Source organism: Gorilla gorilla, chromosome 3 (genome assembly GCF_029281585.2).
Source record: "Gorilla gorilla gorilla isolate KB3781 chromosome 3, NHGRI_mGorGor1-v2.1_pri, whole genome shotgun sequence".
In the NCBI taxonomy this organism is placed as follows: Eukaryota; Metazoa; Chordata; class Mammalia; order Primates; family Hominidae; genus Gorilla; species Gorilla gorilla.
The window spans coordinates 211,510,662-211,648,980 of record NC_073227.2 but is presented as its reverse complement, the minus strand read 5'-3'; the positions used below and the strand labels follow the sequence as shown (position 1 = coordinate 211,648,980).

Here is a 138,319-nt window from a genome sequence, read left to right as displayed (position 1 = left end):
TCTCCACATCCTCTCCAGCACCTGTTGTTTCCTGACTTTTTAATGATTGCCATTCTAACTGGTGTGAGATGGTATCTCATTGTGGTTTTGATTTGCATTTCTCTGATGGCCAGTGATGGTGAGCATTTTTTCACGTGTTTTTTGGCTGCATAAATGTCTTCTTTTGAGAAGTGTCTGTTCATGTCCTTTGCCCACTTTTTGATGGGGTTGTTTTTTTCTTGTAAATTTGTTTGAATTCATTGTAGATTCTGGATATTAGCCCTTTGTTAGATGAGTAGGTTGTGAAAATTTTCTCCCATTTTGTAGGTTGCCTGTTCACTGTGATGGTAGTTTCTTTTGCTGTGCAGAAGCTCTTAGGTTAATTAGATCCCATTTGTCAATTTTGGCTTTTGTTGCCATTGCTTTTGGTGTTTTAGACATGAAGTCCTTGCCCATGCCTATGTCCTGAATGGTAATGCCTTGGTTTTCTTCTAGGGTTTTTATGCTTTTAGGTCTAATGTTTAAGTCTTTAATCCATCTTGAATTAATTTTTGTATAAGGTGTAAGGAAGGGATCCAGTTTCATCTTTCTACATATGGCTAGCCAGTTTTCCCAGCACCATTTATTAAATAGGGAATCCTTTCCCCATTGCTTGTTTTTCTCAGGTTTGTCAAAGATCAGATAGTTGTAGATATGTGGCATTATTTCTGAGGGCTGTGTTCTGTTCCATTGATCTATATCTCTGTTTTGGTACCAGTACCATGCTGTTTTGATCACTGTAGCCTTGTAGTATAGTTTGAAGTCAGGTAGCGTGATGCCTCCAGCTCTGTTCTTTTGGCTTAGGATTGACTTGGCAATGAGGGCTCTTTTTGGTTCCATATGAACTTTAAAGTAGTTTTTTCCAATTCTGTGAAGAAAGGCATTGGTAGCTTGATGGGGATGGCATTGAATCTATAAATTACCTTGGGCAGTATGGCCATTTTCACGATATTGATTCTTCCTACCCATGAGCATGGAATGTTCTTCCATTTCTTTGTATCCTCTTTTATTTCATTGAGCAGTGATTTGTAGTTCTCCTTGAAGAGGTCCTTCATGTCCCTTGTAAGTTGGATTCCTAGGTATTTGATTCTCTTTGAAGCAATTGTGAATGGGAGTTCACTCATGATTTGGCTCTCTGTTTGTCTGTTATTGGTGTATAAGAATGCTTGTGATTTTTGTACATTGATTTTGTATCCTGAGACTTTGCTGAAGTTGCTTATCAGCTTAAGGAGATTTTGGGCTGAGACAATGGGGTTTTCTAGATATACAATCATGTCATCTGCAAACATGAACAATTTGACTTCCTCTCTTCCTAATTGAATACCCTTTATTTCCTTCTCCTGCCTGATTGCCCTGGCCAGAACTTCCAACACTATGTTGAACAGGAGTGGTGAGAGAGGGCATCCCTGTCTTGTGCCAGTTTTCAAAAGGAATGCTTCCAGTTTTTGCCCATTCAGTATGATATTGGCTGTGGGTTTGTCATAGATAGCTCTTATTATTTTGAGATATGTCCCATCAATACCTAATTTATTGAGAGTTTTTAGCATGAAGGTTGTTGAATTTTGTCAAAGGCCTTTTCTGCATCTATTGAGATAATCATGTGGTTTTTGTCTTTGGTTCTGTTTAAATGCTGGATTACATTTATTGATTTGCGTATATTGAACCAGCCTTGCATCCCAGGGATGAAGCCCACTTGATCATGGTGGATAAGCTTTTTGATGTGCTGCTGGATTCAGTTTGCCAGTATTTTATTGAGGATTTTTGCATCAATGTTCATCAAGGATATTTGTCTAAAATTCTCTTTTTTGGTTGTGTCTCTGCCCGGCTTTGGTATCAGGATGATGCTGACCTCATAAAATGAGTTAGGGAGGATTCCCTCTTTTTCTATTGATTGGAATAGTTTCAGAAGGAATGGTACCAGTTCCTCCTTGTACCTCTGGTAGAATTCAGTTGTGAATCCATCTGGTCCTGGACTCTTTTTGGTTGGTAAGCTATTGATTATTGCCACAATTTCAGAGCCTGTTATTGGTCTATTCAGAGATTCAACTTCTTCCTGGTTTAGTCTTGGGAGGGTGTATGTGTCGAGGAATTTATCCATTTCTTCTAGATTTTCTAGTTTATTTGTGTAGAGGTGTTTGTAGTATTCTCTGATGGTAGTTTGTATTTCTGTGGGAACGGGGGTGATATCCCCTTTATCATTTTTTATTGCGTCTATTTGATTCTTCTCTCTTTTCTTCTTTGTTAGTCTTGCTAGCGGTCTATCAATTTTGTTGATCCTTTCAAAAAACCAGCTCCTGGATTCATTAATTTTTTGAAGGGATTTTTGTGTCTCTATTTCCTTCAGGTCTGCTCTGATGTTAGTTATTTCTTGCCTTCTGCTAGCTTTTGAATGTGTTTGCTCTTGCTTTTCTAGTTCTTTTAATTGTGATGTTAGGGTGTCCATTTTGGATCTTTCCTGCTGTCTCTTGTGGGCATTTAGTGCCATAAATTTCCCTCTACACACTGCTTTGAATGTGTCCCAGAGATTCTGGTATGTTGAAATTATATATGTTTTGAAATATATATTCATTGTAAATTAGCCATGTTAAGCTAACATATGCATTACCTTACATGCTTATCTTTTTTTATGAGAACACTTAAAAATCTACTCTTAGCAATTTTGAAGAATACAAGTACAACCCCTATGGAGAACAGTTTGAAGTCTCCTCAAAAAACTAAAAATAGAGCTACCATGTGGTCCAGCAATCCCATTGATGCATATATACCCTCCAAAAAAGAAATCAGTATATTGAAGAGATATATGCACTCCCATATTTGTTGCAGCACTGTTTACAATAGCGAAGTTATGGAGTCAACCTAAGTGTCCATCAACAGATGAATGAATAAAGAAAATGTGGTACTTATATACAATGGAGTACTATTCAGCCATAAAAAAGAATGAGACCCTGTCATTTGCAACAACATGGATGAAACTGGAGGTCCTTATGTTAAGTGAAATAAGCCAGGCACAAAAAGACAAATACTATGTGTTATCACTTATTTGTCGAATCTAAAAAGCAAACAATTGAACTCATGGAGATAGAGAGTAGAAGGAAGTATACCAGAGGCTGTGAAGGGTAGTGGGGGTTGGGAGAGGTGGGGGATGATTAATGGGTACAAAAAATAGAAAGATTTAATAAGACCTAGTATTTGATAGCACAACAGGGGGATTGCAGTCTAAAATTCAATTATACATTTAAAAATAACTGAAAGAGTATAATTGGATTGTTTATAACACAAGGAATAAATGCTTGAGGGGATGAATATCCAATTTTCCATTATGTACTTATTGTACATTGCATGCCTATACCAAAATATTTCATGTACCCCATAAATGTATATACCTGCTATGTACCCAAAAAAATTAAATTTAAAAACAATACATTGTTATCCACTGTAGTCACCATATTGCACACTAGATCTGTTGAATTCATTCCTCCTGTACAATGCAATTTTGTACCCTTTGACCAACATCTACCCAATCCTCCTGGTAACCCTCATTCTACTCTGTACTTGTATGTGTTCAGCCTTCTTAGACCTCCACATACAAGTGAGATTATGCAGTATTTGGCTTTCTGTGCCTGGATTATTTTACTCAGTATAATGTCCTCCCAGTTCATTCATGTTGTCAACAAATGATACTTTTTTATTTTTTAAGGTTGTATACTATTCTACTGTGTATGTGTACCACATTTTCTTCATCCACTCATGTGTCGATGGATACTTAAGTTAATTCCACATCTTGGCTGTTGTGAATAATGCTACAATAAATATGGGAGTACAGATAACTCATTGACACACTGATTTGATATCTTTTTAATATATGCCCAGAAATAGCCTTGCTGGATCATATGGTAGTTCTATTTTTAGAGAATCATTTATACTGTCTTTTACAATGGCCGAAATAATTTACATTCTCAACAATTACAAGGTTTTCCTTTTCTCCACATCCTCTCCAACACTTGGTATCTTCTGCCTTTTCTGTAACAGCCATTCTAACGGATGTGAAATAGCATTTTATTGTAGTTTTAATATGCATTTCTCTGATAATCAGTGATAATTAGCATTTTTATATATCTGTTGGCCATTTGTATGTCTTCTTTTGAGAAATGTCTATTTAGATCCTTTGTTAATTTTTCATTAGGGTTACTTGTTTTCTTATTATTGAATTGTTTGAGTTCCTAAGATATTTTGGACATTAGCCTCTTATCAAATGTATAGTTTGCAGATAATTTCTCCCATTTTGTAGGTTATCACTTCACTCTGTTGACTTTCTTTTGCTGTGCAGAAGCTTTTTAGGTTGATGCTATTCCATTTGTGTTTTGTTGCTTTTCTTGCCTGTGCTTTAGAGTCATATCATAAAATATTATTGCCCAGACCAATGTCTTGGAGTTATTCCCCTGTTTTCTTCTAGGAGTTCTATAGCGCTAGGTCTTACATTTAAGTCTAACTTATTTTGAGTTTATATTTTTATATGGTATGAAATAAGGGCCTAATGTCAATCTTGTGGACATTCAGTTTTCTCAACACCATTTTTTGAAGAGACTGTTCTTTCCCCATGTGTGTTCCTGGCACCTTTGTTGAAAGTCAATTGACTATAATATGTAGATTTATTTATGGGCTCTTTATTCTGTGTAATTGGTCTATGTGTCTGCGTTTTTGCCAGTACCATGGTGTTTCAATTGCTATAGCTATGTAGTATAATTTGAAGTCAGGTAATGTGATATCTCCTGCCTTGCTTTTTTTGATCAAGATTATTTTGGCTTTTCAGAGTTTTTTGTGGTTCCATACAGATTTGAGAGTTGTTTTTCTATTTCTGTGGGAAAATGTCACAGGAATTTTGATAGAGATTGCATTCAATATGTACATCACTTTGGATAGTATGGACATTTCAAATATATTACTTTTTCCAATCCATGAACATGAGATATCTTTCCATTTATTTGTGGCTTCTTCAATTGCTTTCATCAATATTTTGTAGTTTTCAGTGTAAAGATCATTCACCTCTCTGTTTAAATTTACATCTAAGTATTTTATTTTTTGTTGCTGTTATAAATAGGATTGTTTTCTTGATTTCTTTTTTTGTATAGTTTGTTGTTGATGTGTAGAAATGCTACTGAATTTTGTATGTTCACATTGTATCCTGCAACTTTACTAAATTCATTTATGAATTCTAAATTTTTTGGCAGAGTTATTGGTGTTTTCTATATATATAAGATCATGTCAACTGCAAACAGAAACAATTTAACTTCTTCCTTTCCAATTTTCATGCCTTTTATTTCTTTCTTTTGCCTAATTGCTCTGGCTAGGACATCCAGTACTATATTGAATAGAAGTTCTGAGAGTGGGCACCCTTGCATGAAGTTTTCCACAACATCTCTTATCTTTTTATTAGCTATATATTAATACGGATGTTTCTTTTTCATCAGGAGTTTGAAAAATATGTCTTTTCTCTATATTGTTCTTAATCAGTCTTCCTAGAAGTATTTCAATTTCAAAAAGTAGCAACAACTGTGGGAGTTCAGTCAGGCTGGTGGGAAAAATTTTAAAGATAGTTATAAGAAATCGACACAAACCTTCATGGAAGGCTGGGGGTGTTGCATAGCTTCAGTAATAGATCTGAATGAAGGCAGCCTAATCCTTCCTTGAGTAAATAGCTTAAAGTAGGTGCAAAGGAACGTAAGGGAGTTTATCTAAATAACTTGTTTACTCATGTGGTCCTGAAGCCAACCTTTGATCATTCACAGGCAGGATGGCTCTCTCTCGGGGGAGGGTGACCAGGTTAATTACCCTCTATTTGTGTTGACTAAAAGCCCCTGTCATTTAATGTTTTTTCAATAAATGCTGGCAGGGCTAGCTAGTCAGGGCTCGTGGCTGCCAGAACTCTTTCTGTGCACGGCCCAGCCCCCTAGCGGCTCTTTCACTGAATAATTGGTGTCTGAGCACATTATTCATCCCTCGTGCAGCTGGGGTCTGCAGGACAGACCCCCACAAACAACAATTTGCAAAAGCAAACTTCCCTGTTTTTTTTTTTCCCAAGATGATAAATTAGAGGCTTTTAGTGTGCCTCGGCCACTTCGAAATAGCAAGAGAGTGCACAAAGGTCAACTCTGTGAGCTCTAAGTCAAGAAGGAAAACGGGAATCCACCAGAATCATGAAGGACATCCTAGATCCCAAGAAGGAGAATGTGGGCAAACAGTCAACATGACAGCAACCAGCTTAAAAAAGTGAGTGAAGTCCTAGCATGTGAGAGAGGCAGAGAGCCTCCCTCTGTAACTGACATTTTCACTGTGAATCTGAGCAACCCCAGCCAAGTTGTTGCATTTTGTTTCTCCCAAGGCCTGGAGTCAACATGGGGAGAGGCTTGGAGATGCTGTGAAGCAAAGACACTGGGAACAGCTGCAGACATTTTCCCAGACCAGGAAGTAAGAGCAAGATGCCATTTTCAATCTGGATGCATGCAAAGTCAGCTTTTTTTTTTTCTTTTTGTGACCCAGCAGAATGCCTGCACAGGCATTTTAGTCTCAGGCCAAAGATTGGAACAACTGCTTTGGGGCTTGGTAGGGACCTTCACAGCCATATTGTGGAAAACACCTCAGCAGTATGTGCTGGAATTGTGCTTTCCCCCATCGCAGCCTCGGGGCAACAGAAAAGCTGCTACAGCTGTAATTTCTCCTGGGTGATGAAACTTGCAGCCAGGGCCAGCTTGGAGACCTACAACCAGTCTGCAGGTGTCATTGCTGGGTGCCCCAGCCTGTTCCCCTGAGAATGTGATACAGCAGGGCTTTCTCTGCTTCACCCCCAGGCAGAAATTCAGGCATTGGAGCACCTGTCTACCTGGACCAGCATACTGAGCTACCCCACCACTTATAAACATAGGTTGTGGTGCAGTGGGGCCCTCTCCAGTCTATGGCCAGGCAGATTTCCAGGTATGTGGAGTACCCACTTGACTGGATCAGCAGCCTGAGCTTCCCCAACCTTCCTGTGCTGAGATTATAGTGCAGTGGGGCCCTCTCATCTCCACACATAGGCAGACCTCCAAGCAATTAGAGCATCTGCTCCTATGGAGAACTTAAATTTACAAGAAAAAAAAACCCATCAAAAATCGGCCAAAGGACATGAACAGACACTTCTCAAAAGAAGACATGTATGTGGCCAACAAACATATGAAAAAAAGCTCAAATCACTGATCATTAGAGAAATGCAACTCAAAACCACAATGAGATACTATCTCACGCCAGTCTTAATGGTGATTATTAAAAACTCCAGAAACAACAGTTGCTGGTAAGGCTGTGGAGAAATAGGAATGCTTTTACACTGTTTGTGGGAATGTAAATTAGTTCATTCACTGTGGAAGACAGTGTGAAAATTCCTCAAAGATCTAGAACCAGAAATGCCATTTGACCCAGCAATCCCTTTACTGGGTATATGCCCAAAGGAATATAAATCATTCTATTATAAAGATACATGTACAGGGCTGGGTGCAGTGGCTCACACCTGTAATCCCAGCACTTTGGGAGGCCAAGGCGGGTGGATCACCTGAGGACAGGAGTTTGAGACCAGCCTAGCCAACATGGGGAAACTCCATCTCTACTAAAAATACAAAAACTAGCCAGGTATAGTGGTGCACACCTGTAATACCAGCTACTTTGGAGGCTGAGGCAGGAGAATCGCTGGAACCCAGGAGGCAGAGGTTAAAGTGAGCCAAGATCATACCATTGCACTCCATCCTGGGCAACAAGAGCAAAACTCCATCTCAAAAAATATATATACATACATATATATACACAGATATATACATATATACATATATTATATATGTAAATGTATATATATATGTGTATATATATACACAGATATATACACATATATATACATATATATAACTACATATATATACACACACACATACATATACATGCACACATGTTTATTGCAGCACTATTTACGATAGAAAATACATGGAATCAACTCAAATGCCCATCAATGATATATTGGATAAAGAAAATGTGATATATATTCACCATGGAATACTATGCAGCCGTTAAAATAAATGAGATCATGTTCTTTGCAGGGACATGGATGAAGCTGGAAGCCACCATCCTCAGCAAACTAACACAGGAACAGAAAACCAAACACCACATGTTCTCAGTCGTAAGAGGGAGTTGAACAATGAGAGCAAACACATGGATACATGGAGGGGAACAACACACACCAGGGCCTCTCAGGGGGACAGGGGGTAGGAGACCATCAGGACAAACACGTGGATACATGGAGGGGAACAACACACACCAGGGCCTCTCAGGGGGACAGGGGTAGGAGACCATCAGGACAAATAGCTAATGCATGCAGGGCCTCATACCTAGGTGATGGGTTGATGGGTGCAGCAAACCACCATGGCACACGTTTACCTAGTATCAAACCTACACTTTCTGCACGTGTATCCCAGAACATAAAATAAAATTTAAAAAATATATACACTGATTCATGATCTCCTTCCTCTCCTTCTGAAACACTCCTTGAAATTTTTTAGCGTTTCCCCCTCTGTCTTCCATGTCTCCTAACTACATGTTTCTTATTTTCCATGTCTTTATTCCTGTGTTCATTTTGGATAGCCCCTTCTGACCTATATTACAGTTTACTAGTTCACTCTTCAACTGCTTCTAACATACTAATATTCTGTTAAAACCACTCATTTGGGTTTAAATTTCAATTATGTTATTCTCTATGGACATTCTATTTGTTTTCTTGTAATCTTCTTGGCCATTCTCCAGAGTTTCCTGTTCCATGATGATATTTTTAATTTTTTGTTTTACTTTAAACATACTAAGTATAGTTATTTTATTTTCTGTATCTGATACTTTCAATAACTGCAGTCTTTGCTAGTCTTTTTTCTGTGCTCTTGCTCATAGTTTTTTTTGTTTGTTTTTCATGATTAGAAAAACAGAGAGAGAAGAAGGAGAGCAAAGGGAGGAGGAGGAGGAGAAAAGAAGAAAGCAGAGAAGAAGGGACAGAGAAAAAAAGGAAGTTGGTTCTAACGTTTCTCTAACAACTGGCTTCAGTGAAACACTCCCACCTTGTGGATTTTTAGGTTATTGAAATTAACCAGTCTTCTGGGTGCAGCACACCAACATGGCACATGTATACCTATGTAACAAACCTGCACTTTGTGCACATGTACCCTAAAACTTAAAGTATAATAAAAAAATAAAATAAAAAGCTACACAAATTTAAAAAAAAAGAAATCAACCTAATTCCTAGATTACCACCTCTTGATTCAAATGCTTTAAATCTAGGCTTTTCATCTGAGTCTTTCTTTTTAGTTATTCTGTTTATCTTCAAAACACTCCTGCTTTGAATTATTCAAAATCTACCTCCCTCCCTCTGTTTGACTACCATCAATTTTTTTGCTCATTCCTAATGCATTAATCTATTAGCTGTGAATATCCAAAAACCCTCATTTCACTGAATCTTTGACAGACCCCTTTGCATCCTCTTGTTCTTCTAATTATTTCCTCAGAAACTTTATGTTCTCTTTTCTTTACAAGCATGTCATAGTTTATATATAATGTGTGTATTGTTTTTATATATACCTATATATAGCCTCTTTTTAAAAGCACTGTACACCATGCTTTGAAATATATTCTAAAATCAGGTAGCATGAAAATGGAAACATAACATACTAAAACCTATGGGATGCAACAAAAGCAGTTATAAGAGGGACATTTATAGCCCTACATCAAATAAATAAATGCCTACATCAAAAAAGAAAAAAAAAGATCTCAAATAAGCAACCTAATATGCCTAAAGGAGCGAGAAAATTAGAGAACAATACAAGCCCAAAGACAGCAGAAGGGAACAAATAACAAAGATCAGAGCAGAAATAATATAATAGAAACTGAAAATTTCAATAAAAATAAGAATTGTTTTTTGAAAAGATAGACAAAATTAACAAATTCTTACATAGACTAAGAAAAAAGAAAACAAACTCAGAAGTGAAAGAAGAGACATTACAACTGATACCACAGAAGTTAAAAAATCATAACATACTACTATAAACAATTATTCACCAGCAAATTAGATAACCTAGAAGAAATTGATAAACTCGTGCCAAAACTGAATCATGAAGAATTCAAAATTTAGAACAAATCGTGAATAAGGAAATTAAATCACCAATGAAAGGTCTCTCATAAAAGAGAGACCCAGGGTTGAATGGCTTGCTGGCTGAATTCTCACAAACACTTAGATAAACTAACACCAAACTAACATCAATCCTTCTCAAACTCTTCGAAAAGAATGAAGAAGAGGAATACTTCCAAATCCATTTTTCAAAACCAGCATTACCCTGATACCAAACCCAGAGAAGGACACTATAATAAAAATAAATTTCAGACCAATACTCCTGATGAACTTAGATGGAAAAACCCTCAGCCAAATATTAGCAAATATTATTTTTAAAAAAACACAGCAAAAAAATTCACCATGCTTAAGTGGGATTCATCCCTGGGAAGCTTATTAGTCTTATTTGATTCGTGTAATCAGAAAATTTCTGTGTCTAGTGAAGAGAAATGAGAGCAATGGAGACTCATAGCACCTCAACAAATTTCCAGGCTTGAGCCAGTTAATAAATACGAGTCCTTCAAATACAAAAAAGACTGTGAAAGAAAATAGAACAGATCAATGAAACTAAGAATTCGTTCTTTGAAAAGATAAACAAAACTGACAAACCATTAGCTAGACTAGAAAAATGAGAGAATACTCAAAGCAATAAAATCAGAAATGAAGGAGGAAATATCGCAACTAATACCACAGAAATACAGAGGATCATGAGGCCACTATAAACAATTACAAGCCAACAAATTGGATAACCTAGAAAAAGCAGATAAATTTCTAGAAAAATGCAACTTACCTAGAGAAAGTCAAGAAGAAAGATAAAATCTGAACAGAACAATACTGAGTATGGAGAGTATATCAATAATAAAACATCTCCTATCAAAGAACATCCCAGGACCAGAAAACTTCATTGCTGAATTCTAACATTTTAAAAAATAATAATACAATCCTTCTGAAATTCTTCCAAAAACTTGAAGGAGAAAGAGTATTTCCAAACTCATTTTAAAAGATCGGCATTATTGTTTTTTTTTTAAAGTGATGTTCCCCTTCCTGTGTCCAAGTGTTCTCATTGTTCAATTCCCACCCATGAGTGAGAACATGCGGTGCTTGGTTTTTTGTCCTTGTGATAGTTTGCTGAGAATGATGGTTTCCAGCTTCATCCATGTCCCTACAAAGGACATGAACTCATCATTTTTATGGCTGCATAGTATTCCATGGTGTATATGTGCCACATTTTCTTAATCCAGTCTATCATTGTTGGACATTTGGGTTGGTTCCAAGTCTTTGCTATTGTGAGTAGTGCCACAGTAAACATACGTGTGCATGTGTCTTTATAGCAGCATGATTTATAGTCCTTTGGGTATATACCCAGTAATGGGATGGCTGGGTCAAATGGTATTTGTAGTTCTAGATCCCTGAGGAATCGCCACACTGTCTTCCACAATGGTTGAACTAGTTTACAGTCCCACCAACAGTGTAAAAGTGTTCCTATTTCTCCACATCCTCTCCAGCACCTGTTGTTTCCTGACTTTTTAATGATTGCCATTCTAACTGGTGTGAGATGGTATCTCATTGTGGTTTTGATTTGCATTTCTCTGATGGCCAGTGATGATGAGCATTTTTTCATGTGTCTGTTGGCTGCATAAATGTCTTCTTTTGAGAAGTGTCTGTTCATATCCTTTGGCCACTTTTTGATGGGGTTGTTTGTTTTTTTCTTGTAAACTTGTTTGGGTTCATTGTAGATTCCGGATATTAGCACTGGGGCCTGTTGTGGGGTGGGGGGAGGGGGGAGGGATAGCATTAGGAGATATACCTAATGTTAAATGATGAGTTAATGGGTGCAGCACACCAGCATGGCACATGTATACATATGTAACTAACCTGCACGTTGTGCACATGTACCCTAAAACTTAAAGTATAATTAAAAAAAACAAAAACAAAAAAATAAAAATAAAAATAAAAAGGCAAACAAGGACACTATAAGAAAAGTATGGGCCAACCAATATCCCTGATGAACACAGATACAAAAGTCCTCAAAAAAAAGTGCTAGCAAACAGAATTTAACCACACATTAGGAGAACATTTACCATGATAAAGTGGATTTATCCTCCAGATGGTTCAGCAAACACAAATCAACCACATTAACAGAATGAAGGATAAAAAAATAGCTATCTCTATATATGCAGAAAAAGCATTTGACTAAATTCAAAATCCTCTCATGACAAAACCTCTCAACAAATTCGGCGTAGAAGGCATGTACCTTAACACAAAACAGGACATATACAACAAGCTCACAGCTCACATCATACCCAACAACGAAAAAGTGAAATCTTTTCTGCTAAGATCAAGAATAAGACAAGGATATTTATTCTCACTACTTCTTTTCAACCTATTTCTGGAAGTCCTAGCCAGAGCAATTAAATCAAATAAAGAAATAAAAGATATTCAAATTGAAAAGGAAGAAGTAAAATTGTCTCTGTTTGATGACATATTATATATAGGAAACCCTAAAAACTCCACCAAAAAGCTATTAGACATGATCAATGAATTCAATAAAATTGCAGAATTCAAAATCAATGTACAAAACTCAGTAGTTTCTTTACACTGACAACAAACTATATGACAAAAAGAAAGAAATCAATCTCATTCATGGTAGCATCAAAAAAACCGTATTTTTTTGTTTAGGAGCACATTTATGATTGTACTTAGGAGTACATTTAACCAAGGAGGTGAAAGATCTGTATTCTGAACACTATAAAACATTGATGAAAAAATTGTAGATGACACAAACACATGGAAAGATATTTTATGTTCATGGGTAGGAAGAATTAATATTCTTAAAATGTCCTTACTGCCCAAAGTGATTTATAGGTTTAATGCAATATTTATCAAAATTTCAATGTCATTCTTCACAGAAATAGAAAAAACAATTTGAAAATGTACGTGGAACCACAAAGGACCCTGAATAACTAAAGGACTCTTGAGCAATAAGAACAAAGCTGAAGGCCTCACAATCTGACTTCAAAACGTATTATAGGAAAAGAACAAAAGAAGGAAGAAGAGGGTAGAGGAGAAGTGCAGCAAGGGTGGAGGGAGGTGCCCGCGCTGGATCGGAGGAGCAGGAGGAGTATGGAGGGAAGACTCCTGGGTGGCATGGAGCTCTTCCACCTCTAGGCACTGCCTAGCCGCGTGTCAGCCAGGGCTGAACCCCCACAGGATAAGGAAGCCTGTGTGTGTACCAACAATCAAAGCTGCATCTGTGACACAACAGGACACTGCTATGGGCAGTCTCAGTGTTGTAACTACTACTATGAACATTGGTGGTTCTGGCTGGCGTGGACCATCACCATCATCCTGAGCTGCTGCTGTGTCTGCCACCACAGCCCAGCCAGCCCTCAAGTCCAGCAGTAGCAACATGAAATCAACCTGACTGCCTATCCAGAAGCCCGCAATTACTCAGTGCTACCATTTTATTTCACCAAACTATTTATTACCTTCTTATGAGGAAGTGGTGAACTAACCTCCACCTGTTTCCCTCCCTGTCTGTCCATTGTGGATGAGCTCTGAGCCCTGTTTTCCTGTGAAGATTCTTTGAATTGTGGCCATTCTATTCACATGAACTCTCACATCTGGAGCACAGATGGCCCTCTCAAGGTAATTTATTGTATGCATTGACTGTTTACCAAACAAATGTCTCAATATGTACTCAGGTATATTCAGCAGCATTGTCGACTGCAGTCCCCTGTGCTTGCCAGAAGATACTGTATTCAAAGTAGAGGTTTCACAGTGATGAGTAATCACTGCAATTTTCCCATTGCTCCATGGACTCTCGGAGGCCGGTGTTCTGTTCCCTGTAAATAGAGATGTACTCTGAACCTTTCTGCTTCCCTCAGCTGTTCCTAGTCCTTGGTATCAGCCCCTGGAGATGTCCACAACCACTTAGGACAAAAGGCAAAAGTGGAATTTCAGACAAAACTTTGATAGGATCTTCAGTGATAAACTTGGACTAGCTGTGGCCCAGGTATCAGCACTCCCAAGAATTGCCAGGAGGAAGCTTTGGCAGACACCGCAGGTATGGCAAGGCCTATCTCCCTCTGCTGAATCCAACAGGGGCAAGCAAGCTGGCATGTGGCTTGAGGTGACCCGAATATGTCAGCACCCCTCAGATGTCTTTCTTTGCACTTTTTTAAAAAATCTCAGAATTTGCTGGCAACATGGCCAAATAGGAACAGCTCCAGTCTGCAGCTCCCAGTGAGATCAATGCAGAATGCAGGTGATTTCTGCATTTCCAACTGAGGTACCTGGTTCATCTCACTGGGACTGGTTGGAGAGTGGGTGCAGCCCACGGAGGGTGAGCCAAAGCAGAATGGGGCGTCGCCTCACCCGGGAAGTGCAAGGGGTTGGGGGAATTCCCTCCCCTAGCCAAGGGAAGCCCCGAGGGACTGTACCATGAGGAACCGTGCACTCAACCCAGAAACTATGCTTTTCTCACGGTCTTCACAATCCACAGACCAGGAGATTCCCTCCAGTGCCTCTGCCACCAAGGCCCTAGGTTTCAAGCACAAAACTAGGCAGTTGTTTGGGCAGACACCGAGCTAGCTGCAGGAGTTTTTTTTTTTTTCATGCCGCAGTGGCAACTGGAATGCCAACAAGACAGAACCATTCTCTCTCCTGGAAAGGGGGCTGAAGCCAGGGAGCCAAGTGGTCTGGCTTGGCGGGTCCCACCCCTACAGAGCCCAGAAGCTAAGATCCACTGGCTTGACATTCTTGCACAGCAGTCTAAGGTTGACCTAGGACACTCGAGCTTGGTGGGGGGAGGGGCTTCCACATTGCCAAGGCTTGAGTAGGCAGTTTTACCCCCACAGTGTAAACAAAGCCACCAGAAAGTTTGAACTGGGTGGAGCCCACCACAACTCAACAAGGCCACAGCAGCCAGACTGCCTCTCTAGATTTCTCCTCTCTGGGCAAGGCATCTCTGAAAAAAGGGCAGCAGCCCCAGTCAGAGACCTATAGATAAAACCCCCATCTCCCTGGAACAGAGCACCTAGGGGAAAGGGTGGCTGTGGGCACAGCTTCAGCAGACTTTGAGCATCCTTGAAAAGCCTGATGGCTCTGAAGAGAGCAGCATATCTCCCAGCACAGCATTCGAGCTCTGATAAGGGTCAGACTGCCTCCTCAAGTGGGTCCCTGACCCCCGTGTATCCTGACTGGGAGACACCTCCCAGTAGGTGCCAATGGGCACCTCATACAGGAGAGCTCTGGCTGGCATCTGGTGGGTGCTCCTCTGGAACAAAACTTCCAGAGGAAGAAACAGGCAGCAATCTTTGCTGTTCTCCAGCCTCCGCTGGTGATACCCAGGCAAACAGGGTCTAGAGTAGACCTAGGGCAAACCCCAACAGACCTGCAGCAGAGGGGCCTGACTGTTAGAAGGAAAACTAACAAACAAAAAGGAACAGCATCAACATCAACAAAAAGGACATCCACTCAGTGACCCCATCAGAAGGTCACCAACATCAGAAACCACAGGTAGATAAATCCACAAAGATGGAGAGAAACCAGAGCAAAAAGATTGAAAATTCCAAAAACCAGAATGCCTCTTCTTCTCCAAAGGATCACAACTCCTCACCAGCAAGGGAACAAAAGAAAACTGGATGGAGAATGAGTTTGACAAATTGAGAGAAGTAGGTTTCAGAAGGTAGGTAATAACAAACTCCTCCAAGCTAAAGGAGCATGTCCTAACCCAATGTAAGGAAGCTAAGGACCTGGAAAAAAGGCTAGACCAATTGCTAACTGGAATAACCAGTTTAGAGAAGAACATAAATGACCTGATGGAGCTGAAAAACACGCCATGAGAACTTCATGCAGCATGCACAAGGATCGAGCACTGATTCAATCAAGCAGAAGAAAAGATATCAGAGATTGAACATCAACTTAATGAAATAAATAAAGAAGACAAGATTAGAGAAAAAGGAATGAAAAGAAATGAACAAAGCCTCCAAGAAATATGGGACTATGTGAAACGACCAAATCTACGTTTGATTGCTGTACCTGAAAGTGATGGGGAGAATGGAACCAAGTTAGAAAACACTCTTCAGGATATTATCCAGGAGAACTTCCCTAACCTAGCAAGGCAGGCCAATATTCAAATTCGGAAATACGGAGAATATCACAAAGACACTCCTCAAGAAAAGCAACCCCAAGACACACAGTCGTCAGATTGAGCAAGGTTGAAATGAAGGAAAAAATCTTAAGGGCAGCCAGAGAGAAAGGTCAGGTTACCCACAAAGGGAAGCCCATCAGACTAACAGCAGATCTACCAGCAGAAACTCTACAAGGCAGAAGAGAATGGGGGCCAATATTCAACATTCTTAAAGAAAAGAATTTTCCACCCAGGATTTCATATCCAGCCAAACTAAGCTTCATAAGTAAAGGAGAAATAAAATCCTTTACAGAAAAGCAAATGCTGACAGATTTTGTCACCACCAGGCCTGCCTTAAAGGAGCTCCTGAAGGAAGCACTAAACATGGAAAGGAACAACTGGTATCAGCCACTGCAAAAACATACCAAATTGTAAAGACCATTGACACTATGAAGAAACTGCATTAATTAACAGCAAAATAACCAGCTAACATCGTAATGACAGGATCAAATTCACACATAACAATATCAGCCTTAAATGTAAATGGGCTAAAAGCTCCAATTAAAAAACACAGACTGGCAAATTGGCTAAAGAGTCAAGACCCATCAGTGTTCCGTATTCAGGAGACCCATCTCACGTGCAAAGACACAAATAGACTCAAAATAAAGGGATGGAGGAATACTTACCAAGCAAATGGAAGGCAAAAAAAAGCAGGGGTTGCAACCCCAGCTGACAGCTGGGAGGCTGCAGGGGCCCGGGCGGGCGGGCGACGGTGGCGCGGAGGCGCAGAGGAGGCGAGCCGCCGGAGCGGTGTCAGGCCTGGACGCTGCGCGGGCCCGGTGTTTCGCGGGACGGGGGTCTCCACCCAGCCCAGGGGACGACGCATTTTCCGGGGGTGGGGGGTGGGGGTGGGGAGGGGGCGGTCAGGCGGCGGGGTGGGGTGGTGGAAAGGCATGAGAGCTCTGCCCGGGCTGCCCGCTCCCACAGCCCAGGCGGCTGCCCGCAAACCCGCGCGTGCGCAGTAGGCGGCCCACCTGCTGGTACCTGGGCCGGCTCTGGGATCCCCGGGATGCTCAGGAAAGAATGGCAGTTCTCCGCTGTGTGGAGTCTCTCACCGGGCCTAGACCTAGAAGGCAGGAATCCCAGGCCGGTCAGCCCGGTGGAGGCGGCGGGGCGAAGACACGCCCCTCCGTAGCCAGCCAGGTGTTCCCCGCGAAAGAGAGAGAGGCCACCGCCCTCGCCCCGAACCACCCGACCCCGTCCCAACCCCGCGTCCTAAAGCTCCTCCAGCAGAAGCCGGTATTCTTCCTCGCTGAGGGGTGCTTCCAGCGAGGCGGCCTCTTCCGAGGCCTCCAGCTCCCCCGGGGCCTCCGTTTCTAGGAAAGGTTGCGCCTGCTGCAGAAACTCCGGGCTCGCCAGGAGCTCATCCAGCAGCAGGCCGCAGGGGAGTGCAGACGAGCGCCCCGGCTCCTGGAGCGCCTGGGAGGGCGCCGGGATGCCTTGCATCTGCCCCTGCCGCGCGGAGGCCTCCGGGGGCGCGGGCTGGGGAGGTGGAGCTGCCCCGGCTTGGGGTTCCCACGCCGCCCCGGCGACCTGGGGACCCCGGCCCCAGCCCCACCACGGGCTCCCCTGGGACGTGGGTGGCGCAAGCACACCTTGGCCCTGCGGCCCCGCTTGAGCGGGCCCAGGCTGTCCCACCGCGCAAGGGCCCGGCAGGCCGTCGCGCTGCGGGTCCCGGTCCTCCCGGCTTTTGCCCGGGTGCGGAGGCCACCGAGGAGCCTGAGGGTGGGAGAGCGCCCCTTCCGGAGGAGCCGGGGCGGCGTAGGCAAAATCCCCGCCCGCCGGGGCAGGTTGGGAGATCCCCTCCGCCGGCGCGGCCCGGCTGGGCTGCAGCACGGGGGCGGCCCTCGCCGCCTGGCTCACGGAAGCCCCCTGTGGGAGAGCCCCAGGCGCGCAGGGCACGTGGGGTGCGGGAAGCCCCGTTCCCCACGCGCCGGTGTGGGCGAAGGCGACCCACGAGGGAGCAGGGTGACACCCGCCGGGGGCCGCGTTGCACAGGCCGCCTGCCTGCGCGGGCGCCCTGCCACCCTGTCCCGGGTGCCTGGCCCTTCGATTCTGAAACCAGATCTGAATCCTGGACTCCGGGAGGCCCGTCTCTCTGGCCAGCTCTTCCCGGGCGGCGATGCCTGGAAAGCGATCCTTCTCAAAGGCTCGGAGGAGCAGGGCGGTCTGGGATCCGGTGACGGCGGTCCGCTTTCGCCGGCCTTCTGGCGGGCCGCGTCTCCCGGGCCAGGGCCGAGATTCCCGCCGGTGCTGCCTCAGCTGGCGCGACCTCTCATTCTGAAACCAAATCTGGACCCTGGGCTCCGGAATGCCGATGGCCTGGGCCAGCCGTTCTCTGGTGGCGATGCCCGGGTGTGGGTTCCGCTCAAAGCAGGCTCGCAGGGCCTCGCTTTGGCTCGGGGTCCAAACGAGTCTCCGTCGCCGTCCTCGTCCCCGGGCTTCCGCGGGGAGGGTGCTGTCCGAAGGTGTCGGGAGGGCCATCGCGGTGAGCCCCGGCCGGAATGTCACGGACGGACGCGGGCAGAGAGAGGCCGGCGGGCTCCCGTGCACCTCAGCCGGCCTGTGCACTGCGGCAGGTGCAGCCAGGAGGCCTGCCCGGACAGCCAGCCAGCCAGCCAGCCGGCCGGCCGGCCAGCGGCCCTTATAAAGGCCCACAGGCAGGCAGGCTCCACCCCTTCATGAATGGCGGTGAGCCCCCCTGGGACAGCCCGCCCCACCCCGGAAGGGACCCAGGGCAAGTCGAGGCCTGCGGCCGGCGGGGTGGTGGTGGGGGGGGTGTTGGGGGGTGGGGCAGGGCGTGGTGGTGGTGGTGGTGGTGGTGGTGGGGGTGGGGGTGGGGCCGGAGAGACGAAGAGGAAGGGGGAGAGGGGGAAGGGGAGAGGGGGAAGGGGTGAGGGGGGCGCGTTTCGGGGGCTGGCTCTCCGGACCTCTCCAGGGATCCCGCGGGAACGGGAAGCCGCTCTCTGGGCTCCCACGCGTCTGCAGCAGGGAGAAACCAGCCTGGGAGGGTGGAGGGGAGTGTGGAACTGAACCTCCGTGGGAGTCTTGAGTGTTCCAGGCCCTCTCTCCGTGAAGGAGGCAATGCCTGTGGGTGTCGCCGTTGCCGGGACAGTCTCACACACGCAGGCGTGTGGCTCTCGTTCATTTCCACGTAGAAGACCAGAGCGAGACCCCAGAGAGGAGATGCCTCCCCGGCGTGATGGCCTGACGATGGATTCCCGTGTGCGGCAACATGGGGAGTCTGCAGTGTGCCCGGTTTGGAAGCTGGCAAGGAGAGCGAAGGCACCATGCCGGGCTTCCACCCTTCCCTGCATGTTTCCGGGTGCCCGCAGAGCTCCGGGAGCAAACAGTCAGCATGGCCAGCCTTTCGGGGGCCGGAGAGACGTGGGCAACAGGCCGCCTTGCAGAGGGCAAAGCCACGCGGAAACCAAAATCACGCCTCCGTCGTCCTGCGTGTGGCTCCTCCGTGGTCGGGGCTGTCGGCCTCGCGCTGCGTTGCAGGGCTCAGCCTGGGGATGTGCGGTCTGTGAACCGCGCGGGTGAAAACCCGACGGCAACCCGAGTCCCGGTCTTTTGTCCCTGAGGAAACCGTCCACTCCCTGGGCCACGGAACCGGGGCGAATGAGTGCCGCGCCGGACGCTGACCGTTTTCCCGGAGGGCGGGGGTCCCGCTACTCCCGGAGGCCGAAGACCGCTTTTCCTCCCTGTCTTCCTCCCTCTGTCCCCGGCTCCCTCCGGCCCGCCCCCAGTCCCTGCGTCGCTCTGTCTTTCCCTCCGTTCCTCCCTGCCTCCCTGCCTCCCTGCCTCCCTGCCTCCCTCCCTCCCTCTCTCCCTGCCTCCCTCCCTCCCTGCCTCCCTCCTAACGTCCCTCCGCCCATCCTTCCGCCCTTCTAGTTCTCCCGTTCCTCTCTCCACCTCTGCCCGCCTTCCCTCCCGCCTGGAACGCTCAGCGTCCCCGGTGTGCGCCGGGCCTGGGGTCTGCGTTCCGCCGCCAGGCGCTCCGTGCTGGCAGCTGGGAGGCTGCAGGGGCCCGGGCGGGCGGGCGACGGTGGCGCGGAGGCGCAGAGGAAGCGAGCCGCCGGAGCGGTGTCAGGCCTGGACGCTGCGCGGGCCCGGTGTTTCGCGGGACGGGGGTCTCCACCCAGCCCAGGGGACGACGCATTTTCCGGGGGTGGGGGGTGGGGGTGGGGAGGGGGCGGTCAGGCGGCGGGGTGGGGTGGTGGAAAGGCATGAGAGCTCTGCCCGGGCTGCCCGCTCCCACAGCCCAGGCGGCTGCCCGCAAACCCGCGCGTGCGCAGTAGGCGGCCCACCTGCTGGTACCTGGGCCGGCTCTGGGATCCCCGGGATGCCCAGGAAAGAATGGCAGTTCTCCGCTGTGTGGAGCCTCTCACCGGGCCTAGACCTAGAAGGCAGGAATCCCAGGCCGGTCAGCCCGGTGGAGGCGGCGGGGCGAAGACACGCCCCTCCGTAGCCAGCCAGGTGTTCCCCGCGAAAGAGAGAGAGGCCACCGCCCTCGCCCCGAACCACCCGACCCCGTCCCAACCCCGCGTCCTAAAGCTCCTCCAGCAGAAGCCGGTATTCTTCCTCGCTGAGGGGTGCTTCCAGCGAGGCGGCCTCTTCCGAGGCCTCCAGCTCCCCCGGGGCCTCCGTTTCTAGGAAAGGTTGCGCCTGCTGCAGAAACTCCGGGCTCGCCAGGAGCTCATCCAGCAGCAGGCCGCAGGGGAGTGCAGACGAGCGCCCCGGCTCCTGGAGCGCCTGGGAGGGCGCCGGGATGCCTTGCATCTGCCCCTGCCGCGCGGAGGCCTCCGGGGGCGCGGGCTGGGGAGGTGGAGCTGCCCCGGCTTGGGGTTCCCACGCCGCCCCGGCGACCTGGGGACCCCGGCCCCAGCCCCACCACGGGCTCCCCTGGGACGTGGGTGGCGCAAGCACACCTTGGCCCTGCGGCCCCGCTTGAGCGGGCCCAGGCTGTCCCACCGCGCAAGGGCCCGGCAGGCCGTCGCGCTGCGGGTCCCGGTCCTCCCGGCTTTTGCCCGGGTGCGGAGGCCACCGAGGAGCCTGAGGGTGGGAGAGCGCCCCTTCCGGAGGAGCCGGGGCGGCGTAGGCAAAATCCCCGCGCGCCGGGGCAGGTTGGGAGATCCCCTCCGCCGGCGCGGCCCGGCTGGGCTGCAGCACGGGGGCGGCCCTCGCCGCCTGGCTCACGGAAGCCCCCTGTGGGAGAGCCGCAGCCGCGCAAATCCCAATGTCTCCCCATTTGCCCTCACACACTTCTGACTTTAGGCACAACAGATTTATAAAAAATTGCATGACAAGGGTCTCCAGAAGTGTGCACAGATTTTCCCAGATCCCCAAAAGCAATGCCAAACTAGTCAAATCATTTATGTTCTCACAAGATTCTGGGAGGATTTTGCCTGTCAGTTCGAATGCACTTTAAGATTCTGGGAGGGAGAGAAAAGGCCTTAGAGGATTGCAGAGTAGAATAAGCATAAGACAGGAAATGTTCCTCTGTTATAGCAAGGAAAATAAAAGTCGGCTTTTCGCAAACAATTTCCACTGGAGCAGAGATGACCGCAGTATATTCAAACTCTGGCCTTGTCCGTGACGTTTAATAGGGTTTTTTGTTTTTCTCTTGTAAATTTTTTTTTCATTGCTGCAGAAATTTGATGAAGTCTGGCTTACAGACTGTCCACTGCAGTTTCTTTTTTCACCCAGAACAGTAACTGGGCTAATCAGAAAATGCCCAACTCCCAGTATCTCCTTCAGGAGAGAATTAAAACGGTAGAATGTGTGTTGAAATATTTGGCTTTTTGATAAATTGTCTAATGACTAGATTCTGTCTCTCCTGATGTGGAGTGCTGAAGGACATGATGGAGTCATATAGATGACAGTTTGTGTCTGCTGAGAAGAAAGATGAGTGTTTGCTACAGCACTAGAGAAACTGCAATACCACAGACAGCCAACTGGGGAAGAAAATAGACAATAGAATCTAAAATACATTGAGAAAAAATTCTCTTTGACTTGGAAACACACCCAAGTCCAGAGAAAATATATTTGGGAATGTGTTTGTGAAGCACCTAGAATCTATAGCTTGGACTATTGCTGTCGGTATCCCCCTTTACTGAGCCAGTCTTTAAATGCTAGATTTGATGAGTGCTGTATAGATCCCTAGATCTCTTTAAAAAAAAAAAATCACAAGGCACACAGAGAAGGCAGAAAATATTCCCCATTGGAAGAAAAACATAAATATTCAGAAACTGAATTTTAACAAATAAAGATTTTTGCATATCTGATGGAGAACTTAAAATAATCATCTTATGCATTCTCAGTGAGCAAAACTATAACAGGAAGAGACAACTGAGTGAAATTTAAAAATAACGAATGAGCAAAATATCAACAAAGAGATAAAAACTATTTTTAAAAACCCAACAGAAATCATAGAGTTGAAGAATATAATAACTGAGTTTTATAAATTCACTACAGATACACAACAGCAAACAATGGAGCAGAAAAAAGAAAATTGAACATATATTATTCACAAATATTGAGTCCTGGAAACTAATATTTTAAAGAATGGGAAAAATACAGGTGAAATATAAGACTTACTGGACACCATCAAGTAGACCAATACATTCAGAGATAGAGTCTTTTAAAAAGAATAGAGGGAGAAAATGGCATAAACATTATTTCAGAGAAAAAGCGGGGATGCTAAGAACTTTCCAGATTTCAAAGCGATGAAAGAAAAAATACTAGCAACCAATAATAATTGATCTGGGAAATACTGTATTTCAAAAATTAGAACAAAATAAAGACTTTCAAAGATTAAAATAAAAAAGCTGACGTTGTTAACTACTAGAATAACCCTAGGAAAAAAAATGCTAAAGAGAGTTAATGATGTTGAAAAATTAAATGATGCTGGACAGCATCATAAAACCACATGAAAATATAAAGCTCTCTGTTCAATGTAAATATATACACAGATATACAATTTTCTACTGTAATGGTGCATTAAATTCTTAAATCTCTGTGAAAATACAAATCATATATAAAGATACAATTTGTAATGTTGAGAAAGTGACGGAAGTAAAAATGAATATATTTTGTATGTTGTTAAGGTGAAGTTGAAGGCAAAAGCCATTTGCCCTGGGGACCTTAGCACTGGGCAAGGGAGGAGGCAAGGCTGCCATTTTCTCTCCCTCGTTTCTTCCATCTCCCCTTACTCTGCATAGGGATTTTTCTTGGTCTACAGGAATAGTCAATGGGCCAGGCTCTGTCCTGCGTGCACAAACACACACACACACACACACACACACAGGTGCAGGTGGGCATGGCATGTATACGCGGAACCTGGGATTTTAATTTTAAAATTTTTAAAAAGTGGGAAACCAAGGATTTTTGGCATGATTCTCAGGACTTTCGGCTGGGGAAAGTGTAAGTCTTTGCTTTCTGCCATGTGGCATGCCATCAGTTGTTGGGGCTTTCTCCCTGAAGGTGTCCCCCAAGGAGATTGTGCAGGAGATTTACCCGGTGCTCATGGTCCGTGAAGACATGTGTCACCGCACCTGCTTCTCACTGCCCCTGGACAGCAACATGCTGGACCACTTCTCAGAGATGTGCAATATTGAGGGGCGGCAGGAGGGCTCAGGGCTGTGTGTGAGGGAAGGCTGTTTTGGAAGTTGGGTGGACTGCCTTGGGGACGGCCGCCAGAAGCAGGGCCAGGAAGCACTTCCCCACTTCTCTGAGGGCTCTGCGTCAGATGAGCGCATGAAGGTGGGATTGGAGCTGCGCTCTGCTTGTCAGGCTGTCACACCAGCACCTTCTAACTTCACAACCCGTGAGTTAAAGAACAGGGTTCTGATTCCAAAAAAAATGAGGCAGTACCAAGCCAGGCTTGATATCAGCCCAACAAAATTCTATAAAGAAAAATAATGTTTAAAAAAAAAGAAAGAAAAGCTTCACAGCCTTTGAGTAGGGAAGTCTGCCCAGTGCAGCACTGCCAACTGCTGAGGTGAGATTGGCATGGTTGTAAAGCAAAAGTTCTCATGCACTCAAGTTACCTGCGGGGAAGCTACTCATGTTCTCAGGGTCTACCTGCTTGTTAAGAGCAATTGTGAAAAAGATCTGTAGCTCAATGTGTTCCATAATTGATCACAGAACCTTTCCTTTTTCCCAAAAGAACCACCATTAAAATATCGTGAAACACACATTGGAAGACAGTGCTGAACTTGTGGGTCCTGAAAAGTTCTTAGGACACCCCTGCATGAGGGCTGCCCCTGGACAGCAGGGCAAGGTTGTGGAGGCCCCAAAGCTCTGAAGGCTATGCCTACCGAAGACACTAGTGCACAAAGAGGAAGTGGCCTTGTGGCTCCCCAAGACCTGCCTGTGCTTCAGAGGCATTTGGCAGAAGGTTTCTTGTTAACAAGGATCCTTGCCCACTAGCAGGAAGGAGAGAGAGAGAGAGACAGAAAGAGACATACAGAGAGAGAGAGAATGTGTGTGTGTATGTGTTTGTGTGTGTGTGTGTGTGTGCTGAAACCAGAACCCCACCTTAGGTGTTTATTGTGGAATTTGAAAATGAAAGCCTAAAGTTGAAAACTAAAATCACACATGACCGCACCCTGCCAACTATTTACTGTCTGAGAAGGGTCGTTCCAGGGTGTAGGACCCTGGTAACACCCTTTTCCCTTCCTTCCTGAAAGAGCTACACACACTGCTCAAAGCCTGTATCCACATGTTCCATGTCCAAGACGAGCTCAAGAGCCTGGACCCATCTGCCACTTTCAGCAGGGTTAACTGCAGCTGCTTGTTCTTCCTGAGCATCTTCTCCAGTGGTGACCTGAGAGTTGAGGGAGGCATTGGCGCCAGGATTGAACAGAGGAAAAGGGAGCACGGACGCCAGGTGGTGAGGACCAGGCCATCTCACCTGGAGGGTTCTGGCCCTGAGACATCCAGACAAGCATCACATTTAGGTGCAGACAGCTGGCCTTGGGTGGCTCTGTGCTTGTCACCGGCCTCGGGTCCCTCAAACAGTGGGAAATGGAAGAATGGCTTGGAAATGGGCCCCATCAACTGTGTGTCACCTGAGCACATTCTCCCAGGGGTCCAGGAGGGGCCATCGTGTCTCCAGAACCAGAACTGGAAGGTCCAGCTTCCAGGGGGAGCAAGGAAGAGGGTCCTTAGTGAACTGGAGGGCCTCACAGCAAGATGCCTGGCTTAATCAAGCTTGGACATGCCTGAAGCATGCTCAGTGACTAAAAGTGCCTACCACGAGCAGCTGGAACCCACTCCCTGAGAGCTTCAAGAAGCTTGGACATGCCTGAAGCACGTTCAGTGACTAAAAGTGCCTACCACGAGCAGCTGGAACCCACTCCCTGAGAACTTCAAGATGCATGGGGACCTCATGTACCTGTTTGTAATTACAGCCAAGGACCAGCAGGCAGCATTACTGCATCCACATGGGGCTTTTACTGGAACCAGTAAGTCTCTGCCAGCCCCTCACAGGCTCCTGGGATGCCACTCATTCTGCGTCTATGGACAGACAACCAGGACACTTGCTCAGTGCCCACCCACTCCTTGTGGCCCACAGCCCATCACTCAACCCCAGCCCCACCATCCCCTGCTTCCTAAGCCATTCCTCATGCCAGAAGAAAAGGCAATACCTTTGTCCCACAGCCTCTGCCTTGTGTCGTGTCATGTGGGCGTATGGAATGAACTGGCCAGCCTAAACTCCAGTGCTTCTGCCTGAGGAATCTGTCCCCGCTGTCTGAGTCCCCCTCTAGGGAGCTGTCAGTTGGGGAGAGAGCAGCCCTGGAAGAGAGGCCCACCTGCTTCTGTTTGACTTCAGGGCAGCCTCTCAGGGCAAGAACCCAGAGCAGATGGAGGCCTCACAGAAGCCTGTGGCAGGGCTCTGGGCTTGGTGGCTGAACATCTCCCTCTCTGCTGCCAGCCATGGGGCCCAGAACCACCCATTCATGAGGGTCACCACCACATTGCAGGTGTGCAGCTGGACGGCTCCCCAGGCAGAGCCTGCCATGGACTCCATGCACACAGAGGATGCACACCTTGAGGCTGGACTATGAGGAGAACATTCCTGAAGAGGTGCATGAAGCCTGCTCCTGCCCTCACTTGGAACCCCCTTCCCTCTGGGTACCAGACAGAATTCTATGCACTTTCCTGGAGGCTCCATGCTGGTCTGTTCATTTGGAAGTTTGAGGCTGTCCATGAGGAAGTAACAAAAGAGATATCTCAGAGCAGGTTGTGGGGCACAGGCTGAGCCCTTGCCTAGTCCCTCCCTAGTCCCTTTGCAGAGCCGGGGCTGGAACAAGGACCTGTGGATAATGAGGGAACTGCTCTGCAATAACCGGCCTGAGCAGCTGCTTCAAGAAACAGCCACAATCGAGGCACCTATAGCCTCTGGTGAGTGACTGGCAGCCTCAGGCCCACCTGCCATCTGTGAGCAGGTTTTCTTGCTAACAGAATGAAAGCAAAGAAAGCTGGAATAAGCCCAGCCCTCTCAGGCACCTTGAAGTCTGTCGGGGTTCCTTGCAAAGCCTTCTAGCCTTCTGCTTCTTGGAAGCCCACCCAAGCACCTTTTTCCAGCCTCTAAGACTTTGATGCTCTGGAAGGAGAGGGCCCTAGTTTTCACTAGGCTATGGGGCCAGGCCCATCCAGCTCCCTACTTCCACTAACAACCACAGGGCTCTCACCTGGGCACACACTGCCCAGCCATAGCCCTTCTAAGGCAGAAGATCATTTGTCTTGCAGTTTCAGCTTGCTAGGGCTTAAAAGTTATCAGTGCTGTTATTAAGATAGAGAAGTGAGATCATCAGCACAGGTGACAGCACAGGCCGGGCTGCTGGGGAGGCTGAGGGAGAGTGTCCAGCCTATTCTGCCAGCTGGGCCTTGCCAGGGGTGTCTCGTGACCCAGTCCCTTAGAGAAACATGCAGACATCTCAGCAAGGAGCTGGAAGGTGCAGATCAGGGCAGCCCAGCACCACTGATGGTGGAGTGGGGCTACCTCCCATCAAGCTGTGTCTCCACAGCTGACCCGTGGAGCCAGGAGGTGATTTACAACATCTGCAAGGCAGTCAGCCCCATCAGCTCTATGCCCTTCAACATTCACTTCAACTCAAACATCCCACCAGAAAGCAGTGGGGACTGGCCAATCCAGCAGCCCTGCAAAGTGGAACAGAGCATCCTGGGGTGGGGAATCTGGGGCCTGCCTGCTCATCTGAGCACTGCTCCCTGGGGGTGTGCTCTGCAGGATCCCTGAAGGAGGGCTGTGAGCTCATCAGGGAGACCCTGAGCCTGTGGAACATGCCTGAGGCCATGTCCATGGGGATTTGTGCCTACTTGCACCTCCTTGCTCATCTCACTACGCTATTGGTGACTGTGCTGAGGTGGGCCTCGAGCATCCCCTGGGCTGTGTCAGCACAGGGCTCTGGGCCTGGCCTGGCATTGAGGGATGGCAAATAAGGGGCCTGTGTTTACATTGTGGCCTCCTGTGGTTCCAGAAAATGAGGAAGTCCAGACCTGTAGTACTGGAACCCTATCAAAGGGGTTAGGAGGCCACTCACTTTCCCTCAGGGCCCCATGTGGAGGAGCTGAGGGAGGTTAAGGAGACCCTGGGGACTCACTTGTTCTGTCTGGGCTTCCCCCAGCTCCACCCTTTGATAACCGTTTTCTGGGAAGAGCTCAGGAACCTCTCGTGCTGTAGTGAGGTGGGGCCTTCCCTCACAGGGTATTGGTGAGGAGGCATTCTGAGACTCTGTGAGTGAGAAGCTAACACAGTGCCTGAGAATACTCATGGGAGCTGTCATCCTCTGTGACCATCACGTGACCTTGTAGTGTTCAGACTGCCTGGCCTGGCCTTGGGCTTGCTAAGGCTGTTTTGGGGTCAGCTGCTTTAGACTCCCACTTTCTCTGCATTCAAACAGTGACTGTTTTAGTGTTTGTTTATGGGTTTAAAAAATCCTAATATTTCATTTATAGTAGTTTCAGCTTGTATGTGTGTATTTGTATAAATTTTATTAGAAGAAAGAGGGCTTAAGGCAACAGCATTTTAAGAAGGTCTTAATGGGGCATAGACTTTTATGTCACAACAGCTAATACTGACCTCTTTTTCTACCTTTGCATAAAGTATACGTAGAAAGTGTAGCCAGAGGTGGTGAGGCTAAGTGTCTAGAGCTGAGCTGCTTGGGCTTGCTTGCTGGCCTGCAGTCAGATGGACTCTGGCTGTGAGGCAGTGCCCACCCTGGATCTACACCCCCCCACCCCCTCTCCTTAGTCCCTGAGTAACCAACACAAGGCAGTGCTAATAAGCAGGGGAGTGATGGGCATCGGGAACCCCAATACTATCCGGGAAGATCTGAATGCCATCTGGGCTGGGGCTGTTGGGGGTAGGGGCTGTGGCTGCCTTGGCTTGTCAGGGTGCCACCCACAGATGTGCCTGCCCTGTGCTGCTTCTCCAGCAGCCGGCTGCCTATGGCCCTGAGCCTGTCACACCATGCTTGCTACCTCATGCTACTTGTGTTTGAAAAACCATCCTAAGATGGTGCTGCTGGATGTGAGTGCTGAAAAGGGGGCAGCACCTTTGTCCTGGGGGATTAGGAGCTGACCAGATTCCTCCTGACTCCCTCCCAAAACAAGTGGGGCTGGTGCTGCAATCAATGATGCCCCCCAGAAGATGTGTTTGCACTGGCTGAACAAATACATGATGCAGAGGCCTAAATGAAGACACATGAATGGGGTGTGTGGACATCAGCTAGCAGCTGGGAAACAGGTGTCTCTCAGGCCTCTCATTCTTCAGCAAGTGTGGAATGTGCCCATGCCCTTGAGTGTATACATCTGCAGTGTATACATCTGGAGTGTATACATCTGGAGTGTATACATCTGGAGTGTATACATCTGGAGTGTATACATCTGCAGTGTATACATCTGGAGTGTATACATCTGGAGTGTATACATCTGGAGTGTATACATCTGCAGTGTATACATCTGGAGTGTATACATCTGGAGTGTATACATCTGGAGTGTATACATCTGCAGTGTATACATCTGGAGTGTATACATCTGGAGTGTATACATCTGGAGTGTATACATCTGGAGTGTATACATCTGGCTGTTGCTTTTGCTGCCACTATCCCCAGGCCCAATCTGGCTTAAAGTCCAGGTTTTAAGTAAAAAAGATAAGAGGATTTTCTGTGTTCTGGGATAGGAAGCCAGGGATCTGTGTAGGGCTGCGGTTGGGTGCACATTAGTTTTGTGACAGGATGAGAGCTGCAGTGGTTTTATTAATCGTGATAGCCTGGGCTGGTTGTAGCTTCAGGTGAGGGGGAGGGAGTCAGCAGTGGAGGTCCCGGAGACATCCATGTGCCCAGCCCTGGCCTTCCTGCCCTCAGGCACAGCAAAAGGCACCGCCACAGGCCCTGACTTCCTTCTCTACTCTCTGCAGCCCAGATGGGAAAACTTGGAGGCTACAATCTGAATATATTTTTCTCCCATTTTAACCCGAGCTGCCTAACACACAGTGGGGGCAGGGTGGGTGAAGGGCCTGGGGGAAAGCAGGGCTGGATCATGGATCCTGGGGGAAATTTAGAGATACAGAAGTGCTTGTCACCTCTCTGTGGAACCCAGCTCCATACCTGGTCCTTGCCACACAGCCCTTTCTACAGAGAATAGCTCTGGGGCGTTTGGGGATCCCTATGGCCCCGGGTGGCTTCCTGTCCCCCGCTGCCTGTGCTGCTTCCCTTGCCTGCTGTCAGAGCCCAACATGGAGGAGGAGGTTGCCGCCCTGAGAGCCTGAGGGAGCTGTGTCTGACGGGGGCTTCTGCCTGGGGGTTTGCAAAGAGCTACTTATGAATATAGTCTCTCCAGATTCCTTGTTTCAAAGGAAGTGAGCATGAGCTAGCAAGTGTAGCAACCCCACAGCTGATAAACAACTTTGTCTTGGTTTTAAACCATCACATCTTCATTTCACATTGGAATAAAGTGAAACCTGCTACCCCAGCCTTGCCCATGTGTTCTGTAACCCAGTCTCCTTTGGTTGTGAAGGCTGTTGTCAGAAATGTTATTAGAAAAGATTATGCATAAATTAAATCAAATGTAAAATTATGCTTATAATGTCACTTGAGTGAAAGGTAAGAGGGTAGAGTCACAGGCACTCAGCTGGGGTTTACCCACCCATCACTTACACTCATAAGAGTGTGGCACAGGTGAATGTCACTTGACATTGGTGACAGAAGAGAAAAGGCCGGCATGAAGGCCAGGTAGGGGAGAGGTGCCAGGCTGTGGGGCCAGGCCCTGGGCATGCTGGACCTGTGAGGTCCCTGAACATCTAACTGCCCAGGCACTGGCCCTTTTCACATCAGTTGAGGTAAGAGGATGGGGGAGCACTCTCTGGAAGTCACACTGCGCTGGGAGAATGGAGGAGAGTCTACAACTCACCATCCTAGTGTAGGTTTTAGAGTGAGATGGACTGTCTTGGAGAGCTAATGAGCTGGGAGGAAAGCAGTCCCCCAGGTGCATCTGAGGGCCACAGCCTATGAAGTAAGCAGTGTGTGTGGGAGTGGCCTGTCCCTGTGAGAGGAGAAGTTTAAAGCTATTACAGCTGGTGGCTGCTGCTCAGCCATCCCTCTGCAGAGCAGGCAGGTCCTCAGCTGCATGTATATCTGAATGTCTTTTGGAGTGTTTAGAGAGTCCTCTATGTCTTAGAAATTTTGAAAAGAAAAACAAATTTCAATTCTAATGTTTATTAGTTTCCCTGAGCCAATTGGAAAAAAAATGTCCTTCACCTTGAAGTTTTAAGTGACACCCAAGGGTAGCCACCAGTGTCTCAGCCACTGAAGCCTTGTGCATGCTCCCACTACCAGTTTGATTTGCAGCCTCATGGTTGTGTTGTACTAAATGTTCTTTCTTCTGGCCTTGTCCAGTGAAAACGGTTCACATGGCTAACACCACTTCTTGAGATACAGGCACCATGTAAAGCTGAGAATGGATTGGTTTAGTTACTATTGTGCCTCCTCCTGACCTGAGAGGCCCATTTCTCCTGGTTGATTCATTAAGTGTATTAGTGCTGTCAGTCGCCTTTGGACAACTCAAATGACAAGTGGCTGTTGTTTCATAAAGAAAATGAAGGCTTTAGATGTGAAACCCTCCTTTTCTCTTCTGCTTCTCTTAGGTGAAAGATTTTATTTTTTAAAAAAGGGTACATAGTCGTATCCCAGCAGGTGTAATGTGATAACTGGCATGTGCTAGGCTATGGTTTCAGTGTGTATGGGCAATTCTTCAAGACGGAAAACCAAGTTTCACTGAGTTGCTGGAGCCGCACTCACCTTTCTCCACATCCCCCACCATGGGCTTTCACTTTTCTCCCGGGCTTGAATTTTTTTCACATCCATATTGTTTATACACACACACACACACACACACACATCTGTCTGTCGGTGCAGTGGCTGAATCATGGGTCAGTGCAGCCTCAAACTCTTAGGCTCGAGTGATCCTTTCACATCAGCTTCTCAAATAGCGAGGACTACACTACAGGCATGCAATGCTACACCCAGCCAATTAAAAAATTTTTTTTGTAGAAACTGAGCCTACTTATGTTGCCCAAACTGGTCTTGAACTCATAGGAACCAGCGATCATCCCACCTTGGCCTCCCAAATTGTTTACATTACAGGTGTGAGCTACCAAACTCAGCCAAAAATATTTTTTAAAGAACAGTTACAACCAAATTATGAGTTATGATTGTGCCACTGCCCTCCAGCCTGGGCACCAGAGCAAGACCTTGTATCCAAAAAGAAAGCAAAACAAAACAAGAACAAAAAACCTTATAACCAAATTAAACTTCGAAGATTGTGTCATCTGTGTCCCTCTCTGCCCTCCAGTTATCACCGTTAAATATAGTGGTTATTGAGAAAACGGTTAGATATTATTAAGAAATTTCTATATCTACTCCAGCTGAGCATAGGTATTCTGATGTGGCCAAAACATTTTCTCACTGCTACCTTCAGGGTCTAAACTAGCAGACAAAATCAGGACACCTGCAGAGGACAGTTGGCCATTTTCAAATAGAAACAGAAATACCCCCATTAATGAGAGTAATCCAGTGATTTTCAGAAAGACAAGTCAGACTGACATGCAGCACAGTCAGGGCACAATTACCCTGGAATAATCACTTCACACAGAATGGTTGTGGAGCCTTTCTAAGATGAGCAAATATGGGCAACATCATTCTTGCTTATTTATTCCCAGCCCCCGCTGCCCGCCTTATTCTGGCCTGATTCTGGCCCGCCTGATAATGGCCACCCCACGATGTGGTCAGCAGTGAGGTGCAGCGTGGTGAGAGAGGGGCTCAGGGATGGGATGAGGGTCTTTCCTGCATTATGAAAATGCCTAATAAGTTGTTGAAAAGATGTCCAGATGTTCTACTTCCTACCCTTAAATAGCTGCTAAGATGCATGACTCAACAGATCCTGGTAAGGGAAAGAGCATGCACATTTCAAGTCTCAGCTCACTTCTTAATTAGCTGTGATACTCTGCGCATGTGACCCCAACTATTCGAGCCTGTTTGCCTGTCCACCCAAGACAATCCTAAGCAAAAACAACAAAGCTGGAGGCATCATGCTACCAGACTTCAAACTATACTTCAAGGCTACAGTAACCAAAACACCACGGTACTGGTACCAAAACAGATATATAGACCAATGGAACAGAACAAAGACCTCAGAAATAACACCACACATCTACAACCATCTGATCTTTGACAAACCTGACAAAAACAAGCAATGGGGAAAGATTTTCTATTTAACAAATGGTGCTGAAAAAACTGGCTAGCCATATGCAGAAAACAGAAACTGCACCCCTTCCTTACACCTTAAACATTATCTCAAGATGGATTAAAGTCTTAAATGTAAAACCCCAAACCATAAAAACCCTAGAAGAAAACCTAGGCAATACCATTCAGGACATAGGTATGAGCAAAGACTTCATGACTAAAATACCAAAAGCAATTGCAACAAAAGCCAAAATTGACAAATGAGATCTAATTAAAGAGCTTCTGCACAGCAAAAGAAGCTATCATCAGAGTGAAAGGCAACCTACAGAATGAGAAAATTTTTGCCATCTATCCATCTGACAAAGGTCTAACATCTGGAATCTACAAGGAACTCAAACGAATTCACAAGAAAAAAAAACCATCAAAAAGTGGGCAGAGGATATGAACAGACTCTTCTCAAAAGAAGATATTTGACTGAGTGTGGTGGCTCACACCTGTAATCCCAGCACTTTGGAACGTGGAGGCAGGTGGATCATGAGGTCAGGAGCTTGAGACCAGCCTGGCCAACATGCTGAAATCTCGTCTCTACTGGAAACACAAAAAATTAGCCAGGCATATTGTCAGGTGCCCGTAATCCCAGCTTCTCGGGAGGCTGAAGCAGGAGAATCACTTGAACCCGGGAAGCAGATGTTGCAGTGAGCCAAGATCCTGCCACTGCATTCCAGCCTGGGTGACAGAGCAAGACTTTGTCTCAAAGAAGAAGAAGAAGAAGGAGAAGAAGAAGGAGAAGAAGGAGAAGAAGAAGACATTTATGTGGCCAAAAAATATTTTTAAAAATCTCATCATCACTAGTTATTAGAGAAAGGCAAATCAAAACCACAATGAGATACCATCTCACGCCAGTTGGAATGGCAATTATTAAAAAGTCAGGAAACAACAGATGCTGGTGAGGCTGTGGAGAAATAGAAACGTTTTTACACTGCTGGAGGGAGTGTAAATTAGTTCAACCATTGTGGAAGACAGTGTGGTGATTCCTCAAGGATCTACAAGCAGAAATACCATTTGACCCAGCAATCTCATTACTGGGTATATATCCAAAGGAATATAAATCATTCTACTATAAAGACACATGCACATTTACGTTTATTGCAGCACTGTTTACAATAGCAAAGACTTGGAACCAACCCAAATGCCCATCAATGATAGACTGGAAAAAGAAAATGTGGCACATATACACCATGGAATACTATGCAGCCATAAAAAAGAATAAGTTCATGTCCTTTGCAGGGACGTGAGTGAAGCTGGAAACCATTATCCTCAGCAAACTAACACAGGGAACAGGAAACCAAACACCATATGTTCTCACTCATATGTGGGAGTTGAACAATGAGAACACATGTACACCGGAAGGGAACATCACACACTGGGGCCTGTTAGGGGGTTGGGGTCAAGGGGAGGGAGAGCATTAGGACAAATATCTAATGCATGCGGGGCTTAAAACCTAAATGGCAGGTTGATAGGTGCAGAAAACCACCATGGCACATGTAAACCTCTGTAGCAAACCTGCATGTTCTGCACATGTATCCCAAAACTTAAAGTAAAACAAAGAAACAAACAAAAATGCACTAACGCTCAGGGTGAGTGGGGTAGGGGCCGGGGTGGGGTGCGGGTGGGTGGGTCCTGGCCTTTTATTCAATCAGTGGTGCTGGTGTGGGAACCACCCAATCAGGCGCACAGTTTGAGAAGAGAGGAGGGTGTGGCTTCTGGCGTTTGGTGGGGCCTTTGTCTCTCGCTGGTGCTGGTGCAGGAGCTTGGGATCCATCTCCTCTTTCGCCTCCTCCACCTTGGGAAATCCAGACAACTCCCTCACAGCCCCTGTTGCCCGGTGATCTGTAGGTCCTTGGGGACACATAGTTAAGGTGCTGTTACCATGGGGCGGTCTTTGCTCCCAGAGCTCCCAAGATGGTGGCGGGCCACTTCCATAATTTTGGCAGACCACTTCCAAGATGGTGGCAAGCCTCCTGTTCTCTGACCTGGGGCTCTTGGCCTCACGGATTCCAAGGAATGGAATCTTGAGCCATGCGGTGAGTGTTATAGCTCTATTAGAAGCTGTGGGTCATGGAAGAGAACCGTGGAACCCAGTGACTAGTGTTCAGCTTGATTAGGATGAACCCAGGCGCTTAGCTGTGCAGGAACAATGGCAAGCCTTTAGCCCAATCGGGAGTGGCAATGGATGCCTCGCTGGATCAGGAGCACAGTGGACACCTTGCTAGCCAGGATGGTCTTGATCTCCTGACCTTGTGATCCGCCCGCCTCGGCCTCCCAAAGTGCTGGGATTACAGGTGTGAGCCATCGTGCCCAGCCAAGAACTGTCTTCACAACAATTGGTGCTGGGGAAATTAGGTACCCACATGTAAAAGAATGAACCTGGGCCCTTCACTTATACTGTAAGAAAAAATTAACTAACTGGATCAAATACCTAAATGTAAGAGCTAAAACTACAAAATTCTTAGAATAAAATATAGGGGAAACACGTCATAACACTGGATTTGGCAGTTTTTTTTTTTTTAAACAGGACACCCACAACACAAGAAACAAAAGAAAAATAGACGAATAGGAATCTATCCAGAATATGCAAAGAACAATTCAGCAACAATAAAACAAACTACTTGTTTAAAATATTGGCAAAAACTTAAGCAGACATTTCTCTAAAAAATATGTAAAGTAGCTAATAAGCACATGAAAAGACGCTCAACAAAACTCATCATTAGTGAAATGCAAATCTAACCCCAAATGACATATCACTTAATACCCATCAGCATAGCTACTACCAAAAGAAAAAAAAAAACAGAAAATCCGAAGTGTTGGTGAGGACGTGGAGCAATTAGAATCCTTGTACACTGTTGGTGGAAATGTAAAATGCTGCAGCTGCTATAAAATAACAACACAGTAACTAAAAAATTTACACATAAAATCACCATACGATCCAGCAATTTCACATCTGGGTATGCAGCAAAAGATATGAAAGCAAAGACACAAAATAATACACATACACCTAGGTTCATAGCAGCATTACTCACATCACCAAAAAGGTGTTTGAATTACTCAAGTGTTGTTTGAATTACCATCAATGATTAATAGATAAAATGTGATTTATACATAGAGTGGAATGTTATTCAGCTATGTAAAATAAGGAAATTCTGACACATGGTACATCACGCATGAACCTTAAGGACATTGTGCAAAGTGACATGAGCCAGTCATAAAAGGACAAATACTGAATCATTCCACTTATGAGATACTTAGAGTAGTTAAATTCTAGAAACCCAAATAGAAGAGTGGTTCTTAGACGCTAGAGGGGGAGTAACAAGGAGCTTATTTAATGGGTATAGAGTTTTGTTTCTGCAAGTTGAAAGAAGGTCCCTATGAGTGGTAATGACAGTTGCAAAACAATGTGAAAGTAGTTAATTTTTCTGAGCTGCACACTTAAAATAGCTAAAATGGTTAATTTTATGTATACTTTACCACAATGTAAAAAATAATTTTTAAATAAACTATAGCTATCTGCAATATCATGAATTAATATCATAAATATGATGTTGCATAGAAGAAAGTAGATGTAAAAGTATACATATTACACAATCTCACTGATATAAAATCCAAAAAGTGAACACAACTGAGCTTCTGGCTTCCAGTAATAATGAAGTAAAGTGGTTTGTTGAACACTTCACAGATAACTATAACAAAGCTCTTTGGTCACAGGGCTGCAGCACTGCAATCCCAGCATGCACCAGGCTCAGGGAGAGTGCGCTAATCACTGGAGGAAGGGACGAGGCTCCGCGCCTCTCGCTGGTCTTGCTGGGAGATGCAGTCTCATAAACACTCCCAGCCCTTTGGTCAAAGAGCTACAGGACTACAATCCCAGCATGCACCAGGCTCCAGGGCGAGGCGCAGCCCTGGAAGAAGGGGCAGAGTGGTACCCGCCCCACCTAATATGCTGGGAGCTGTAGTCCGTTAACTACTCTCAGCCTGTTTGTCGGTAAGCTTCAGAGCTATAATCCCAGCATGTACCGGGATCCGGGGTCCATAGCCCTGGAGGGAGGGGCAGAGCGGTGTGGACTTCCCGGTGTCCAAAGCACTGCTGAGTTCTGACGCTATGCCAACTCTTTGCAAGGAGAGTGAGTAAAGAGGTGCACCTGGAGGGCAGGTCTGGGCTGAGCATTGAGGAGGGTATTACCCTACAAAGATACCTTACCTTTTCCCAAATCGGGCGGGTTGTCCTCACCCGCTTGGCCCTATCCTTCTCAGGTTCCTCTTTCAGTTGCACCCAGGGTTCTTTCCAGAGGAGTAAGTCTTCTGCAGCCCAGGGTGCTGCCTTCTTTCCTAAACTGCGTGAGAACTCTCCTGATGTCCAAGACACTGTCCATTGTGCCGCAGCCCTCTTTTTTCTCTAGCCAGAGCACTCACTCAACCGTTTTTGAGAGAAATCTTCCACCTGGCCTGCTTGTGAGCAGCTTCAGAGCTCTGCAGGGGTGACAAGGGCTGTGGCTTCCTGGAAAGGTCACTTTCAATGGCGCCTTTTTCACAAATGTGAAAGTCTAGGCATCAGAAAGGTTAATTATTGGGTTGCATAAAATCTGCTAAGAGCAAAGGAAAAAACCCCATTTCTGAGGCGTGAGTCTTGTGAGCCATTTTCATCAACCCACTTAAGTGGACAAGCTCCAAAATGCAACCTGAAGCTACTGACTATTTAGGCATTTTACACTTGAAATCACTGGTCTCATCTCAAGTCAGGCCTGGCTTGCCAGTGGCTCAGAGCCACAAATGGGACCTGATACCTCAGGAACAGATAGTGTTCCAGCTTTACGGGAGGAACTTTTAAGACGTGGAGCACTTGGGGTCATTTGAAACCCGCTATCTTCAGTAGGGACTTTTAATTCTACAGAGCATGTGCATTTTGATTTTATCTGTCCTCAAGCTGACCCTTTGTTCATTTTAATAGTAAAAAACACATTCCTGGGTGGAGATTTAAGATGCTAGTGAGGCATGCAATGTATGCACAAATATGTACAGCTACTGCACATGTGTACCGAGAAGACCAGTCAGAACATGCTTACCGTAACACTTCTTTCCACCTTCTTATGAAATAATCATGCAAAACTCCCATAAAGAGGGTTTCTCCAGCAATAATTAATGCTGTCTCACTTTTATGAGCAGGCTGCCCTGGAATCTCTTTCTCAGACTGTACCGTCTATTCTGCACTTAATTTTCAAAATATTCTTTTTTTTTGCAATAAATTATGCTGTACTTCTTTTGCTGTGTGTCTCTTGTTTAAATTCTTTTAAACTAAGAAGATAAGAACCAAGGTATTACATCAGCCATCAACATTTCTGGTGCCATGACCTGCGGAGACGTTTGTCTGCTTCATTAATTTCAGTTTCCCTTTACTTGCAGTGAATACTATGGCAGTTTCAGACTACCTGGTTAACTATCGCTGCTTGTTCCAGCGCTGTTTCAGTAAAGTTCTGGGGGAAACGTTTTTAAGTCACCTGCATTCTTTAGAGAGAGAATATATGTCCGCTCTCCTTTTCTCTGCGGCTTCTGTAGTATCGATAAATACGCTAACCACATGGGTTGCCCTCAATATTTCATATTTGGGCTATTTGCCGCTTAGTTTCACACCTTTCTGGCCACAGTTTAGACTCGGCTTATCGTTTGCTGTCCGTTCAGCAATACTCGATCGCCACCTAGTGGCTATTGTAATTTATTTTCTGGTCAGGTTTTCTGTTTACAAAATTTTTGTTTTGTTTTGAGCAGCACATTAAGAGAACCCTGTCCCTTCAGGCTTTATGCATTTCCCAGCTCCTTGAAATTGTTCTTCAACCGGCTTTCTTTGCTGAACAAAAGATGCACAGTCAAGCAGATGCCCAGTCGTAGGGTTTGCATCTGAGCATTCCAGGTGTTGTAACTGGGCATCACAAATGGCAAACCAGTGAATTAGAGCAAGGCTTGTCAGCCAGACATCTGCCCCCGAGCCCGCAGTGGGGGTCATCTCCGTAGGGCTGGAGATGTCCACCGCTGGGGGAGCTAGGACGGTGTATGGCAAATGCCTATGACCTCCTAGAGCTTCAGTTAATGGGGTTTCGAGGGGATGCGCTGGACCCCTTGGTGTTTCACTTGGCTCATGAGGACGCCCACAGCCTCCTGGACTTCAGTAAATGTTCTGTCATTGCAGGATTCTCTCGGCACCATGGGAGCCGCTTCCTCTACTGTCACTGAAACACCCCTGGGATGTATATCTAAAAATTAGAACAGCTTTTGGCTAAATGAACTTAGAAAAAAGAAAACCTTATCTTCTTTTGTAATACTATTTAGCCTGCCTACAGATTAGCTGACAAAACATGGCTGGAGAATGAGACTGTGAACTTTAACTCCATCCTACAGCTAGATCTTTTCTGTAGCAATCAGGGAAAATGGTCTGAAGTACCCTATGTGCAAGCCGTTCTGGCCTGACAACAAAATCCAGCTCTATGCAGCACCTGTGGGCTAAAGCCTAGTAAGCCAGAAAGCCCCTCAGAACAATTGGAAGATCATCTCTTATTAAGGAGAAGGGACCCCAGACCCCACAGCCCAACACCAGCTCCAGACAGGGGCCCTCAGAGGCCCACACCTCCTTTAGAATCCCCAGCATCCCCACACTATCAGAGTCTTCTGTAGAATCTAAGCTTGTTTCACCTCCTCCTTATGCTCCTTTCTATCGGCCTTTGCCAGGTACAATAGAGACCAGCCCAGCTGCAGTTACAGTGGGACTTCACACCATCCAGGGCCAGAGAAATTGCTCCCCTTACAGAAAGTCCCAAATGGAGAGAGGACCATCAGAGTGCTTGTTCTACTCTCAATAAATGATCTAATCCAATATAAGCAACAACTCTGATGGCCCTCAGACAACTTCAGCGCATTTACTGAAGGCTTCCAGGCTCTAACTTTGACCACCATTCAACTGTACCGTTCATAAATGGACCGAATGACTGCTGCCAACTTAGCTGCACAAAATTTTGCTTATTAGCAAAAAATAGAAAATACTTAAAACGTTTGTTGCTTTCACCATTTTAATGCAAAATACTTTTGCAGCATAAATGTCACCATAAGGCGGAGCCTTGGGAATCCAGTATAAACTATCTCAGAAAACCTCAATGGGTCCGCAACAAGCAGCAGAGGGCCTCAGTAGACTTCAACAACGTCTGGACTCCATGGCCACTGTAGTCCGACAAAAGCAAAGAGCCTGGGATCTTCTCCCAGCCGGGCAAAGAGGAACATGTTTATATCTAAAAGAGGAATGCTGTTTTTGAGATCAATCAGCCCGGTTTAGTCCAAGAAAATATTAAAAATATCATCACCCAGGCAGACAAAATTGAATCTCTATGAACTTCCATGGGACCATGAAAGCAATGTCTATTACCTGCCTTACTCTCTTTAATAGTAACAGCCATTACTATACTTTCAGCTTTTACTTTTGTTCCAATTTTGTTTAAAATGTTAACTGATTTCTTGCTCTCTTGCTTACGGCAACTCCATGTTTGCATGATGGTTTTGCAAGGCTTTCAACATTTGGCTGCCAACATCTTGCCCACTGGTTCCACGAATTACATGGTTTACACCCAGTTAGATCACACAGGAAGAAACTTTAGGGCCCAGACTAGGCAGAAATAACACCCACTCAGCAGGAAACAGCTCCAGAAAAAGTGACCTAGCCCCTCAACCTCCAATATGATTATGACCCTAAGATCACTTAGGGGGAAACTGAGGCAGAATAGATCAGAATAGATAGTCAAGAAAATGACCATGATCTCGGGATACAGAAATGTGGGGAAATTATAAATAGAACCACCATATGATGCAGCAATCTCATTGCTGCGTTTATATCAAAAGGAAACAAAATAAGCATGTCAAAAAAGACAACTGCACTCTCATGTTTATTTAGCAGTATTCAAAATAACCCAAACCACTATTTCTTCTAAGTATTTCTTAATTTACCTTTTTTTCATATATTACACCCTAAACTTTTAAAGGTTTCATGTCTGGTTTCCAATTTCTGAAACTTACAAGTCACTGATTCTTTGTTGCCTTCCTATTTAGAGTCTGGTAAAACAATTAAATGCTTTTTATTTCTTCTCAATCTAATCTTCATATATAAATATATTTATATTTTCTATTAATTTGCCTTCTATAACATACATGACTACATTAATTGTGATCAGCATTTCACTTTACTAGCCCTCTTTTTGGCTCAGCCTATTTTAATATGTAATTTGTATGTTGTACATTAAATTGTTTTACAACACTTTCAATACTTTACTTTTCATTTGCCTCTTTTCCAAAGATAGCTTGACAAGCTCGTAGTTTCTTTCCACATTATTTTGGTTTCTTGTTTTTCCATTATATTGACTTAAACATTTAAATATAAATTCAATATCTGAGATTTATGTGCCATATAATTTCTTCTGATGCTTCACCCCAGTAGCTCATCTCCTTGTGTGCGACATAATTTATAATTTAATCCTCACATATGGGAGACACCGCATTCCAATGCCTGCAGGCAGTTTCTCTTTGTTTATTCCATTTGCCTTGTCAGAAGGGAACAACCCACACGGACCTGATGTTCTTGTAATCAGATGCATCTGAGTGGAGCCCTGGCCTCTTAGGTTGATTACTTCTCTGGATCATTACCTTTATTTACTTCCAGTGCTGGGAGTTTTTCTTAATTTCCTTTCAACTATATTAGGCATTCTGTGAATTCTTGTAACTTCTTGGTGATTTTAATTGTCTGCATTAAGTGTTTAAAGTATATTATTTTTCTGAAAAGCAGAAATATCAATAATTGCATATGACTGAAATATTTTACATAGGTTTTCTATGGCATCTATCACCATGAGAAATTCCAAGTTTTTTTCATTTGAAACACCCCTCTCATCAATAGACCATATTGTAATAATTTGTAGAGTGTGATTACTTTTATACCATTAGAAAATTAATTATATATTATGTACATATTTTTGAAATACTCCACTGCAATAAGTAGTATATGGTCAGAAGTATTGTTTTCTCTAACCTAAAACTAATATGAGTAAAATTATCTACCTGAATTCAGACCTTTTGGCTTCAATGGCCATTCTGTCTCATTAGCACTTCCCTGATCCATAAAAGACATCATTCGTATTTTTTGTTTAATTCACAATTTATTGAAATGAGTAATTTAATGTTATAATGTTTTATGGCAATTTAGGACATTTTCAATAAATATATTGAGCTTGAGGCCCTGGCTAAGTATTCCTTTTGTACTCAAAATCAGATTTTTCTGGCACAACTTCATTGCCTGCAATGGTATTTATAAAAAGTATGAATGCCAGCACATGGACTATTTCAATACTGTACTCATTTTTTCATGTATAAACATTTCATTAGCTATGAAACAAACCAAATACAAATGCTGAATGTACAGTATATATCAACAAATGCAGATTCTTCACCGAAGAAAACAATAAAAGACTAATTTTCTGTGACATGTCACCTGTTCATTAGTTCTTTAATATGATTTAGGCTATTCCAAATATAAGAAAATGTATGCATCACTATTCATGTCTCAACATTTTTTATCTAGGTCCTGAAGGACATAAAAAAGAATGTATATTGTCAGATTTATTTTTATAGATTTTAGATGTTTCTTTTGCTGTATTTTCTGTGCGTGCTACTATGAATATATGGAGACAAGGACAAATGAGCATTTAAGTGGTTATATGAATTTTGCTTATATGGCTAATTGCTTATATGGATGTTGTAAATGACAAGATAAAATAGTAAAGTTTGATAAACTTATCTGTGCCCTGTGAACTTTAGTTCACTTACTGTATAACTTAATTCAGTCACTAATAATTAATTTAAAAAGTGTTTTTTAAAAGCTGCAAACCACATTTTATTACACATTTCTGAATCAGGAAGGGGTAAACTGTGACACAGCTTTCTTATGCCACTGACTTTTTTGGGGAGAAACATTCTGCAATAAAATAAGGGTTTCCAAACTCTATTTATAAAAAAGCTTGAGTTTTCTTCTGTGATTAACCTTCACTCCTCAGTCCCTTTTACCCAAGGAATGGTTCCTAGGTCATCTTTTGGAAGTTTAGTTTCTGGAAAGTTTTTGGCAAACCTCTCCTGTGCTTTGTCCCAGTTGTTGTTGTTGTTCTTGTTTTGGAGAAGGTGAGTCTCTTTAATTGAGGATGGTTTGTCTGTCTCCAATCCTGCATGTGTTTGCCAAAGCTGAAGCTGTATTGGAGTTTTTATTCTCCCACCATCCTTCCCCGGGCCTTCTCCTGTTTTCAACACATCTTTTTCAACATCTTCTGACCTTTGTCGCCATCAGTAATTTCAGAATGAACAGATGCAGCAGCATCATCTCTTTGGAAATTTCCTTCACTTCCAATCTGCTCCCTATGTTTTCCAGCTCTATCTTTATATTTTTGATTCTCCAGTATCTTATCATCTTTGTAGTCTGTATTCTGTAAACCATATTTTACTCATGTATTTTTAAAATCCTTTTCTTCTTTCCAACTAGTTTCCTTCTTATTTAATGATGGACCAACAAATGATTCATCTTTTTTATCAAGGAAAAGGTGAGCTCTAACCTGCCCTGGTTCACATCCAACACAGCTATTACTGCCAGGGTGAATGTAATAGGATAACACAGTGTCTCCAACTTTCACTTTATCTCCATGCTCAGGTTCATAAGGGTCACATTTAGTTTTCAGCTGAACAATCCATTTTCCATTAACAATTGTTCCATTTTGACTTCCTGATCCAAAAGGACATAACTTTGTAAGTCATGATCAAAATAGATTTCTGCATGAAACTTACACCAACTTCAGGGATTCGAAGAGTATGCTCCATATCATTTTCTCTTCCAATTGTAGCAGGTTTTACAGCAGTAATGATGAAGAATGATCCTGTCTGTAGCACAGGTGATCTAATGACAATTACTCTCATATAGGAGGTCCACAATTTTTCCTCATCTTCCTCCTCAGAGGCATTGCGTTTACTGGTAATGCCTTCATCATAACTACCCTCGGTCTGAGAGTCTGTAATTTCACCTTCTTCTGGTTCACTATCAGTCTCTGTGATTTTCTCATCCTTAACGATGAATTGAGATGTTTTCATTAAAAGGAGATTCCATAGTATTTCCACTAACTGGAACAGTGAATTTTGGGGGATTATTTTTGTGATGAATGCCTATTTTGGCTTTTTTTTCACATTTGTGAAATTGTCTTTCTCATTGCAGCTTGAATGTTCAAAACTGAAGGATTCTTGATCCTCTGAATTCAAATCCTTTTCCTCATCGTTTTTTTGTAGAAGAATCCTTTCTTTTCTCAATTTTTCATTTTTGTTTTGTGCTATAAGTCTGATAAGGTTGCAAATCTACTCGAGAATGAAACCGATAGCGACCACTTTCCACATCACAGTAGTAATAAATTAAATCATAATATATTTGATTCTCAGAATCTTAATAGAAACCAGTGCTATGCTGAAAATACAGTCCAGTATTTTCATCATCACTAAATCCAGTCTGTGATAAAGCCGCTTCTGCTGCAGCTCTCAAACTTCCAGCTAATGACGAACCTTCTAAGCACGTATCTTGTGCTGCTAATGCAGAGGCTGGCTCCTGTGAATTGGAGGCAGATGACCCTCTTGTCTACACTTAACATTTGCTGTCCTATCAGTACCAGGGTGAGCGTCATTTTCTATTTATAACTTGTCGTTAGAATTCAAAGCAGGACTTTCAATATCCTGATCTGGCTGATCTGACAGTTCAGTCACTCACTTTATTTGGAAGACTAACATCATTACAGTAGATCTGATAATAATCTGAGATTGACCAAGGAGCATGGTTCTCTGCGAGTACTTGTACATCAGACTTTTATTATCTCCATTTCTCCCACAGCGGAGTACGTTACTGAGTTCTTCCAGCTGCGTGCGGAGCTCCTGGCGGTTGCTCGTGTCGCTCTGAGCAGCCGTCCTGTGCGAGGCCATAGCTTCTCCCGTTCCCGCACCTGCCGCCTGCAGCTCCGCGTTCGGGTTCCAGCTTCTCCGCCCTCCTTCCCCGCTGGGCCAGCTCGGGCTCGGGGAGGGGGAGGAGCGGCCACAGCGAAGGCGCTGGCGGCGGGTACGGGCAGAGGCCGCGAGTTCGGGCGCCAGACGGCTGCGGCCTCGGAGGGGCTGCGTGGGGCCGAAGCGGGGGCTGGTGGAGCCACAGCCCCGGGGGCGCGCGGGCAGCCACAGGCAGCCTCCCCGGCCAGGAGGCCCCAAAACGCGGAGCCTAACGGGGCTGCGGCAAGAGCAAGGGGACGGCGATGGCCCTGCCGGATCTGCGTGCCTGGAATCCTGGGAACGACTGCACCTTCCCCAGCCACGGGGGCGCGGGAGGAGCGTCGAAGTCCAGGGGCCAGAAGCGCTCCGGTCCGGCCGGCCGTTCCCGAGTTGAGCTGCAAACAGTGGCCAAGCGTGTTTTAAATCGAGTTTCCGTGTGGCTAGATATGACCTGCTGGTTACTCTTATTTTTTTCTCCATTCGTTGAGCTATGGTTGACAAATTGAAAAGTGTGTATTTTTAGGGTGTACAATAGAGTGTTTTGAGATGTCAGTGGTCTTTAAATTACCTCAGTTAAGCTAGTTAGCCTATCTATCCCCTCACACAGTGAATACGTTTCTGTGTGTGTGGTGAGAGCACCTGAGATCTACTCTTGCAGCAAATTTCAAGTACACAGTATTGTTAACTATAGTCACTATTCTGTACATTAGGTCCCCAGCAGTTACTCACCTTGTAACTGAAGGTGCGCCCCTTCCATGGAAATCTCCCCACTTTCCCCACTTCCTAGCCCATGGGAACCAGCGTTCTACTGTTTCCATGGCTTTTCTAAATTTTTATTTACTTTTTTAGATTTTACATACAAACGAGATCATGCAGTAGTTGTCTTTCTGTATTCAGCTTATTTCGCTTAGCATAATGTCTTCAAGATTTATCAATATTGTTGTGGATGAGTTTCATTTTTATTAAAGCTGAAATTATGTCTCTCAGTTTATCTGTATCAGAGGAGTGCAGATACCCTTGATGATCCTGATTTTATGTCCTTTGGCTATATACTCCTAATTGGGATTAATGGTAGTTCTAGTTTAAAAATTTTAAGGAACCTCCACACTGTTTTTCATAATAGCTGCACCAATTGACATCCTCAGCAACAGTGCACAAGTGTTCTCTTTTTCCACACCCTAACACTTTTTATCTTTTGACTTTTTGATAATAGGTATCCAAACACCACGATAAGGTGATACCTCATTGTGATTTTGATTTTAATTACTGTGATAATTAGTGATGTTGAGCATTTTTTATATACCTGCTTGCCATTTGTATATCTTTGGAAAAATTGCTATTTATATATTTTGCCCAATTATTAATCAAGAAATTGCTTTTAATTCTGCTGTGGGTTTTTTGTATTGATTAGTATGACATATATTTTGGATGGTAACATATTATCCTACATATGGTTTACAAATATTTTCTCCCATTCCATATAATGCCTTTATATTTTGCTGATTGTTTCCTTTATTGTGCAGAAAATTTTTACTTTGACATAGTTCCACTTGTTTATTTTTGCTTTTGTTGACTGTGTTCTTGGTGTCAAATCCAAAACATCATTGCCATGACCAGTGTCAAGGAGGTTTTTCCCCTTTTTTTTTTTTTAGAGGATTCATGATTTCAGTTCTTATGTTTAAGTCTTTATTTCATTTCAAATTCATTTTGTGATGACATGAGAGAAAGGTTTACTTTTTGTCTGTGCATATCTAGTTTTTCCTACACCACTCCTTGATGTGTTTATCCTTTCTCCATTCTGTGGGATTGGTTGACTGTATATCTGTGAGTTTATTTCTGGGTCCTCTATTCTGTTCTATTGGTTTTTATGTAGGTACTATACTATATTAATGACTACAGCTTTGTAATATAGTTTGAAATCAGGAAGTGTGAGGCTTTCAGCCTTTTTGTTCTTCTCAGTATTTGGCTATTTGAGGTCTTTTGTGGTTCCATACTAATTTTAAAATTGTTGTTCTACATTTTAATAAAATGGCATTAAAATTTTGATAGAAATTTAACTCTGTAGATCACTTTGTGTAGTATGGATATTTTAACAATATTAATTTTTAAAATCCATGAACACATATTTCCCATTTTGTATTCTTCATTTTCTTTCCTCAACATTTTATAGTTTTCAGCATGCAGATCTTTCATATTCTTTGTTAACTCATTCCTAAGTACTTCATTCTATTTGATAATATTGTAAATGGAACTATCTTTATTCCTGTTTCAGATATTTTGTTGTTACTGTAAAAAAATGCCACTGATGTTCATATGTTAATATTGTATCCTGAGAATTTACTGACTTAGTTGGTTAGTTATAACAGGTTTTTTTTTTTTCTGGTAAAATGGTGGGTATTCTGAATTCTGGTTAAACTTTAAATTGATAATTGCTATTATCATTTCAAAATTATTTAAAATATGACCAGATGGATTCCTGCTTTCATGAATTCAATGGAATTCAAATCTTCCCATTTAAAATAATTTTGTCGGTTGACCTAGACCCCGGGGATCGGGGGCACCCCGTGGGAGCCCGGAGATTCGCTTGGGGGTGGGAGGGAGAAGCCGTCAGAGAGGGGGCTGAGCTGGGGAAGCGGAGAGGGGCTCCGGGGACAGCCGGGAGGAGAGAGGGTCGTGTCGGAGACCCAGTGGGGAGAGACAATGGGCCAGAAAAGGAGGAAGGGTGAGAGTGGGCAACAGGACGGCTTCCCAGCGCAGCAGGGAACTTTGCTGAAACTGCGGGCCCCAGGGAACAGCGCGGGCAGGGTGGGAGGGAGTGGAGAGGACCCAGCAGACCCGAAGGTCAGTGTGGAGAAAGGGACATTTCCCGGTTCCTTCGCCTCTGCCCAGGGTTCTGCGGGCGTGGCCCCCCCCAGGGGCAGGGGAGGAGGTGGCTCCCGGCGGGCTCGGAGAACTAAGGGGCGCACACCCACTTCGCAGGGCCGGGGTGACAGGGGAAGCCTGAGACGGCTGCGGATCTCGCTGGCCCCGTGGGTGGGCGCGGGGGACGCGGGAGGGGCCGAGCTCACGGGGCCAGCGCCGGGGCCTGCAGGTGGCCCTGGAGGAATCTGCAAGCACACGCCCGTGCAGCGGGCCTTCCGGGAGACCAGTGTGGACAGCGCCCTGGACACGCCCTTCCCAGCTGGAACATCTGTGAGGCTGGAATTTAAGCTCCAGCAGACAGGGAATTGGCTGGAGGAAGGACTGGAAGAAACCCAAGTGCAAAGTCCAGCCCGAGAGGAGGAAGCAGAAATGGCTGACCTGCGTCAAACTGGAATGTCAGGATAAGGTTCTGGGCAGGATGGTTCGCTGCCCTCCAGAGACGCAGACTCGGCGGGAGCCTGAGGAGCACCAGGAGGCCGGGTGCAGCCCGGCGGAGCGGGCGGTGAGGCCCCACAGCCGCTGCTTCCCTGCACAGTTCGCCTTCTCCAAGGCCCGGCCCCCAGCGGAGCCCAGCGCTGAATCGCATGGCGCCCCCTGGAGCCCTGGCGGGGATAACCAGTGGAAGACCCCACCTCCCAGGGAGAGGACCCCACTGTATCCCCAGATAATAAAACTGTTCTCTCCCCCAAAAAATAAATAAATAATTTTGTCTGGTCTTTGAAAATGTGTATCCCCTGTGTACTGGTCAAAATGCTGCCCATTTATCTATATGCCTAATTAGCCAACTTTTTAATGAAGTTATTAAACATTCTTTTTTATTATGAAACAAAACAGTAAATTTGTTAATGGTTTTAATATCATCTAATATGATTGAAAATATGTCAATTTGTCATTGCCAATGAATCTTTGTGTTATTTATTTTACTCTGTTATGTATTCTGTCCATAAAGGTCTAAGTGGCTTAGAATCTTGCCTAACATATTGTATGTGCTAAGTACTAACTACTCTAATTCATCAAATTATCTTTCTATACCATTCTTAAAATACAATATTATTTTTATTTAGTTTTATTAAAATTTTTTGCCTAATCTAATTATTTATGAAAATTATGAGGTCTATTCAGTTTGTCCTCTTGATAAAAGCCAAAGTTTTTTTTTTTCTCTCTCTTTTTTTTTTTTTGAGACGGAGTCTCCCTCTGCTCCCCAGGCTGGAGTGCAGTGACACAATCTCGGCTCACCATAACCTCCGCTTCCCGGGTTCAAGTGATTCTCCTGCCTCAGCCTCCCAAGTAGCTAGGACTACAGGCATGTGCCACCACGCCTGGCTAATTTTTGTATTTTTAGTAGAGATGGGGTTTTACTATATTGGCCAGGCTGGTCTTGAACTCCTGACCACGTGATCCGCCCTCCTCAGCCTCCCAAAGTGCTGGGATTATGGCTTGAGCCACCGCACCAGGCCTTTTTTTTATCTCTTTATTAATACGTGAGAGAGTACAAATGCAGCTCCCTTACAGAAGCATGTTGCATAGTGATGAAGTATGGGCTTTTGGTGTGACAATCATCTGAATGTTGTTTATTGTCCCAATTAGTTATTTTCTCATTCCTAAACCCTCTCCAACCTCCCATCTTTCTGAGTCTCCAGTGTCTATTTTTCCAGTCTCTATATCCAAGTGTATGCTTAATTGAGTTCCCACTTACAAGTGAGAAAATACTGAATTTGATTTTCTGTTTCTGAGTTTTTTCACTTACAGTAATGGCCTCCGGTTTTATTCATGTTGTTGCAAAAGACATGATTTTATTCTTCTTCATGGCTGAGTAGCATTCCATGGTATACTTGTATAGCACATTTTCTTTATTCGATTATTGATTGATAAATTTAAATTGATTTCATATATCAGCTATTATGAATAGTGCTGTGATAAACATGTCAGCATGTGTATTTTCTTTATGTAACAAATTGTTTTCCTTTGGGTAGATACCAAGTAGTGGGAGTGCTGAATCAAATGGAAGTTCTATTTTTAGTCTATTTTGAAATCTCCATACTGTTTTCCAGAGGTTGTAGAAAGTTACTTTCCCACAAACAATGTATAAGTGTTCTCTTTTCTCTGTATCCTTGCCGATAGCGCATTTTTCTGCTTTTTAGTAATAGCCATTCTGCATGGTGTAAGTTGGTATCTCATTGTGGTTTTTAATTGGCATTTCTCTGATCATTGACAAGGCTGAGCATCTTTTACGTGCTTGTTGACCATTGACCATCAGTGTCTTTTTTTTTTAATGTTCATGTTCTTTGCTTGCTTTTTAATGAGGTTACTTGTTTTATTTTTGTTGAGCTGTTTGAGTTCCTTGCATATTCTGGATATTAGATCTTTGTCACATGCAAAACTCGTAAACATTTATCTCATTCCATAGGTTTTCTGTTCACTGTGTTAATTAGAAAGCTCATTTTCAGGAGCTTTTTAGTTTAATTGAGTTGCTGTTGTCTATTTTTGTTATTGTTACATCTGCTTTTGAGATCTTAGTCATAAATTCTTTGTCCAAGTCAATGTCTAGAAGAGTTTATCCTAGAGTTTCTTCTAGCATTTTTATAGTTTCAGGTCTTACATTTTAGTCTTTTAATCCATATTGAGTTGATTTTTGTATATGGTGGGACATAGGGGTCCCATTCCATTCTTCTGCATATGGAAATATAATTTTTCCAGCACAATTTGTTGAATAGGATGTCATTTCTCCAGTGTGTGTTTTTGTTGACTTTGTAAAAGATCAGTCATTTGTAGGTATGTGGCTTTATTTCTAGGTTCTCTATTCTGTACCATTGATCTATGTGTCGATTTATATCAGTACCATGCTGTTTTGGTTACTACAGCCTTCTAGCATAATTTTAAGTCAGATAATGTAATATCTCCAGCTTTATTCTCTTTGCTTAGATTTGCTTTGACTATTCAGGCTCTTTTTGTGGTTCCATAAGAATTTTAGTGGGGTTTTTTTTCTAATTTTATAAAAAATAACATTGGCATTTTGGTAGGAATTGCATTTAATATGTAGATTGTTTTGGGCAGTAGAGTCATTTTATTGATCATAATTCTTCCAGTCCATAAGCATGGGGATGTTTTTCTCATTTGTGTCATGTACAATTTCTTTCATCAGTGTTTTGTAGTTTTCCTTGAAGGGATCGTTCATCTCTTTGACCAACTGTATTTCTAAGCATTTTACCTTTTTTTTGTAGCTATTGTAAAAGGAAGTGACTTTTTAATTCAGTTCTCAGCTTGATCATCATTAATGTATAAAAATGCTATCAATTTTTGTACTTTGATTTTTGCATCCTGAAACATTATTAAATTTATCAAATCTGAGTTTTTTGGTGGTCTTTAGAATTTTTGTATATATGATATTATATTATCATCAAAGAGGGAAAATTTGACTTTCTAATTACAACCACATAGATGCTCCCACGAAGATCAATAGACAGAGTCTCTGGGGAGGGCACAAGTGATGGTATTTCTTTAAGCTGGCCATGTGATTATGGCTGGAAGCATGGGCCGAGAGCCACTTAGCTAAGCCTTGCCTCTCAAGTCTGTCTGTCTTTCTTTCTTTCCTTCTTTCTTTCTTTCTTTCTTTCTGTCTGTCTGTCTGTCTGTCTGTCTGTCTTTCTTTCTTTTCTTTCGACAGAGTTTTCACTCATTGTACAGGCAGGAGTGCAGTGGCACCATCTTGGCCCACTGCAACCTCCACCTCCCAGGTTCAAGGGATTCTGCAGTCTCAGCCACCCGAGTAGCTAGGATTACAGGCACCAGCCACCACACCTGGCTAATTTTTGTATGTTTTAGTAGAGACATGGTTTGGCCATGTTGCCCAGGCTGGTCTTGAACTCCTGACCTCAGGTTATCTGCCCACTTCCGCCTCCCATAGTGTTGGGATTACAGGCATAAGTCACCACACCCGGCTGCCTCTCAAGTTTCAATGTGCATATGAATTATTTCCGATTCCAGGCTCTCTCTTAGTAATGTGATTCTGCAGGTTTGGAAGGGGTCCATGAATTGGCTTCTTTAAAAAGTCTCCTCTTAATGCTGATGTTTCTTCCACTACATCCAATATAGTAGCACTCAGCTAGAGAAAGTAGGCACAGCACAGAGCTCCTGACACCCAACACTGTTACCACAACACAAATACTTTTGGCTCAAAGTGGAAGCCACCAATCGCCATTTTCAAACATGTCATTTTCTGCTGGCTCTTTGCAGTTTAGAAAGCCTAGAGAAGGCATCAATGTTTGGGTAAGTCTGCATTTGGAAAACATGTACACATGAGTTAATACAATGTTTACTGAGCACATACTATGTGTTCAGAAGTCTGTTACAGAGCACTGTTCAGGAAACATTACATGATGTGAGTTAATCCTCATAGCACCCTGGGGAGTTGGGTGCTAAGTTTTCTGTAATTTTCAGGACTTAAATGAAGGGCCTAGCATTTCTATTTTTTCTTCCATTTAAAACATTATTTACCTGGAAAATAAAATGTGCAGAATAAAAGCTATATCGACAGATGAAGGGATAGAGAAAAAAGGATGAACTATTCAGAGAGATGTTTTATATTTATATTTACCTTCTTGTGCCTTGTGGAGCAGCTACTGAATTTGCAGGAATGGAAAACAAGTTGCTAGGTGAGGTGTCTCTAGAAGCGCTGGCTTCAATGAAAAAGAAATTATAGCCCCCAAATATAGAATTATTTGCTTCCACTTATCTGCTTTTCCATTTTAGGAAATTGTGGGCACCAGCTCAGGAGAGGCAGCAGGAGCCCCCGCCCGAATCTCTGGTCTCCTTTAATGAGTTCTGTGAGAGAAGATTCTAGGGTGAGGCCAGACCTGGATGAGGCCTTAGAAGAGGGTGGATCTGGGCAGGGCTGGAACAGAAAGTGGACCCCATGTTTCTGATGTTCATGCTGGTGGAGTATTTCCAGTTCTGTCTTTCCTAAGCCTTCCCAACAGAGACTTGACTCTTAGAGCTTGTGTAATTTTAATCTGTTTTAGCCACTTCCCTGTCAATTTTTATAACACATGATAACAAGAAACTTAAGCAAAACTCGTAGGGTTTTTTAGGACAATTATATGAGAAGCTAAAAACTTATTTTTACCAAGATAAAAGAAATAGAAATAATCACAACAATAACAATAATTCTTCTGTCCATGAATAGCCCTTCAGGTGGTGACATCGGAACTCAAGGAACAGCATAAGGGAAATGGAGCAAACGCAGCCAAGGCCCCCTGTGCAGCTCCCTTCTCCCTTCCGACCACAGGATGCCGAATTCAGCCATTAATCCATTTCCCTTCCGACCACAGGATGCTGAATTCAGCTATTAATCCGTTTGCTCTAGATGAAAAGTTCCTGGACAATAGAAACCATGAATTCTTCATCTGTTTTTCTGATGGTCATGTGATATAGTTTAGATGTCCCCTCCAAATCTCATATTGAATTTTAATCCCCAATGTGGCAGGTGGGGCCTGGGGAGGAGATGGTTGAATCACCGGGTGAGTCCCTCATGGCTCTGTGCCGTCCTTGTGATAGTGAGTACTCGTGAGATCTGGTTGTTTAGAAGTGTGGCCCATCCCTCCCCCATCTTTCTTGTTTCTGCTTCTACCATGTGAGATGCCTGCTTCTCTTTCACCATGATTGTAGGCTTCCCCAGGCCTTCCCAGAAGCAGACGCTGGTGCTATGCTTCCTGTACAGCCTGCAGAACCATGAGCCAATCAAACTCTTTTCTTATAAATTACCCAGTCTCAGGCTTTTAAAATAGCAATGCAAGAATAGCTTAATACCTCATATGAAAAGAAAGCAATTGATATATTTACCAGTTTGAATACTTACCAGTTTGAGTCTCCAGACCTCTGCCTTGCTTCAACTCAAAAAACAGGAAGGGAGCAACCTCCATCTACTGCTCCTAATTATGGGAGAATCTTCAGTTCATCTTAAAACATTTCAGTCAAAAGCACCGTGTTTTATGTAGAAGAATGAGGGTGTCTGAAAGAATGGGTCTCTTTATTTATTTTTATTTCTGAGACAGGATCTCTTTCCCTGTCATTCTGGCTGGGGTGCAGTGGTTCACTGCAGCTTTGACATTCTGTGCTCCAGCGATTCTCCCACCTCAGCCTCCCAAGTAGCTGGGACCACACGTGCACACTACCACAACCAGATAATATTTGTATTTTTGGCAGAGATGAGGTTTTTCTATGTTGAGCATGCTGGTCTTGAACTCCTGAGCTCAAGTGATCCTCCAGCCTCTGCCTTTCAAAGTGCTGGAATTATAGGTGTGAGCCACCACACCAGGCAGATGGGTCTTAACTGATTTTAATCAGGATACCTGAGCATGGAAGACATGCCCTTAATTTTTTTCCTAATACAATATTTGACAGTTATATAACTATGATTTTTTTATTCCTGTGATTCATAAGGATATGATAGTAAAAGGCCTTGAAAGCCTGTAGGAAAAAAGTGCTACATTGTGCTTGAAACCACCTTTTACTCTGAAAGCAAGTGCCATCCAGACACATCTTTTTAGAAGGTATTTTCTCCTGCTGCATTTTAGTCAAACAGCTGAGTGTGTCTTGAAGTTGTTTTTTGATTTTTAACAGGACAAGTGTATTTTCTAAGACCCCAAACTCAGGAGTGGCCATGGGGCAAATCACCGCTGCACACATGGAATGCATGCACAGCACATGCATTTCTCATCCCGAACCAGGGGTTTTTCCCCCTGGGTGCACACGGGACTCACCAGGGAGGCTTTTAAAATTACCTAAACTCAAAAGGCAATAGATAAATGAACTCAGAATCCCTGCAGTGGGACCTGAGCCATAGTGCTGTTTAAATCTCTCTGGGTGACTGTGGGGTACAACCAAGCCCCCAAACTGCTGCTTTAAATCAGCTTCTTCAGATGAACTAGTGGCAAATGGTTTCCTGAAATGAATGGTTTAAATCAGCCTCTTCCGGTGAACTAGTGGCAAATGGGTTCCTGAAACAAATGGAAAGATTTGCTGCTGGGTTGTGCTCTTCTGATCTTACCTGCATTACCTACTTTTCCTTGCCGAACTGACCTCTGCTACGTATTTTATTCCTGATTCAATCCAGTTCTACTCATACCAAATGCATAGTATGCACTAGGTGCCCTTGCATTGCTGAACCTCACCGTGGGGAGAGGACTTTGCTGAATAATATTTGCATCCTAAAAAAAACTCAAAATACTGGACTCAAATGATCCTCCTGCCTTGGCCTCCCAAAGAGCTGAGACTGTAGGCATGAGCCACCGTGCTTGGCCTATACCCTAAAAAATTAAAACTATCTTACTTACTAAATTGATGTAAACATGGGAAGACCTAGAAGGTCACCGAAGTGTTACAACATAAGTAAATACTTTGGAATATTAATATCCATCTGATGATGCCCTGAGCAAACATGTCCCACTTTAAAACAGTACAAAACAGTGCTATTATTCTGAGATATGAAGTTAAAATTTTGTGCAAATAGGTAATATTTAAATTTTTATGTATGTATAACATTCATGCAGAAAGACGTATACAAAGAAATCATGTAAAGTTTAATGAATTATTACAAAGTGAACACACGTGTGTAACCTAGAAATAGAACCAGCTTCACTAATGTCCTGGCAACCACTTTCTCTCTTTTGCTCCCCCAAAGTCACTAAGATCTTAAGAGCTAACAATGTAGATCAACTTTGTATTATTATGCATGTTTTATTACAGAAAATTTAAAACATACACAAAATAAAAGAAACAGTACAATAGGCCTGTTACCCAGGCTCAACAGCAACTAATAACATGCCAATTTCATGTTATCTATACTTCAACTCATTTCTCACACAGACTTTGTTATTTATTATTATTTTTTGTGGCATAAAATGTGTGCCCATTGAAGGTAAAATCTTGGCTGAGCACAATGGCTTAAGCCTGTGTAATCCCATCACTTTGGAATGACAAGGCAGGAGGATCATTTGAGGTCAGGAGTTTGAGAGCAGCCTGGGCAGCATAGTGAGACCACATCTTTATTAATTTTTTTTTTAATTAATCAGGTGCGGTGGTGCACGCCTGTAGTTCCAGCTACTTGGGATGTTGACATAGCAGGATCCCTTGATTCTACGAGTTTGAGGCTACAGTGAGTTGTGATTGTGCCACTGCACATCAGCTTGGGTGACAGAGTGAGACTCTGTCTCAAAAAAAAAATAAAGGTTCGACCTTAACTAGCTTTTTACACATAAACACACCCATATAAGCAATCCCTCTTTTAACAATAGAATACCAAATTAAAAATCATTAATGTGAACCCATTTTTAACTCAGAATTTATCTTTTAATAAGTTTCTTTTCTTTTTTTTTTTTTGAGGTAAGATGTGCACTCATTGAAAGGTCTAATCTTGGCTGGGCATGGTGGCTCACATTCGTAACCTCATCACTTTGGAAGCCAGAGCTCAGGAGTTTGAGACCAGCCTAGGCAACGTAACAAGGCCTCACTGGGGCGAGAGAGTGAGACCTCATCTCTACAACAATTTTTTAAAAGTTAGTTGGGCATAGTGGTGCACACTTGTAGTCACAGCTATTTGGGAGGCTGACTTGGGAGGATCACTGGAGTCTGGGAGGTCAAGGCTGCAGTGAGCTGTGATTGCACCACTGCACTCCTTCCAGAGGGACAGAGTGAGGCTCTGTCAAAAAAAGGTTACAATTTTAACTGTACATGTTTGACACATCAAACATCCATATAAACAATCCCTCTCTTAAAAATAAAAGTACCCAATTTAACAGTTATTAATATTCATATGAATTACCTAGAAATTTTTTGTTTGTTTTGGTTTGGATTTTTATTGAAAGAGGACACCTAGAAATGTTATTTAAAATCTAGATTTTGATAAAAATAAGCCTGAGTTTTTTCTTTTTTTGAGACGGAGTTTTGCTCTGTCTCCCAGCTGGAGTGCAGTGGTGTGATCTCGGCTCACCAAAACTTCTGCCTCCCGGGTTCAAGCAATCCTTCTGCCTCCCAACTAGCTGGGATTACAGGCGTGAGCCACCACATTCAGCTAATTTTTTTTTTTGTATTTTTAGTGCATATGGGGTTTCCTTATGTTGGCTAGGCTAGCCTTGAACTCCTGACCTAAGGTGATCCACCCACCTTGGCCTCGTAAAGTGCTGGGATTACAGGCATAAGCCACCATGACCGGCCAGGCCTGAGTTTTGCCTGAGAATTTCTCTTTCTAAGAAAATACATCATATGGCAGTTACAAGGTCTCTTTTGTCTAAAATAAATAGAATTTAATAAATAAAAATTTAAAAAATTTACCTGAGATTAAAGGACAAATCAAAACACATGGGTAATATGTTGTCTGTAGGAATATATTTTAACAATGACATAAATTATTAATAATCACTAAATGTTATAATAATTTATTAACTAAAATTAACAAAATTCCTATTACGATATCTATGAAAACACTTTCTTAGAGTAAAATATTCTCATATCTTGAGAGGGCACTGGTTAAAAACAGCAAAGATGTGGAAGTCGATGTCTTATCAAGTACTTACTATCACGTAAGTAGCAGACCCCTCTTCACAGCTTTTACAGAGTTATCCAAAAAGCAGTCATTTACACAAGAGCAGACAATTTTCCTAGCTTTCTATTGAGTTTATATGTTAATGTTGTTACAAAATTTATAAAATTACCGGACCAAATTTTATATATTATTTCATAATATATCAAAATTTATTTAGATGTCAAATAAATTTTATATCATAATATATAATGTTATCATATTATGATAAGTTCCATTTACATTCAGACAATTTCACTAGGCAATGTCTGTCTACCACTAATTCTTTTTTCGTTCCACTATCTGCACAGGCAGCACAGCTGGGAAAACACAGACTCACCCAACACAGTCTCTTCCCTGTGTCTTTCTCCTCCTCAAGGAATCAGTTCATCAGTCAATCAAGTCATTTGGGACTGGAGGCTGAGTACTCCTTAACATAGAAGGTCTCATTCCTGCATGCTTTCCTCAGCAGAGGGGGAGACAAGAAGGTCCTTTTAGGGGACACTTGCTTGGACATAGACTAGGCTAGTTGGAGGGCTCTGACCAGCAGAGACAGACTCCGCCGCAGTAGGAAGGGATGAGGCAGCTATTCTGAACCTGGAGCTCCACCACACCTTGTCCCGTCTCACTGAGGCAGTTTTGAGAGGCTGCCCTGGAATACGTCTTGCTGGTGGATGTTGAGAAACAATCTGGGCTTTGACGGGATTCAGGTGGTGTCCACGGTGTGAAGACAGGAGCTGATGTTCAGAATCTAGGCTGTTTTTCTTGTGATCAGTTGGGTTACCTGTTTGAGGCCAAGTCCATTTTTACTAGGGAGGCTGAATAAAGTCCACAGAACACAATGGCGCTCCCAGGATGACTGAGGAAGGGTGAGAATGGGGGAAAGTTTTTCCACCGAGACTTTTTGCTACCTCAGGAATCGGGGGCTTAATTAGGTTAGCACTGGCTCAACCTAATCAATTCAATTTTATTGCATTTGATCTAATTATCTTCCCCATTTTTAAGGTAGGAAGGGCCATTTCATTTGGTATTTATTTTTTTCTCTGCATGTTTATTTCATCATATATGTGTGAATCTAATACAATCAACCATAATTTGACATGTGTTGTTTCCAAACATTTAAGAAATTATAATATCTATGCATACAATGTTAACACTATGTATAATAAATTCTCTTTCTGTGCAAAATATATAACATATGACAATATAGGCATGTTTAATTGTGCATCTTGAAAGGTGAACAGGATCATAAATCCTTCCAGGTAGGAACTGGGACAGAAATAGGAAGAAGTGGTTCCCCGATTTTCCGGTCCCTGTGCTCCCGATTCTTTGTTTTCTGGACACCATGACAGGATCCTGAAAATGTCTCCCTTTAACTGTGTCTAGGTCCCCAGTAGAACTACAGCAAGAAACTTCTGATTGAGGCTCTAAGAAGCAGCAGGAATGAGAAAACTCTTCAGCCAATAAGAGTAAGCCACGCCCAGCCGAGGGACGTATAAAAGGCAGGTCTCACAGACTAACCCACACTCTGCCTTTGGACGTGAGAGAGAGCGCACCTTTCACTTGAGCTTCAACATGGGAAAGGGAAATGAAGACCCCGATCTCCACTGCTCCTCCATCCAGTGCTCCACTGACCAGCCCCCTTTCCAACAGATCTCCTTTTCAGAAAAGGGCTCAGATGAGAAGAAACCATTCAAAGAAAAAGGCAAGACCGCCTTCTCCCATTCCAGTGAGAAGCACACACAAAGGCAAGGTAAGGCCTTGGGCTGCTCCTACGGAGGCTGGAAGGAGGGTTGGAATCAGGGATACTGAGCTATGTGTCTTTAGCAGGGTTTTATTTTGAGATTTGGGGATGGGAAATGGCTTAGTGCCCTCAGGGGACTTGAGAAACGTGTTCACTCGTGACACTGGCAGAAGAGCTTCACATGAAAGACTGATTCGCAAAAGTGCATCAGAGATAGACTATGGGACTCTGCCTAGGGAGAGGTGAGTCATCTATACTTTCTTTTGCAGCAGGATCGGAGCCCAATCCAAACAAGGAGAATTCTAAGGAAACCAAGCTCAAGGCCGGGAACAGCACTGCTGGATCAGGTAAGATTTGACTCTTTCAAGGTGAGAAGGGACAGGGAAGCAACACAGGCTCCCCTGGCAAGGAAACTGGGAGCTCCTTGGCAGCCAGGGCCGTACAGATCCTGGACACTGGAGAACAGAAGAGAGCTGGGGTTTGGTGGTAACCTCAGCTCCTGTGTGTCCAGGATGGACTAGGAATTTCAGGGTGTTCAGTTGGAGGCACTTTCTCAAACTCTCATTGTGTTCACAGAACCAGAGTCCAGCTCATATCGGGAAAACTGCAGGAAAAGAAAAATCAGTTCCAAGGACAGCTGCCAAGACACAGCAGGTAGAATCTTGGTGTTTGTTGTTGTTGGTGGTGGTTTTTTTGTTTTTGGTTTGCCCCAAAAGGCAAATAATCCGGAAACTTTTATACGAGGCTTGAGCGGAAAGGGAGTTACTTATTGACAAGTAAATTTTTGAGATCTTAGCACTCTGAGAATATTTGGGGACTCACAAGGGGTTCAGCCTCACTTCATTCCAGTGCTGAGATGGTCAGGAAGGAGTGGGAGAGACAAGTGGGGTTCACCTGGGTGTACAGGGGGTTCTGGAAATCAGGGTCTGTGGGGACTGCTCTGGTGAGTCTCTCACATGCTTTCTTTGCAGGGAACTGTCCAGAAAAGGAGTGCAGCTTGTCGTTGAATAAAAAATCAAGATCCTCCACTGCTGTGCACAACAGTGAAATCCAGGAGACCTGTGATGCCCACCATAGGGGACGTTCCAGAGCTTGCACTGGGCGCAGCAAGCAACATAGGTCTCGGGCCCTGGGAGTCCAAACACCGTCAATTCGAAAAAGCTTGGTGACCTCTGTGCGAGCTATGTCAGAGGCTGTTTATCAAGACCTAACCCAGGTGTGGGCACAGCAGATCCATTCTCCACTGACCTGTGAGCAGCTGACACTGCTCACTCGGCTCCGGGGGCCTCTGTGTGCCCAGGTGCAGACCTTGTATTCCATGGCCACCCAGGCAGCTTATGTCTTCCCTGCTGAGAGCTGGCTTGTCCCAGCCACATTGCCTGGTCCTAGGGATTCAGCCCTGGATAGAGAAGCCCATCCTTTCCCTGGGCAGGAGATAACTGAGACTGTCAGTGGATCAGATGAGGCTAAGCTGTGAGCACCCCGACCCTATTCAGCAGAGATGCAGCTCTGGGAATGAGAACAAGGATCTGCGTCTTCTCAGATTCTTCCAGATGACCAGCAGTGACAATTTTAGACACACTGTGTTAATAAATGACAGAACCTGAAGAAGTCATAGGAAAGAAACTTGAGTGGTATACTCAGAATGGCGAGCCCTGAATTTTGCAGACCACTAAGACTATAGTCAAATTTTATATTTCGTGTTAGACATTTGATGCCTTTTGGATGTCTGATGACAGTCGTGCGTTTCTATATAATCAGAAAAGCATTAGAATGTAATCGTGAATTTGCATATTTTAGATTGTAGAAAAGTAAATATAAAATTATGTGCTCCTTTTTTGTTTTTGTTTTTTGAGGTAGTCTTGCTATGTTACCCAGGCTGGAGTGCAGTGGCACAATCTTAGCTCACTGCAATCTCTGCTTCCTGGGTTCAAACAATTCTCATGCCTCAGCCTCCCAAGTAGCTGGGACTACAGGCATGTACTGCTATGCCTGGCTAATTTCTTTTTTCTTGTATTGTTAGTAGAGACAGAGTTTTGTCACTTTGGCCAGGTTGGCCTCAAACTCAGGTGATCCGCCAGCCTCGGCTTCCCAACGTGCTGGGATTACAGGCATGAACCGCCTTACCAAGAAATTGCTTCTCTTTTAATCCAGAAAAGGTTGTAGGTCTCACTCTTCCAGCCTGAACCCATGGAGTACTAATATCCACAAACCATTAATAGCACTCCCTGTGGGAAAATGTCTATATATTTTTAGTTTGATATAATTATAGTAAAATTACTATGCAAGCTGTTTACTTTTAATATTTCTACATAAAATTTAAGTCAAGATATATTAAATGGTAAATGATTGTACTTATTTATTGACCTGCCTCATGTTTCATTTCATTTTAAACATCCTAAATTTATATTTTATTATATTTCATACATTTCAATTGATTGTACTATATTGCAGGATATGGAGATTTCATCACGTACTACAATACAGTGTATTTTGTTATATTTGACATATATTCTACTTGTATTTTGTACTGAGATCATACACTATTTCATTATCTAAGTGTATTAATTACTTGTTTGGTTGCTTTATAATTTTCATTTTATGTAATGAAATAAACAATGTTGTTTGGAATTTTAAATTTCTTTCATATGGAATTTGAATTTAATAAAGATGTGAAAAAGAGAATGTCTTATTGTCACTTCCGTGTCATCCTATCCCTGACCTCCCCACAGCCCACAGCTCTTGTCATAGTCCGGGAATAGTGTTCTATCACTACAGGAAATGGGGCCAATTCAATGGTAATACACAGATATAAATTGGAGATACAGAGATTTTATTCTCGACCACTGCAGTATAAAAGAATCACAGTAACGCGAGTCACACAATTTTTGGGTTGACACTGCTTATGAGTTATGCTTACACTATGCTGTAGAATAACGCTGAAATAAATTATGTCTATTAAACAAATGCACATACATAAATAATGTGTCTAAGTAACAATGTACATATCTTAATGAAAATGAATTTTATTGCTAAAAAATGTTAACACACAGATACACACAATGGGATCATGTAATGTTGAAAAATAGAGATGGGGAGAGGAACAGAGAGAGAAAGGGAGGAATGGAGAGAGAAAAGGACAGATGGACAGAGGGACACTGGAAAGGAGAATGTGGGGAAGGGGAGGAAGGGAGGTAGGGAGGAAGGAGGGAGGAAGGGAAGGACAGAGGGAGAAAGGGAGCAAGAGACAGAGAGAGGAAAGCAGAGAGAAAAGCGGTCTTCTGTCTCCAGGACCAGCAGGACCTCGCACTCCGGGAAAATGTTGGGTGCCCAGTGCAGGCTGAGTGCTCGGCCGACAGCCACGTCGGCCGGAGGCGCGCTCACCAGCTCACCAGCCCTCCGGATCGCCAGCCCGGGTCACTTCATCCCGGAACAATTCAGACGAATTCCGCCTCCCAAGGAATGAGAGAATTGCCCAGAGAGCAATGAGCCGAGACTCGGGTGATTGTCCGTTTTTCATCCACATGGTTCACAGATGACATAGCCCCACGTTGAGCCTGCAACAGAGCGCGAGGCAGATACTCCCATTCACACGGGAGTCACACTCAGGCCGAGTGAACCATGATTCCGGGTCCCACGTTCCTTCGCCCTCTGCAAGGGGGCCTGTTGCTCACGTGTCTCCCGCCCCCGAAAGCGTGACCATGTTGACTGTTTCCCGAGCTCTGCAGGGACACAGAAACCTCCAGCGAAGCGTGGAAAAGCAGCATCGTAACTTCGCTCTCCTTTCCAGTTTCCAAACCGGCCACAGTGGAGAATCCCCTTGTTGCAGGAAACAGCAATCCGTCGTCAGGCCGTGATGCACCCGACGTTTCTTTTCTCTGTAGTTTCGCTCTCGTTTTCTACATGAAAATGAACGAGATCCACACAACTGCGTGCGTGAGACTATCACGGCAACGGCGACACCCACAGGCATTGCCGCCTTCCCGGAGAGGGCCTGGAAAACTCAAGACTCTCATGGAAGTTCAGTTCCACACTCCACGCTTCACGGTGGTTTCTGCCTGAAAACTGAGTCAAGACAGCGGCTTCCAGTTTCCATAGAATTACTGGAGAACCTCAGAGAGCCAGTCCCCGAAGGCCCTCTTTCCCCTCCAATCCGGTCCTAAACCCACCCACCCCACAAGGCCCTGGTCACTGTGGTTTTTGGCTTCGGAGGACGGGCTACCCTGGGACCTTCGGTCTCGAGCTCATGCATGTTCATAACGCGGTGGAGGTGGTAGGTCTTTCTAAGGGCCTCCTGGCTGCACCTGCCGCAGTGCACAGGCCGGCTGAGGTGCACGGGAGCCCGCCGGCCTCTCTCTGCCCGCGTCCGTCCGTGACATTCCGGCCGGGACTCACCGCGATGGCCCTCCCGACACCTTCGGACAGCACCCTCCCCGCGGAAGCCCGGGGACGAGGACGGCGACGGAGACTCGTTTGGACCCCGAGCCAAAGCGAGGCCCTGCGAGCCTGCTTTGAGCGGAACCCACACCCGGGCATCGCCACCAGAGAACGGCTGGCCCAGGCCATCGGCATTCCGGAGCCCAGGGTCCAGATTTGGTTTCAGAATGAGAGGTCGCGCCAGCTGAGGCAGCACCGGCGGGAATCTCGGCCCTGGCCCGGGAGACGCGGCCCGCCAGAAGGCCGGCGAAAGCGGACCGCCGTCACCGGATCCCAGACCGCCCTGCTCCTCCGAGCCTTTGAGAAGGATCGCTTTCCAGGCATCGCCGCCCGGGAAGAGCTGGCCAGAGAGACGGGCCTCCCGGAGTCCAGGATTCAGATCTGGTTTCAGAATCGAAGGGCCAGGCACCCGGGACAGGGTGGCAGGGCGCCCGCGCAGGCAGGCGGCCTGTGCAACGCGGCCCCCGGCGGGTGTCACCCTGCTCCCTCGTGGGTCGCCTTCGCCCACACCGGCGCGTGGGGAACGGGGCTTCCCGCACCCCACGTGCCCTGCGCGCCTGGGGCTCTCCCACAGGGGGCTTTCGTGAGCCAGGCGGCGAGGGCCGCCCCCGTGCTGCAGCCCAGCCGGGCCGCGCCGGCGGAGGGGATCTCCCAACCTGCCCCGGCGCGCGGGGATTTTGCCTACGCCGCCCCGGCTCCTCCGGAAGGGGCGCTCTCCCACCCTCAGGCTCCTCGGTGGCCTCCGCACCCGGGCAAAAGCCGGGAGGACCGGGACCCGCAGCGCGACGGCCTGCCGGGCCCTTGCGCGGTGGGACAGCCTGGGCCCGCTCAAGCGGGGCCGCAGGGCCAAGGTGTGCTTGCGCCACCCACGTCCCAGGGGAGCCCGTGGTGGGGCTGGGGCCGGGGTCCCCAGGTCGCCGGGGCGGCGTGGGAACCCCAAGCCGGGGCAGCTCCACCTCCCCAGCCCGCGCCCCCGGAGGCCTCCGCGCGGCAGGGGCAGATGCAAGGCATCCCGGCGCCCTCCCAGGCGCTCCAGGAGCCGGGGCGCTCGTCTGCACTCCCCTGCGGCCTGCTGCTGGATGAGCTCCTGGCGAGCCCGGAGTTTCTGCAGCAGGCGCAACCTTTCCTAGAAACGGAGGCCCCGGGGGAGCTGGAGGCCTCGGAAGAGGCCGCCTCGCTGGAAGCACCCCTCAGCGAGGAAGAATACCGGCTTCTGCTGGAGGAGCTTTAGGACGCGGGGTTGGGACGGGGTCGGGTGGTTCGGGGCGAGGGCGGTGGCCTCTCTCTCTTTCGCGGGGAACACCTGGCTGGCTACGGAGGGGCGTGTCTTCGCCCCGCCGCCTCCACCGGGCTGACCGGCCTGGGATTCCTGCCTTCTAGGTCTAGGCCCGGTGAGAGACTCCACACAGCGGAGAACTGCCATTCTTTCCTGGGCATCCCGGGGATCCCAGAGCCGGCCCAGGTACCAGCAGGTGGGCCGCCTACTGCGCACGCGCGGGTTTGCGGGCAGCCGCCTGGGCTGTGGGAGCGGGCAGCCCGGGCAGAGCTCTCATGCCTTTCCACCACCCCACCCCGCCGCCTGACCGCCCCCTCCCCACCCCCACCCCCCACCCCCGGAAAATGCGTCGTCCCCTGGGCTGGGTGGAGACCCCCGTCCCGCGAAACACCGGGCCCGCGCAGCGTCCAGGCCTGACACCGCTCCGGCGGCTCGCCTCCTCTGCGCCTCCGCGCCACCGTCGCCCGCCCGCCCGGGCCCCTGCAGCCTCCCAGCTGCCAGCACGGAGCGCCTGGCGGCGGAACGCAGACCCCAGGCCCGGCGCACACCGGGGACGCTGAGCGTTCCAGGCGGGAGGGAAGGCGGGCAGAGATGGAGAGAGGAACGGGAGACCTAGAGGGGCGGAAGGATGGGCGGAGGGACGTTAGGAGGGAGGGAGGGAGGGAGGGAGGCAGGGAGGCAGGGAGGCAGGGAGGAACGGAGGGAAAGACAGAGCGACGCAGGGACTGGGGGCGGGCGGGAGGGAGCCGGGGACAGAGGGAGGAAGGCAGGGAGGAAAAGCGGTCTTCGGCCTCCGGGAGTAGCGGGACCCCCGCCCTCCGGGAAAACGGTCAGCGTCCGGCGCGGCACTCATTCGCCCCGGTTCCGTGGCCCAGGGAGTGGGCGGTTTCCTCAGGGACAAAAGACCGGGACTCGGGTTGCCGTCGGGTTTTCACCCGCGCGGTTCACAGACCGCACATCCCCAGGCTGAGCCCTGCAACGCAGCGCGAGGCCGACAGCCCCGACCACGGAGGAGCCACACGCAGGACGACGGAGGCGTGATTTTGGTTTCCGCGTGGCTTTGCCCTCTGCAAGGCGGCCTGTTGCCCACGTCTCTCCGGCCCCCGAAAGGCTGGCCATGCTGACTGTTTGCTCCCGGAGCTCTGCGGGCACCCGGAAACATGCAGGGAAGGGTGGAAGCCCGGCATGGTGCCTTCGCTCTCCTTGCCAGCTTCCAAACCGACCACACTGCAGACTCCCCATGTTGCCGCACACGGGAATCCATCGTCAGGCCATCACGCCGGGGAGGCATCTCCTCTCTGGGGTCTCGCTCTGGTCTTCTACGTGGAAATGAACGAGAGCCACACGCCTGCGTGTGTGAGACTGTCCCGGCAACGGCGACACCCACAGGCATTGCCTCCTTCACGGAGAGAGGGCCTGGAACACTCAAGACTCCCACGGAGGTTCAGTTCCACACTCCCCTCCACCCTCCCAGGCTGGTTTCTCCCTGCTGCAGACGCGTGGGAGCCCAGAGAGCGGCTTCCCGTTCCCGCGGGATCCCTGGAGAGGTCCGGAGAGCCAGCCCCCGAAACGCGCCCCCCTCACCCCTTCCCCCTCTCCCCCTTCCTCTTCGTCTCTCCGGCCCCACCCCCACCACCACCACCACCACCACCACCACCACCACGCCCTGCCCCACCCCCCAACCCCCCCCCCCCACCACCACCCCGCCGGCCGCAGGCCTCGACTTGCCCTGGGTCCCTTCCGGGGTGGGGCGGGCTGTCCCAGGGGGGCTCACCGCCATTCATGAAGGGGTGGAGCCTGCCTGCCTGTGGGCCTTTATAAGGGCCGCTGGCTGGCCGGCTGGCTGGCTGGCTGGCTGGCTGTCCGGGCAGGCCTCCTGGCTGCACCTGCCGCAGTGCACAGGCCGGCTGAGGTGCACGGGAGCCCGCCGGCCTCTCTCTGCCCGCGTCCGTCCGTGACATTCCGGCCGGGGCTCACCGCGATGGCCCTCCCGACACCTTCGGACAGCACCCTCCCCGCGGAAGCCCGGGGACGAGGACGGCGACGGAGACTCGTTTGGACCCCGAGCCAAAGCGAGGCCCTGCGAGCCTGCTTTGAGCGGAACCCGTACCCGGGCATCGCCACCAGAGAACGGCTGGCCCAGGCCATCGGCATTCCGGAGCCCAGGGTCCAGATTTGGTTTCAGAATGAGAGGTCGCGCCAGCTGAGGCAGCACCGGCGGGAATCTCGGCCCTGGCCCGGGAGACGCGGCCCGCCAGAAGGCCGGCGAAAGCGGACCGCCGTCACCGGATCCCAGACCGCCCTGCTCCTCCGAGCCTTTGAGAAGGATCGCTTTCCAGGCATCGCCGCCCGGGAAGAGCTGGCCAGAGAGACGGGCCTCCCGGAGTCCAGGATTCAGATCTGGTTTCAGAATCGAAGGGCCAGGCACCCGGGACAGGGTGGCAGGGCGCCCGCGCAGGCAGGCGGCCTGTGCAACGCGGCCCCCGGCGGGTGTCACCCTGCTCCCTCGTGGGTCGCCTTCGCCCACACCGGCGCGTGGGGAACGGGGCTTCCCGCACCCCACGTGCCCTGCGCGCCTGGGGCTCTCCCACAGGGGGCTTTCGTGAGCCAGGCGGCGAGGGCCGCCCCCGTGCTGCAGCCCAGCCGGGCCGCGCCGGCGGAGGGGATCTCCCAACCTGCCCCGGCGCGCGGGGATTTTGCCTACGCCGCCCCGGCTCCTCCGGAAGGGGCGCTCTCCCACCCTCAGGCTCCTCGGTGGCCTCCGCACCCGGGCAAAAGCCGGGAGGACCGGGACCCGCAGCGCGACGGCCTGCCGGGCCCTTGCGCGGTGGGACAGCCTGGGCCCGCTCAAGCGGGGCCGCAGGGCCAAGGTGTGCTTGCGCCACCCACGTCCCAGGGGAGCCCGTGGTGGGGCTGGGGCCGGGGTCCCCAGGTCGCCGGGGCGGCGTGGGAACCCCAAGCCGGGGCAGCTCCACCTCCCCAGCCCGCGCCCCCGGAGGCCTCCGCGCGGCAGGGGCAGATGCAAGGCATCCCGGCGCCCTCCCAGGCGCTCCAGGAGCCGGGGCGCTCGTCTGCACTCCCCTGCGGCCTGCTGCTGGATGAGCTCCTGGCGAGCCCGGAGTTTCTGCAGCAGGCGCAACCTTTCCTAGAAACGGAGGCCCCGGGGGAGCTGGAGGCCTCGGAAGAGGCCGCCTCGCTGGAAGCACCCCTCAGCGAGGAAGAATACCGGCTTCTGCTGGAGGAGCTTTAGGACGCGGGGTTGGGACGGGGTCGGGTGGTTCGGGGCGAGGGCGGTGGCCTCTCTCTCTTTCGCGGGGAACACCTGGCTGGCTACGGAGGGGCGTGTCTTCGCCCCGCCGCCTCCACCGGGCTGACCGGCCTGGGATTCCTGCCTTCTAGGTCTAGGCCCGGTGAGAGACTCCACACAGCGGAGAACTGCCATTCTTTCCTGGGCATCCCGGGGATCCCAGAGCCGGCCCAGGTACCAGCAGGTGGGCCGCCTACTGCGCACGCGCGGGTTTGCGGGCAGCCGCCTGGGCTGTGGGAGCGGGCAGCCCGGGCAGAGCTCTCATGCCTTTCCACCACCCCACCCCGCCGCCTGACCGCCCCCTCCCCACCCCCACCCCCCACCCCCGGAAAATGCGTCGTCCCCTGGGCTGGGTGGAGACCCCCGTCCCGCGAAACACCGGGCCCGCGCAGCGTCCAGGCCTGACACCGCTCCGGCGGCTCGCCTCCTCTGCGCCTCCGCGCCACCGTCGCCCGCCCGCCCGGGCCCCTGCAGCCTCCCAGCTGCCAGCACGGAGCGCCTGGCGGCGGAACGCAGACCCCAGGCCCGGCGCACACCGGGGACGCTGAGCGTTCCAGGCGGGAGGGAAGGCGGGCAGAGATGGAGAGAGGAACGGGAGACCTAGAGGGGCGGAAGGATGGGCGGAGGGACGTTAGGAGGGAGGGAGGGAGGGAGGGAGGCAGGGAGGCAGGGAGGCAGGGAGGAACGGAGGGAAAGACAGAGCGACGCAGGGACTGGGGGCGGGCGGGAGGGAGCCGGGGACAGAGGGAGGAAGGCAGGGAGGAAAAGCGGTCTTCGGCCTCCGGGAGTAGCGGGACCCCCGCCCTCCGGGAAAACGGTCAGCGTCCGGCGCGGCACTCATTCGCCCCGGTTCCGTGGCCCAGGGAGTGGGCGGTTTCCTCAGGGACAAAAGACCGGGACTCGGGTTGCCGTCGGGTTTTCACCCGCGCGGTTCACAGACCGCACATCCCCAGGCTGAGCCCTGCAACGCAGCGCGAGGCCGACAGCCCCGACCACGGAGGAGCCACACGCAGGACGACGGAGGCGTGATTTTGGTTTCCGCGTGGCTTTGCCCTCTGCAAGGCGGCCTGTTGCCCACGTCTCTCCGGCCCCCGAAAGGCTGGCCATGCTGACTGTTTGCTCCCGGAGCTCTGCGGGCACCCGGAAACATGCAGGGAAGGGTGGAAGCCCGGCATGGTGCCTTCGCTCTCCTTGCCAGCTTCCAAACCGACCACACTGCAGACTCCCCATGTTGCCGCACACGGGAATCCATCGTCAGGCCATCACGCCGGGGAGGCATCTCCTCTCTGGGGTCTCGCTCTGGTCTTCTACGTGGAAATGAACGAGAGCCACACGCCTGCGTGTGTGAGACTGTCCCGGCAACGGCGACACCCACAGGCATTGCCTCCTTCACGGAGAGAGGGCCTGGAACACTCAAGACTCCCACGGAGGTTCAGTTCCACACTCCCCTCCACCCTCCCAGGCTGGTTTCTCCCTGCTGCAGACGCGTGGGAGCCCAGAGAGCGGCTTCCCGTTCCCGCGGGATCCCTGGAGAGGTCCGGAGAGCCAGCCCGCGAAACGCGCCCCCCTCACCCCTTCCCCCTCTCCCCCTTCCTCTTCGTCTCTCCGGCCCCACCCCCACCACCACCACCACCACCACCACCACCACCACGCCCTGCCCCACCCCCCAACCCCCCCCCCCCACCACCACCCCGCCGGCCGCAGGCCTCGACTTGCCCTGGGTCCCTTCCGGGGTGGGGCGGGCTGTCCCAGGGGGGCTCACCGCCATTCATGAAGGGGTGGAGCCTGCCTGCCTGTGGGCCTTTATAAGGGCCGCTGGCCGGCCGGCTGGCTGGCTGGCTGGCTGGCTGTCCGGGCAGGCCTCCTGGCTGCACCTGCCGCAGTGCACAGGCCGGCTGAGGTGCACGGGAGCCCGCCGGCCTCTCTCTGCCCGCGTCCGTCCGTGACATTCCGGCCGGGGCTCACCGCGATGGCCCTCCCGACACCTTCGGACAGCACCCTCCCCGCGGAAGCCCGGGGACGAGGACGGCGACGGAGACTCGTTTGGACCCCGAGCCAAAGCGAGGCCCTGCGAGCCTGCTTTGAGCGGAACCCGTACCCGGGCATCGCCACCAGAGAACGGCTGGCCCAGGCCATCGGCATTCCGGAGCCCAGGGTCCAGATTTGGTTTCAGAATGAGAGGTCGCGCCAGCTGAGGCAGCACCGGCGGGAATCTCGGCCCTGGCCCGGGAGACGCGGCCCGCCAGAAGGCCGGCGAAAGCGGACCGCCGTCACCGGATCCCAGACCGCCCTGCTCCTCCGAGCCTTTGAGAAGGATCGCTTTCCAGGCATCGCCGCCCGGGAAGAGCTGGCCAGAGAGACGGGCCTCCCGGAGTCCAGGATTCAGATCTGGTTTCAGAATCGAAGGGCCAGGCACCCGGGACAGGGTGGCAGGGCGCCCGCGCAGGCAGGCGGCCTGTGCAACGCGGCCCCCGGCGGGTGTCACCCTGCTCCCTCGTGGGTCGCCTTCGCCCACACCGGCGCGTGGGGAACGGGGCTTCCCGCACCCCACGTGCCCTGCGCGCCTGGGGCTCTCCCACAGGGGGCTTTCGTGAGCCAGGCGGCGAGGGCCGCCCCCGTGCTGCAGCCCAGCCGGGCCGCGCCGGCGGAGGGGATCTCCCAACCTGCCCCGGCGCGCGGGGATTTTGCCTACGCCGCCCCGGCTCCTCCGGAAGGGGCGCTCTCCCACCCTCAGGCTCCTCGGTGGCCTCCGCACCCGGGCAAAAGCCGGGAGGACCGGGACCCGCAGCGCGACGGCCTGCCGGGCCCTTGCGCGGTGGGACAGCCTGGGCCCGCTCAAGCGGGGCCGCAGGGCCAAGGTGTGCTTGCGCCACCCACGTCCCAGGGGAGCCCGTGGTGGGGCTGGGGCCGGGGTCCCCAGGTCGCCGGGGCGGCGTGGGAACCCCAAGCCGGGGCAGCTCCACCTCCCCAGCCCGCGCCCCCGGAGGCCTCCGCGCGGCAGGGGCAGATGCAAGGCATCCCGGCGCCCTCCCAGGCGCTCCAGGAGCCGGGGCGCTCGTCTGCACTCCCCTGCGGCCTGCTGCTGGATGAGCTCCTGGCGAGCCCGGAGTTTCTGCAGCAGGCGCAACCTTTCCTAGAAACGGAGGCCCCGGGGGAGCTGGAGGCCTCGGAAGAGGCCGCCTCGCTGGAAGCACCCCTCAGCGAGGAAGAATACCGGCTTCTGCTGGAGGAGCTTTAGGACGCGGGGTTGGGACGGGGTCGGGTGGTTCGGGGCGAGGGCGGTGGCCTCTCTCTCTTTCGCGGGGAACACCTGGCTGGCTACGGAGGGGCGTGTCTTCGCCCCGCCGCCTCCACCGGGCTGACCGGCCTGGGATTCCTGCCTTCTAGGTCTAGGCCCGGTGAGAGACTCCACACAGCGGAGAACTGCCATTCTTTCCTGGGCATCCCGGGGATCCCAGAGCCGGCCCAGGTACCAGCAGGTGGGCCGCCTACTGCGCACGCGCGGGTTTGCGGGCAGCCGCCTGGGCTGTGGGAGCGGGCAGCCCGGGCAGAGCTCTCATGCCTTTCCACCACCCCACCCCGCCGCCTGACCGCCCCCTCCCCACCCCCACCCCCCACCCCCGGAAAATGCGTCGTCCCCTGGGCTGGGTGGAGACCCCCGTCCCGCGAAACACCGGGCCCGCGCAGCGTCCAGGCCTGACACCGCTCCGGCGGCTCGCCTCCTCTGCGCCTCCGCGCCACCGTCGCCCGCCCGCCCGGGCCCCTGCAGCCTCCCAGCTGCCAGCACGGAGCGCCTGGCGGCGGAACGCAGACCCCAGGCCCGGCGCACACCGGGGACGCTGAGCGTTCCAGGCGGGAGGGAAGGCGGGCAGAGATGGAGAGAGGAACGGGAGACCTAGAGGGGCGGAAGGATGGGCGGAGGGACGTTAGGAGGGAGGGAGGGAGGGAGGGAGGCAGGGAGGCAGGGAGGCAGGGAGGAACGGAGGGAAAGACAGAGCGACGCAGGGACTGGGGGCGGGCGGGAGGGAGCCGGGGACAGAGGGAGGAAGGCAGGGAGGAAAAGCGGTCTTCGGCCTCCGGGAGTAGCGGGACCCCCGCCCTCCGGGAAAACGGTCAGCGTCCGGCGCGGCACTCATTCGCCCCGGTTCCGTGGCCCAGGGAGTGGGCGGTTTCCTCAGGGACAAAAGACCGGGACTCGGGTTGCCGTCGGGTTTTCACCCGCGCGGTTCACAGACCGCACATCCCCAGGCTGAGCCCTGCAACGCAGCGCGAGGCCGACAGCCCCGACCACGGAGGAGCCACACGCAGGACGACGGAGGCGTGATTTTGGTTTCCGCGTGGCTTTGCCCTCTGCAAGGCGGCCTGTTGCCCACGTCTCTCCGGCCCCCGAAAGGCTGGCCATGCTGACTGTTTGCTCCCGGAGCTCTGCGGGCACCCGGAAACATGCAGGGAAGGGTGGAAGCCCGGCATGGTGCCTTCGCTCTCCTTGCCAGCTTCCAAACCGACCACACTGCAGACTCCCCATGTTGCCGCACACGGGAATCCATCGTCAGGCCATCACGCCGGGGAGGCATCTCCTCTCTGGGGTCTCGCTCTGGTCTTCTACGTGGAAATGAACGAGAGCCACACGCCTGCGTGTGTGAGACTGTCCCGGCAACGGCGACACCCACAGGCATTGCCTCCTTCACGGAGAGAGGGCCTGGAACACTCAAGACTCCCACGGAGGTTCAGTTCCACACTCCCCTCCACCCTCCCAGGCTGGTTTCTCCCTGCTGCAGACGCGTGGGAGCCCAGAGAGCGGCTTCCCGTTCCCGCGGGATCCCTGGAGAGGTCCGGAGAGCCAGCCCGCGAAACGCGCCCCCCTCACCCCTTCCCCCTCTCCCCCTTCCTCTTCGTCTCTCCGGCCCCACCCCCACCACCACCACCACCACCACCACCACCACCACGCCCTGCCCCACCCCCCAACCCCCCCCCCCCCACCACCACCCCGCCGGCCGCAGGCCTCGACTTGCCCTGGGTCCCTTCCGGGGTGGGGCGGGCTGTCCCAGGGGGGCTCACCGCCATTCATGAAGGGGTGGAGCCTGCCTGCCTGTGGGCCTTTATAAGGGCCGCTGGCCGGCCGGCTGGCTGGCTGGCTGGCTGGCTGTCCGGGCAGGCCTCCTGGCTGCACCTGCCGCAGTGCACAGGCCGGCTGAGGTGCACGGGAGCCCGCCGGCCTCTCTCTGCCCGCGTCCGTCCGTGACATTCCGGCCGGGGCTCACCGCGATGGCCCTCCCGACACCTTCGGACAGCACCCTCCCCGCGGAAGCCCGGGGACGAGGACGGCGACGGAGACTCGTTTGGACCCCGAGCCAAAGCGAGGCCCTGCGAGCCTGCTTTGAGCGGAACCCGTACCCGGGCATCGCCACCAGAGAACGGCTGGCCCAGGCCATCGGCATTCCGGAGCCCAGGGTCCAGATTTGGTTTCAGAATGAGAGGTCGCGCCAGCTGAGGCAGCACCGGCGGGAATCTCGGCCCTGGCCCGGGAGACGCGGCCCGCCAGAAGGCCGGCGAAAGCGGACCGCCGTCACCGGATCCCAGACCGCCCTGCTCCTCCGAGCCTTTGAGAAGGATCGCTTTCCAGGCATCGCCGCCCGGGAAGAGCTGGCCAGAGAGACGGGCCTCCCGGAGTCCAGGATTCAGATCTGGTTTCAGAATCGAAGGGCCAGGCACCCGGGACAGGGTGGCAGGGCGCCCGCGCAGGCAGGCGGCCTGTGCAACGCGGCCCCCGGCGGGTGTCACCCTGCTCCCTCGTGGGTCGCCTTCGCCCACACCGGCGCGTGGGGAACGGGGCTTCCCGCACCCCACGTGCCCTGCGCGCCTGGGGCTCTCCCACAGGGGGCTTTCGTGAGCCAGGCGGCGAGGGCCGCCCCCGTGCTGCAGCCCAGCCGGGCCGCGCCGGCGGAGGGGATCTCCCAACCTGCCCCGGCGCGCGGGGATTTTGCCTACGCCGCCCCGGCTCCTCCGGAAGGGGCGCTCTCCCACCCTCAGGCTCCTCGGTGGCCTCCGCACCCGGGCAAAAGCCGGGAGGACCGGGACCCGCAGCGCGACGGCCTGCCGGGCCCTTGCGCGGTGGGACAGCCTGGGCCCGCTCAAGCGGGGCCGCAGGGCCAAGGTGTGCTTGCGCCACCCACGTCCCAGGGGAGCCCGTGGTGGGGCTGGGGCCGGGGTCCCCAGGTCGCCGGGGCGGCGTGGGAACCCCAAGCCGGGGCAGCTCCACCTCCCCAGCCCGCGCCCCCGGAGGCCTCCGCGCGGCAGGGGCAGATGCAAGGCATCCCGGCGCCCTCCCAGGCGCTCCAGGAGCCGGGGCGCTCGTCTGCACTCCCCTGCGGCCTGCTGCTGGATGAGCTCCTGGCGAGCCCGGAGTTTCTGCAGCAGGCGCAACCTTTCCTAGAAACGGAGGCCCCGGGGGAGCTGGAGGCCTCGGAAGAGGCCGCCTCGCTGGAAGCACCCCTCAGCGAGGAAGAATACCGGCTTCTGCTGGAGGAGCTTTAGGACGCGGGGTTGGGACGGGGTCGGGTGGTTCGGGGCGAGGGCGGTGGCCTCTCTCTCTTTCGCGGGGAACACCTGGCTGGCTACGGAGGGGCGTGTCTTCGCCCCGCCGCCTCCACCGGGCTGACCGGCCTGGGATTCCTGCCTTCTAGGTCTAGGCCCGGTGAGAGACTCCACACAGCGGAGAACTGCCATTCTTTCCTGGGCATCCCGGGGATCCCAGAGCCGGCCCAGGTACCAGCAGGTGGGCCGCCTACTGCGCACGCGCGGGTTTGCGGGCAGCCGCCTGGGCTGTGGGAGCGGGCAGCCCGGGCAGAGCTCTCATGCCTTTCCACCACCCCACCCCGCCGCCTGACCGCCCCCTCCCCACCCCCACCCCCCACCCCCGGAAAATGCGTCGTCCCCTGGGCTGGGTGGAGACCCCCGTCCCGCGAAACACCGGGCCCGCGCAGCGTCCAGGCCTGACACCGCTCCGGCGGCTCGCCTCCTCTGCGCCTCCGCGCCACCGTCGCCCGCCCGCCCGGGCCCCTGCAGCCTCCCAGCTGCCAGCACGGAGCGCCTGGCGGCGGAACGCAGACCCCAGGCCCGGCGCACACCGGGGACGCTGAGCGTTCCAGGCGGGAGGGAAGGCGGGCAGAGATGGAGAGAGGAACGGGAGACCTAGAGGGGCGGAAGGATGGGCGGAGGGACGTTAGGAGGGAGGGAGGGAGGGAGGGAGGCAGGGAGGCAGGGAGGCAGGGAGGAACGGAGGGAAAGACAGAGCGACGCAGGGACTGGGGGCGGGCGGGAGGGAGCCGGGGACAGAGGGAGGAAGGCAGGGAGGAAAAGCGGTCTTCGGCCTCCGGGAGTAGCGGGACCCCCGCCCTCCGGGAAAACGGTCAGCGTCCGGCGCGGCACTCATTCGCCCCGGTTCCGTGGCCCAGGGAGTGGGCGGTTTCCTCAGGGACAAAAGACCGGGACTCGGGTTGCCGTCGGGTTTTCACCCGCGCGGTTCACAGACCGCACATCCCCAGGCTGAGCCCTGCAACGCAGCGCGAGGCCGACAGCCCCGACCACGGAGGAGCCACACGCAGGACGACGGAGGCGTGATTTTGGTTTCCGCGTGGCTTTGCCCTCTGCAAGGCGGCCTGTTGCCCACGTCTCTCCGGCCCCCGAAAGGCTGGCCATGCTGACTGTTTGCTCCCGGAGCTCTGCGGGCACCCGGAAACATGCAGGGAAGGGTGGAAGCCCGGCATGGTGCCTTCGCTCTCCTTGCCAGCTTCCAAACCGACCACACTGCAGACTCCCCATGTTGCCGCACACGGGAATCCATCGTCAGGCCATCACGCCGGGGAGGCATCTCCTCTCTGGGGTCTCGCTCTGGTCTTCTACGTGGAAATGAACGAGAGCCACACGCCTGCGTGTGTGAGACTGTCCCGGCAACGGCGACACCCACAGGCATTGCCTCCTTCACGGAGAGAGGGCCTGGAACACTCAAGACTCCCACGGAGGTTCAGTTCCACACTCCCCTCCACCCTCCCAGGCTGGTTTCTCCCTGCTGCAGACGCGTGGGAGCCCAGAGAGCGGCTTCCCGTTCCCGCGGGATCCCTGGAGAGGTCCGGAGAGCCAGCCCCCGAAACGCGCCCCCCTCACCCCTTCCCCCTCTCCCCCTTCCTCTTCGTCTCTCCGGCCCCACCCCCACCACCACCACCACCACCACCACCACCACCACGCCCTGCCCCACCCCCCAACCCCCCCCCCCCCACCACCACCCCGCCGGCCGCAGGCCTCGACTTGCCCTGGGTCCCTTCCGGGGTGGGGCGGGCTGTCCCAGGGGGGCTCACCGCCATTCATGAAGGGGTGGAGCCTGCCTGCCTGTGGGCCTTTATAAGGGCCGCTGGCCGGCCGGCTGGCTGGCTGGCTGGCTGGCTGTCCGGGCAGGCCTCCTGGCTGCACCTGCCGCAGTGCACAGGCCGGCTGAGGTGCACGGGAGCCCGCCGGCCTCTCTCTGCCCGCGTCCGTCCGTGACATTCCGGCCGGGGCTCACCGCGATGGCCCTCCCGACACCTTCGGACAGCACCCTCCCCGCGGAAGCCCGGGGACGAGGACGGCGACGGAGACTCGTTTGGACCCCGAGCCAAAGCGAGGCCCTGCGAGCCTGCTTTGAGCGGAACCCGTACCCGGGCATCGCCACCAGAGAACGGCTGGCCCAGGCCATCGGCATTCCGGAGCCCAGGGTCCAGATTTGGTTTCAGAATGAGAGGTCGCGCCAGCTGAGGCAGCACCGGCGGGAATCTCGGCCCTGGCCCGGGAGACGCGGCCCGCCAGAAGGCCGGCGAAAGCGGACCGCCGTCACCGGATCCCAGACCGCCCTGCTCCTCCGAGCCTTTGAGAAGGATCGCTTTCCAGGCATCGCCGCCCGGGAAGAGCTGGCCAGAGAGACGGGCCTCCCGGAGTCCAGGATTCAGATCTGGTTTCAGAATCGAAGGGCCAGGCACCCGGGACAGGGTGGCAGGGCGCCCGCGCAGGCAGGCGGCCTGTGCAACGCGGCCCCCGGCGGGTGTCACCCTGCTCCCTCGTGGGTCGCCTTCGCCCACACCGGCGCGTGGGGAACGGGGCTTCCCGCACCCCACGTGCCCTGCGCGCCTGGGGCTCTCCCACAGGGGGCTTTCGTGAGCCAGGCGGCGAGGGCCGCCCCCGTGCTGCAGCCCAGCCGGGCCGCGCCGGCGGAGGGGATCTCCCAACCTGCCCCGGCGCGCGGGGATTTTGCCTACGCCGCCCCGGCTCCTCCGGAAGGGGCGCTCTCCCACCCTCAGGCTCCTCGGTGGCCTCCGCACCCGGGCAAAAGCCGGGAGGACCGGGACCCGCAGCGCGACGGCCTGCCGGGCCCTTGCGCGGTGGGACAGCCTGGGCCCGCTCAAGCGGGGCCGCAGGGCCAAGGTGTGCTTGCGCCACCCACGTCCCAGGGGAGCCCGTGGTGGGGCTGGGGCCGGGGTCCCCAGGTCGCCGGGGCGGCGTGGGAACCCCAAGCCGGGGCAGCTCCACCTCCCCAGCCCGCGCCCCCGGAGGCCTCCGCGCGGCAGGGGCAGATGCAAGGCATCCCGGCGCCCTCCCAGGCGCTCCAGGAGCCGGGGCGCTCGTCTGCACTCCCCTGCGGCCTGCTGCTGGATGAGCTCCTGGCGAGCCCGGAGTTTCTGCAGCAGGCGCAACCTTTCCTAGAAACGGAGGCCCCGGGGGAGCTGGAGGCCTCGGAAGAGGCCGCCTCGCTGGAAGCACCCCTCAGCGAGGAAGAATACCGGCTTCTGCTGGAGGAGCTTTAGGACGCGGGGTTGGGACGGGGTCGGGTGGTTCGGGGCGAGGGCGGTGGCCTCTCTCTCTTTCGCGGGGAACACCTGGCTGGCTACGGAGGGGCGTGTCTTCGCCCCGCCGCCTCCACCGGGCTGACCGGCCTGGGATTCCTGCCTTCTAGGTCTAGGCCCGGTGAGAGACTCCACACAGCGGAGAACTGCCATTCTTTCCTGGGCATCCCGGGGATCCCAGAGCCGGCCCAGGTACCAGCAGGTGGGCCGCCTACTGCGCACGCGCGGGTTTGCGGGCAGCCGCCTGGGCTGTGGGAGCGGGCAGCCCGGGCAGAGCTCTCATGCCTTTCCACCACCCCACCCCGCCGCCTGACCGCCCCCTCCCCACCCCCACCCCCCACCCCCGGAAAATGCGTCGTCCCCTGGGCTGGGTGGAGACCCCCGTCCCGCGAAACACCGGGCCCGCGCAGCGTCCAGGCCTGACACCGCTCCGGCGGCTCGCCTCCTCTGCGCCTCCGCGCCACCGTCGCCCGCCCGCCCGGGCCCCTGCAGCCTCCCAGCTGCCAGCACGGAGCGCCTGGCGGCGGAACGCAGACCCCAGGCCCGGCGCACACCGGGGACGCTGAGCGTTCCAGGCGGGAGGGAAGGCGGGCAGAGATGGAGAGAGGAACGGGAGACCTAGAGGGGCGGAAGGATGGGCGGAGGGACGTTAGGAGGGAGGGAGGGAGGGAGGGAGGCAGGGAGGCAGGGAGGCAGGGAGGAACGGAGGGAAAGACAGAGCGACGCAGGGACTGGGGGCGGGCGGGAGGGAGCCGGGGACAGAGGGAGGAAGGCAGGGAGGAAAAGCGGTCTTCGGCCTCCGGGAGTAGCGGGACCCCCGCCCTCCGGGAAAACGGTCAGCGTCCGGCGCGGCACTCATTCGCCCCGGTTCCGTGGCCCAGGGAGTGGGCGGTTTCCTCAGGGACAAAAGACCGGGACTCGGGTTGCCGTCGGGTTTTCACCCGCGCGGTTCACAGACCGCACATCCCCAGGCTGAGCCCTGCAACGCAGCGCGAGGCCGACAGCCCCGACCACGGAGGAGCCACACGCAGGACGACGGAGGCGTGATTTTGGTTTCCGCGTGGCTTTGCCCTCTGCAAGGCGGCCTGTTGCCCACGTCTCTCCGGCCCCCGAAAGGCTGGCCATGCTGACTGTTTGCTCCCGGAGCTCTGCGGGCACCCGGAAACATGCAGGGAAGGGTGGAAGCCCGGCATGGTGCCTTCGCTCTCCTTGCCAGCTTCCAAACCGACCACACTGCAGACTCCCCATGTTGCCGCACACGGGAATCCATCGTCAGGCCATCACGCCGGGGAGGCATCTCCTCTCTGGGGTCTCGCTCTGGTCTTCTACGTGGAAATGAACGAGAGCCACACGCCTGCGTGTGTGAGACTGTCCCGGCAACGGCGACACCCACAGGCATTGCCTCCTTCACGGAGAGAGGGCCTGGAACACTCAAGACTCCCACGGAGGTTCAGTTCCACACTCCCCTCCACCCTCCCAGGCTGGTTTCTCCCTGCTGCAGACGCGTGGGAGCCCAGAGAGCGGCTTCCCGTTCCCGCGGGATCCCTGGAGAGGTCCGGAGAGCCAGCCCGCGAAACGCGCCCCCCTCACCCCTTCCCCCTCTCCCCCTTCCTCTTCGTCTCTCCGGCCCCACCCCCACCACCACCACCACCACCACCACCACCACCACGCCCTGCCCCACCCCCCAACCCCCCCCCCCCCACCACCACCCCGCCGGCCGCAGGCCTCGACTTGCCCTGGGTCCCTTCCGGGGTGGGGCGGGCTGTCCCAGGGGGGCTCACCGCCATTCATGAAGGGGTGGAGCCTGCCTGCCTGTGGGCCTTTATAAGGGCCGCTGGCCGGCCGGCTGGCTGGCTGGCTGGCTGGCTGTCCGGGCAGGCCTCCTGGCTGCACCTGCCGCAGTGCACAGGCCGGCTGAGGTGCACGGGAGCCCGCCGGCCTCTCTCTGCCCGCGTCCGTCCGTGACATTCCGGCCGGGGCTCACCGCGATGGCCCTCCCGACACCTTCGGACAGCACCCTCCCCGCGGAAGCCCGGGGACGAGGACGGCGACGGAGACTCGTTTGGACCCCGAGCCAAAGCGAGGCCCTGCGAGCCTGCTTTGAGCGGAACCCGTACCCGGGCATCGCCACCAGAGAACGGCTGGCCCAGGCCATCGGCATTCCGGAGCCCAGGGTCCAGATTTGGTTTCAGAATGAGAGGTCGCGCCAGCTGAGGCAGCACCGGCGGGAATCTCGGCCCTGGCCCGGGAGACGCGGCCCGCCAGAAGGCCGGCGAAAGCGGACCGCCGTCACCGGATCCCAGACCGCCCTGCTCCTCCGAGCCTTTGAGAAGGATCGCTTTCCAGGCATCGCCGCCCGGGAAGAGCTGGCCAGAGAGACGGGCCTCCCGGAGTCCAGGATTCAGATCTGGTTTCAGAATCGAAGGGCCAGGCACCCGGGACAGGGTGGCAGGGCGCCCGCGCAGGCAGGCGGCCTGTGCAACGCGGCCCCCGGCGGGTGTCACCCTGCTCCCTCGTGGGTCGCCTTCGCCCACACCGGCGCGTGGGGAACGGGGCTTCCCGCACCCCACGTGCCCTGCGCGCCTGGGGCTCTCCCACAGGGGGCTTTCGTGAGCCAGGCGGCGAGGGCCGCCCCCGTGCTGCAGCCCAGCCGGGCCGCGCCGGCGGAGGGGATCTCCCAACCTGCCCCGGCGCGCGGGGATTTTGCCTACGCCGCCCCGGCTCCTCCGGAAGGGGCGCTCTCCCACCCTCAGGCTCCTCGGTGGCCTCCGCACCCGGGCAAAAGCCGGGAGGACCGGGACCCGCAGCGCGACGGCCTGCCGGGCCCTTGCGCGGTGGGACAGCCTGGGCCCGCTCAAGCGGGGCCGCAGGGCCAAGGTGTGCTTGCGCCACCCACGTCCCAGGGGAGCCCGTGGTGGGGCTGGGGCCGGGGTCCCCAGGTCGCCGGGGCGGCGTGGGAACCCCAAGCCGGGGCAGCTCCACCTCCCCAGCCCGCGCCCCCGGAGGCCTCCGCGCGGCAGGGGCAGATGCAAGGCATCCCGGCGCCCTCCCAGGCGCTCCAGGAGCCGGGGCGCTCGTCTGCACTCCCCTGCGGCCTGCTGCTGGATGAGCTCCTGGCGAGCCCGGAGTTTCTGCAGCAGGCGCAACCTTTCCTAGAAACGGAGGCCCCGGGGGAGCTGGAGGCCTCGGAAGAGGCCGCCTCGCTGGAAGCACCCCTCAGCGAGGAAGAATACCGGCTTCTGCTGGAGGAGCTTTAGGACGCGGGGTTGGGACGGGGTCGGGTGGTTCGGGGCGAGGGCGGTGGCCTCTCTCTCTTTCGCGGGGAACACCTGGCTGGCTACGGAGGGGCGTGTCTTCGCCCCGCCGCCTCCACCGGGCTGACCGGCCTGGGATTCCTGCCTTCTAGGTCTAGGCCCGGTGAGAGACTCCACACAGCGGAGAACTGCCATTCTTTCCTGGGCATCCCGGGGATCCCAGAGCCGGCCCAGGTACCAGCAGGTGGGCCGCCTACTGCGCACGCGCGGGTTTGCGGGCAGCCGCCTGGGCTGTGGGAGCGGGCAGCCCGGGCAGAGCTCTCATGCCTTTCCACCACCCCACCCCGCCGCCTGACCGCCCCCTCCCCACCCCCACCCCCCACCCCCGGAAAATGCGTCGTCCCCTGGGCTGGGTGGAGACCCCCGTCCCGCGAAACACCGGGCCCGCGCAGCGTCCAGGCCTGACACCGCTCCGGCGGCTCGCCTCCTCTGCGCCTCCGCGCCACCGTCGCCCGCCCGCCCGGGCCCCTGCAGCCTCCCAGCTGCCAGCACGGAGCGCCTGGCGGCGGAACGCAGACCCCAGGCCCGGCGCACACCGGGGACGCTGAGCGTTCCAGGCGGGAGGGAAGGCGGGCAGAGATGGAGAGAGGAACGGGAGACCTAGAGGGGCGGAAGGATGGGCGGAGGGACGTTAGGAGGGAGGGAGGGAGGGAGGGAGGCAGGGAGGCAGGGAGGCAGGGAGGAACGGAGGGAAAGACAGAGCGACGCAGGGACTGGGGGCGGGCGGGAGGGAGCCGGGGACAGAGGGAGGAAGGCAGGGAGGAAAAGCGGTCTTCGGCCTCCGGGAGTAGCGGGACCCCCGCCCTCCGGGAAAACGGTCAGCGTCCGGCGCGGCACTCATTCGCCCCGGTTCCGTGGCCCAGGGAGTGGGCGGTTTCCTCAGGGACAAAAGACCGGGACTCGGGTTGCCGTCGGGTTTTCACCCGCGCGGTTCACAGACCGCACATCCCCAGGCTGAGCCCTGCAACGCAGCGCGAGGCCGACAGCCCCGACCACGGAGGAGCCACACGCAGGACGACGGAGGCGTGATTTTGGTTTCCGCGTGGCTTTGCCCTCTGCAAGGCGGCCTGTTGCCCACGTCTCTCCGGCCCCCGAAAGGCTGGCCATGCTGACTGTTTGCTCCCGGAGCTCTGCGGGCACCCGGAAACATGCAGGGAAGGGTGGAAGCCCGGCATGGTGCCTTCGCTCTCCTTGCCAGCTTCCAAACCGACCACACTGCAGACTCCCCATGTTGCCGCACACGGGAATCCATCGTCAGGCCATCACGCCGGGGAGGCATCTCCTCTCTGGGGTCTCGCTCTGGTCTTCTACGTGGAAATGAACGAGAGCCACACGCCTGCGTGTGTGAGACTGTCCCGGCAACGGCGACACCCACAGGCATTGCCTCCTTCACGGAGAGAGGGCCTGGAACACTCAAGACTCCCACGGAGGTTCAGTTCCACACTCCCCTCCACCCTCCCAGGCTGGTTTCTCCCTGCTGCAGACGCGTGGGAGCCCAGAGAGCGGCTTCCCGTTCCCGCGGGATCCCTGGAGAGGTCCGGAGAGCCAGCCCGCGAAACGCGCCCCCCTCACCCCTTCCCCCTCTCCCCCTTCCTCTTCGTCTCTCCGGCCCCACCCCCACCACCACCACCACCACCACCACCACCACCACGCCCTGCCCCACCCCCCAACCCCCCCCCCCCCACCACCACCCCGCCGGCCGCAGGCCTCGACTTGCCCTGGGTCCCTTCCGGGGTGGGGCGGGCTGTCCCAGGGGGGCTCACCGCCATTCATGAAGGGGTGGAGCCTGCCTGCCTGTGGGCCTTTATAAGGGCCGCTGGCCGGCCGGCTGGCTGGCTGGCTGGCTGGCTGTCCGGGCAGGCCTCCTGGCTGCACCTGCCGCAGTGCACAGGCCGGCTGAGGTGCACGGGAGCCCGCCGGCCTCTCTCTGCCCGCGTCCGTCCGTGACATTCCGGCCGGGGCTCACCGCGATGGCCCTCCCGACACCTTCGGACAGCACCCTCCCCGCGGAAGCCCGGGGACGAGGACGGCGACGGAGACTCGTTTGGACCCCGAGCCAAAGCGAGGCCCTGCGAGCCTGCTTTGAGCGGAACCCGTACCCGGGCATCGCCACCAGAGAACGGCTGGCCCAGGCCATCGGCATTCCGGAGCCCAGGGTCCAGATTTGGTTTCAGAATGAGAGGTCGCGCCAGCTGAGGCAGCACCGGCGGGAATCTCGGCCCTGGCCCGGGAGACGCGGCCCGCCAGAAGGCCGGCGAAAGCGGACCGCCGTCACCGGATCCCAGACCGCCCTGCTCCTCCGAGCCTTTGAGAAGGATCGCTTTCCAGGCATCGCCGCCCGGGAAGAGCTGGCCAGAGAGACGGGCCTCCCGGAGTCCAGGATTCAGATCTGGTTTCAGAATCGAAGGGCCAGGCACCCGGGACAGGGTGGCAGGGCGCCCGCGCAGGCAGGCGGCCTGTGCAACGCGGCCCCCGGCGGGTGTCACCCTGCTCCCTCGTGGGTCGCCTTCGCCCACACCGGCGCGTGGGGAACGGGGCTTCCCGCACCCCACGTGCCCTGCGCGCCTGGGGCTCTCCCACAGGGGGCTTTCGTGAGCCAGGCGGCGAGGGCCGCCCCCGTGCTGCAGCCCAGCCGGGCCGCGCCGGCGGAGGGGATCTCCCAACCTGCCCCGGCGCGCGGGGATTTTGCCTACGCCGCCCCGGCTCCTCCGGAAGGGGCGCTCTCCCACCCTCAGGCTCCTCGGTGGCCTCCGCACCCGGGCAAAAGCCGGGAGGACCGGGACCCGCAGCGCGACGGCCTGCCGGGCCCTTGCGCGGTGGGACAGCCTGGGCCCGCTCAAGCGGGGCCGCAGGGCCAAGGTGTGCTTGCGCCACCCACGTCCCAGGGGAGCCCGTGGTGGGGCTGGGGCCGGGGTCCCCAGGTCGCCGGGGCGGCGTGGGAACCCCAAGCCGGGGCAGCTCCACCTCCCCAGCCCGCGCCCCCGGAGGCCTCCGCGCGGCAGGGGCAGATGCAAGGCATCCCGGCGCCCTCCCAGGCGCTCCAGGAGCCGGGGCGCTCGTCTGCACTCCCCTGCGGCCTGCTGCTGGATGAGCTCCTGGCGAGCCCGGAGTTTCTGCAGCAGGCGCAACCTTTCCTAGAAACGGAGGCCCCGGGGGAGCTGGAGGCCTCGGAAGAGGCCGCCTCGCTGGAAGCACCCCTCAGCGAGGAAGAATACCGGCTTCTGCTGGAGGAGCTTTAGGACGCGGGGTTGGGACGGGGTCGGGTGGTTCGGGGCGAGGGCGGTGGCCTCTCTCTCTTTCGCGGGGAACACCTGGCTGGCTACGGAGGGGCGTGTCTTCGCCCCGCCGCCTCCACCGGGCTGACCGGCCTGGGATTCCTGCCTTCTAGGTCTAGGCCCGGTGAGAGACTCCACACAGCGGAGAACTGCCATTCTTTCCTGGGCATCCCGGGGATCCCAGAGCCGGCCCAGGTACCAGCAGGTGGGCCGCCTACTGCGCACGCGCGGGTTTGCGGGCAGCCGCCTGGGCTGTGGGAGCGGGCAGCCCGGGCAGAGCTCTCATGCCTTTCCACCACCCCACCCCGCCGCCTGACCGCCCCCTCCCCACCCCCACCCCCCACCCCCGGAAAATGCGTCGTCCCCTGGGCTGGGTGGAGACCCCCGTCCCGCGAAACACCGGGCCCGCGCAGCGTCCAGGCCTGACACCGCTCCGGCGGCTCGCCTCCTCTGCGCCTCCGCGCCACCGTCGCCCGCCCGCCCGGGCCCCTGCAGCCTCCCAGCTGCCAGCACGGAGCGCCTGGCGGCGGAACGCAGACCCCAGGCCCGGCGCACACCGGGGACGCTGAGCGTTCCAGGCGGGAGGGAAGGCGGGCAGAGATGGAGAGAGGAACGGGAGACCTAGAGGGGCGGAAGGATGGGCGGAGGGACGTTAGGAGGGAGGGAGGGAGGGAGGGAGGCAGGGAGGCAGGGAGGCAGGGAGGAACGGAGGGAAAGACAGAGCGACGCAGGGACTGGGGGCGGGCGGGAGGGAGCCGGGGACAGAGGGAGGAAGGCAGGGAGGAAAAGCGGTCTTCGGCCTCCGGGAGTAGCGGGACCCCCGCCCTCCGGGAAAACGGTCAGCGTCCGGCGCGGCACTCATTCGCCCCGGTTCCGTGGCCCAGGGAGTGGGCGGTTTCCTCAGGGACAAAAGACCGGGACTCGGGTTGCCGTCGGGTTTTCACCCGCGCGGTTCACAGACCGCACATCCCCAGGCTGAGCCCTGCAACGCAGCGCGAGGCCGACAGCCCCGACCACGGAGGAGCCACACGCAGGACGACGGAGGCGTGATTTTGGTTTCCGCGTGGCTTTGCCCTCTGCAAGGCGGCCTGTTGCCCACGTCTCTCCGGCCCCCGAAAGGCTGGCCATGCTGACTGTTTGCTCCCGGAGCTCTGCGGGCACCCGGAAACATGCAGGGAAGGGTGGAAGCCCGGCATGGTGCCTTCGCTCTCCTTGCCAGCTTCCAAACCGACCACACTGCAGACTCCCCATGTTGCCGCACACGGGAATCCATCGTCAGGCCATCACGCCGGGGAGGCATCTCCTCTCTGGGGTCTCGCTCTGGTCTTCTACGTGGAAATGAACGAGAGCCACACGCCTGCGTGTGTGAGACTGTCCCGGCAACGGCGACACCCACAGGCATTGCCTCCTTCACGGAGAGAGGGCCTGGAACACTCAAGACTCCCACGGAGGTTCAGTTCCACACTCCCCTCCACCCTCCCAGGCTGGTTTCTCCCTGCTGCAGACGCGTGGGAGCCCAGAGAGCGGCTTCCCGTTCCCGCGGGATCCCTGGAGAGGTCCGGAGAGCCAGCCCGCGAAACGCGCCCCCCTCACCCCTTCCCCCTCTCCCCCTTCCTCTTCGTCTCTCCGGCCCCACCCCCACCACCACCACCACCACCACCACCACCACCACGCCCTGCCCCACCCCCCAACCCCCCCCCCCCACCACCACCCCGCCGGCCGCAGGCCTCGACTTGCCCTGGGTCCCTTCCGGGGTGGGGCGGGCTGTCCCAGGGGGGCTCACCGCCATTCATGAAGGGGTGGAGCCTGCCTGCCTGTGGGCCTTTATAAGGGCCGCTGGCCGGCCGGCTGGCTGGCTGGCTGGCTGGCTGTCCGGGCAGGCCTCCTGGCTGCACCTGCCGCAGTGCACAGGCCGGCTGAGGTGCACGGGAGCCCGCCGGCCTCTCTCTGCCCGCGTCCGTCCGTGACATTCCGGCCGGGGCTCACCGCGATGGCCCTCCCGACACCTTCGGACAGCACCCTCCCCGCGGAAGCCCGGGGACGAGGACGGCGACGGAGACTCGTTTGGACCCCGAGCCAAAGCGAGGCCCTGCGAGCCTGCTTTGAGCGGAACCCGTACCCGGGCATCGCCACCAGAGAACGGCTGGCCCAGGCCATCGGCATTCCGGAGCCCAGGGTCCAGATTTGGTTTCAGAATGAGAGGTCGCGCCAGCTGAGGCAGCACCGGCGGGAATCTCGGCCCTGGCCCGGGAGACGCGGCCCGCCAGAAGGCCGGCGAAAGCGGACCGCCGTCACCGGATCCCAGACCGCCCTGCTCCTCCGAGCCTTTGAGAAGGATCGCTTTCCAGGCATCGCCGCCCGGGAAGAGCTGGCCAGAGAGACGGGCCTCCCGGAGTCCAGGATTCAGATCTGGTTTCAGAATCGAAGGGCCAGGCACCCGGGACAGGGTGGCAGGGCGCCCGCGCAGGCAGGCGGCCTGTGCAACGCGGCCCCCGGCGGGTGTCACCCTGCTCCCTCGTGGGTCGCCTTCGCCCACACCGGCGCGTGGGGAACGGGGCTTCCCGCACCCCACGTGCCCTGCGCGCCTGGGGCTCTCCCACAGGGGGCTTTCGTGAGCCAGGCGGCGAGGGCCGCCCCCGTGCTGCAGCCCAGCCGGGCCGCGCCGGCGGAGGGGATCTCCCAACCTGCCCCGGCGCGCGGGGATTTTGCCTACGCCGCCCCGGCTCCTCCGGAAGGGGCGCTCTCCCACCCTCAGGCTCCTCGGTGGCCTCCGCACCCGGGCAAAAGCCGGGAGGACCGGGACCCGCAGCGCGACGGCCTGCCGGGCCCTTGCGCGGTGGGACAGCCTGGGCCCGCTCAAGCGGGGCCGCAGGGCCAAGGTGTGCTTGCGCCACCCACGTCCCAGGGGAGCCCGTGGTGGGGCTGGGGCCGGGGTCCCCAGGTCGCCGGGGCGGCGTGGGAACCCCAAGCCGGGGCAGCTCCACCTCCCCAGCCCGCGCCCCCGGAGGCCTCCGCGCGGCAGGGGCAGATGCAAGGCATCCCGGCGCCCTCCCAGGCGCTCCAGGAGCCGGGGCGCTCGTCTGCACTCCCCTGCGGCCTGCTGCTGGATGAGCTCCTGGCGAGCCCGGAGTTTCTGCAGCAGGCGCAACCTTTCCTAGAAACGGAGGCCCCGGGGGAGCTGGAGGCCTCGGAAGAGGCCGCCTCGCTGGAAGCACCCCTCAGCGAGGAAGAATACCGGCTTCTGCTGGAGGAGCTTTAGGACGCGGGGTTGGGACGGGGTCGGGTGGTTCGGGGCGAGGGCGGTGGCCTCTCTCTCTTTCGCGGGGAACACCTGGCTGGCTACGGAGGGGCGTGTCTTCGCCCCGCCGCCTCCACCGGGCTGACCGGCCTGGGATTCCTGCCTTCTAGGTCTAGGCCCGGTGAGAGACTCCACACAGCGGAGAACTGCCATTCTTTCCTGGGCATCCCGGGGATCCCAGAGCCGGCCCAGGTACCAGCAGGTGGGCCGCCTACTGCGCACGCGCGGGTTTGCGGGCAGCCGCCTGGGCTGTGGGAGCGGGCAGCCCGGGCAGAGCTCTCATGCCTTTCCACCACCCCACCCCGCCGCCTGACCGCCCCCTCCCCACCCCCACCCCCCACCCCCGGAAAATGCGTCGTCCCCTGGGCTGGGTGGAGACCCCCGTCCCGCGAAACACCGGGCCCGCGCAGCGTCCAGGCCTGACACCGCTCCGGCGGCTCGCCTCCTCTGCGCCTCCGCGCCACCGTCGCCCGCCCGCCCGGGCCCCTGCAGCCTCCCAGCTGCCAGCACGGAGCGCCTGGCGGCGGAACGCAGACCCCAGGCCCGGCGCACACCGGGGACGCTGAGCGTTCCAGGCGGGAGGGAAGGCGGGCAGAGATGGAGAGAGGAACGGGAGACCTAGAGGGGCGGAAGGATGGGCGGAGGGACGTTAGGAGGGAGGGAGGGAGGGAGGGAGGCAGGGAGGCAGGGAGGCAGGGAGGAACGGAGGGAAAGACAGAGCGACGCAGGGACTGGGGGCGGGCGGGAGGGAGCCGGGGACAGAGGGAGGAAGGCAGGGAGGAAAAGCGGTCTTCGGCCTCCGGGAGTAGCGGGACCCCCGCCCTCCGGGAAAACGGTCAGCGTCCGGCGCGGCACTCATTCGCCCCGGTTCCGTGGCCCAGGGAGTGGGCGGTTTCCTCAGGGACAAAAGACCGGGACTCGGGTTGCCGTCGGGTTTTCACCCGCGCGGTTCACAGACCGCACATCCCCAGGCTGAGCCCTGCAACGCAGCGCGAGGCCGACAGCCCCGACCACGGAGGAGCCACACGCAGGACGACGGAGGCGTGATTTTGGTTTCCGCGTGGCTTTGCCCTCTGCAAGGCGGCCTGTTGCCCACGTCTCTCCGGCCCCCGAAAGGCTGGCCATGCTGACTGTTTGCTCCCGGAGCTCTGCGGGCACCCGGAAACATGCAGGGAAGGGTGGAAGCCCGGCATGGTGCCTTCGCTCTCCTTGCCAGCTTCCAAACCGACCACACTGCAGACTCCCCATGTTGCCGCACACGGGAATCCATCGTCAGGCCATCACGCCGGGGAGGCATCTCCTCTCTGGGGTCTCGCTCTGGTCTTCTACGTGGAAATGAACGAGAGCCACACGCCTGCGTGTGTGAGACTGTCCCGGCAACGGCGACACCCACAGGCATTGCCTCCTTCACGGAGAGAGGGCCTGGAACACTCAAGACTCCCACGGAGGTTCAGTTCCACACTCCCCTCCACCCTCCCAGGCTGGTTTCTCCCTGCTGCAGACGCGTGGGAGCCCAGAGAGCGGCTTCCCGTTCCCGCGGGATCCCTGGAGAGGTCCGGAGAGCCAGCCCGCGAAACGCGCCCCCCTCACCCCTTCCCCCTCTCCCCCTTCCTCTTCGTCTCTCCGGCCCCACCCCCACCACCACCACCACCACCACCACCACCACCACGCCCTGCCCCACCCCCCAACCCCCCCCCCCCCACCACCACCCCGCCGGCCGCAGGCCTCGACTTGCCCTGGGTCCCTTCCGGGGTGGGGCGGGCTGTCCCAGGGGGGCTCACCGCCATTCATGAAGGGGTGGAGCCTGCCTGCCTGTGGGCCTTTATAAGGGCCGCTGGCCGGCCGGCTGGCTGGCTGGCTGGCTGGCTGTCCGGGCAGGCCTCCTGGCTGCACCTGCCGCAGTGCACAGGCCGGCTGAGGTGCACGGGAGCCCGCCGGCCTCTCTCTGCCCGCGTCCGTCCGTGACATTCCGGCCGGGGCTCACCGCGATGGCCCTCCCGACACCTTCGGACAGCACCCTCCCCGCGGAAGCCCGGGGACGAGGACGGCGACGGAGACTCGTTTGGACCCCGAGCCAAAGCGAGGCCCTGCGAGCCTGCTTTGAGCGGAACCCGTACCCGGGCATCGCCACCAGAGAACGGCTGGCCCAGGCCATCGGCATTCCGGAGCCCAGGGTCCAGATTTGGTTTCAGAATGAGAGGTCGCGCCAGCTGAGGCAGCACCGGCGGGAATCTCGGCCCTGGCCCGGGAGACGCGGCCCGCCAGAAGGCCGGCGAAAGCGGACCGCCGTCACCGGATCCCAGACCGCCCTGCTCCTCCGAGCCTTTGAGAAGGATCGCTTTCCAGGCATCGCCGCCCGGGAAGAGCTGGCCAGAGAGACGGGCCTCCCGGAGTCCAGGATTCAGATCTGGTTTCAGAATCGAAGGGCCAGGCACCCGGGACAGGGTGGCAGGGCGCCCGCGCAGGCAGGCGGCCTGTGCAACGCGGCCCCCGGCGGGTGTCACCCTGCTCCCTCGTGGGTCGCCTTCGCCCACACCGGCGCGTGGGGAACGGGGCTTCCCGCACCCCACGTGCCCTGCGCGCCTGGGGCTCTCCCACAGGGGGCTTTCGTGAGCCAGGCGGCGAGGGCCGCCCCCGTGCTGCAGCCCAGCCGGGCCGCGCCGGCGGAGGGGATCTCCCAACCTGCCCCGGCGCGCGGGGATTTTGCCTACGCCGCCCCGGCTCCTCCGGAAGGGGCGCTCTCCCACCCTCAGGCTCCTCGGTGGCCTCCGCACCCGGGCAAAAGCCGGGAGGACCGGGACCCGCAGCGCGACGGCCTGCCGGGCCCTTGCGCGGTGGGACAGCCTGGGCCCGCTCAAGCGGGGCCGCAGGGCCAAGGTGTGCTTGCGCCACCCACGTCCCAGGGGAGCCCGTGGTGGGGCTGGGGCCGGGGTCCCCAGGTCGCCGGGGCGGCGTGGGAACCCCAAGCCGGGGCAGCTCCACCTCCCCAGCCCGCGCCCCCGGAGGCCTCCGCGCGGCAGGGGCAGATGCAAGGCATCCCGGCGCCCTCCCAGGCGCTCCAGGAGCCGGGGCGCTCGTCTGCACTCCCCTGCGGCCTGCTGCTGGATGAGCTCCTGGCGAGCCCGGAGTTTCTGCAGCAGGCGCAACCTTTCCTAGAAACGGAGGCCCCGGGGGAGCTGGAGGCCTCGGAAGAGGCCGCCTCGCTGGAAGCACCCCTCAGCGAGGAAGAATACCGGCTTCTGCTGGAGGAGCTTTAGGACGCGGGGTTGGGACGGGGTCGGGTGGTTCGGGGCGAGGGCGGTGGCCTCTCTCTCTTTCGCGGGGAACACCTGGCTGGCTACGGAGGGGCGTGTCTTCGCCCCGCCGCCTCCACCGGGCTGACCGGCCTGGGATTCCTGCCTTCTAGGTCTAGGCCCGGTGAGAGACTCCACACAGCGGAGAACTGCCATTCTTTCCTGGGCATCCCGGGGATCCCAGAGCCGGCCCAGGTACCAGCAGGTGGGCCGCCTACTGCGCACGCGCGGGTTTGCGGGCAGCCGCCTGGGCTGTGGGAGCGGGCAGCCCGGGCAGAGCTCTCATGCCTTTCCACCACCCCACCCCGCCGCCTGACCGCCCCCTCCCCACCCCCACCCCCCACCCCCGGAAAATGCGTCGTCCCCTGGGCTGGGTGGAGACCCCCGTCCCGCGAAACACCGGGCCCGCGCAGCGTCCAGGCCTGACACCGCTCCGGCGGCTCGCCTCCTCTGCGCCTCCGCGCCACCGTCGCCCGCCCGCCCGGGCCCCTGCAGCCTCCCAGCTGCCAGCACGGAGCGCCTGGCGGCGGAACGCAGACCCCAGGCCCGGCGCACACCGGGGACGCTGAGCGTTCCAGGCGGGAGGGAAGGCGGGCAGAGATGGAGAGAGGAACGGGAGACCTAGAGGGGCGGAAGGATGGGCGGAGGGACGTTAGGAGGGAGGGAGGGAGGGAGGGAGGCAGGGAGGCAGGGAGGCAGGGAGGAACGGAGGGAAAGACAGAGCGACGCAGGGACTGGGGGCGGGCGGGAGGGAGCCGGGGACAGAGGGAGGAAGGCAGGGAGGAAAAGCGGTCTTCGGCCTCCGGGAGTAGCGGGACCCCCGCCCTCCGGGAAAACGGTCAGCGTCCGGCGCGGCACTCATTCGCCCCGGTTCCGTGGCCCAGGGAGTGGGCGGTTTCCTCAGGGACAAAAGACCGGGACTCGGGTTGCCGTCGGGTTTTCACCCGCGCGGTTCACAGACCGCACATCCCCAGGCTGAGCCCTGCAACGCAGCGCGAGGCCGACAGCCCCGACCACGGAGGAGCCACACGCAGGACGACGGAGGCGTGATTTTGGTTTCCGCGTGGCTTTGCCCTCTGCAAGGCGGCCTGTTGCCCACGTCTCTCCGGCCCCCGAAAGGCTGGCCATGCTGACTGTTTGCTCCCGGAGCTCTGCGGGCACCCGGAAACATGCAGGGAAGGGTGGAAGCCCGGCATGGTGCCTTCGCTCTCCTTGCCAGCTTCCAAACCGACCACACTGCAGACTCCCCATGTTGCCGCACACGGGAATCCATCGTCAGGCCATCACGCCGGGGAGGCATCTCCTCTCTGGGGTCTCGCTCTGGTCTTCTACGTGGAAATGAACGAGAGCCACACGCCTGCGTGTGTGAGACTGTCCCGGCAACGGCGACACCCACAGGCATTGCCTCCTTCACGGAGAGAGGGCCTGGAACACTCAAGACTCCCACGGAGGTTCAGTTCCACACTCCCCTCCACCCTCCCAGGCTGGTTTCTCCCTGCTGCAGACGCGTGGGAGCCCAGAGAGCGGCTTCCCGTTCCCGCGGGATCCCTGGAGAGGTCCGGAGAGCCAGCCCGCGAAACGCGCCCCCCTCACCCCTTCCCCCTCTCCCCCTTCCTCTTCGTCTCTCCGGCCCCACCCCCACCACCACCACCACCACCACCACCACCACCACGCCCTGCCCCACCCCCCAACCCCCCCCCCCCACCACCACCCCGCCGGCCGCAGGCCTCGACTTGCCCTGGGTCCCTTCCGGGGTGGGGCGGGCTGTCCCAGGGGTGCTCACCGCCATTCATGAAGGGGTGGAGCCTGCCTGCCTGTGGGCCTTTATAAGGGCCGCTGGCCGGCCGGCTGGCTGGCTGGCTGGCTGGCTGTCCGGGCAGGCCTCCTGGCTGCACCTGCCGCAGTGCACAGGCCGGCTGAGGTGCACGGGAGCCCGCCGGCCTCTCTCTGCCCGCGTCCGTCCGTGACATTCCGGCCGGGGCTCACCGCGATGGCCCTCCCGACACCTTCGGACAGCACCCTCCCCGCGGAAGCCCGGGGACGAGGACGGCGACGGAGACTCGTTTGGACCCCGAGCCAAAGCGAGGCCCTGCGAGCCTGCTTTGAGCGGAACCCGTACCCGGGCATCGCCACCAGAGAACGGCTGGCCCAGGCCATCGGCATTCCGGAGCCCAGGGTCCAGATTTGGTTTCAGAATGAGAGGTCGCGCCAGCTGAGGCAGCACCGGCGGGAATCTCGGCCCTGGCCCGGGAGACGCGGCCCGCCAGAAGGCCGGCGAAAGCGGACCGCCGTCACCGGATCCCAGACCGCCCTGCTCCTCCGAGCCTTTGAGAAGGATCGCTTTCCAGGCATCGCCGCCCGGGAAGAGCTGGCCAGAGAGACGGGCCTCCCGGAGTCCAGGATTCAGATCTGGTTTCAGAATCGAAGGGCCAGGCACCCGGGACAGGGTGGCAGGGCGCCCGCGCAGGCAGGCGGCCTGTGCAACGCGGCCCCCGGCGGGTGTCACCCTGCTCCCTCGTGGGTCGCCTTCGCCCACACCGGCGCGTGGGGAACGGGGCTTCCCGCACCCCACGTGCCCTGCGCGCCTGGGGCTCTCCCACAGGGGGCTTTCGTGAGCCAGGCGGCGAGGGCCGCCCCCGTGCTGCAGCCCAGCCGGGCCGCGCCGGCGGAGGGGATCTCCCAACCTGCCCCGGCGCGCGGGGATTTTGCCTACGCCGCCCCGGCTCCTCCGGAAGGGGCGCTCTCCCACCCTCAGGCTCCTCGGTGGCCTCCGCACCCGGGCAAAAGCCGGGAGGACCGGGACCCGCAGCGCGACGGCCTGCCGGGCCCTTGCGCGGTGGGACAGCCTGGGCCCGCTCAAGCGGGGCCGCAGGGCCAAGGTGTGCTTGCGCCACCCACGTCCCAGGGGAGCCCGTGGTGGGGCTGGGGCCGGGGTCCCCAGGTCGCCGGGGCGGCGTGGGAACCCCAAGCCGGGGCAGCTCCACCTCCCCAGCCCGCGCCCCCGGAGGCCTCCGCGCGGCAGGGGCAGATGCAAGGCATCCCGGCGCCCTCCCAGGCGCTCCAGGAGCCGGGGCGCTCGTCTGCACTCCCCTGCGGCCTGCTGCTGGATGAGCTCCTGGCGAGCCCGGAGTTTCTGCAGCAGGCGCAACCTTTCCTAGAAACGGAGGCCCCGGGGGAGCTGGAGGCCTCGGAAGAGGCCGCCTCGCTGGAAGCACCCCTCAGCGAGGAAGAATACCGGCTTCTGCTGGAGGAGCTTTAGGACGCGGGGTTGGGACGGGGTCGGGTGGTTCGGGGCGAGGGCGGTGGCCTCTCTCTCTTTCGCGGGGAACACCTGGCTGGCTACGGAGGGGCGTGTCTTCGCCCCGCCGCCTCCACCGGGCTGACCGGCCTGGGATTCCTGCCTTCTAGGTCTAGGCCCGGTGAGAGACTCCACACAGCGGAGAACTGCCATTCTTTCCTGGGCATCCCGGGGATCCCAGAGCCGGCCCAGGTACCAGCAGGTGGGCCGCCTACTGCGCACGCGCGGGTTTGCGGGCAGCCGCCTGGGCTGTGGGAGCGGGCAGCCCGGGCAGAGCTCTCATGCCTTTCCACCACCCCACCCCGCCGCCTGACCGCCCCCTCCCCACCCCCACCCCCCACCCCCGGAAAATGCGTCGTCCCCTGGGCTGGGTGGAGACCCCCGTCCCGCGAAACACCGGGCCCGCGCAGCGTCCAGGCCTGACACCGCTCCGGCGGCTCGCCTCCTCTGCGCCTCCGCGCCACCGTCGCCCGCCCGCCCGGGCCCCTGCAGCCTCCCAGCTGCCAGCACGGAGCGCCTGGCGGCGGAACGCAGACCCCAGGCCCGGCGCACACCGGGGACGCTGAGCGTTCCAGGCGGGAGGGAAGGCGGGCAGAGATGGAGAGAGGAACGGGAGACCTAGAGGGGCGGAAGGATGGGCGGAGGGACGTTAGGAGGGAGGGAGGGAGGGAGGGAGGCAGGGAGGCAGGGAGGCAGGGAGGAACGGAGGGAAAGACAGAGCGACGCAGGGACTGGGGGCGGGCGGGAGGGAGCCGGGGACAGAGGGAGGAAGGCAGGGAGGAAAAGCGGTCTTCGGCCTCCGGGAGTAGCGGGACCCCCGCCCTCCGGGAAAACGGTCAGCGTCCGGCGCGGCACTCATTCGCCCCGGTTCCGTGGCCCAGGGAGTGGGCGGTTTCCTCAGGGACAAAAGACCGGGACTCGGGTTGCCGTCGGGTTTTCACCCGCGCGGTTCACAGACCGCACATCCCCAGGCTGAGCCCTGCAACGCAGCGCGAGGCCGACAGCCCCGACCACGGAGGAGCCACACGCAGGACGACGGAGGCGTGATTTTGGTTTCCGCGTGGCTTTGCCCTCTGCAAGGCGGCCTGTTGCCCACGTCTCTCCGGCCCCCGAAAGGCTGGCCATGCTGACTGTTTGCTCCCGGAGCTCTGCGGGCACCCGGAAACATGCAGGGAAGGGTGGAAGCCCGGCATGGTGCCTTCGCTCTCCTTGCCAGCTTCCAAACCGACCACACTGCAGACTCCCCATGTTGCCGCACACGGGAATCCATCGTCAGGCCATCACGCCGGGGAGGCATCTCCTCTCTGGGGTCTCGCTCTGGTCTTCTACGTGGAAATGAACGAGAGCCACACGCCTGCGTGTGTGAGACTGTCCCGGCAACGGCGACACCCACAGGCATTGCCTCCTTCACGGAGAGAGGGCCTGGAACACTCAAGACTCCCACGGAGGTTCAGTTCCACACTCCCCTCCACCCTCCCAGGCTGGTTTCTCCCTGCTGCAGACGCGTGGGAGCCCAGAGAGCGGCTTCCCGTTCCCGCGGGATCCCTGGAGAGGTCCGGAGAGCCAGCCCGCGAAACGCGCCCCCCTCACCCCTTCCCCCTCTCCCCCTTCCTCTTCGTCTCTCCGGCCCCACCCCCACCACCACCACCACCACCACCACCACCACCACGCCCTGCCCCACCCCCCAACCCCCCCCCCCCACCACCACCCCGCCGGCCGCAGGCCTCGACTTGCCCTGGGTCCCTTCCGGGGTGGGGCGGGCTGTCCCAGGGGTGCTCACCGCCATTCATGAAGGGGTGGAGCCTGCCTGCCTGTGGGCCTTTATAAGGGCCGCTGGCCGGCCGGCTGGCTGGCTGGCTGGCTGGCTGTCCGGGCAGGCCTCCTGGCTGCACCTGCCGCAGTGCACAGGCCGGCTGAGGTGCACGGGAGCCCGCCGGCCTCTCTCTGCCCGCGTCCGTCCGTGACATTCCGGCCGGGGCTCACCGCGATGGCCCTCCCGACACCTTCGGACAGCACCCTCCCCGCGGAAGCCCGGGGACGAGGACGGCGACGGAGACTCGTTTGGACCCCGAGCCAAAGCGAGGCCCTGCGAGCCTGCTTTGAGCGGAACCCGTACCCGGGCATCGCCACCAGAGAACGGCTGGCCCAGGCCATCGGCATTCCGGAGCCCAGGGTCCAGATTTGGTTTCAGAATGAGAGGTCGCGCCAGCTGAGGCAGCACCGGCGGGAATCTCGGCCCTGGCCCGGGAGACGCGGCCCGCCAGAAGGCCGGCGAAAGCGGACCGCCGTCACCGGATCCCAGACCGCCCTGCTCCTCCGAGCCTTTGAGAAGGATCGCTTTCCAGGCATCGCCGCCCGGGAAGAGCTGGCCAGAGAGACGGGCCTCCCGGAGTCCAGGATTCAGATCTGGTTTCAGAATCGAAGGGCCAGGCACCCGGGACAGGGTGGCAGGGCGCCCGCGCAGGCAGGCGGCCTGTGCAACGCGGCCCCCGGCGGGTGTCACCCTGCTCCCTCGTGGGTCGCCTTCGCCCACACCGGCGCGTGGGGAACGGGGCTTCCCGCACCCCACGTGCCCTGCGCGCCTGGGGCTCTCCCACAGGGGGCTTTCGTGAGCCAGGCGGCGAGGGCCGCCCCCGTGCTGCAGCCCAGCCGGGCCGCGCCGGCGGAGGGGATCTCCCAACCTGCCCCGGCGCGCGGGGATTTTGCCTACGCCGCCCCGGCTCCTCCGGAAGGGGCGCTCTCCCACCCTCAGGCTCCTCGGTGGCCTCCGCACCCGGGCAAAAGCCGGGAGGACCGGGACCCGCAGCGCGACGGCCTGCCGGGCCCTTGCGCGGTGGGACAGCCTGGGCCCGCTCAAGCGGGGCCGCAGGGCCAAGGTGTGCTTGCGCCACCCACGTCCCAGGGGAGCCCGTGGTGGGGCTGGGGCCGGGGTCCCCAGGTCGCCGGGGCGGCGTGGGAACCCCAAGCCGGGGCAGCTCCACCTCCCCAGCCCGCGCCCCCGGAGGCCTCCGCGCGGCAGGGGCAGATGCAAGGCATCCCGGCGCCCTCCCAGGCGCTCCAGGAGCCGGGGCGCTCGTCTGCACTCCCCTGCGGCCTGCTGCTGGATGAGCTCCTGGCGAGCCCGGAGTTTCTGCAGCAGGCGCAACCTTTCCTAGAAACGGAGGCCCCGGGGGAGCTGGAGGCCTCGGAAGAGGCCGCCTCGCTGGAAGCACCCCTCAGCGAGGAAGAATACCGGCTTCTGCTGGAGGAGCTTTAGGACGCGGGGTTGGGACGGGGTCGGGTGGTTCGGGGCGAGGGCGGTGGCCTCTCTCTCTTTCGCGGGGAACACCTGGCTGGCTACGGAGGGGCGTGTCTTCGCCCCGCCGCCTCCACCGGGCTGACCGGCCTGGGATTCCTGCCTTCTAGGTCTAGGCCCGGTGAGAGACTCCACACAGCGGAGAACTGCCATTCTTTCCTGGGCATCCCGGGGATCCCAGAGCCGGCCCAGGTACCAGCAGGTGGGCCGCCTACTGCGCACGCGCGGGTTTGCGGGCAGCCGCCTGGGCTGTGGGAGCGGGCAGCCCGGGCAGAGCTCTCATGCCTTTCCACCACCCCACCCCGCCGCCTGACCGCCCCCTCCCCACCCCCACCCCCCACCCCCGGAAAATGCGTCGTCCCCTGGGCTGGGTGGAGACCCCCGTCCCGCGAAACACCGGGCCCGCGCAGCGTCCAGGCCTGACACCGCTCCGGCGGCTCGCCTCCTCTGCGCCTCCGCGCCACCGTCGCCCGCCCGCCCGGGCCCCTGCAGCCTCCCAGCTGCCAGCACGGAGCGCCTGGCGGCGGAACGCAGACCCCAGGCCCGGCGCACACCGGGGACGCTGAGCGTTCCAGGCGGGAGGGAAGGCGGGCAGAGATGGAGAGAGGAACGGGAGACCTAGAGGGGCGGAAGGATGGGCGGAGGGACGTTAGGAGGGAGGGAGGGAGGGAGGGAGGCAGGGAGGCAGGGAGGCAGGGAGGAACGGAGGGAAAGACAGAGCGACGCAGGGACTGGGGGCGGGCGGGAGGGAGCCGGGGACAGAGGGAGGAAGGCAGGGAGGAAAAGCGGTCTTCGGCCTCCGGGAGTAGCGGGACCCCCGCCCTCCGGGAAAACGGTCAGCGTCCGGCGCGGCACTCATTCGCCCCGGTTCCGTGGCCCAGGGAGTGGGCGGTTTCCTCAGGGACAAAAGACCGGGACTCGGGTTGCCGTCGGGTTTTCACCCGCGCGGTTCACAGACCGCACATCCCCAGGCTGAGCCCTGCAACGCAGCGCGAGGCCGACAGCCCCGACCACGGAGGAGCCACACGCAGGACGACGGAGGCGTGATTTTGGTTTCCGCGTGGCTTTGCCCTCTGCAAGGCGGCCTGTTGCCCACGTCTCTCCGGCCCCCGAAAGGCTGGCCATGCTGACTGTTTGCTCCCGGAGCTCTGCGGGCACCCGGAAACATGCAGGGAAGGGTGGAAGCCCGGCATGGTGCCTTCGCTCTCCTTGCCAGCTTCCAAACCGACCACACTGCAGACTCCCCATGTTGCCGCACACGGGAATCCATCGTCAGGCCATCACGCCGGGGAGGCATCTCCTCTCTGGGGTCTCGCTCTGGTCTTCTACGTGGAAATGAACGAGAGCCACACGCCTGCGTGTGTGAGACTGTCCCGGCAACGGCGACACCCACAGGCATTGCCTCCTTCACGGAGAGAGGGCCTGGAACACTCAAGACTCCCACGGAGGTTCAGTTCCACACTCCCCTCCACCCTCCCAGGCTGGTTTCTCCCTGCTGCAGACGCGTGGGAGCCCAGAGAGCGGCTTCCCGTTCCCGCGGGATCCCTGGAGAGGTCCGGAGAGCCAGCCCGCGAAACGCGCCCCCCTCACCCCTTCCCCCTCTCCCCCTTCCTCTTCGTCTCTCCGGCCCCACCCCCACCACCACCACCACCACCACCACCACCACCACGCCCTGCCCCACCCCCCAACCCCCCCCCCCCACCACCACCCCGCCGGCCGCAGGCCTCGACTTGCCCTGGGTCCCTTCCGGGGTGGGGCGGGCTGTCCCAGGGGGGCTCACCGCCATTCATGAAGGGGTGGAGCCTGCCTGCCTGTGGGCCTTTATAAGGGCCGCTGGCCGGCCGGCTGGCTGGCTGGTTGGCTGGCTGTCCGGGCAGGCCTCCTGGCTGCACCTGCCGCAGTGCACAGGCCGGCTGAGGTGCACGGGAGCCCGCCGGCCTCTCTCTGCCCGCGTCCGTCCGTGACATTCCGGCCGGGGCTCACCGCGATGGCCCTCCCGACACCTTCGGACAGCACCCTCCCCGCGGAAGCCCGGGGACGAGGACGGCGACGGAGACTCGTTTGGACCCCGAGCCAAAGCGAGGCCCTGCGAGCCTGCTTTGAGCGGAACCCGTACCCGGGCATCGCCACCAGAGAACGGCTGGCCCAGGCCATCGGCATTCCGGAGCCCAGGGTCCAGATTTGGTTTCAGAATGAGAGGTCGCGCCAGCTGAGGCAGCACCGGCGGGAATCTCGGCCCTGGCCCGGGAGACGCGGCCCGCCAGAAGGCCGGCGAAAGCGGACCGCCGTCACCGGATCCCAGACCGCCCTGCTCCTCCGAGCCTTTGAGAAGGATCGCTTTCCAGGCATCGCCGCCCGGGAAGAGCTGGCCAGAGAGACGGGCCTCCCGGAGTCCAGGATTCAGATCTGGTTTCAGAATCGAAGGGCCAGGCACCCGGGACAGGGTGGCAGGGCGCCCGCGCAGGCAGGCGGCCTGTGCAACGCGGCCCCCGGCGGGTGTCACCCTGCTCCCTCGTGGGTCGCCTTCGCCCACACCGGCGCGTGGGGAACGGGGCTTCCCGCACCCCACGTGCCCTGCGCGCCTGGGGCTCTCCCACAGGGGGCTTTCGTGAGCCAGGCGGCGAGGGCCGCCCCCGTGCTGCAGCCCAGCCGGGCCGCGCCGGCGGAGGGGATCTCCCAACCTGCCCCGGCGCGCGGGGATTTTGCCTACGCCGCCCCGGCTCCTCCGGAAGGGGCGCTCTCCCACCCTCAGGCTCCTCGGTGGCCTCCGCACCCGGGCAAAAGCCGGGAGGACCGGGACCCGCAGCGCGACGGCCTGCCGGGCCCTTGCGCGGTGGGACAGCCTGGGCCCGCTCAAGCGGGGCCGCAGGGCCAAGGTGTGCTTGCGCCACCCACGTCCCAGGGGAGCCCGTGGTGGGGCTGGGGCCGGGGTCCCCAGGTCGCCGGGGCGGCGTGGGAACCCCAAGCCGGGGCAGCTCCACCTCCCCAGCCCGCGCCCCCGGAGGCCTCCGCGCGGCAGGGGCAGATGCAAGGCATCCCGGCGCCCTCCCAGGCGCTCCAGGAGCCGGGGCGCTCGTCTGCACTCCCCTGCGGCCTGCTGCTGGATGAGCTCCTGGCGAGCCCGGAGTTTCTGCAGCAGGCGCAACCTTTCCTAGAAACGGAGGCCCCGGGGGAGCTGGAGGCCTCGGAAGAGGCCGCCTCGCTGGAAGCACCCCTCAGCGAGGAAGAATACCGGCTTCTGCTGGAGGAGCTTTAGGACGCGGGGTTGGGACGGGGTCGGGTGGTTCGGGGCGAGGGCGGTGGCCTCTCTCTCTTTCGCGGGGAACACCTGGCTGGCTACGGAGGGGCGTGTCTTCGCCCCGCCGCCTCCACCGGGCTGACCGGCCTGGGATTCCTGCCTTCTAGGTCTAGGCCCGGTGAGAGACTCCACACAGCGGAGAACTGCCATTCTTTCCTGGGCATCCCGGGGATCCCAGAGCCGGCCCAGGTACCAGCAGGTGGGCCGCCTACTGCGCACGCGCGGGTTTGCGGGCAGCCGCCTGGGCTGTGGGAGCGGGCAGCCCGGGCAGAGCTCTCATGCCTTTCCACCACCCCACCCCGCCGCCTGACCGCCCCCTCCCCACCCCCACCCCCCACCCCCGGAAAATGCGTCGTCCCCTGGGCTGGGTGGAGACCCCCGTCCCGCGAAACACCGGGCCCGCGCAGCGTCCAGGCCTGACACCGCTCCGGCGGCTCGCCTCCTCTGCGCCTCCGCGCCACCGTCGCCCGCCCGCCCGGGCCCCTGCAGCCTCCCAGCTGCCAGCACGGAGCGCCTGGCGGCGGAACGCAGACCCCAGGCCCGGCGCACACCGGGGACGCTGAGCGTTCCAGGCGGGAGGGAAGGCGGGCAGAGATGGAGAGAGGAACGGGAGACCTAGAGGGGCGGAAGGATGGGCGGAGGGACGTTAGGAGGGAGGGAGGGAGGGAGGGAGGCAGGGAGGCAGGGAGGCAGGGAGGAACGGAGGGAAAGACAGAGCGACGCAGGGACTGGGGGCGGGCGGGAGGGAGCCGGGGACAGAGGGAGGAAGGCAGGGAGGAAAAGCGGTCTTCGGCCTCCGGGAGTAGCGGGACCCCCGCCCTCCGGGAAAACGGTCAGCGTCCGGCGCGGCACTCATTCGCCCCGGTTCCGTGGCCCAGGGAGTGGGCGGTTTCCTCAGGGACAAAAGACCGGGACTCGGGTTGCCGTCGGGTTTTCACCCGCGCGGTTCACAGACCGCACATCCCCAGGCTGAGCCCTGCAACGCAGCGCGAGGCCGACAGCCCCGACCACGGAGGAGCCACACGCAGGACGACGGAGGCGTGATTTTGGTTTCCGCGTGGCTTTGCCCTCTGCAAGGCGGCCTGTTGCCCACGTCTCTCCGGCCCCCGAAAGGCTGGCCATGCTGACTGTTTGCTCCCGGAGCTCTGCGGGCACCCGGAAACATGCAGGGAAGGGTGGAAGCCCGGCATGGTGCCTTCGCTCTCCTTGCCAGCTTCCAAACCGACCACACTGCAGACTCCCCATGTTGCCGCACACGGGAATCCATCGTCAGGCCATCACGCCGGGGAGGCATCTCCTCTCTGGGGTTTCGCTCTGGTCTTCTACGTGGAAATGAACGAGAGCCACACGCCTGCGTGTGTGAGACTGTCCCGGCAACGGCGACACCCACAGGCATTGCCTCCTTCACGGAGAGAGGGCCTGGAACACTCAAGACTCCCACGGAGGTTCAGTTCCACACTCCCCTCCACCCTCCCAGGCTGGTTTCTCCCTGCTGCAGACGCGTGGGAGCCCAGAGAGCGGCTTCCCGTTCCCGCGGGATCCCTGGAGAGGTCCGGAGAGCCAGCCCGCGAAACGCGCCCCCCTCACCCCTTCCCCCTCTCCCCCTTCCTCTTCGTCTCTCCGGCCCCACCCCCACCACCACCACCACCACCACCACCACCACCACGCCCTGCCCCACCCCCCAACCCCCCCCCCACCACCACCCCGCCGGCCGCAGGCCTCGACTTGCCCTGGGTCCCTTCCGGGGTGGGGCGGGCTGTCCCAGGGGGGCTCACCGCCATTCATGAAGGGGTGGAGCCTGCCTGCCTGTGGGCCTTTATAAGGGCCGCTGGCCGGCCGGCTGGCTGGCTGGCTGGCTGGCTGTCCGGGCAGGCCTCCTGGCTGCACCTGCCGCAGTGCACAGGCCGGCTGAGGTGCACGGGAGCCCGCCGGCCTCTCTCTGCCCGCGTCCGTCCGTGACATTCCGGCCGGGGCTCACCGCGATGGCCCTCCCGACACCTTCGGACAGCACCCTCCCCGCGGAAGCCCGGGGACGAGGACGGCGACGGAGACTCGTTTGGACCCCGAGCCAAAGCGAGGCCCTGCGAGCCTGCTTTGAGCGGAACCCGTACCCGGGCATCGCCACCAGAGAACGGCTGGCCCAGGCCATCGGCATTCCGGAGCCCAGGGTCCAGATTTGGTTTCAGAATGAGAGGTCGCGCCAGCTGAGGCAGCACCGGCGGGAATCTCGGCCCTGGCCCGGGAGACGCGGCCCGCCAGAAGGCCGGCGAAAGCGGACCGCCGTCACCGGATCCCAGACCGCCCTGCTCCTCCGAGCCTTTGAGAAGGATCGCTTTCCAGGCATCGCCGCCCGGGAAGAGCTGGCCAGAGAGACGGGCCTCCCGGAGTCCAGGATTCAGATCTGGTTTCAGAATCGAAGGGCCAGGCACCCGGGACAGGGTGGCAGGGCGCCCGCGCAGGCAGGCGGCCTGTGCAACGCGGGTGGCAGGGCGCCCGCGCAGGCAGGCGGCCTGTGCAACGCGGCCCCCGGCGGGTGTCACCCTGCTCCCTCGTGGGTCGCCTTCGCCCACACCGGCGCGTGGGGAACGGGGCTTCCCGCACCCCACGTGCCCTGCGCGCCTGGGGCTCTCCCACAGGGGGCTTTCGTGAGCCAGGCGGCGAGGGCCGCCCCCGTGCTGCAGCCCAGCCGGGCCGCGCCGGCGGAGGGGATCTCCCAACCTGCCCCGGCGCGCGGGGATTTTGCCTACGCCGCCCCGGCTCCTCCGGAAGGGGCGCTCTCCCACCCTCAGGCTCCTCGGTGGCCTCCGCACCCGGGCAAAAGCCGGGAGGACCGGGACCCGCAGCGCGACGGCCTGCCGGGCCCTTGCGCGGTGGGACAGCCTGGGCCCGCTCAAGCGGGGCCGCAGGGCCAAGGTGTGCTTGCGCCACCCACGTCCCAGGGGAGCCCGTGGTGGGGCTGGGGCCGGGGTCCCCAGGTCGCCGGGGCGGCGTGGGAACCCCAAGCCGGGGCAGCTCCACCTCCCCAGCCCGCGCCCCCGGAGGCCTCCGCGCGGCAGGGGCAGATGCAAGGCATCCCGGCGCCCTCCCAGGCGCTCCAGGAGCCGGGGCGCTCGTCTGCACTCCCCTGCGGCCTGCTGCTGGATGAGCTCCTGGCGAGCCCGGAGTTTCTGCAGCAGGCGCAACCTTTCCTAGAAACGGAGGCCCCGGGGGAGCTGGAGGCCTCGGAAGAGGCCGCCTCGCTGGAAGCACCCCTCAGCGAGGAAGAATACCGGCTTCTGCTGGAGGAGCTTTAGGACGCGGGGTTGGGACGGGGTCGGGTGGTTCGGGGCGAGGGCGGTGGCCTCTCTCTCTTTCGCGGGGAACACCTGGCTGGCTACGGAGGGGCGTGTCTTCGCCCCGCCGCCTCCACCGGGCTGACCGGCCTGGGATTCCTGCCTTCTAGGTCTAGGCCCGGTGAGAGACTCCACACAGCGGAGAACTGCCATTCTTTCCTGGGCATCCCGGGGATCCCAGAGCCGGCCCAGGTACCAGCAGGTGGGCCGCCTACTGCGCACGCGCGGGTTTGCGGGCAGCCGCCTGGGCTGTGGGAGCGGGCAGCCCGGGCAGAGCTCTCATGCCTTTCCACCACCCCACCCCGCCGCCTGACCGCCCCCTCCCCACCCCCACCCCCCACCCCCGGAAAATGCGTCGTCCCCTGGGCTGGGTGGAGACCCCCGTCCCGCGAAACACCGGGCCCGCGCAGCGTCCAGGCCTGACACCGCTCCGGCGGCTCGCCTCCTCTGCGCCTCCGCGCCACCGTCGCCCGCCCGCCCGGGCCCCTGCAGCCTCCCAGCTGCCAGCACGGAGCGCCTGGCGGCGGAACGCAGACCCCAGGCCCGGCGCACACCGGGGACGCTGAGCGTTCCAGGCGGGAGGGAAGGCGGGCAGAGATGGAGAGAGGAACGGGAGACCTAGAGGGGCGGAAGGATGGGCGGAGGGACGTTAGGAGGGAGGGAGGGAGGGAGGGAGGCAGGGAGGCAGGGAGGCAGGGAGGAACGGAGGGAAAGACAGAGCGACGCAGGGACTGGGGGCGGGCGGGAGGGAGCCGGGGACAGAGGGAGGAAGGCAGGGAGGAAAAGCGGTCTTCGGCCTCCGGGAGTAGCGGGACCCCCGCCCTCCGGGAAAACGGTCAGCGTCCGGCGCGGCACTCATTCGCCCCGGTTCCGTGGCCCAGGGAGTGGGCGGTTTCCTCAGGGACAAAAGACCGGGACTCGGGTTGCCGTCGGGTTTTCACCCGCGCGGTTCACAGACCGCACATCCCCATGCTGAGCCCTGCAACGCAGCGCGAGGCCGACAGCCCCGACCACGGAGGAGCCACACGCAGGACGACGGAGGCGTGATTTTGGTTTCCGCGTGGCTTTGCCCTCTGCAAGGCGGCCTGTTGCCCACGTCTCTCCGGCCCCCGAAAGGCTGGCCATGCTGACTGTTTGCTCCCGGAGCTCTGCGGGCACCCGGAAACATGCAGGGAAGGGTGGAAGCCCGGCATGGTGCCTTCGCTCTCCTTGCCAGCTTCCAAACCGACCACACTGCAGACTCCCCATGTTGCCGCACACGGGAATCCATCGTCAGGCCATCACGCCGAGGAGGCATCTCCTCTCTGGGGTCTCGCTCTGGTCTTCTACGTGGAAATGAACGAGAGCCACACGCCTGCGTGTGTGAGACTGTCCCGGCAACGGCGACACCCACAGGCATTGCCTCCTTCACGGAGAGAGGGCCTGGAACACTCAAGACTCCCACGGAGGTTCAGTTCCACACTCCCCTCCACCCTCCCAGGCTGGTTTCTCCCTGCTGCAGACGCGTGGGAGCCCAGAGAGCGGCTTCCCGTTCCCGCGGGATCCCTGGAGAGGTCCGGAGAGCCAGCCCCCGAAACGCGCCCCCCTCACCCCTTCCCCCTCTCCCCCTTCCTCTTCGTCTCTCCGGCCCCACCCCCACCACCACCACCACCACCACCACCACCACGCCCTGCCCCCCCCCCCAACCCCCCCCCCCCACCACCACCCCGCCGGCCGCAGGCCTCGACTTGCCCTGGGTCCCTTCCGGGGTGGGGCGGGCTGTCCCAGGGGGGCTCACCGCCATTCATGAAGGGGTGGAGCCTGCCTGCCTGTGGGCCTTTATAAGGGCCGCTGGCCGGCCGGCTGGCTGGCTGGCTGGCTGGCTGTCCGGGCAGGCCTCCTGGCTGCACCTGCCGCAGTGCACAGGCCGGCTGAGGTGCACGGGAGCCCGCCGGCCTCTCTCTGCCCGCGTCCGTCCGTGACATTCCGGCCGGGGCTCACCGCGATGGCCCTCCCGACACCTTCGGACAGCACCCTCCCCGCGGAAGCCCGGGGACGAGGACGGCGACGGAGACTCGTTTGGACCCCGAGCCAAAGCGAGGCCCTGCGAGCCTGCTTTGAGCGGAACCCGTACCCGGGCATCGCCACCAGAGAACGGCTGGCCCAGGCCATCGGCATTCCGGAGCCCAGGGTCCAGATTTGGTTTCAGAATGAGAGGTCGCGCCAGCTGAGGCAGCACCGGCGGGAATCTCGGCCCTGGCCCGGGAGACGCGGCCCGCCAGAAGGCCGGCGAAAGCGGACCGCCGTCACCGGATCCCAGACCGCCCTGCTCCTCCGAGCCTTTGAGAAGGATCGCTTTCCAGGCATCGCCGCCCGGGAAGAGCTGGCCAGAGAGACGGGCCTCCCGGAGTCCAGGATTCAGATCTGGTTTCAGAATCGAAGGGCCAGGCACCCGGGACAGGGTGGCAGGGCGCCCGCGCAGGCAGGCGGCCTGTGCAACGCGGCCCCCGGCGGGTGTCACCCTGCTCCCTCGTGGGTCGCCTTCGCCCACACCGGCGCGTGGGGAACGGGGCTTCCCGCACCCCACGTGCCCTGCGCGCCTGGGGCTCTCCCACAGGGGGCTTTCGTGAGCCAGGCGGCGAGGGCCGCCCCCGTGCTGCAGCCCAGCCGGGCCGCGCCGGCGGAGGGGATCTCCCAACCTGCCCCGGCGCGCGGGGATTTTGCCTACGCCGCCCCGGCTCCTCCGGAAGGGGCGCTCTCCCACCCTCAGGCTCCTCGGTGGCCTCCGCACCCGGGCAAAAGCCGGGAGGACCGGGACCCGCAGCGCGACGGCCTGCCGGGCCCTTGCGCGGTGGGACAGCCTGGGCCCGCTCAAGCGGGGCCGCAGGGCCAAGGTGTGCTTGCGCCACCCACGTCCCAGGGGAGCCCGTGGTGGGGCTGGGGCCGGGGTCCCCAGGTCGCCGGGGCGGCGTGGGAACCCCAAGCCGGGGCAGCTCCACCTCCCCAGCCCGCGCCCCCGGAGGCCTCCGCGCGGCAGGGGCAGATGCAAGGCATCCCGGCGCCCTCCCAGGCGCTCCAGGAGCCGGGGCGCTCGTCTGCACTCCCCTGCGGCCTGCTGCTGGATGAGCTCCTGGCGAGCCCGGAGTTTCTGCAGCAGGCGCAACCTTTCCTAGAAACGGAGGCCCCGGGGGAGCTGGAGGCCTCGGAAGAGGCCGCCTCGCTGGAAGCACCCCTCAGCGAGGAAGAATACCGGCTTCTGCTGGAGGAGCTTTAGGACGCGGGGTTGGGACGGGGTCGGGTGGTTCGGGGCGAGGGCGGTGGCCTCTCTCTCTTTCGCGGGGAACACCTGGCTGGCTACGGAGGGGCGTGTCTTCGCCCCGCCGCCTCCACCGGGCTGACCGGCCTGGGATTCCTGCCTTCTAGGTCTAGGCCCGGTGAGAGACTCCACACAGCGGAGAACTGCCATTCTTTCCTGGGCATCCCGGGGATCCCAGAGCCGGCCCAGGTACCAGCAGGTGGGCCGCCTACTGCGCACGCGCGGGTTTGCGGGCAGCCGCCTGGGCTGTGGGAGCGGGCAGCCCGGGCAGAGCTCTCATGCCTTTCCACCACCCCACCCCGCCGCCTGACCGCCCCCTCCCCACCCCCACCCCCCACCCCCGGAAAATGCGTCGTCCCCTGGGCTGGGTGGAGACCCCCGTCCCGCGAAACACCGGGCCCGCGCAGCGTCCAGGCCTGACACCGCTCCGGCGGCTCGCCTCCTCTGCGCCTCCGCGCCACCGTCGCCCGCCCGCCCGGGCCCCTGCAGCCTCCCAGCTGTCAGCTGGGGTTGCAACCCCTGCTTTTTTTTGCCTTCCATTTGCTTGGTAAGTATTCCTCCATCCCTTTATTTTGAGTCTATTTGTGTCTTTGCACGTGAGATGGGTCTCCTGAATACGGAACACTGATGGGTCTTGACTCTTTAGCCAATTTGCCAGTCTGTGTTTTTTAATTGGAGCTTTTAGCCCATTTACATTTAAGGCTGATATTGTTATGTGTGAATTTGATCCTGTCATTACGATGTTAGCTGGTTATTTTGCTGTTACTTAATGCAGTTTCTTCATAGTGTCAATGGTCTTTACAATTTGGTATGTTTTTGCAGTGGCTGATACCAGTTGTTCCTTTCCATGTTTAGTGCTTCCTTCAGGAGCTCCTTTAAGGCAGGCCTGGTGGTGACAAAATCTGTCAGCATTTGCTTTTCTGTAAAGGATTTTATTTCTCCTTTACTTATGAAGCTTAGTTTGGCTGGATATGAAATCCTGGGTGGAAAATTCTTTTCTTTAAGAATGTTGAATATTGGCCCCCATTCTCTTCTGCCTTGTAGAGTTTCTGCTGGTAGATCTGCTGTTAGTCTGATGGGCTTCCCTTTGTGGGTAACCTGACCTTTCTCTCTGGCTGCCCTTAACATTTTTTCCTTCATTTCAACCTTGCTCAATCTGACGACTGTGTGTCTTGGGGTTGCTTTTCTTGAGGAGTGTCTTTGTGATATTCTCCGTATTTCCGAATTTGAATATTGGCCTGCCTTGCTAGGTTAGGGAAGTTCTCCTGGATAATATCCTGAAGAGTGTTTTCTAACTTGGTTCCATTCTCCCCATCACTTTCAGGTACAGCAATCAAACGTAGATTTGGTCGTTTCACATAGTCCCATATTTCTTGGAGGCTTTGTTCATTTCTTTTCATTCTTTTTTCTCTAATCTTGTCTTCTTTATTTATTTCATTAAGTTGATGTTCAATCTCTGATATCTTTTCTTCTGCTTGATTGAATCAGTGCTCGATCCTTGTGCATGCTGCATGAAGTTCTCATGGCGTGTTTTTCAGCTCCATCAGGTCATTTATGTTCTTCTCTAAACTGGTTATTCTAGTTAGCAATTGGTCTAGCCTTTTTTCCAGGTCCTTAGCTTCCTTACATTGGGTTAGGACATGCTCCTTTAGCTTGGAGGAGTTTGTTATTACCTACCTTCTGAAACCTACTTCTCTCAATTTGTCAAACTCATTCTCCATCCAGTTTTCTTTTGTTCCCTTGCTGGTGAGGAGTTGTGATCCTTTGGAGAAGAAGAGGCATTCTGGTTTTTGGAATTTTCAACCTTTTTGCTCTGGTTTCTCTCCATCTTTGTGGATTTATCTACCTGTGGTTTCTGATGTTGGTGACCTTCTGATGGGGTCACTGAGTGGATGTCCTTTTTGTTGATGTTGATGCTGTTCCTTTTTGTTTGTTAGTTTTCCTTCTAACAGTCAGGCCCCTCTGCTGCAGGTCTGTTGGGGTTTGCCCTAGGTCTACTCTAGACCCTGTTTGCCTGGGTATCACCAGCGGAGGCTGGAGAACAGCAAAGATTGCTGCCTGTTTCTTCCTCTGGAAGTTTTGTTCCAGAGGAGCACCCACCAGATGCCAGCCAGAGCTCTCCTGTATGAGGTGCCCATTGGCACCTACTGGGAGGTGTCTCCCAGTCAGGATACACGGGGGTCAGGGACCCACTTGAGGAGGCAGTCTGACCCTTATCAGAGCTCGAATGCTGTGCTGGGAGATATGCTGCTCTCTTCAGAGCCATCAGGCTTTTCAAGGATGCTCAAAGTCTGCTGAAGCTGTGCCCACAGCCGCCCTTTCCCCTAGGTGCTCTGTTCCAGGGAGATGGGGGTTTTATCTATAGGTCTCTGACTGGGGCTGCTGCCCTTTTTTCAGAGATGCCTTGCCCAGAGAGGAGAAATCTAGAGAGGCAGTCTGGCTGCTGTGGCCTTGTTGAGTTGTGGTGGGCTCCACCCAGTTCAGACTTTCTGGTGGCTTTGTTTACACTATGGGGGTAAAACTGCCTACTCAAGCCTTGGCAATGTGGAAGCCCCTCCCCCCACCAAGCTCGAGTGTCCTAGGTCAACCTTAGACTGCTGTGCAAGAATGTCAAGCCAGTGGATCTTAGCTTCTGGGCTCTGTAGGGGTGGGACCCGCCAAGCCAGACCACTTGGCTCCCTGGCTTCAGCCCCCTTTCCAGGAGAGAGAATGGTTCTGTCTTGTTGGCATTCCAGTTGCCACTGCGGCATGAAAAAAAAAAAAACTCCTGCAGCTAGCTCGGTGTCTGCCCAAACAACTGCCTAGTTTTGTGCTTGAAACCTAGGGCCTTGGTGGCAGAGGCACTGGAGGGAATCTCCTGGTCTGTGGATTGTGAAGACCGTGAGAAAAGCATAGTTTCTGGGTTGAGTGCACGGTTCCTCATGGTACAGTCCCTCGGGGCTTCCCTTGGCTAGGGGAGGGAATTCCCCCAACCCCTTGCACTTCCCGGGTGAGGCGACGCCCCATTCTGCTTTGGCTCACCCTCCGTGGGCTGCACCCACTCTCCAACCAGTCCCAGTGAGATGAACCAGGTACCTCAGTTGGAAATGCAGAAATCACCTGCATTCTGCATTGATCTCACTGGGAGCTGCAGACTGGAGCTGTTCCTATTTGGCCATGTTGCCAGCAAATTCTGAGATTTTTTAAAAAAGTGCAAAGAAAGACATCTGAGGGGTGCTGACATATTCGGGTCACCTCAAGCCACATGCCAGCTTGCTTGCCCCTGTTGGATTCAGCAGAGGGAGATAGGCCTTGCCATACCTGCGGTGTCTGCCAAAGCTTCCTCCTGGCAATTCTTGGGAGTGCTGATACCTGGGCCACAGCTAGTCCAAGTTTATCACTGAAGATCCTATCAAAGTTTTGTCTGAAATTCCACTTTTGCCTTTTGTCCTAAGTGGTTGTGGACATCTCCAGGGGCTGATACCAAGGACTAGGAACAGCTGAGGGAAGCAGAAAGGTTCAGAGTACATCTCTATTTACAGGGAACAGAACAACGGCCTCCGAGAGTCCATGGAGCAATGGGAAAATTGCAGTGATTACTCATCACTGTAAAACCTCTACTTTGAATACAGTATCTTCTGGCAAGCACAGGGGACTGCAGTCGACAATGCTGCTGAATATACCTGAGTACATATTGAGACATTTGTTTGGTAAACAGTCAATGCATACAATAAATTACCTTGAGAGGGCCATCTGTGCTCCAGATGTGAGAGTTCATGTGAATAGAATGGCCACAATTCAAAGAATCTTCACAGGAAAACAGGGCTCAGAGCTCATCCACAATGGACAGACAGGGAGGGAAACAGGTGGAGGTTAGTTCACCACTTCCTCATAAGAAGGTAATAAATAGTTTGGTGAAACAAAATGGTAGCACTGAGTAATTGCGGGCTTCTGGATAGGCAGTCAGGTTGATTTCATGTTGCTACTGCTGGACTTGAGGGCTGGCTGGGCTGTGGTGGCAGACACAGCAGCAGCTCAGGATGATGGTGATGGTCCACGCCAGCCAGAACCACCAATGTTCATAGTAGTAGTTACAACACTGAGACTGCCCATAGCAGTGTCCTGTTGTGTCACAGATGCAGCTTTGATTGTTGGTACACACACAGGCTTCCTTATCCTGTGGGGGTTCAGCCCTGGCTGACACGCGGCTAGGCAGTGCCTAGAGGTGCAAGAGCTCCATGCCACCCAGGAGTCTTCCCTCCATACTCCTCCTGCTCCTCCGATCCAGCGCGGGCACCTCCCTCCACCCTTGCTGCACTTCTCCTCTACCCTCTTCTTCCTTCTTTTGTTCTTTTCCTATAATACGTTTTGAAGTCAGATTGTGAGGCCTTCAGCTTTGTTCTTATTGCTCAAGAGTCCTTTAGTTATTCAGGGTCCTTTGTGGTTCCACGTACATTTTCAAATTGTTTTTTCTATTTCTGTGAAGAATGACATTGAAATTTTGATAAATATTGCATTAAACCTATAAATCACTTTGGGCAGTAAGGACATTTTAAGAATATTAATTCTTCCTACCCATGAACATAAAATATCTTTCCATGTGTTTGTGTCATCTACAATTTTTTCATCAATGTTTTATAGTGTTCAGAATACAGATCTTTCACCTCCTTGGTTAAATGTACTCCTAAGTACAATCATAAATGTGCTCCTAAACAAAAAAAATACGGTTTTTTTGATGCTACCATGAATGAGATTGATTTCTTTCTTTTTGTCATATAGTTTGTTGTCAGTGTAAAGAAACTACTGAGTTTTGTACATTGATTTTGAATTCTGCAATTTTATTGAATTCATTGATCATGTCTAATAGCTTTTTGGTGGAGTTTTTAGGGTTTCCTATATATAATATGTCATCAAACAGAGACAATTTTACTTCTTCCTTTTCAATTTGAATATCTTTTATTTCTTTATTTGATTTAATTGCTCTGGCTAGGACTTCCAGAAATAGGTTGAAAAGAAGTAGTGAGAATAAATATCCTTGTCTTATTCTTGATCTTAGCAGAAAAGATTTCACTTTTTCGTTGTTGGGTATGATGTGAGCTGTGAGCTTGTTGTATATGTCCTGTTTTGTGTTAAGGTACATGCCTTCTACGCCGAATTTGTTGAGAGGTTTTGTCATGAGAGGATTTTGAATTTAGTCAAATGCTTTTTCTGCATATATAGAGATAGCTATTTTTTTATCCTTCATTCTGTTAATGTGGTTGATTTGTGTTTGCTGAACCATCTGGAGGATAAATCCACTTTATCATGGTAAATGTTCTCCTAATGTGTGGTTAAATTCTGTTTGCTAGCACTTTTTTTTGAGGACTTTTGTATCTGTGTTCATCAGGGATATTGGTTGGCCCATACATTTCTTATAGTGTCCTTGTTTGCCTTTTTATTTTTATTTTTATTTTTTTGTTTTTGTTTTTTTTAATTAAACTTTAAGTTTTAGGGTACATGTGCACAACGTGCAGGTTAGTTACATGTGTATACATGTGCCATGCTGGTGTGCTGCACCCATTAACTCATCATTTAACATTAGGTATATCTCCTAATGCTATCCCTCCCCCCTCCCCCCACCCCACAACAGGCCCCAGTGCTAATATCCGGAATCTACAATAAACCCAAACAAGTTTACAAGAAAAAAACAAACAACCCCATCAAAAAGTGGCCAAAGGATATGAACAGACACTTCTCAAAAGAAGACATTTATGCAGCCAACAGACACATGAAAAAATGCTCATCATCACTGGCCATCAGAGAAATGCAAATCAAAACCACAATGAGATACCATCTCACACCAGTTAGAATGGCAATCATTAAAAAGTCAGGAAACAACAGGTGCTGGAGAGGATGTGGAGAAATAGGAACACTTTTACACTGTTGGTGGGACTGTAAACTAGTTCAACCATTGTGGAAGACAGTGTGGCGATTCCTCAGGGATCTAGAACTAGAAATACCATTTGACCCAGCCATCCCATTACTGGGTATATACCCAAAGGACTATAAATCATGCTGCTATAAAGACACATGCACACGTATGTTTACTGTGGCACTACTCACAATAGCAAAGACTTGGAACCAACCCAAATGTCCAACAATGATAGACTGCATTAAGAAAATGTGGCACATATACACCATGGAATACTATGCAGCCATAAAAATGATGAGTTCATGTCCTTTGTAGGGACATGGATGAAGCTGGAAACCATCATTCTCAGCAAACTATCACAAGGACAAAAAAACCAAACACCGCATGTTCTCACTCATAGGTGGGAATTGAACAATGAGAACACATGGACACAGGAAGGGGAACATCACTTTAAAAAAAAAAACAATAATGCTGATCTTTTAAAATGAGTTTGGAAATACCCTTTCTCCTTCAAGTTTTTGGAAGAATTTCAGAAGGATTGTATTATTATTTTTTAAAATGTTAGAATTCAGCAATGAAGTTTTCTGGTCCTGGGATGTTCTTTGATAGGAGATGTTTTATTATTGATATACTCTCCATACTCAGTATTGTTCTGTTCAGATTTTATCTTTCTTCTTGACTTTCTTTAGGTAAGTTGCATTTTTCTAGAAATTTATCTGCTTTTTCTAGGTTATCCAATTTGTTGGCTTGTGATTGTTTATAGTGGCCTCACGATCCTCTGTATTTCTGTGGTATTAGTTGCGATATTTCCTCCTTCATTTCTGATTTTATTGCTTTGAGTATTCTCTCATTTTTCTAGTCTAGCTAATGGTTTGTCAGTTTTGTTTATCTTTTCAAAGAACGAATTCTTAGTTTCATTGATCTGTTCTATTTTCTTTCACAGTCTTTTTTGTATTTGAAGGACTCGTATTTGTTAACTGGCTCAAGCCTGGAAATTTGTTGAGGTGCTATGAGTCTCTGTTGCTCTCATTTCTCTTCACTAGACACAGAAATTTTCTGATTACACGAATCAAATAAGACTAATAAGCTTCCCAGGGATGAATCCCACTTAAGCATGGTGAATTTTTTTGCTGTGTTTTTTTAAAAATAATATCTGCTAATATTTGGCTGAGGGTTTTTCCATCTAAGTTCATCAGGAGTATTGGTCTGAAATTTATTTTTATTATAGTGTCCTTCTCTGGGTTTGGTATCAGGGTAATGCTGGTTTTGAAAAATGGATTTGGAAGTATTCCTCTTCTTCGTTCTTTTGGAAGAGTTTGAGAAGGATTGGTGTTAGTTTGGTGTTAGTTTATCTAAGTGTTTGTGAGAATTCAGCCAGCAAGCCATTCAACCCTGGGTCTCTCTTTTATGAGAGACCTTTCATTGGTGATTTAATTTCCTTATTCACGATTTGTTCTAAATTTTGAATTCTTCATGATTCAGTTTTGGTACGAGTTTATCAATTTCTTCTAGGTTATCTAATTTGCTGGTGAATAATTGTTTATAGTAGTATGTTATGATTTTTTAACTTCTGTGGTATCAGTTGTAATGTCTCTTCTTTCACTTCTGAGTTTGTTTTCTTTTTTCTTAGTCTACGTAAGAATTTGTTAATTTTGTCTATCTTTTCAAAAAACAATTCTTATTTTTATTGAAATTTTCAGTTTCTATTATATTATTTCTGCTCTGATCTTTGTTATTTGTTTCCTTCTGCTGTCTTTGGGCTTGTATTGTTCTCTAATTTTCTCGCTCCTTTAGGCATATTAGGTTGCTTATTTGAGATCTTTTTTTTCTTTTTTGATGTAGGCATTTATTTATTTGATGTAGGGCTATAAATGTCCCTCTTATAACTGCTTTTGTTGCATCCCATAGGTTTTAGTATGTTATGTTTCCATTTTCATGCTACCTGATTTTAGAATATATTTCAAAGCATGGTGTACAGTGCTTTTAAAAAGAGGCTATATATAGGTATATATAAAAACAATACACACATTATATATAAACTATGACATGCTTGTAAAGAAAAGAGAACATAAAGTTTCTGAGGAAATAATTAGAAGAACAAGAGGATGCAAAGGGGTCTGTCAAAGATTCAGTGAAATGAGGGTTTTTGGATATTCACAGCTAATAGATTAATGCATTAGGAATGAGCAAAAAAATTGATGGTAGTCAAACAGAGGGAGGGAGGTAGATTTTGAATAATTCAAAGCAGGAGTGTTTTGAAGATAAACAGAATAACTAAAAAGAAAGACTCAGATGAAAAGCCTAGATTTAAAGCATTTGAATCAAGAGGTGGTAATCTAGGAATTAGGTTGATTTCTTTTTTTTTAAATTTGTGTAGCTTTTTATTTTATTTTTTATTATACTTTAAGTTTTAGGGTACATGTGCACAAAGTGCAGGTTTGTTACATAGGTATACATGTGCCATGTTGGTGTGCTGCACCCAGAAGACTGGTTAATTTCAATAACCTAAAAATCCACAAGGTGGGAGTGTTTCACTGAAGCCAGTTGTTAGAGAAACGTTAGAACCAACTTCCTTTTTTTCTCTGTCCCTTCTTCTCTGCTTTCTTCTTTTCTCCTCCTCCTCCTCCCTTTGCTCTCCTTCTTCTCTCTCTGTTTTTCTAATCATGAAAAACAAACAAAAAAAAACTATGAGCAAGAGCACAGAAAAAAGACTAGCAAAGACTGCAGTTATTGAAAGTATCAGATACAGAAAATAAAATAACTATACTTAGTATGTTTAAAGTAAAACAAAAAATTAAAAATATCATCATGGAACAGGAAACTCTGGAGAATGGCCAAGAAGATTACAAGAAAACAAATAGAATGTCCATAGAGAATAACATAATTGAAATTTAAACCCAAATGAGTGGTTTTAACAGAATATTAGTATGTTAGAAGCAGTTGAAGAGTGAACTAGTAAACTGTAATATAGGTCAGAAGGGGCTATCCAAAATGAACACAGGAATAAAGACATGGAAAATAAGAAACATGTAGTTAGGAGACATGGAAGACAGAGGGGGAAACGCTAAAAAATTTCAAGGAGTGTTTCAGAAGGAGAGGAAGGAGATCATGAATCAGTGTATATATTTTTTAAATTTTATTTTATGTTCTGGGATACACGTGCAGAAAGTGTAGGTTTGATACTAGGTAAACGTGTGCCATGGTGGTTTGCTGCACCCATCAACCCATCACCTAGGTATGAGGCCCTGCATGCATTAGCTATTTGTCCTGATGGTCTCCTACCCCTGTCCCCCTGAGAGGCCCTGGTGTGTGTTGTTCCCCTCCATGTATCCACGTGTTTGTCCTGATGGTCTCCTACCCCCTGTCCCCCTGAGAGGCCCTGGTGTGTGTTGTTCCCCTCCATGTATCCATGTGTTTGCTCTCATTGTTCAACTCCCTCTTACGACTGAGAACATGTGGTGTTTGGTTTTCTGTTCCTGTGTTAGTTTGCTGAGGATGGTGGCTTCCAGCTTCATCCATGTCCCTGCAAAGAACATGATCTCATTTATTTTAACGGCTGCATAGTATTCCATGGTGAATATATATCACATTTTCTTTATCCAATATATCATTGATGGGCATTTGAGTTGATTCCATGTATTTTCTATCGTAAATAGTGCTGCAATAAACATGTGTGCATGTATATGTATGTGTGTGTGTATATATATGTAGTTATATATATGTATATATATGTGTATATATCTGTGTATATATATACACATATATATACATTTACATATATAATATATGTATATATGTATATATCTGTGTATATATATGTATGTATATATATTTTTTGAGATGGAGTTTTGCTCTTGTTGCCCAGGATGGAGTGCAATGGTATGATCTTGGCTCACTTTAACCTCTGCCTCCTGGGTTCCAGCGATTCTCCTGCCTCAGCCTCCAAAGTAGCTGGTATTACAGGTGTGCACCACTATACCTGGCTAGTTTTTGTATTTTTAGTAGAGATGGAGTTTCCCCATGTTGGCTAGGCTGGTCTCAAACTCCTGTCCTCAGGTGATCCACCCGCCTTGGCCTCCCAAAGTGCTGGGATTACAGGTGTGAGCCACTGCACCCAGCCCTGTACATGTATCTTTATAATAGAATGATTTATATTCCTTTGGGCATATACCCAGTAAAGGGATTGCTGGGTCAAATGGCATTTCTGGTTCTAGATCTTTGAGGAATTTTCACACTGTCTTCCACAGTGAATGAACTAATTTACATTCCCACAAACAGTGTAAAAGCATTCCTATTTCTCCACAGCCTTACCAGCAACTGTTGTTTCTGGAGTTTTTAATAATCACCATTAAGACTGGCGTGAGATAGTATCTCATTGTGGTTTTGAGTTGCATTTCTCTAATGATCAGTGATTTGAGCTTTTTTTCATATGTTTGTTGGCCACATACATGTCTTCTTTTGAGAAGTGTCTGTTCATGTCCTTTGGCCGATTTTTGATGGGTTTTTTTTTCTTGTAAATTTAAGTTCTCCATAGGAGCAGATGCTCTAATTGCTTGGAGGTCTGCCTATGTGTGGAGATGAGAGGGCCCCACTGCACTATAATCTCAGCACAGGAAGGTTGGGGAAGCTCAGGCTGCTGGTCCAGTCAAGTGGGTACTCCACATACCTGGAAATCTGCCTGGCCATAGACTGGAGAGGGCCCCACTGCACCACAACCTATGTTTATAAGTGGTGGGGTAGCTCAGTATGCTGGTCCAGGTAGACAGGTGCTCCAATGCCTGAATTTCTGCCTGGGGGTGAAGGAGAGAAAGCCCTGCTGTATCACATTCTCAGGGGAACAGGCTGGGGCACCCAGCAATGACACCTGCAGACTGGTTGTAGGTCTCCAAGCTGGCCCTGGCTGCAAGTTTCATCACCCAGGAGAAATTACAGCTGTAGCAGCTTTTCTGTTGCCCCGAGGCTGCGATGGGGGAAAGCACAATTCCAGCACATACTGCTGAGGTGTTTTCCACAATATGGCTGTGAAGGTCCCTACCAAGCCCCAAAGCAGTTGTTCCAATCTTTGGCCTGAGACTAAAATGCCTGTGCAGGCATTCTGCTGGGTCACAAAAAGAAAAAAAAAAAAGCTGACTTTGCATGCATCCAGATTGAAAATGGCATCTTGCTCTTACTTCCTGGTCTGGGAAAATGTCTGCAGCTGTTCCCAGTGTCTTTGCTTCACAGCATCTCCAAGCCTCTCCCCATGTTGACTCCAGGCCTTGGGAGAAACAAAATGCAACAACTTGGCTGGGGTTGCTCAGATTCACAGTGAAAATGTCAGTTACAGAGGGAGGCTCTCTGCCTCTCTCACATGCTAGGACTTCACTCACTTTTTTAAGCTGGTTGCTGTCATGTTGACTGTTTGCCCACATTCTCCTTCTTGGGATCTAGGATGTCCTTCATGATTCTGGTGGATTCCCGTTTTCCTTCTTGACTTAGAGCTCACAGAGTTGACCTTTGTGCACTCTCTTGCTATTTCGAAGTGGCCGAGGCACACTAAAAGCCTCTAATTTATCATCTTGGGAAAAAAAAAAACAGGGAAGTTTGCTTTTGCAAATTGTTGTTTGTGGGGGTCTGTCCTGCAGACCCCAGCTGCACGAGGGATGAATAATGTGCTCAGACACCAATTATTCAGTGAAAGAGCCGCTAGGGGGCTGGGCCGTGCACAGAAAGAGTTCTGGCAGCCACGAGCCCTGACTAGCTAGCCCTGCCAGCATTTATTGAAAAAACATTAAATGACAGGGGCTTTTAGTCAACACAAATAGAGGGTAATTAACCTGGTCACCCTCCCCCGAGAGAGAGCCATCCTGCCTGTGAATGATCAAAGGTTGGCTTCAGGACCACATGAGTAAACAAGTTATTTAGATAAACTCCCTTACGTTCCTTTGCACCTACTTTAAGCTATTTACTCAAGGAAGGATTAGGCTGCCTTCATTCAGATCTATTACTGAAGCTATGCAACACCCCCAGCCTTCCATGAAGGTTTGTGTCGATTTCTTATAACTATCTTTAAAATTTTTCCCACCAGCCTGACTGAACTCCCACAGTTGTTGCTACTTTTTGAAATTGAAATACTTCTAGGAAGACTGATTAAGAACAATATAGAGAAAAGACATATTTTTCAAACTCCTGATGAAAAAGAAACATCCGTATTAATATATAGCTAATAAAAAGATAAGAGATGTTGTGGAAAACTTCATGCAAGGGTGCCCACTCTCAGAACTTCTATTCAATATAGTACTGGATGTCCTAGCCAGAGCAATTAGGCAAAAGAAAGAAATAAAAGGCATGAAAATTGGAAAGGAAGAAGTTAAATTGTTTCTGTTTGCAGTTGACATGATCTTATATATATAGAAAACACCAATAACTCTGCCAAAAAATTTAGAATTCATAAATGAATTTAGTAAAGTTGCAGGATACAATGTGAACATACAAAATTCAGTAGCATTTCTACACATCAACAACAAACTATACAAAAAAAGAAATCAAGAAAACAATCCTATTTATAACAGCAACAAAAAATAAAATACTTAGATGTAAATTTAAACAGAGAGGTGAATGATCTTTACACTGAAAACTACAAAATATTGATGAAAGCAATTGAAGAAGCCACAAATAAATGGAAAGATATCTCATGTTCATGGATTGGAAAAAGTAATATATTTGAAATGTCCATACTATCCAAAGTGATGTACATATTGAATGCAATCTCTATCAAAATTCCTGTGACATTTTCCCACAGAAATAGAAAAACAACTCTCAAATCTGTATGGAACCACAAAAAACTCTGAAAAGCCAAAATAATCTTGATCAAAAAAAGCAAGGCAGGAGATATCACATTACCTGACTTCAAATTATACTACATAGCTATAGCAATTGAAACACCATGGTACTGACAAAAACGCAGACACATAGACCAATTACACAGAATAAAGAGCCCATAAATAAATCTACATATTATAGTCAATTGACTTTCAACAAAGGTGCCAGGAACACACATGGGGAAAGAACAGTCTCTTCAAAAAATGGTGTTGAGAAAACTGAATGTCCACAAGATTGACATTAGGCCCTTATTTCATACCATATAAAAATATAAACTCAAAATAAGTTAGACTTAAATGTAAGACCTAGCGCTATAGAACTCCTAGAAGAAAACAGGGGAATAACTCCAAGACATTGGTCTGGGCAATAATATTTTATGATATGACTCTAAAGCACAGGCAAGAAAAGCAACAAAACACAAATGGAATAGCATCAACCTAAAAAGCTTCTGCACAGCAAAAGAAAGTCAACAGAGTGAAGTGATAACCTACAAAATGGGAGAAATTATCTGCAAACTATACATTTGATAAGAGGCTAATGTCCAAAATATCTTAGGAACTCAAACAATTCAATAATAAGAAAACAAGTAACCCTAATGAAAAATTAACAAAGGATCTAAATAGACATTTCTCAAAAGAAGACATACAAATGGCCAACAGATATATAAAAATGCTAATTATCACTGATTATCAGAGAAATGCATATTAAAACTACAATAAAATGCTATTTCACATCCGTTAGAATGGCTGTTACAGAAAAGGCAGAAGATACCAAGTGTTGGAGAGGATGTGGAGAAAAGGAAAACCTTGTAATTGTTGAGAATGTAAATTATTTCGGCCATTGTAAAAGACAGTATAAATGATTCTCTAAAAATAGAACTACCATATGATCCAGCAAGGCTATTTCTGGGCATATATTAAAAAGATATCAAATCAGTGTGTCAATGAGTTATCTGTACTCCCATATTTATTGTAGCATTATTCACAACAGCCAAGATGTGGAATTAACTTAAGTATCCATCGACACATGAGTGGATGAAGAAAATGTGGTACACATACACAGTAGAATAGTATACAACCTTAAAAAATAAAAAAAGTATCATTTGTTGACAACATGAATGAACTGGGAGGACATTATACTGAGTAAAATAATCCAGGCACAGAAAGCCAAATACTGCATAATCTCACTTGTATGTGGAGGTCTAAGAAGGCTGAACACATACAAGTACAGAGTAGAATGAGGGTTACCAGGAGGATTGGGTAGATGTTGGTCAAAGGGTACAAAATTGCATTGTACAGGAGGAATGAATTCAACAGATCTAGTGTGCAATATGGTGACTACAGTGGATAACAATGTATTGTTTTTAAATTTAATTTTTTTGGGTACATAGCAGGTATATACATTTATGGGGTACATGAAATATTTTGGTATAGGCATGCAATGTACAATAAGTACATAATGGAAAATTGGATATTCATCCCCTCAAGCATTTATTCCTTGTGTTATAAACAATCCAATTATACTCTTTCAGTTATTTTTAAATGTATAATTGAATTTTAGACTGCAATCCCCCTGTTGTGCTATCAAATACTAGGTCTTATTAAATCTTTCTATTTTTTGTACCCATTAATCATCCCCCACCTCTCCCAACCCCCACTACCCTTCACAGCCTCTGGTATACTTCCTTCTACTCTCTATCTCCATGAGTTCAATTGTTTGCTTTTTAGATTCGACAAATAAGTGATAACACATAGTATTTGTCTTTTTGTGCCTGGCTTATTTCACTTAACATAAGGACCTCCAGTTTCATCCATGTTGTTGCAAATGACAGGGTCTCATTCTTTTTTATGGCTGAATAGTACTCCATTGTATATAAGTACCACATTTTCTTTATTCATTCATCTGTTGATGGACACTTAGGTTGACTCCATAACTTCGCTATTGTAAACAGTGCTGCAACAAATATGGGAGTGCATATATCTCTTCAATATACTGATTTCTTTTTTGGAGGGTATATATGCATCAATGGGATTGCTGGACCACATGGTAGCTCTATTTTTAGTTTTTTGAGGAGACTTCAAACTGTTCTCCATAGGGGTTGTACTTGTATTCTTCAAAATTGCTAAGAGTAGATTTTTAAGTGTTCTCATAAAAAAAGATAAGCATGTAAGGTAATGCATATGTTAGCTTAACATGGCTAATTTACAATGAATATATATTTCAAAACATATATAATTTCAACATACCAGAATCTCTGGGACACATTCAAAGCAGTGTGTAGAGGGAAATTTATGGCACTAAATGCCCACAAGAGACAGCAGGAAAGATCCAAAATGGACACCCTAACATCACAATTAAAAGAACTAGAAAAGCAAGAGCAAACACATTCAAAAGCTAGCAGAAGGCAAGAAATAACTAACATCAGAGCAGACCTGAAGGAAATAGAGACACAAAAATCCCTTCAAAAAATTAATGAATCCAGGAGCTGGTTTTTTGAAAGGATCAACAAAATTGATAGACCGCTAGCAAGACTAATAAAGAAGAAAAGAGAGAAGAATCAAATAGACGCAATAAAAAATGATAAAGGGGATATCACCCCCGTTCCCACAGAAATACAAACTACCATCAGAGAATACTACAAACACCTCTACACAAATAAACTAGAAAATCTAGAAGAAATGGATAAATTCCTCGACACATACACCCTCCCAAGACTAAACCAGGAAGAAGTTGAATCTCTGAATAGACCAATAACAGGCTCTGAAATTGTGGCAATAATCAATAGCTTACCAACCAAAAAGAGTCCAGCACCAGATGGATTCACAACTGAATTCTACCAGAGGTACAAGGAGGAACTGGTACCATTCCTTCTGAAACTATTCCAATCAATAGAAAAAGAGGGAATCCTCCCTAACTCATTTTATGAGGTCAGCATCATCCTGATACCAAAGCCGGGCAGAGACACAACCAAAAAAGAGAATTTTAGACAAATATCCTTGATGAACATTGATGCAAAAATCCTCAATAAAATACTGGCAAACTGAATCCAGCAGCACATCAAAAAGCTTATCCACCATGATCAAGTGGGCTTCATCCCTGGGATGCAAGGCTGGTTCAATATACGCAAATCAATAAATGTAATCCAGCATATAAACAGAACCAAAGACAAAAACCACATGATTATCTCAATAGATGCAGAAAAGGCCTTTGACAAAATTCAACAACCTTCATGCTAAAAACTCTCAATAAATTAGGTATTGATGGGACATATCTCAAAATAATAAGAGCTATCTATGACAAACCCACAGCCAATATCATACTGAATGGGCAAAAACTGGAAGCATTCCTTTTGAAAACTGGCACAAGACAGGGATGCCCTCTCTCACCACTCCTGTTCAACATAGTGTTGGAAGTTCTGGCCAGGGCAATCAGGCAGGAGAAGGAAATAAAGGGTATTCAATTAGGAAGAGAGGAAGTCAAATTGTTCCTGTTTGCAGATGACATGATTGTATATCTAGAAAACCCCATTGTCTCAGCCCAAAATCTCCTTAAGCTGATAAGCAACTTCAGCAAAGTCTCAGGATACAAAATCAATGTACAAAAATCACAAGCATTCTTATACACCAATAACAGACAAACAGAGAGCCAAATCATGAGTGAACTCCCATTCACAATTGCTTCAAAGAGAATCAAATACCTAGGAATCCAACTTACAAGGGACATGAAGGACCTCTTCAAGGAGAACTACAAACCACTGCTCAATGAAATAAAAGAGGATACAAAGAAATGGAAGAACATTCCATGCTCATGGGTAGGAAGAATCAATATCGTGAAAATGGCCATACTGCCCAAGGTAATTTATAGATTCAATGCCATCCCCATCAAGCTACCAATGCCTTTCTTCACAGAATTGGAAAAAACTACTTTAAAGTTCATATGGAACCAAAAAGAGCCCTCATTGCCAAGTCAATCCTAAGCCAAAAGAACAGAGCTGGAGGCATCACGCTACCTGACTTCAAACTATACTACAAGGCTACAGTGATCAAAACAGCATGGTACTGGTACCAAAACAGAGATATAGATCAATGGAACAGAACACAGCCCTCAGAAATAATGCCACATATCTACAACTATCTGATCTTTGACAAACCTGAGAAAAACAAGCAATGGGGAAAGGATTCCCTATTTAATAAATGGTGCTGGGAAAACTGGCTAGCCATATGTAGAAAGATGAAACTGGATCCCTTCCTTACACCTTATACAAAAATTAATTCAAGATGGATTAAAGACTTAAACATTAGACCTAAAAGCATAAAAACCCTAGAAGAAAACCAAGGCATTACCATTCAGGACATAGGCATGGGCAAGGACTTCATGTCTAAAACACCAAAAGCAATGGCAACAAAAGCCAAAATTGACAAATGGGATCTAATTAACCTAAGAGCTTCTGCACAGCAAAAGAAACTACCATCACAGTGAACAGGCAACCTACAAAATGGGAGAAAATTTTCACAACCTACTCATCTAACAAAGGGCTAATATCCAGAATCTACAATGAATTCAAACAAATTTACAAGAAAAAAACAACCCCATCAAAAAGTGGGCAAAGGACATGAACAGACACTTCTCAAAAGAAGACATTTATGCAGCCAAAAAACACGTGAAAAAATGCTCACCATCACTGGCCATCAGAGAAATGCAAATCAAAACCACAATGAGATACCATCTCACACCAGTTAGAATGGCAATCATTAAAAAGTCAGGAAACAACAGGTGCTGGAGAGGATGTGGAGAAATAGGAACACTTTTACACTGTTGGTGGGATTGTAAACTAGTTCAACCATTGTGGAGGTCAGTGTGGCGATTCCTCAGTGATCTAGAACTAGAAATACCATTTGACCCAGCCATCCCATTACTGGGTATATACCCAAAGGACTATAAATCATGCTGCTATAAAGACACATGCACATGTATGTTTATTGCGGCACTATTCACAATAGCAAAGACTTGGAACCAAGCCAAATGTCCAACAATGCTAGACTGGATTAAGAAAATGTGGCACATATACAGCATGGAATACTATGCAGCCATAAAAAAGGATGAGTTCATGTCCTTTGTAGGGACATGAATGAAATTGGAAATCATCATTCTCAGTAAACTATCGCAAGGACAAAAATCCAAACACCGCATGTTCTCACTCATAGGTGGGAATTGAACAATGAGAACACATGGACACAGGAAGGGGAACGTCACACTCTGGGGACTGTTGTGGGGTGGGGGGAGGGGGGAGGGTTAGCATTGGGAGATATACCTAATGCTAAATGACAAGTTAATGGGTGCAGCACACCAGCATGGCACATGTACACATATGTAACTAACCTGCACATTGTGCATATGTACCCTAAAACTTAAAATATTATAATAATAAAATAAAAACATATATAATTTTATTTATCTGATAAAATAAATATAAAATATGAAACTATATTAATAAATTTGACAGTCATAAGAAATGGTCAAGTTCCTATGAAAAACACCTATTTTTATGAAATGATCAGAAAAAAACTAGAAAAACTGAGTAGTTTTTTTTCATTGTAGAAATTTTATTTATACAATTTTTTTTCACTGTAGAAAGAACTCCAGGGCCAGGTGGGTGCAATAATGATTTCTACCAAATATTTAATAAAGAAATAATGCCAATGTTACATGAATATTTTTAGAGAATTGGGAAGACATAACACTTTCCAACTTGTTTATGTGGTGGTACATCCTTGATAATAAAACCATACAAGGATATTAAAATAAATGAAATTATAGACTAATATACTACATAATAATTCTAAACAAAAATGTTTGCAAATATAATCCAAGAATATACTCCAAAGAAAAATACATCGTGACTAAGTGCAGTAATTTCAAGGACATATGGTTTAAAATTAGAAAACCAAAAAATGAAATTAACCACATTAACTGAATAAAAGAAAAAAATATGGTTATTTCAATAGCTGCGGGAAGAGCACTTGTTCACATTTGAAACTGTTTGTAATAATAACTCAACAAACTAGGATTAGAAGAGAACTGATGTAAATATCTTAATATATACACAAAAACTACTCTCAACATTATAAATAATCATGACATATTAAACAGTTTCATTCTAACATGAGGAACAAGGTACACATGTCCAGCTCAACACTTTATTCATCATTAAAATAATACTGTGCAGTAAAATTAACAAGGAAAAATTTTAAAAGATCACAAAAGAAAACTACAAATCCTTATCCCTGATCAACACAGATGTAAAAATACTCTACAAAATTTTAGCAAACTGAAGCCAACAGTGCATCAAAAAGATAATTCATCATGATCAAGTGGGCTTTATTCCAGGGGTGCTTGAATGGTTCAAAATAGACAAATCAATAGACATGATTCACCACATAAACGGAACTGAGAACAAAAACCCTATGATCATCTCATTAGATGCAGAATAAGCATTTGATAAAATCCAACATCTGTTTATGATAAAAACCCTCAACAATATAGGTATAGATGGAGTATACCTCAAAAAATGAGTCATCTATGACAAAGCCACAGCCAACGTCATCCTGGATGGGCAAAAGTTGGAAGTGTTGCTTCTAGAAACTGGGGAAAAGCAAGGATGTTCACTTTCATCATCCTTATTCAACACAGTCCTGGAAGTGCTAGCCAGAGCTATCAGAAAGGAGAAAGAAATAAAAGGTATACAAATTAGAAAAGAAGTCAAATGATCTCTGCTCACTGATGACATGACTGTAGGCCTAGAAAACCCTAAAGTCTTCAGAAGACTCCTAGACTTGATAAGCGACTTCGGTAAAGTCTTGGGATAAACAAGCCACAAAAATCAGTTGTATTTCTATACACCAAAAACATTCAAGCTGTTTGAATGTTTGTTGAGATTAATTTGTTGAGAACCAAATTAAGAACTCAACTGAATTTACAATAGCCATGAAAAATACCTAGGAATGCATAAGTATATAAATGAAAGATCTCTACAAGGAGAACTACAAAATACTAATGAAAGAAATTATAGATGACATAAACAAATGGAAAAACATCCCATGCTCATGGATTAGAAAAATCAATAGCTAAAATGACCATATCACCCATACAATCTATAGAGTTAATGCAATTCCCATCAAATTACCAACGTTATTTTTCACAAAATTAAAAAAATCCTAAAGTTCGTATGGAGCCAAAAAAAGATCCCAAATAGCCAAAGCACTTCTAAGCAAAAAACAAAGCAAAACAAAACAAAGCCCCCAGAACAAAAGACAAATATCGTTCCTACAAATGAAGACCAATGGTAATGCTTATCTGTTCATGGTAGAAGTGTAAATTGGTAGGACTGTTAAAAAAATAGTGTAGCATTTCATGGTAATGTTGAATAACTCAATAATTTTACTTTTAAGTATATACCCCAGAGGATATCTTGCACATATGAACCAGGAGATTTACAAAAGAATGTTCATAGCAGCATTGTTTGTAATGGTTAAAAACTGGAAAAATTTCAAGTGTTCATCAACAATAGATCTGAGGAATGAAGTCCGACATATTCATGTAGCAGAATATCATATAGCAATACGAATGGATAAATTACAGCAACATTCAACAAGGCTGTATTATGCAAACTTATTATTGAATCAAGGTGAAAGTACCTTCTGATAAAGGTGAAAGAACTTCTACAAAATAATTTCATTTGTATAAGTTTCAAAGAACCAAACTAAATAATGCATCATTTGAGAACCATTAAAGTCTATTAAAAAACACATACAATGCAATGGAAGGATAGTGGTCATATCCAGCAGGAAATAAAGGAGAACACAATTGGCAAGGAGCACCCAATGGGCGTCTAAGGCACTAGGAAAGTTCTATTCTGTTCCCAATCCTCCAAGACATCTAGTTTTTTTATTTTCTATTTTTCTGAGACATGGTGGCCCAGGCTGGAGTACAATGGTGTGATCTTGGCTCACTGCAAGCTGTGTCCTGGGCTTAAGTGATCCTCCCACCTCGGCCTCCCAAAGTACTGGGATTACAGGTGTGAGCCACCATGGCCGGCAAATGTTCTATTTCATATCCTGTATGGTGGACACATAGATGTTCACTTTTTTATTATTCCTTGAACACTAAGTATATGTTTTGTTATATTCTCTGTGGAATACCTCCTTATTTCTCAGTCAATTCAGGATACCTCCTTACCCCCATCCCCTTTTTACTTTTCGTCATGTCATATAGTTTCTGAGATACAGAAAAGCTTACATATTATCCTGTCATCAGAGCGGCATGGAGGCATTTGGTAGAATAAATATTATTTGTTGATTATTCATCCTTTCCTTTCACTTTACAGAGTCAATCAAACACCAGGTCATGTTAATTTTACTGTAACACACATTTCTTGAATTTGCCTCCTTATCTCTATTTCCACTATTCAGTTCAGACCTTGATCATCACTCATCTGCATTGTAGTTGCATTTTTCTAATTATTCTGTTTCTAGTCTTGTTCTAAAATCTTTTTTCCTCCCGCAATGCAGCTAGAGTGGTCAATTTAAAGCATCATCTATCTCAAAAACAAAAAACCAAACACCGCATGTTTTCACTCATAGGTGGGACTTGAACAAGGAGAACACGGACACAGGAAGGGGAATATCACACACCGGGGACTGTTGTGGGGTGGGGGGAGGGGGGAGGGATAGCGTTAGGAGATATACCTAATGTAAATGACGAGTTAATGGGTGCAGCACACCAACATGGCACATGTATACATATGTAACAAACCTGCACGTTGTGCACATGTACCCTAGAACTTAAAGTATAATAAAAATAAATATTAAAAAAATGAAGCATCACCTTTATTAAAACATTTAATGGTCCTACTATTCCTTATGCTATAAATTTCTTATAATGTAATAAATATTTTTCCGTAATTGTGACTCTCTTCTATAGCTCTTGTTACTCCCGATATTCTTCTAATTATCAGGCAGTAGCACAAAGCTGCTCACACCTCTTTACACATCTCTTTATTTTAGGCCTTCTTGTATTTGCTCATGCTGTTCCTTTTTGTTTGAAAAACTTACACATTTCTTCATTTGGTTAATCCTTGCACACTTTCAAGACTCATTTGAGGCCTCATTGACTTTGGAAACCTTCCCTGTAATCTTGTATTATTAATTTATCTTCGTTTTCACTTATTAGCTCTTATTAGATTACTGTCCTTACATGTATAACTCTCCCACTAGATAGTAAGCTTTTGGACGGCAGAGATGATGTCTCATTCATCTTTGCATCTTTAGCACCCAGCCTGGTTTCTGGTTTCCTATAGTCACTCAGTGTTGAGCTAAACCATATTTTTGGGGCAATGACTTGACAATGCAGTATCATGATGGAACTATCACAGATGGACAGAATGAGTCTCTTGATTCCTACATTTATTTTTCTATTGATATAGCTGATTTAAAAAGAAACCTCTGTTAATTATATAATCATGTAATTACCCTGACATAACATCAAACTCCATAAATTACTTTCCATCTCTGCCTCTCTCTCTTTCTATATATATATAACATATACATGTTACAAAAATGCACAGGGAATAAATATGAGCAAAATGGTAAGAAGTGCAGGTTCTAGGTCAGATTTCCTGCATTTACTTGCAGGCTACACCAACTTTAGAGAAAAGATTTAGTGAAAAATAAAAATGAATCATTAATACACCACTTGGCACCGATAAATTATTCGGTAAACATTAACATATTTGCATTTATGTTTAACCATGGGTTTAAGTGATTATCCAGAAATCTCCCTCTCTTTGACTATGTTTGAATATTAGATACTTCTTAATTTATGTTTGCTCTGAATTTTTTTTTCACTCGTTGTATACTCATGGACCATTTTATGTGTTTCAGGAATTGATATTTTATTTAAAAACTGTTACTATAGAAAATTAACTTTTGGATAGTCCTGTTGAGACTAAAACTATCATTTGTAAGATCTGTATTACTCCAATCATTGGTGTTAACACTTTGCATTAATTAAAATTTTTTATGGACATATAATAAGTATTTCTCCCACCTAGATTTTTGTGGCTATCGTTTTATTCATTCCATTGCTTTTTTCTTCCAGTTTGCTATGAGGAAGTTGATAAGTAGGTAGGCAAAACGGTAGATCGTTTTGGCAGCTTCAGTGTATTTAAGTGCCTGTGATGAGGCTGTGGTTTATTTTTCTAATGTAGAATTCATAATGTAGAATAAATTTTAAAAACATAAATTTTTTTTCCTGCACATTGTGCACATGTACCCTAGAACTTAAAGTATGATAAAAATATACATATATAAAAAATTAAAAACATAAATTTATTTGCACAGCTTTTTTTTTCTGCTATTTTTATTCAATGATTATTTGCTTCCCTTGTTATTTAAGAGCTGACTTTTGGCTTCATGGCCAAAAATAAAATTCTTAGTAGGAGAAAGTAAATGTGATTTACTGATGAAGATGCCACCCCCAAGTGACCCATTAACCACTTTCCCTACGTTACCCTGGGACAACCAAAGTGATTCCAGGAGACAATTCCCGTGACAAGTGATTTCTGGCTGGCAGTGCCAGGTCTCTGAAGTTCCACTTGGCCACTGCCCAAGAACAATTAGTGCCGTTAGTTAACTACCTTTACTATGACAGCATTTTGTGTAACTCTTTGCACAGGGGAGTTTTATGCAACAGACAGAAACTTTCTGAGTTGTTCTGATTGCCTTGAAGATGCCCTGTTTTAGAGGAGAAAAATTTTCCCTGTTTACTGTGTTTCAGTGTTAAAAATATGAATGCATTGTCAGGATTAGCTCTGGCAATGGTAGTTAAATGCAGATATCCAGACAAAGGAGGTTATAGATTGGAGACTTTGTGCTACTTGATAATGAAGCCTTGGTTTTGCTTTTATTTATTTTTAAGTTGAAAAACAACACACACACACACACACACACACACAATACAAAACATGGCACAAAACAAACTTATAGTTTGATTTTTGTAAACATCCCTGTAATCATCACATAAGTCAAGATATAGGACTTTGCCAGCCCTGAAGTCCTGCATGTGACTCTCCTCAATTGCAGCCACCTTTCTCCTGAAAAGTAACGATAAACATGACTGTTACAATAGAGACGTCCTTGCATTCTCACGGCTGTATCCTTCGTGTATGCATTCCAAGACACTATGATTTAGTCTTGCCCATTTTTTTTCATTTGTCATATTTTTAAAATCTCTTCTAACATACAGGTTTCTTTTCAAAGTTTTCTTTCCCATACAATATATTTGTTGAAAAATTTGGGATTTTTGTCACTTGATGTCCACACTGTGAATTTTGCTGGTTAGACTCTCAGTGAAGATCGACATTTTCACTATCCTTTGCGTTTTATCCAAATGACAGTTGAATCCAGAGGTTTGAGTAGGACACGTGCTTGATTCTATTTTTGGTAAGATTGTAGGTGATGCTGTGTTCATTCACCAGGAGGTTTAATTATGACTTTTATCTTAGCACCTACTACTACTTTCTACTAACACCTGTTAATACAAAGAAAGTTAACATTTTCTACTAGCACCTGTTAATCCTCAATATGTATAGATAGGATATGTATAGACACACGTGTGTCTATGCATATAGTATATGCACATATTATATATTTTTTTAAGAGAAGGAAAGAGCATATGAAAGAGCACATTGCATATTTATGTTGATAATATTGATTCTAATGTAACTCAGTGGGCTGCTTCTTTCCTTGTCTTATTCCATGTCTGTATCTCTGTCCTTTCACAGTGAGAATCTGGGGTTCTAGCAATACAAATATATTAATATTTACTCATTGGCTTAATCTTACAATGCATATACATTTGTTTCAGAATTGTTATATTTATACTAATATAAAAAGAAAAAAGCCTATCATGAAGATTTAATAATTTTTTGCAGATATTTTATTTTTTCAAGCAATGGTATGTAGTCAAAGTACGTTCAAAAGTCAATTTGAAATAAGAGAACAGTCAAAAATTCATCAGATTAATTATTATTTTCCTCTTAAGTTTGATTATGTCATTCATTCGTTTGAAATATATTTGGATTCACTTGTTTCTCATTGCATTCGGTTTTAGAGTCTTGTAATAACTTATCTTTGCTTGCTTAATATCACACTTTGAGAGTGTAAAAGATTAACTTAATTAAAAATGTACAATTATGCACAAAAGCATTCACAGAGCAATGTCCCATTCTCCCATATTTCTTTCACCAAATTCCCCTCTAATTCTTCATAGATAATACATGTTTTCAGATTCTGGTACATTTTGGCTACATTTGTTTGTTTCATGCTTGTATTTTTGGTGTATTATCTAAGAACGCATTGCCAATCCACAGCAATGTTTTATTTCCATGTTTTCTTCTAAGCATGTATGGTTTTCACTCTTATATTTACATTATTGATCCAATCTAGATTTTGTATATAATGTGAGGTAGGGGTCCAGCTTCATTTTTTTTGCATATGAATATTCAGTATTCCCAGCACTTTTTGTTGAAAAAGCTATTATTCCCCACTGAATAATGTTGGCTCCCTTGTAAAAAAAGTCAGCTGAATAGAGATGTTTTGCTTAGTCTATGTAAAAGTATATTAATTTTATTGATATTTTAAAAGAACCAACTTTTAGTTTTGTTGATCTCTGTATAATTTTTTAATTCTCAATTTCATTTATCTCTGCTCTAATCTTTATTTCCTTCCTTCTGCTAGCTCTGGATTTTGTTTGCTCTTCCTTTTATGGTTTATTGAGTAAAGTTTGGTTATTGATTTGACATGTTTCTTTTTTAAAATGTAGGTGTTACAACTCTGAGCACTGCTTTTGATATATCACACCCATCTTGTTGTATCTTTGTTTTCAATCATCTCTAAACATTTTCTAATTTCCCTCATGATTTGTTCTTTGATTCATTGGTTGGTGAATACTGTGTTGTTTAATTTCCAAATATTTGTAAATTTTCTAGTTTTTCTTTTGTTATTGATATCTTATTTCATTCCATTGTGGTCAGTGAAGATACTTTGCATGATTTCAATCTTTTTAAGTTTATTGAGCTTATCTTATGGCCTAACATATCATCTATGCTGGGGAATGTTCCATGTTTACTTGAGAAGAATGTGTATTCTGCAGTTTTTGAGAGAAGTGTTACCTATAGTTATTGCTTATAGTTTTATTCAAATCCTCTAATTCCTCCCTTGATATTTGCTCTAGATGCTTTATCCTTTATTTAAAGTTGGATTTTAAAATGCCCAACAATTTTCGTGGAATTGTCTGTCCCTTTAATTCTCTCAATGGTTACATTATATATTTTGGAGCCGTGTTAGTTGGTGTACATATATTTATAATTGTTATATCTTCTTGTTTAATTTTGAAATCAATATATACTGTTCTTTGTACTTTGTAACAGTTTTTGACTTAAAGTCTATTTTGTCTGATATAAGTATATTTGCCTCAGATCTCCTTTGGTTATTACTTACATGGAATATTTTCTCCCATCCTTTCATTTCAACTCGTTGTGTATTTTGATCTAAAGTGAGTATCTTGTGGACAATACAGTTGGATCATTTTTAAAAAATCCATTCTGTCAATCTCTTTCTTTGGATTGGAGAGTTTAATTCATTTGTATTTAATGTCATTACTGATAAAGAGGGGCTTACTCCTACCATTTTGCTTTTGTTTTCTGTATGTCTTATACCTCCTTTGTTCCTAATTTCCTCAATTATCACCTTCTTTTGTGTTAAGTTGCTATTTTGTAGCATATCACTGTGTTTACCCTCTGCGTTCCTTTTCTGTATTTTCAAAAGATATTAACTTAGTGGTTACCATGGGGATTTACAATTAACATTCTTAATTTGGAACAATTTAGCATAAATTGAAACAACTTCAATAGTATACAAAATCTGTATTATTATTTAGTTTCCTATGAATTTCTTTATGTTGTTAATTTCACAAACCACATCTTTATACATCATGCTCCATTAACATAGATTTATAGTCATTATTTTACGCATTTGTTTTAAAACTTATATAGAATATTAAAAAAGACTTACAAAAAATGTGATAATTGCTTTTATATTTACCTATGTAGTTACCTTTACTGGAGTTATTTCTTTATGTGGTTTTGAGTTACTTTCTAGTGTTTTTTAGTTTGTATCTGAAGGAGTCTTTTTTTTTAAAGTGTATCTTGAAGTACAGCCTACCAAACACGAACTTTTAAAGCTTGCTTGCTTGCTTGCTTTTCTTTTTCTTCCTTTCCTTTCCTTTTCTTTTCTTTCTTTTCTTTTCTTTTTTTCTTTCTTTCTTTCTTTTTCTCTCTCTCTCCCTCTCTTCTTTTTTTTTTTTTAATCTGGGAATGTGTAATTTATCCTTAATACTTGAAGGGGCATATTCCAGGTTATAGAATTTTTGGTTGACAGTGTTTTTTTCTTTCAGAACTTTAAAATGTCATCCTAAGCTCTTCTGGCATCCATGGTTTATAATGAGCTCTCTGCTGTCAAACTTACTGAGGATCCTTTGTAAATGATGTGTTGCCTTTCTCCTAAGCTCTTCTGGCATCCATGGCTTATAATGTGCTATCTGCTGTCAGATTTATTGAGGATCCTTTGTAAATGATGCATTGCCTTTCTCTTGCTGCTTTCAAACATTTACTTTGCCTTTTGACAATTTGAAACATAGTGTGTCTTGGTGTGAATATCTTTGTATATTTCCTTGATGAAGTTCACTGAGCTTTTTGAATGTGTATATTTGTCTTTAGTGAAATTTGGGGAGCTTTCAAACACATTTCTTCAAATAGTCTTCCTGCCCCTCACTCCCCACCAGGATTCTGTATGTAGGCATTCTTGATGTTGTTACACAGGTCTTTAGGCTCTATTCCTTTTTGTTGTCAATCTTTCGTTTTCCTGCTCTTCAGAATGAATCATTTCATTTGATCTATCAAGTTCACTGATTCTTTTTTCCACCTGCTCAAATCTTCCATTGGAACCCCAAGTAAAAAGTAACTTTTTACTTAGTTATTGTACTTTTCAGCCTCAGAATTTTTTTGTACTTTTTAAAAAATTCACATTTCCTATTTATTCATATGTCATTCTCTTGGGTTTCTTTAGCTCTTTAAGTTTATTTAAGACAGTTATATAAAGTTTTTGTCTAATATTTCCAATATCTGTGCTTACTCAGGGAGAGTCTCATTTATTTCTTCTGTAAATGGGCCATACTTTTGTGTTTATTTGCATGCTTCTTAATTTTTGTTGAAAACTGGACATTTTGGATAGTACAATGTGTTTATTCTGGAAACCAAATTTTCCCCCTCTTCAAGGTTATTTTTGTTACCCACTGTGGGATGTAGTTTTTATTTGCTTAGTAACTTTTGTAAACTGGTTTTTTAATATCTGCATTCTTTTTTATGTTTGCTGTTTGAAGGCTCAGTTCCTTTAGCTTGTGTTCATTTAGCATTTAGTGATTTAAAAATGATTTCCTTGACTGCAAGGAGCCAAAAAAGAAAAAAAATATGAAAAACCTCTCCCAGACTTTGCTTACTGACTCTGTATTGGGGCTCCCTCAACACTTAGCCAAGCCATATATAATTCTGCCTTGGCCTTCATTTTTTTTTGCCGTGAGCCTAGGAATTACTAAAGGTGAATTATTAGTGTCTTCTCAGGCCTTTTCTGAGCATGTGTCCCACCTTGGCCATGCTCATGGATTTCCAAAGTTTTCATTACATGTAAACACTTTTGAATATTCGAATTTCCCAAAGGGACTTTCTCTCATGCTTTTTCCTCAAGCTTTCAGTACAGTATATCTTGCCTCAATTGTAATATTTTGCCTCAAATGGCTGAGGGTTGTTAATTTGCCTTTGGATGATCTGATTTCTAAAGGTTTGGTGGAATTCTCTGTGAAGACATCTAAACCTAGTGTTTGTGTGTGTGTTATAATTCCATGACAACTGTATTTCTCTATGGAAATTGCTCACATAAGTGCTGTACTTCTTTTTTTTTTTTTGAAGTCAATTGTGGTGAATTGTATTTTTCTGGAAAATTACCCATTCCCTCTAGCTTTCAATGTTTTTCATAGATGTGAACAACATTGTTTTTAATGATTTTTTATTTGTTGATTATCAATAGTTATTTCTCTCACCATTCCTTATTCATTTTTGTGCTTTCTCTTTTTTTTATTCATGATTAAAAGATCTAATTTTTTGTCAACTTTGTTGATTTGTTTAAAGAACAAGATTTTTGGTTTACTGATTGGATCTGTTTTTGGCTTCTTATTTTATTAATTTTCACTTTTTTCTACTTTGGGTTCTTTCTTGTACTTTCTGCTTACTCTTTTAGATACTTTTTACATTTTTCAGCTGATAATTTAATTCCTACACTTTTATTAATAAATGTGTTAAGGCTATAGTTTTTCCTCTGATCACTGCTTTAACTATATCCCATATACAGATGCTCCTTGATGTATGATGACGTTATGTCTCAACAAACCCCCGTAAACTGAAAATATCATAAGTTAAAAATGCATTTAGCACACCGAAAATTATAGGTTAGCTTAGCTTACTTTGAACATGCTCAGAACATTTAGATTAGACTTCAGTGGGTCAAAATAATCTAACAAAATGTCTAAATAAAGTATTGAATAACTGATATTTATTAAATATGGTACTGAAAATAAGAAACAGAATGGTTGTATGGGTACTCATCATTAATGTACGTAGCTGAAATTACACAGGGCCTGAAGAATTTTTGAAGCATTGAGCTAAAGTTAATTGCTGAATGATGGGACTAATACTTTGACACAGTCAGTGTCTGTCTCTTCCGATGATGAGGGTTGAGAATAGCTGGTAGAAAGTATTGATGCCTGTTGATGGTAGGCAGGCATTATGTTCTTCAGGAAGATATCAAGATGGATTATCTACCTTTATTATCATTTGGCTGACTGGAAGCTGCAGCTCACCGCTGTTGCACAAGATTGTGAGAGAGCATTGTGCCACATATTGGTAGTCCAGGAAAATATCAAAATTCAAAATTCAGAGTAGGGTTTCTTTCTTTTTTTTGAGATGGAGTCTCACCCTGTTGCCAGGCTAGAGGCAGTGGTGCTATCTTGGCTCACTGCGACACCTCCGACTCCCTGGTTCAAGTGATTCTCCTGCCTCAGCCTCCCAAATAGCTGGGATTACAGGCACGCACCACAATGCCCAGCTAATTTTTATATTTTTAGGAGAGACGGGGTTTCACCATGTTGGCCAGGATGGTCTTGATCTCTCGACCTCATGATCTGCCTTCCTCGGCCTCCCAAAGTGCTAGGATTACAGGCGTGACCCACTGTGCCCATCCTGGAGCATGGTTTCTAATGAATGGCTATCACTTTCACACCACCATAAAGTTGAAAAATGGTT

The 138,319-nt window shown here is 51.4% G+C and overlaps 16 protein-coding genes, 2 long non-coding RNA genes and 1 pseudogene across 19 annotated transcripts; 16 read left to right on the top strand and 3 right to left on the bottom strand.

Moving 5' to 3' along the window:
* The first annotated feature begins 6,130 nt into the window (after positions 1-6,130).
* Positions 6,131-9,289, top strand: LOC134758395 (uncharacterized). The gene is made up of 3 exons (XR_010133583.1): positions 6,131-6,285; positions 6,398-6,483; positions 8,998-9,289. It is a non-coding gene; the product is annotated as an uncharacterized lncRNA (long non-coding RNA).
* Positions 9,290-17,556: 8,267 nt separating this feature from the next.
* Positions 17,557-18,915, bottom strand: LOC129532831 (double homeobox protein 4-like protein 4). The gene has a single exon (XM_055384062.2). It carries the CDS (start codon positions 18,852-18,854, stop codon positions 17,586-17,588), a length of 1,269 nt encoding a protein of 422 aa, XP_055240037.2. The 5' UTR covers positions 18,855-18,915; the 3' UTR covers positions 17,557-17,585.
* Positions 18,916-43,029: 24,114 nt separating this feature from the next.
* On the bottom strand, positions 43,030-46,092 carry LOC101153767 (angiogenic factor with G patch and FHA domains 1-like; annotated as a pseudogene).
* Positions 46,093-59,326: 13,234 nt separating this feature from the next.
* LOC115932854 (protein FRG2-like-1) lies at positions 59,327-61,084 on the top strand. Of its 2 annotated transcripts, none has more exons than XM_063705698.1 (4): positions 59,327-59,523; positions 59,787-59,861; positions 60,091-60,168; positions 60,486-61,084. In XM_063705698.1, exons 1-4 carry the CDS (start codon positions 59,346-59,348, stop codon positions 60,989-60,991), a joined length of 837 nt encoding a protein of 278 aa, XP_063561768.1. In that variant the 5' UTR covers positions 59,327-59,345; the 3' UTR covers positions 60,992-61,084. The 2 variants fall into 2 exon arrangements, with proteins under 2 accessions (XP_063561768.1, XP_030862350.2); XM_031006490.3 differs by having other exon boundaries at positions 59,784-59,861.
* Positions 61,085-63,913: 2,829 nt separating this feature from the next.
* On the top strand, positions 63,914-65,211 carry LOC101123968 (double homeobox protein 4-like protein 4). The gene has a single exon (XM_055384047.2). It carries the CDS (start codon positions 63,914-63,916, stop codon positions 65,180-65,182), a length of 1,269 nt encoding a protein of 422 aa, XP_055240022.2. The 3' UTR covers positions 65,183-65,211.
* A 1,936-nt stretch (positions 65,212-67,147) lies between these two features.
* LOC115932855 (double homeobox protein 4-like protein 4) lies at positions 67,148-68,506 on the top strand. The gene has a single exon (XM_031006492.3). It carries the CDS (start codon positions 67,209-67,211, stop codon positions 68,475-68,477), a length of 1,269 nt encoding a protein of 422 aa, XP_030862352.3. The 5' UTR covers positions 67,148-67,208; the 3' UTR covers positions 68,478-68,506.
* Positions 68,507-70,442: 1,936 nt separating this feature from the next.
* On the top strand, positions 70,443-71,801 carry LOC129532815 (double homeobox protein 4-like protein 4). Its single transcript, XM_055384045.2, has one exon. The coding sequence runs from the start codon at positions 70,504-70,506 to the stop codon at positions 71,770-71,772; it is 1,269 nt and encodes a 422-aa protein (XP_055240020.1). The 5' UTR covers positions 70,443-70,503; the 3' UTR covers positions 71,773-71,801.
* A 1,937-nt stretch (positions 71,802-73,738) lies between these two features.
* On the top strand, positions 73,739-75,097 carry LOC129532818 (double homeobox protein 4-like protein 4). Its single transcript, XM_055384049.2, has one exon. The coding sequence runs from the start codon at positions 73,800-73,802 to the stop codon at positions 75,066-75,068; it is 1,269 nt and encodes a 422-aa protein (XP_055240024.2). The 5' UTR covers positions 73,739-73,799; the 3' UTR covers positions 75,069-75,097.
* Positions 75,098-77,034: 1,937 nt separating this feature from the next.
* Positions 77,035-78,393, top strand: LOC129532416 (double homeobox protein 4-like protein 4). The gene has a single exon (XM_055381761.2). It carries the CDS (start codon positions 77,096-77,098, stop codon positions 78,362-78,364), a length of 1,269 nt encoding a protein of 422 aa, XP_055237736.2. The 5' UTR covers positions 77,035-77,095; the 3' UTR covers positions 78,365-78,393.
* A 1,937-nt stretch (positions 78,394-80,330) lies between these two features.
* Positions 80,331-81,689, top strand: LOC129532813 (double homeobox protein 4-like protein 4). The gene has a single exon (XM_055384043.2). The coding sequence runs from the start codon at positions 80,392-80,394 to the stop codon at positions 81,658-81,660; it is 1,269 nt and encodes a 422-aa protein (XP_055240018.1). The 5' UTR covers positions 80,331-80,391; the 3' UTR covers positions 81,661-81,689.
* Positions 81,690-83,626: 1,937 nt separating this feature from the next.
* Positions 83,627-84,985, top strand: LOC129532817 (double homeobox protein 4-like protein 4). Its single transcript, XM_055384048.2, has one exon. It carries the CDS (start codon positions 83,688-83,690, stop codon positions 84,954-84,956), a length of 1,269 nt encoding a protein of 422 aa, XP_055240023.2. The 5' UTR covers positions 83,627-83,687; the 3' UTR covers positions 84,957-84,985.
* A 1,936-nt stretch (positions 84,986-86,921) lies between these two features.
* LOC134758385 (double homeobox protein 4-like protein 4) lies at positions 86,922-88,280 on the top strand. Its single transcript, XM_063705690.1, has one exon. It carries the CDS (start codon positions 86,983-86,985, stop codon positions 88,249-88,251), a length of 1,269 nt encoding a protein of 422 aa, XP_063561760.1. The 5' UTR covers positions 86,922-86,982; the 3' UTR covers positions 88,252-88,280.
* A 1,937-nt stretch (positions 88,281-90,217) lies between these two features.
* On the top strand, positions 90,218-91,576 carry LOC129532811 (double homeobox protein 4-like protein 4). The gene has a single exon (XM_063705689.1). The coding sequence runs from the start codon at positions 90,279-90,281 to the stop codon at positions 91,545-91,547; it is 1,269 nt and encodes a 422-aa protein (XP_063561759.1). The 5' UTR covers positions 90,218-90,278; the 3' UTR covers positions 91,548-91,576.
* Positions 91,577-93,512: 1,936 nt separating this feature from the next.
* LOC129532810 (double homeobox protein 4-like protein 4) lies at positions 93,513-94,871 on the top strand. Its single transcript, XM_055384040.2, has one exon. The coding sequence runs from the start codon at positions 93,574-93,576 to the stop codon at positions 94,840-94,842; it is 1,269 nt and encodes a 422-aa protein (XP_055240015.1). The 5' UTR covers positions 93,513-93,573; the 3' UTR covers positions 94,843-94,871.
* Positions 94,872-96,807: 1,936 nt separating this feature from the next.
* LOC129532828 (double homeobox protein 4-like protein 4) lies at positions 96,808-98,166 on the top strand. Its single transcript, XM_055384058.2, has one exon. The coding sequence runs from the start codon at positions 96,869-96,871 to the stop codon at positions 98,135-98,137; it is 1,269 nt and encodes a 422-aa protein (XP_055240033.2). The 5' UTR covers positions 96,808-96,868; the 3' UTR covers positions 98,138-98,166.
* Positions 98,167-100,102: 1,936 nt separating this feature from the next.
* On the top strand, positions 100,103-101,461 carry LOC129532809 (double homeobox protein 4-like protein 4). The gene has a single exon (XM_055384039.2). The coding sequence runs from the start codon at positions 100,164-100,166 to the stop codon at positions 101,430-101,432; it is 1,269 nt and encodes a 422-aa protein (XP_055240014.1). The 5' UTR covers positions 100,103-100,163; the 3' UTR covers positions 101,433-101,461.
* A 1,934-nt stretch (positions 101,462-103,395) lies between these two features.
* On the top strand, positions 103,396-104,796 carry LOC115932853 (double homeobox protein 4-like protein 4). Its single transcript, XM_063705691.1, has 2 exons — positions 103,396-103,933; positions 103,976-104,796. Exons 1-2 carry the CDS (start codon positions 103,457-103,459, stop codon positions 104,765-104,767), a joined length of 1,269 nt encoding a protein of 422 aa, XP_063561761.1. The 5' UTR covers positions 103,396-103,456; the 3' UTR covers positions 104,768-104,796.
* A 1,933-nt stretch (positions 104,797-106,729) lies between these two features.
* LOC129532826 (double homeobox protein 4-like protein 4) lies at positions 106,730-108,388 on the top strand. The gene is made up of 2 exons (XM_055384057.2): positions 106,730-108,067; positions 108,209-108,388. The coding sequence occupies exon 1, from the start codon at positions 106,791-106,793 to the stop codon at positions 108,057-108,059; it is 1,269 nt and encodes a 422-aa protein (XP_055240032.2). The 5' UTR covers positions 106,730-106,790; the 3' UTR covers positions 108,060-108,067; positions 108,209-108,388.
* An 8,049-nt stretch (positions 108,389-116,437) lies between these two features.
* On the bottom strand, positions 116,438-119,515 carry LOC129532845 (uncharacterized). The gene is made up of 3 exons (XR_008678767.2): positions 119,361-119,515; positions 119,163-119,248; positions 116,438-116,648 (listed from the first exon to the last, which is right to left on the bottom strand). It is a non-coding gene; the product is annotated as an uncharacterized lncRNA (long non-coding RNA).
* Positions 119,516-138,319: the final 18,804 nt, after the last annotated feature.

Coding starts and splice junctions, on each gene's coding strand:
- LOC129532828 (XM_055384058.2), top strand. CDS start 96,869: ATGGCCCTCCCGACACCTTCGGACAGCACCCTCCCCGCGGAAGCCCGG.
- LOC129532818 (XM_055384049.2), top strand. CDS start 73,800: ATGGCCCTCCCGACACCTTCGGACAGCACCCTCCCCGCGGAAGCCCGG.
- LOC115932853 (XM_063705691.1), top strand. CDS start 103,457: ATGGCCCTCCCGACACCTTCGGACAGCACCCTCCCCGCGGAAGCCCGG. Junction 103,934..103,975: donor GTGGCAGGGCGCCCGCGCAG/GCAGGCGGCCTG, acceptor GCGCCCGCGCAG/GCAGGCGGCCTGTGCAACGC.
- LOC129532809 (XM_055384039.2), top strand. CDS start 100,164: ATGGCCCTCCCGACACCTTCGGACAGCACCCTCCCCGCGGAAGCCCGG.
- LOC129532817 (XM_055384048.2), top strand. CDS start 83,688: ATGGCCCTCCCGACACCTTCGGACAGCACCCTCCCCGCGGAAGCCCGG.
- LOC129532811 (XM_063705689.1), top strand. CDS start 90,279: ATGGCCCTCCCGACACCTTCGGACAGCACCCTCCCCGCGGAAGCCCGG.
- LOC129532813 (XM_055384043.2), top strand. CDS start 80,392: ATGGCCCTCCCGACACCTTCGGACAGCACCCTCCCCGCGGAAGCCCGG.
- LOC129532416 (XM_055381761.2), top strand. CDS start 77,096: ATGGCCCTCCCGACACCTTCGGACAGCACCCTCCCCGCGGAAGCCCGG.
- LOC115932855 (XM_031006492.3), top strand. CDS start 67,209: ATGGCCCTCCCGACACCTTCGGACAGCACCCTCCCCGCGGAAGCCCGG.
- LOC129532831 (XM_055384062.2), bottom strand. CDS start 18,854: ATGGCCCTCCCGACACCTTCGGACAGCACCCTCCCCGCGGAAGCCCGG.
- LOC115932854 (XM_031006490.3), top strand. CDS start 59,346: ATGGGAAAGGGAAATGAAGACCCCGATCTCCACTGCTCCTCCATCCAG. Junction 59,524..59,783: donor GAAGCACACACAAAGGCAAG/GTAAGGCCTTGG, acceptor TTTCTTTTGCAG/CAGGATCGGAGCCCAATCCA. Junction 60,169..60,485: donor CAGCTGCCAAGACACAGCAG/GTAGAATCTTGG, acceptor CTTTCTTTGCAG/GGAACTGTCCAGAAAAGGAG.
- LOC129532810 (XM_055384040.2), top strand. CDS start 93,574: ATGGCCCTCCCGACACCTTCGGACAGCACCCTCCCCGCGGAAGCCCGG.
- LOC129532826 (XM_055384057.2), top strand. CDS start 106,791: ATGGCCCTCCCGACACCTTCGGACAGCACCCTCCCCGCGGAAGCCCGG.
- LOC129532815 (XM_055384045.2), top strand. CDS start 70,504: ATGGCCCTCCCGACACCTTCGGACAGCACCCTCCCCGCGGAAGCCCGG.
- LOC101123968 (XM_055384047.2), top strand. CDS start 63,914: ATGGCCCTCCCGACACCTTCGGACAGCACCCTCCCCGCGGAAGCCCGG.
- LOC134758385 (XM_063705690.1), top strand. CDS start 86,983: ATGGCCCTCCCGACACCTTCGGACAGCACCCTCCCCGCGGAAGCCCGG.